Genomic DNA, 105,976 nt, shown 5'->3' on the forward strand with positions numbered 1-105,976 from the left:
CACTCGGTCTGAAATTCTAATCATGGACTCTGTTCCCTTGGATGTCTTCAGGAACAAGTAGTTATGAAATGGTTCCAGGAATAATATTGGTTTGGAGCCTCCTAGCATCATTAGCACATTGTAATAGCACATTTTGTGCAAACTACCTTTTCACTTTTGGATCTGGTATGGTAGGATGTTAATTAGGTACTCATGGGGCAGGCAGATTATGTAATCTGGGTCATTTGGATGCTTGCAGCAGGATGACAAGGCGACAGAGCATGGTCTCTGAGTTACTTCTTCCTTATCTCCCAAAGTTTTTTTCGTGTCTTCCTTTCATCCAGAGGGACCAGGAGAAGTATAAAAGAGGTTATGGAAAGGAAAGCACTGGGGACCACTGTCTGACTTGGTATTTCAATGCCTGCTTTGAGCTTTGCATGACCATCTATGTACCCTTTTTCCTCAAAGCAAGAAGCAGCAGCATCCATGAATACCACTATGTGGGTTTACCCTGAGCAGAGGGCAGGAGCTTGCATGTTACACTCTGCCTCTTACGTACTCTCCCTGTTTCTTTCTCCTTCCACAGCCCCACTGCCAAAACTGTGTTTAAGCATTTCAATAAAAACACTACATTATTATGTAAACAAACCACCACTCTAGCTTTTGAAGAATGCTGTCTATCAATTTCATGAAGTCCTTGGGTAAATTCAAGAATCAAAGGGTTCAGCTTCACTTTGCAATGACTAAGCTGTTTCTCTGGAGGCAGCTCCCATCCTTCATGATGCCCTAACCATTCTTTTTTTTTTTTTTTTTTCCTAAGATAGAGTCTCATTCTGTCACCCAGGCTGGAGTGAAGTGGGGTGATCTCGGCTCACTGCAACCTCTGCCTCCCAGGTTCAAGCAATTCTCCTGCCTCAGCCTCCCTAGTAGCTGGTATTACAGATGTGCACCACCATGCCCGGCTAATTTTTGTATTTTTAGTAGAGATGGGGTTTCGCCATGTTGGCCAGGCTAGTCTTGAACTCTTGGCCTCATGTGATCTACCCACCTCCCAAAGTGCTGGGATTACAGGCATGAGCCACGTGCCCAGCCAACCTGACCATTCTTCACTCTCTCATTGGGCTGTAATTGGGTAGATCTTCTGGATGCCTCTTTACTTCCTCTTTTACCTCGAGGCTGGAAACTGGTCCATGGTCCAGTAGACTGGGGCCTAATAGTACCTGAGGTTTCTACTTTTGTCTGTAGGACCTGGAATACCCCGTTGCCCCTTGGGTCATATTTCTGCAAAGGCTCTTTGTCTTTTCCAAAATTAACTGTGTATTCTGCCTCCACTGTACTTCGAGGGGTGAGACCAAATCCAGTAAGTTTTCTAATATTTATTTTCATACCTGGTAGGATAAAATGCCTTCTAAAAGACAAAAAGATTAAGGTGAGACTGGCTCATCCATTAGTAGTCTACAGTTTCAGACAGTACCATGTTTATATGGCAATATAAAATTATTTGGTGCTCTTTCTGAGTTATTGAGTGAATATAAATGGAAGGAAAATCAGCTGGAGGAGTGGGAGAAAGAGAGGGAGAGCAGAGCCGGGCACAGTGGCTCACACCTATAATCCCAGCACTTTGAGAGGCCGAGGCCAGAGGATTGCTTGAGGCTAGGAGTTTGAGATCAGCCTGAGCAACACAGTGAGACTCCATCCCTACAGAAAATTTTAAAAATTAGCTGGGCATGGGGGCACACACTTGTAGTCCCAGCTACTCAAGAGGCTGAGTGGGAGGATGGCTTGAGCCCAGGAGGTCAGTGCTATAGTGAGCCATGATCACACCACTGCACTCTGGCCTGGGCAATGGAGTAAGACCCTGTCTCTAAAATAATTTAATTAAACTAGAAAGAAAAAGAGAGAGAGAACAATCCTTTAATAGGACTTATGAGAAGTAGTTCACTATAGAGTTATATCTTTGTTACCCAGACCAAAAATATGGGCAATGACATCTTGGGAGGTTTTAGAATACGCATATTTATATAAAAATAATGGCTCCTCAAGGGTCATTATGAATTGCTGAAAAATAAAATATTCATCGTTGTAAAACTGAAATTAACCTACATAAAGTTTTCCTGGAGGCTACATCTATAGAACACATTTTTGTTGAGGAGAGGTCTGCCTGGGAGTTGGTACACTCTAATATTCACCATAAATAATTAAAAATTCAGCATCTGCAGAACAGTGCCTCCTCTCAGAGCAAAGTCAGCCAAATCTCTCAGAATCGCAGAAGCAGAACCAACTTACATTTCATGACTCCTGAGGATCAGCACAGAGAGAAGGGCCAGGGAGATGCAGCAGGCAGAGAAGGGGAGGGAGAGCTCAAAACACAGCACAGGACTGTTTCTGGGTTCTCAATATCAGCCTTTCTGGCCTGAAAGTGGTGTGATTTCAGGGTCATGGCCACCATGTCTGGCTTGGTGCTGGAAATTATACACATTTATGTACATATTTTATAATAAGACCAAACTTCAAAAGTCCCTAGAAGGAGTGCCATATGAAGAAGGCTTTTTCAGGGGAAGAGGAGAAAAAAGTTGTGAATATCAAGGCATCAGAGGTGCAAAGAAGTTGCTACTAAGAGGTGGAAAGAATCCCAACAGAAAAGGATGCAGGCCTGACATGTCAGTGACCCACTGCTTTGCACAAGTGCTGGAGGAGGAAGGGGCCACACTGCCTGGACTCCCACCAGATGCCCCATCAGTTTCCTCCTCGGTTACCCCCAGATTCCCTTCTGCTTTCAGGATCAGAGGAACCCCAAAGCTCCCCCAATCTTTTTCATTAGTCCTATCCAAGTGGTATGGATGAGGGAAATGGGCAAGGAACCAGCAGCATCTGCTGCAGGGTGTGTGTGTGTGTGTGTGTGTGTGTGTGTGTGTGTGTGTGTGTGTATGCGCGCACATGCACATGTGTGAGAACATGTGTGTGAAATATCTCTGTAGTCTCTTCTGGAAGCTGAAATCAAAGGAGACTGGAGCATGCTCTCATCCTGCCATACTAACATAGTCTTTCTGCTATTAATTTAATAAATAGATATTAAATCAAAGGATTATGAAAATGAGTAAAATGAATAAAGTGTTCTCCCAGTGGGTTTCAGACTCTTTCTCTCTGCCTTACCTGTGCATTACCACTGAGTAAGTAAGAATAACCTTTGGCCCTAGGTCCAACGCTTGAGCAAATGTGTGAAGTAAGTGAAGCATGGTTTGGTATTTTTCTAGCAGCCGTCCACCCAAAGCATCCTGGCATCGAGATGCCCATTCTCCCTCCAACTCTGCAGTGGGGGTTGCACTAGGAGGAAGTGTTATGTCACGAGAGCATCAACATCCAAACAATCCAAATTCAAATCCCAGTCCCTGGTATGACCATTTCAGAAACCTGATAGTATCTTCTGGGCATAGTAGCTCACACGTGTAATCTCAGCACTTTGGGAGGTGAAGGTGAGAGGATTGCTTGGGCCCGGGAGACTAGCCTGAGCAACAAAGTGAGACTCCCATTTTTACAGAAAAAATAAAATTAGCTGGGCATGGTGGCATGTGCCTGTGGCGCCAGTTACACAGGAAGCTGAGGTGGATTGCTTGATTCCAGGAGGTCGAGGCTGCAGTGAGCTGTATTCATGCCACTGCACTTCAGCCTGGGCAACAGAGTGAGATTCTGTCACAAAAGAACAAACAAACAAACAAACAAAAACGCAGTATCTACTAGAGCTGACCCAACAATTTCACATACACATCTAATACACATCTAATGAGTGTATTAGAAACAAGTGCTTATGTCTGCCAAGACACAAGTACACAAGTGTTCATAGCATATTTATTCATATTTCCAAACTGAAAACGATTTAAATACCTACCAATGATAGAATGTAAATATATTGTTTCACCATTCATACTATGGAATACTACACAGCAATGAAAAGGAATGAATTATTGCTATACACAACAGATGTAATATTGAGTGAAAGTAGTCAGATACAAAGGAGCATATACTATTAATACATGATTCCACCTATACAAAGTTTTAAAACAGGCCAAAATAATCTATGGTGGTAGACCTCAGAGGAGTGGTTATCTCTGGAGGGAGTGTTGACTGAAGGCACAAGGGAGCTTTCTGGAGTGCTGGGAATGTTCTGGATCAGGGTGTTGACTACATGGGTATATACATGGGAAAAACTCTAATGATCTATATACTTCAGGTGTGTGCACTTCATCACTTGACTCTATGTTAACGCATTCAATTTTTGAAAAAAAAAATTATCTTAAAATTAATTTTAAGAAGTGAACCAAAAACAAATCTCAGCCTGCTTCTTTCCACCAAACGTTTTGATCATAAACAAAATACTTCAAGTTTTTAATTTTAACCTCATATCCTTCACTTGTAAAGATGGTGTTAAGAGGCCTGAGCAGTCAGTTTCATAACATTTTTTTTTTTTAAATCCAATGTGCAGCATCTGTGAAAGTGCTTTGGAGACTTTAAATTGTTCTACGAACTGAGTGTGAGTTTCGGGAAAGGACATAAAAAAGACCTGCAGGCACCCTTCGTTCTAGATCCTTTCCAAGTGATATGTGGCAAACTACAGATTTGTCAAGAGATTTGGGTCTTATCAATTCGTCAGAACCAAAGCATACTTATCCTACTTCTCAATTTTAGTTGCTTGACTTTTCTCCAATTATAAGAAGTGAGACTGTTCATCTGACCATCCCACTATATATAAACTCCACACTTTTAGAGGAACATCTCCTGTTTTGTCACACTTGAATGGTTGTGGCTCTACCTGTTGCCTTCCCTTGAGAAATGTGAATTTTTACTAATATATATCTGCATGCAAGTCGTATGGAGTTATCTTACCCATAATTTGGTAGATTTAAAAAAATGATTTCTATCCTCTCTTAGGATGAAAGTTTGGTTTCTGATTTCTTGATTATGTTCAAGTGCACCAGGAATCTGACCTAAGAAACCAGGTACTAAATGTATTCTAGGACCTAACTACCCGAGAAAAACTACTTGTTGACATAGTGCTCTTTATTAGGAAAACACTTAAATTCACAAGAGATAAATATTTATCCTGTTGGCCACAAACCCATGGAATTCTGTAAAAGTCCATTTGCAGGTCAGCAGTTTCCAGAGTGGTGTCAGTTTCATTGCCTGTCATTTCATTGCATTGCTCTCTTGCCCTCCATTTCTGGAGCAGGAGTCCAACCTACACCTCTCTCAGCTTTACTCCCTGACTGGCTGGTGAACTCTCCTAGAGTAGGTAGAGCACCATTAATGTTGTGATTGATCATGTAGTTTCTTATGACCAAAGAAATATGTATTTACTATCGTGCTTGACACCTAATCAGCATTCACATATGCAAACAAAATGACTTTGTGAATATTAAGAGAAAATCTACATTCAATACCTCTACTCCTGGGTGGTTTTGATCTACATGGCATTTATTTGTCAGTTTGCTTTTCAATTCCATCCCCTGCTCTTTTCTGTATCACTGAGGGGACTGGCTTTTGCCAACTGTATTCCCCGGGCTTCCCTGTCAATTGTTCCCAGGTAGGTTCAGCCACTAAAAGGCACTAGCACTAAAAAGAAGAAGCCAACGTATTTCTGCCCTTTTCTCTTATTGGGAGGAAGGGGATGCATCTCTAGCCGTGGCTGCTTCTCTTCTGTACTTCCGGCTCCCGTCATACAGCCCCTCCTTCCCATGGCCCCAAATCCCACCTACCTAGCTGGCAGAGGTTCCTACTAAGTGGCTAATGTTTCTGGGCTCCAGGGAGGCACATCGTTTCTTTATCCTTCCATCCCTAGGGGCATAGCAGCTGCCTGCAGTTGCTAATCTTTGCGTTTTCTCCTTTCTTCTTTTCTTCACTTTTTCAACGTTTCTGTGTATTGTTTCCTGTATCAAATTCCCTCTGTTGGTTTCATTTTCCCAGCTGGACTCTGATGGAAAATCTATTTCAGGAGCCGTGTACAAAACCATGATTTATTCTAAGCCCTAGTTCCTAGAGGAGGTATGTTTGTTTTCCTCCTTAATTATTTGAGACTATTTCTGAAAGATACTCTTTCCTATGTCTTATTTTCCTGGTATTTTGTACTATTTGAGGTAAGATTATATTCAGAACACTAACAGCAATCAAAAAGCTAAGTCTAGGCCAGGCACAGTGGCTCACAACTGTAATCACAACACAATGGGAAGTGAGGCAGGAGGATCACTTAATCCATGTTAAAAAAAAAAAAGAAAAAAAAACAAAGACTGCCCAATATTGGAAAGACGCCAACTGTTCCTAAATTGATCTATCCTGTCAAAATCCTAACAGTTTTTTTTTTTTTTCATGAAAATACACAGTTGATCACAAGATTCATATGGAAACGCAAAGGGCCAAAAACGGCCCCTACCATCCTAAGGAAAAACAAGGTGGAAAGACCTTTTCCATGAGACATCAGGACACAGTGTCTCACACTTGTAATTCCAGCACTTTAGGAGGCCGAGGCAGGCTGATTGTTTGAGCACAGGAATTCAAGACCAGCCTGGGCAATATGATGAAACCTTGTCTTTGCAAAAAATAGAAAAAATTAGCCAGGCACAGTGACAGATGCAGGTAGTTCCAGCTACTCTGGAAGCTGAGGTGAGAGGATCACTTGAGCCTGGGAGGCAGAGGTTGCAGTGAACTGAGATTGGGCCACCACACTGCAGCCTGGGTGACAGAGTGAGATCCTATCTCCAAAAAAAAAAAAAAAAAAAAAAAAAAAGACTTATTTAAAATTAAGAAGATACGATGATAGAGAAAGTGTGGTGCTGCTTCAAGGAACAAATAGTTCAGTGATACGGAATGGACCAATGTTCTGGAAGAGTCTGGCAACATACCTATGGACTGTAGATTTTTTTTTCTAAGTGACATTGCAGAGCAGATGGGAAAGGATGGTCACTTCAATAAAAATTTCCAGGACAACTGGGTGATAATATGCTAAAAAATGTGGCTGGGGACAGTTGTTCATGCCTATAATCCTAGCACTTTAGGAGGCCAAGGCAAGAGGATCACTTGAAGTCAGGAGTTTAAGACCAGCCTGGGCAACCCATCTCTACAAAAAAATAGAAATTGGCAAAGTGTGGTGGCAAACACTTGTAATCCTCCTCAGGAGGTTGAGGTGGAAGGATTGCTTGAGGCCAGAAGTTGGAGGCTGCTGTGAGCCATGATCATGCCACTTTACTCCAGCCTGGTGACAGATCAAGACCTTGTCTCAAAAACAAAAACAAAAACAAACAAACAAAAAGACTATACCCCTATCTCATGCCATGTTTATTCTAAGGCCTAGTCCCTAAGAAAAAATTTGGTTTTCCTCCTTCATCCTGTTTTTGAGAGAATTCTTTAAAAATGCTTCTCCTTGGCTGGGCGCAGTGGCTCACGCCTGTAATCCCAGTACTTTGGGAGGCTGAGGCAGGTGGATCACGAGGTCAGGAGATCGAGACAATCCTGGCTAACATGTTGAAAACCCATCTCTACTAAACATAGAAAAATTAGCCAGGCGCGGTGGTGGGCGCCTGTAGTCCCAGCTACTCGGGAGGCTGAAGCAGAAGAATGGCATGAACCTGGGAGGCGGCGCTTGCAGTAAGCCAAGATCACACCACTGCACTCCAGCCTGGGTGACAGAGTGAGACTCCCCGTCTCAAAAAAAAAAAGCTTCTCCTTATGGCTGTTTTTTCCTCTTGTACATAGAGATCTAAATGTGAAAGGCAAAAATCATAAAAAGTTTGTACAATGATGAAAAATTTAAAAAGAAAGCTAAGTCTGAATGTGGGAACTGGCTGTAGGCCAGGGTTGCCTTTTTTTTTCTTCATTCCAATTGACAATAATGAAGAGATCTTTCTTACGTCAGGACTTGATGAGTAATGAACTCAGACCAAGCCTCCAGCCTGAGAAGCCACAAAATGACGTTAACATTGTTTAACTCCATGCTTTTCAAGGGAGCAAGAAGAGAAGGAAATCACTGGAAAATCGAGATGCAGATGCTCCTGGAAGGTGGTAACTGTAGAGAATTGTTGGCCATCAGTGCATCTTAAAGAGTATTAGAACCCTTATATAATTTCAACTCTAGAGGAAAAATTGCTGCAGATCTGCAGCCAAGGAACGGCCCTCACTCAACAGCTTATTTTTCTGTACCTACTGGTCTACAGAGGTTTTAAATGGACTCTTTTGTGCCCCAAATATTGTTTTTTCAATTTTAAAAGTATTTCAGATTTCAGAAAAATGCAAAAAAGTACAAAAATTCCCATATACCTTTCTCCTCAATTCCCTGAATGCTAACATTTTGCCATACTTACCTTAGCATTCTCTTTTTCTCTATCTTTATATTTTTTTCTAAAAATGTGAAAGGAAGTTGTACATACGATACCATTTTACCTCTAGATACTTCAAGGTGTGTTTCCTAAAAACAGGGATATTTTCTTATTTTCTTACATAATCACAGTACAATTTTCTTTCTCTCTCTATTTCTTTTTCTTTTTTTTTTTTTGTATTTTTGGTAGAGATGTGGTTTCACCACGTTTCCCAGGCTGGTCTTGAACTCCTGAGCTCAGGTGATCCACCCGCCTTGGTCTCCCAAAGTGTTGGGATTACAGGCGTGAGCTTCCACACCTGGCCCACAGTACAATTTTCAAAATCAGGAAATTAACATTAATACAATACAATACAATACAACACAACACAATACCATACAGTAACCTATAGATCTTATTCGACATTTATCCATTGTTCCACTAATATCCTTTTTAAGACTATTCTTTTAATTATTCTGTGGCTGTGATCTTGGTGAAACACTTTCCAGCTTTTTCAGGAAGATGTAGCCATTCACCCAGCACATACAAAAAGAATTTGAACCTCATTAATTTTCAAGAAAACTAAACTGATACCTCGCTTGAGCTGTGCATGCAGACATCTTCATTCCCTGAATGAAGAGAGCCCAGTGAAGTCTCACTCCGTTCCACAAAGCCTGTGTTATTCCTCTTCTGCGCAGGTCACCCGCCTGCTGCTTCTTCCCGATTGCTCATGAGGCTGAGGGAACCCACATCAAAAATATTCTGGAAGATGCTTTCACCTTTTTCTCACACATAATAACAAAAATACTTTACTGTCTCAATTTGAAAGCAAGAGAGGATGCACATAGGGTTTGTAGTATTGGCTATTTCTTACCAGCAGGTTATTACAAGACCCACCCATGAGACTAAGGCTGTGTTGTAAAGGAGTGATTAAAGACCAAAGGGTAACAACCTGCATAAATACTCATTAGAAAAGGAGCTGTTTAAATACATTCTATTGTATCCATTCAATGTAATACATCATTCAAAAGAAGATGCAACTGTATATGTTCCAAAATAAGTCAAACCTAAATTATAGAGAGTAGTAAAGTTGTGTTGACGGAAAGAGGAATTGAGGAACCTGAGAACTGGAAATAAAGAGGGAAGGGAGACTTGTATAGTAAATCCTTTTGTACCATCCGATTTTTTTTAACCGTGTATACGTTATGTATTCAGAGAGGGAGGAGGAAGAAAGAGAGTCATGAATAGGAGATAGAATCATGGATAGGTAAATAGATATAAAGACAAAAAGAAAAGTTTGAGGGAACAGCAGGTCCCATATTCTCCGGCTGCACTTTTAACTTTTAAAACTATCACTGTCTTTTCCATTTTCCCTGACCAACCGTTTAGTTCTCTCTCGTTAGCAGGAGTCTTTTCGTCAGCTAGGTCGAGGAGACACAAACAGACTTCGTCATGAACACATCTCAGCACAACCACACACATGCATACAGTCTCAAACACACGGTTTTAGATTTGAAGGTGTGTGGAGGAAGATGGGGAGTAGGCTGAGGCAATCTAAGCGGGACCTCCCGCCTCCCCCACCGTCTCAGACCTGCACTGCTCCCCTCGCCCCTCCATTCTTTGGCTCGCCTTTCCCCCCACCCCCGCTCCAGACCCTGCCCACCAGGCGACTGGACTGGCGTAAATTTCCGCCCATTTGCGTCGCCGCCTGGGGGTGCTGCTTCGTGACGTCAGGGCTGAGCTAGGGGGCGCCCGCTCCTGGCTGCCCGCCCCTCCCGGCCCTGCGGCCCCCGCCTGCCCTTTAAAAGAGCGGGGCCTGCGCCAGCCGCGCCACACCGCGGGGACCAGGAGGCACGCTAGTTTCCCGGGGCTGCTCCATCGCGCCTTCCTCCTGCGCCTCGCTTCTCCGGTCCAGCCGCCATCTTCCTCTCCGCACAGGGGCCGGCGAGCGGGGCCATGCAGCCAGCGCTGCTTCTCAGCCTCCTGGGAGCCGTGGGGCTGGCGGGTGAGTGGGCGCGGCGGGCCGGTCAGCACCGCGGACAGCGCCAGCCTCGCTCTTCCCCGCCGCTCCCGCAGCCAGGCTGGCGGATCCCGGGAGAGAGGGGGGGTTGAGGGGAAGGTTTATCTCTTGCTTCGTTTCTTCTCCTCCCTGGGTGTTTTCCTTCAACTCCTCCCACCCGTTTGACTTGGAAAAAGCTAGAGGGCTTCTTAGCCCAACCAAGGGAGCCTCGTTCTTTTTATATCTCAGTTTTCCTCTAGATAGGAAGGAAGAAAACGTGCCATACCTCCAAGGAAACCCCACATTTTGTATTCGCTTCTAAGATGTCACACTCTCTCTGCCCGTCTAGAGAGACCCTGTTGTCTGATTCTGTATCTGTTTGGCTTTTTAAAGCCAGGCGACTACGGAGAGGCCGGAATACATGTATGATGTTATTTAGTGCCTGCATAATTTCCCTTATTATTGTTATTGTCATGTAAGTATGATGAGATAAAAGTGAGTCCCATATGTATGTAAGAAATATCCCTTTTCTTAACATGTCCATATATAATGTGTGTGTGTATGTGTGCTCATGTATGTACAAGTTTAATATGTTTCTCTATTTTGTATTTCCATCTCTAGGGACAGGTAATTTCTAATTTCACACTCAAAGGAATTATTTTTTTTAACCTGTGAAAGCCTCAGCATTCCTGAGAACATGTGCCCTTAATTTTTTAGTTATGAATGGAAACCGCAGTATTTTGACTTCTGTACTCCAGGAAAATTATTAGAGTACAAAATAACCACAAAAGTACCTTTGGAGTAGTAAAAAAAACAAAATGTCTTTGTCAATTTAGGAGGATAGAATTTTAAGTTGTAGATACTTGACTGTTTCCCTTTTTGTATGGAAGATTGTAGGATTAATCTTTCAAACTACCCTGAATCTCAAACAAATGATCTCTGAAAATCTGAAGTGTGTGTGTGTGCGTGTATGTGTGTTGAAGTAGAGTCACCTATGGGTATTGAGATATTGAGACTATTGAGAAGTAAGTATACTAGCACCAAATTAGACTACAGGTTTTCTTCAGGTGTTTTAATGATTTAGAAAATTGTTCATATCTGAGGTTGAGACTCCTACCTAGAATTGAGATATTGCCATCCATGAATATGAAGCTTTTATTGGCAGCAATTACTAGATCCAAAAGGCAGAGACAAAATGAAAGCCAGTCGTAATTATATACATTCAGAATTTGCTAAAATTCTTGTCATTCTTACAAATTGTCAATAAATGTTCTCAATTTCATTAAAGAAAATCAAATGAATATTTAGAATTATTTCTGGTCAAAATACTTTTAGAAGAGAATTGCTTTGCTTGGGAGGCTGTAGACCACAAAAACAGTGACATTTGTGGGAATGATTTAACTATTGTGGTACAATACTTACAGATCTCTTATGTAACAGAATATTTTAAATAAAAGTTTATATTTTAATAGCAGCTAAAATGAAGACATAATCTTTTTAAAAATTGAGCTATAATTTGTATATCATATAATCCACCCTTTTAAAGTATATAATTCAGTGGTTTTTGGTATATTTGCAGATTGTGCAACTATTACCACTATCAAATTTCAGAACATTTTTATCACCCCAGAAAGATACCACAAACCCATTGGCAAGTACCTCTCCATTCCCACCTCCCCGCAGCCTCTGGCAATGAGACATGTTAGCCTTCAAGTAGAGCTGGTTATTTGCAAAATTACAGTCCTGGGGGAAGCCTCAAGAAACCATCTAGCTCATTCACTTATCCTTAAGAACTTCTGAAAGGAGATGCACAACCTCCTATGGAAGCTATTGTGCACTCTAAAAATTAATATAAGGGAAGTAGTAAAATGATATCCATATTATTCTAGGTAAAATGCTTTCCTTATCTTTTTAATTTAATTTTATTTTTATTATTATTATTATTATTTTTAGACAGAGTCTTGTTCTGTTGGCCAGGCTAGAGTGCGATGGTGCCATCTCAGCTCACTGCAACCTCCATCTCCCAGGCTCAAGCAGTTCTCCTGCCTCAGCCTCCTGAGTAGCTGGGATTACAGGTGTGTGTCACCACACCCAGCTTTTTGTATATGCAGTAGAGATGGGGTTTCACCATGTTGGCCAGGCTGGTCTCGAACTCCTGACCTCAGGTAATCCGCCCGCCTCGGATTCCCAAAGTGTTGGGATTACAGGCACAAGCCACTGCACCTGGCCGGGAAAATGATTTCTAAATTCAGAAGAGCATGTTGAACTTATTTTACAGCTGTATTTTCAATCTGGTATCAAACTGTAATAGTCTTAGATATTAATACATCAGAAGTTACTCTCAGATTTACCACATTATTTGATAATTTTTGTGCCATTTGATTGCTTTACTTTTAACACGAGCATTAGGTTTTCTTTTTTTTTTCTTATATCGCTACAGACAGAGAGCATTAGGTTTTCTGTTGTGCCACCTGAATCTTACTACATACAAAAGTAAGCTGAACTACTTTAAGGATAACAACACGCCTTTGGCTATTACCTTGTTGTCACAAATCTTACTGGAAAAATACAGAAGCACCTAGATATCTCACCAAGATGTATAATGTATGTTCCAAAGCAGACCCTAGTTTTTTTTTTTCCATCAAAAAGGATCTGAAGAGCCTCAGTCAGAGAAACAACGGTTTCATAAATACAAACCTAAGCTACAAGTTGTCTAGAGTAATAAAAGAAAAATCTTTCTCTGCCCCCAAATCTGGTAACTATTAATACTTTGGCAATACCAGTAGTTAATAAAAACATCTATTTTACATTTGTAAAAAAAAAAAAAAAAAAAAAAAAAAGGAAAGTATTAGCAAGAAATTGCATTATCAAGAAGGCTTAGTAAAGCAGGATTTTTTAAAAGTCATCTGATTTATTAGGGGAGTTATTCTCTCATAGTCATTTATTTCCAGAGGAAATTACAGATTTCCGGTGGAAAGAGAAAGTGCTGAAGTGGGTGTGTTCTCAAATAGCCATTTGGAGGATGAAAGAACAGTTGAGTACATTGGACCTTGGGTACCAAAAGTGGGTCAACTGGATCTTGCCTGATAAGCATTTCAGGAAAAACTTGGGGTCTTCTTAGCTCGTTAGCTACTTCTCAAATATTTTTTAATGATTCTAATGGACTGCATAACTTTGGGCTTCCTGAAACAATTGAAGTGATCCCAGATCATCCTTTGAAAAGAGAAATTTAGTAAAGTAAATAAATAGGTGTTTTATTTCCAGGTTGAGCCCCATGATATGTAATTGATAGGGGGTGGGGAATGTTTAAAGAGGCTTTCCTTGCATTCTGCAAGGAAAGGTCAGGTTGCTGCATTTGAATAGCTTTCATGTCTGATGTCTGAGAACTTGCCCCAGCAAGCTCTACTCTCTTCTCAGGGACTTAAAATAATTTTCTTCACTGAGCTTCTCCTGCTTAGTTGCCTGCTACAGGTCATGCCAGGAGAACTATGGAGATGGACTTACATGTAAATGCTTTGGGCTGTTCTAATAGAAAGGGCTTAGAACAAAGTCAAAGTGAAAAAATAATCAAAGCAGCTTAGAGAGAGAAAAAAATGGCACTGAAAAATTAAAATTACCTGAAGCATTTTCTAAGAAGACAAAGCAACTTCAAACACTGTTGTAAGATAGGCAGAATCCCATGACATTTTATTGAAGTAAATTAAAATTTTTCTTTTAAAATATTCTTATAAACCAATGGTTAAACACCAATTTGCATATAATATTATGGACTTGATGCTAAACTAGGAGGGTTAGATATCTGCCGTGTTCTTTACATGGTTGCAAACAGTGTGGAGGAAGAGAAACACAATGTTGATATGGATGCACAAACGAGCTTGTTCAGGCAAAGGCCTTGCAGGTAAAAAATGAGGTAATTAATTATGGAAGACACCCATAACCATGTTTTTGTCAAGGAAGTTTTGGGAGGATATATTTTTGGAAACAGAGATAGGGAGAGAGAGCCACAGATCTTTACCCATTTGGAGTAGGCAGAGAAGATCGAGGAGGGCATTCTTGTTTTATTAGACTTAGTTTGGTTTAAACTTTTTTTTTTCTTTTTGAAACGGAGTCTCGCCCTGTCACCCAGGCTGGAGTGCAGTGGCACGATCTTGGGTCACTGCAACCTCCGCCTCCTGGGTTCATGCAATTCTCCTGCCTTAGCCTCCCGAGTAGCTGGGACTACGGGCGCCTGCCACCATGCCTGGCTAATTTTTTGTATTTTTAGTAGAGACAGGGTTTCACCATGTTAGCCAGGATGGTCTCGATCTCCTGACCTCGTGATCCACCGGCCTTGGCCTCCCAAAGTGCTGGGATTACAGGCGTGAGCCACCGCACCTGGCCCTAGCTTAAACTTTTAATTGAAGTAAAATATATAGAAAATTGAACAGATCATGAGTATACAGCTTAATAAGCACACCTGTGTAACCAGCGTTGAGATTTAAAAAAGGGACATTTCTGGTACCCCAGAAGACCCCTCCTTGTCTGTGGTCTAGATTTGATTTATACCGGATCTAAAATAACATTTGTTTCCAAATATATTTAAGACATTGCCAGGGGAAAAGCAACAACTAATGTGGGGTGATTTTGTGGGTTTGGGGTCACACAGCTTCCAAAACCCAACTCAAGTCATTTTCCATTCTTTTTCTCCTTGAAAGCTGTCAATTCCATGCCAGTGGATAACAGGAACCACAATGAAGAAATGGTAAGTTGCAATGTCAATCTTAGAATCTAGACTTGTATCTAGACTCTAGATTCTCCCAGTCCCTATTACACCAAACCAAACACACGCATGACATAATCTTACAAAGCCAGGTTTTCATCGCTGACAGAATGTGGGCAAGGGATGCCCCTCCTGCACTGAGCTCCTATCTCCTGTCAGGATGGTTTAGCGCCCCTGAGGATAGCTGTGCCATTGTTTCAGAAATGGATGCTTATTTCCCGTCTCCAGATAATCCCTAATCAGTGCCTTCTTGCATTGTTCTGTGTAGAGGTTTGGAAGATTTCACTCTGTTCCTGTAAATCTGTATCTCTGCCCTAAGAATACTGCATCAGCGCAGGTCACGTAGTCAAGCCTTCCTTGACAGCAGCTCTGGGTTGAGTAGTCTGTCATCCAGTGACACCAGCTTCTCCAACCTGCTTTCTCGTTTTCCCCCAGGTGACTCGCTGCATCATTGAGGTCCTCTCAAATGCCTTGTCGAAGTCCAGCGCTCCACCCATCACCCCTGAGTGCCGCCAAGTCCTGAAGAAGAGTAAGTGTCCCGCACTGCAGACAGATCTTTGTTGCTGCAGTGCTCCTTGTTCCTACTCCCTCCACATCACCTTCCTCTTTATCTACAAATGGCCTGGGGGCATAATGCACTAGGAAGAGTGTTGATTGACTGGGCCAGTATCTGGGAGACAGAAGATATGACTCCTAGTTCCTGCTTTACCACTTCGCAGCTGTGTGACTATGGGAAAGACGCTTTGTCTCTCTAGGTGTATTTCCTCAAAGTAAAATGAAGGAGTTGAACTCAATGATAGTCTTTCAGATGTCTATCCATTCTTAAATTCCTTAGTTCCATAGTTTGGATTTTTAGAACAGGACTTCATTTGTGTGCAGGGAGTGTGGGAAATGCTGGTTTGTGATTAGATGAGGAGGGGGTTTCTGGAAGTGTTGGAAGATGATAGAAGGAGATTTAAAAATCATTCTTCTCTTTGCCTTTTACTCTTCTGACACTGAGAAGCACAAGCTGAGAAGCAGGAATCTTAGAAAGTTGACTTAAAACTTCTGGCCTATTTACACAACAAATTAGCTAAGATATTTTAATGCACAGCTTACCAGAATAGAAGGTACCACCAAATGGTACCAGAAGTTCCAGGCCTGAGAACTGGAAGGGTTTCAGGTAGAGGCAGTGCATTCCAGTGAGGCAGACTAATGGCTTTCTGAGTCCAGCCTGTGAAGTGTTCTCAATATGAAACCATTTCTGCTGAAAATAAAATTTGAACAGTGATATAAGCAGTACCCATTGGAAATTGACATTATGAGGACAATTTTACAAGACTGTGCAGTCTCTATTATGCATGAAGCCAAACTGATTCAAACAAATCCGGAAAACACTGCCCTCTTCAACACTGTCCTCTGCTTTTAAACTTTAAGTCAGGCTGTAAACAGTAGATTTTATCTTATTTTTTCACCTTTAAAAATCTTTCAGGTGGGCGCAGTGGCTCACGCCTGTAACCCCAGCACTTTGGGAGGCTGAGGCAGGTGGATCACCTGAGGTCAGGAGTTTGAGACCAGCCTGGCCAACATAGTGAAACCCCGTCTCTACTAAAAATGCAAATAAATAAGCAAATAAATATATAATTAAATAAATAAACCAGGTATGGTGGCAGGTGCCTGTAATCCCACTACTCGGGAGGCCGAGACAGGAGAATCGCTTGAACCCGGGAGGCAGAGATTGCAGTGAGCCAAGATTGCGCCATTGAACTCCAGCCCGGGCAACAAGAGTAAGGCTCGGTCTAAAAAGAAAAAAAAAAAAAAAAAGTCTCTCATTGCCACCAGCCTGGCCAACATGGTGAAACCCCATCTCTACTAAAAATACAACAACTAGCCATGTGTGGTGGCGGGCATCTGTAATCCCAGCTACTCAGGAGGCTGAGGAAGGAGAATCGCTAGAACCTGGGAAGCAGAGGTTGCAGTGAACTGAGATCATAGCATTGCACTCCAACCTGGGTGCAGCCTGGGTGGCAGAGTGAGATTCCATCAGAAATAAACAAACATAAAACAAAAACGAAAAAAACCACCTTTCATTGCCAGACAAGACTCTCTTGCTATAGCTACACATGAACCCTCATGCATGAAATGGTGAAAAAGCAAATAGCGATTGGCCAGAAGAGTAACCTGAGGCCGGGCGCAGTGGCTCACACCTATAATCCCAGCACTTTGGGAGGCTGTGGCAGGCAAATCACGAGGTCAGGAGATCGAGACCATCCTGGCTAACGCGGTGAAACCCTGTCTCTACTAAAAATACAAAAAATTAGCCGGGTGTGGTGACATGCGCCTGTAGTCCCAGCTACTCAGGAGGCTGAGGCAGGAGAATCGCTTGAACCTGGGAGGTGGAGGTTGCAGTGAGACGAGATCACCCCACTGCACTCCAGCCTGGGTGACAGAGAGAGATTCTGTCTAAAAAAAAGAGGAAGAAGAGTAACCTGAATTAACTCAATCTGCCTTTGGAGGCTTCAGGGTAACAATGGTAGCTATGGGGGCCTGAGCCTTTAGGGACCCCAGAAACAGTGGATGGAAGCTTTCCTAGCTTTCCTACCACTTCCATCCCACATACCTCTTTCTGAGTTTCTTTCCAACTTCTTTTTTCCAGAAGTTACAGGAAGTGAGTAAGAGCAGAGTGGGTCACTAGGCAGAGAGTAAAGGCCCCTCCTTTTGGCAAACCCATCTTGGTATCTCCCTTTCCCTTACTTTGTTTACTAGACCAATGCAAAAGTGAGGGATCTGTCCTATCAGGTCACCAAAGAACCACAATTGCTTAGGAAAAGTTGCCTATGCCTGCCTGCCAAGATCTTAGCCCTTAGATTATGGCATAGTAACTCTAGCCTCTGCTCCAGCCCTGATTATGCCCTGAGGTCTTTTGATGTCTGTTGAGAGAAACGTAGGGAAACTGGGAAAAATCAAATGACCCATGTATCTAAGGATCCTGGAGATGTTATACCCAGAGAGTGACAGAATGCTGAGATGGGGAAGGTTTAAGAGCTCCTCTGTGGTTGACCCTTAAACACCAGCCAGGGCTAGACGGACAAATCACACAAAGGAGTAAGGCAGGACAGGAAGTGACGCACAGACTGGAGGGCACCTGCCTTTTCTGAGGGGGAGCAGATAATTCTCAGCTCTAATCCCATTATGGAGAAATACAGACTGTGTAGTCAGATCTTGGGATTTTTCAAAAGAAGTTAAAATTTTGATTTTTAAAAGACATCTCCTGGTATTTTTGTATCGCCTCTGAATTCAAATGTACTAAAACTGCTGTCTAGGTCAAACAGAATTCACCTCTGAGGCACCAGTTTGCAACTTTTATCCTATTCTAGTTTTCTCTCTCTTGTTGGTGTGTCCTAAACTGATCAGAAGACTGGAGGAGCTTTTGCCCGACTGGTTAGGTGAATGCCTTTATACAGCCTCTGTTCCACCCCACGCCCATCTCCACTCCCACTCCTACTTGCAGGTCTCTGAGTCAGCATATACTCACTAAGCAAATGAGTATTTGGGGAGTAGGACAGAATCATTGTTTTATGGATTTAAGAGACCTCAGGGAACACATAGTCTAATTTCTTAACAGGTACAAGAATCTCTTTGACTAGGGTTGATCTGGTCATCCTTACAGTATGACAGATGCATTTCCCTGTTCTTGTTTGAAAGTAAGTATGAGCTTCACACCTTGATTTTACAGATTGACAGTGAGTGTGTGCTGCTAATCACAGCCCTCTTCCAGGCTCACCTGCGGGGACTTAAAGCTAAATTTAGTAGGAAGAGCTAAGCCTCAGGCACAGGCTGCTCAGGCAGTACATATTTAATTGGGAAAAAATAAAAATACTTCTGTTCCTGACACTTAAGACTCAGAAACCAGTAGGTAGTAGGAAAGGGGACACAGTGACTCTGCCCCTGGAGGCTGAGATCTTGTCTGATCAGCTCTATTTCAACCGACGCTCAGAATGACATCAGTATCTGTCCGTCTTAGTCAGCTCGGGCTGCTATATCAAATACCATAGATTGGATGGCTTAAACAACCAACATTTATTTTTCACAGTTATAGTGATTTGAAGTTCAAGGTCAGAGTGTCTGATGAGGGCCCACTTCCTGGCTTATAGACGGCTGCCTTCTGTCACTGTATCCTCATCTGGTAGAGACAGAAATCATCTCTTTCTCATATCTCCTTTCTTAGGGCACTAATCCCATTGTAAGGGCTGTACCCTGATGACCTAATTACCTGTCAGAGGCCCCACCTCCACATGCTGTCACATTGAGGATGAGGGCTTCAACATTTTGGAATCACACAAACATTTAGTCAATAGCACTGCCCAGAACCACATGCTTCCCTGTGCCCATCTGGCTAGCCATGCCCCAATGCCATACACACCACCACTGGCTTTTAAGAGGCAAAGAGACTGGTGACAGATGGGCCTTCCCTCAGATGTCTGGAAAAGGCCAGGGACATTTTCATTGCCTCATAAACATGAGAATATTATTATCGTACCAGACTGGGCTTTAAACAGAGCGGTACGGAGAGTCCACTATTTCTTGGACATTTTTACAAAACAAATAATTTTTTTCCACTTTGCAAATATCATTTCAAAATGACTTATCAGTGCGACCCAATAGAAATATAATGTGAGCCACAAATATAATTTCAAATTTTATAGTAGCCACATTTAAAAAGTAAAAAGAGACAGGTGGAATTAATTTCAATAATATATTTTATTTTTATCCAATTTTTTTCTGATATATAATTTTATATATCTGATCTATTTGAAATATATATTATCCAATACATCCAAAATATTATTTCAACATATAATGATATAAAAATTGTTGAGATTATTTCACATTATTCTTTATTCTCAGAAGTCTGATGTGTATCTTACATATATAGCATGTCTCAGCTCAAACCAGCCACATTTGAAGTGCTCAACAGCACTTGGGCATACAGTGCCTGCAGTGTAGACCCAAAGCTGTCAGTGGCCTTGGCTTCAGGCATTTTATCTGAACTCTGTGACATAGGTTGAAATCCAAGCCCTCCCAGCTAACAACTGAGACAGTGCTAACTGCCTATCTCCTTTCCTGGGGTGTCCTTGAGTTAAGGAGGGTTTAGTAAAGGAGCTATTGATATTTGGAAAAGGTGGACAAGAACAGCATTCAATTAAAATATCAGTTATACCACGTACTCTGACTCAGGAAACACAAAGATAACTCATTGTGCTGAAGTTTATTCCCAACATCTGAGAGCATGTTGGGTACATGGAACCTGAGTGAAAAAAGAAATGGCCCTTTCCACTGATGTGTAGTTTTCTCAGGCAAGAAATGTACACCCTTATCACCAGCTACTAAGTTATAGATCACATACTGCTAGGTTGAGTCTACAGTTGATTGGATAATAAAAGTCTGATATAAACTAATCATTTCAAATGTTTAAATCCTCCTTTGAATCTTGATATTTCTTATTTTGGCTAGTTAGCTATCTAGCTGGATAATTGTTAGAGCTATTCACATACTGCCAACTTTTTAACTCCTATGTGAAGAAAATATGGAAAGAATGGTCTTGGATTATACCATGCTGAGTCTCAATGTCTGCAAAAAGAAGAGGTTGGACTGGATTAGATGAATTCTAAGATGTTTTCTGCTTCTAAATTCTAATATTTCATAAATCCATATCTGGATTTCAGTTTGATCATTGGCAGTACCAATGAGAGAAGCTGGCTAGGTATTATGAAGACATAAAAATATAGACAGTTTATTACTAAATTTAAGCACAGTCAAGGAGCTTTCATAGCCTTTACTTTCAAAAGGAATCTGAGTAGATTCTTCATTAATTTAAATAATTATCCAAGCAATTTTCAGTGTCATCAGGATTTGTTGTGATTACTGAGGCTGGTGCTTGTCGAACCACAAGCAATTCTGAAGTTATACCTACTCTTCATTTTCATTATAGGTAGAAAAGACGTCAAAGACAAAGAGACAACTGAAAATGAAAACACAAAGTTTGAAGTAAGATTGTTAAGAGACCCAGATGATGCCTCGGAAGCCCACGGGTCCTCCAGCAGGGAGGAGGCAGGAGCCCCAGAGGAGGAGGACACCCAAGGCCCAACAAAGGCAGACACAGAGGAGTGGGCAGAGGGAGGCGGGCACAGCCGAGAGCGAGCAGATGAGCCCCAGCGGAGCCTCTATCCCTCCAACAGCCAAGTCTCCGAAGAAGTAAAGACACGCCATTCTGAGAAGAGTGAGAGAGAGGATAAGGAGGAGGAGGGAGAGAACTATCAAAAAGGGGAGCAAGGGGAAGATGGCAGTGAAGAGAAACACCTTGAAGAGCCAGGAGAGACACAAAACGCTTTCCTCAATGAAAGAAACCAGGCTTCAGCTATAAAAAAAGTGGAGTTAGTGGCCAGATCTGAAACACATGCTGCCGGGCACGCTGAGGAGAAGACGCATAGCCGGGAGAAGAGTAGCCAGGAGAGTGGAGAGGAGGCAAGGAGCCAGGAGAAACACCCCCAGGAGTCTAAAGGCCAACCCGGAAGTCAGGAAGAATCTGAGGAAGGTGAGGAAGATGCCACCTCTGAGGTGGACAAACGACGCACGAGGCCCAGACACCACCACGGGAGGACCAGGCCTGACAGGTCCTCTCAAGGAGGGAGTCTTCCCTCTGAGGAAAACGGACACTCCCTGGAGGAATCTGAGGAGTCAAACGTCGGCATGGCCAGTTTAGGGGAAAAGAGGGACCACCATTCAACCCACTACAGGGCTTCAGAGGAAGAACCCGAATATGGAGAAGAAATAAAGAGTTATCCAGGCATCCAGGCCCCCGAGGACCTGGAGGGGGAGCGCTATAGGGGCAGAGGAAGTGAGGAATACAGGGCTCCAAGACCTCAGAGTGAGGAGAGTTGGGATGAGGAGGACAAGAGAAACTACCCCAGCTTAGAGCTTGATAAGATGGCACATGGATATGGTGAAGAAAGTGAGGAAGAGAGGGGCCATGAGCGGGGAAAGGGACGCCATCACAGAGGCAGGGGAGGGGAGCCACGTGCCTATTTCATGTCTGACGCCAGAGAAGAGAAAAGGTTCTTGGGTGAAGGACACCACCGTGTCCAAGAAAGCCAGATGGACAAGGCAAGGAGGCGTCCACAAGGTGCGTGGAAAGAGCTGGACAGAAATTACCTCAACTATGGTGAGGAAAGAGCCCAAGGGAAGTGGCAGCAGCAGGGAGACCTGCAGGACACTAAAGAAAACAGGGAGGAAGCGAGGTTTCAAGATAAACAATATGGCTCCCATCACACAGCTGAAAAGAGGAAGAGATTAGGGGAACTGTTTAACCCATACTACGACCCTCTCCAGTGGAAGAGCAGCCATTTTGAAAGAAGAGACAACATGGATGACAATTTTCTCGAGGGTGAAGAGGAAAATGAGCTGACCTTGAATGAGAAGAATTTCTTCCCAGAATACAACTATGACTGGTGGGAGAAAAAGCCCTTCTCGGAGGATGTGAACTGGGGGTATGAGAAGAGAAACCTCGCCAGGGTCCCCAAGCTGGACCTGAAAAGGCAGTATGACAGGGTGGCCCAACTGGACCAGCTCCTTCACTACAGGAAGAAGTCAGCCGAGTTTCCAGACTTTTATGATTCTGAGGAGCCGATAAGCACCCGCCAGGAGACAGAAAATGAAAAGGACAGGGCTGACCAGACAGTCCTGACAGAGGACGAGGTACAGTGTGGGGCTTCTGTTTAAAATTACTTACTTTGGTCAATGTTAGCACATTATGTTCAAGACTATCCGATATTAACGGGGAGAAATTGGTGGGAATTAATCACTATGAAAATGGTGACCTAGTAACAGAGTGGAGGCCACCTTGGGGGGTCGGTTTCCACCTACCTTTAGCCATCGTCCACATCTTTGCCCACCTCACTCGGTCGCATTGCTTCTCAACCTTGTCCGCACACTGGGGTCACCTGGAGAGCATGAAAAATTACTGTTAGAGATTCTGTCTACTTAGTGCCTGGAGTGCTGCCTGATCATTAGAATATTTTAAAGCTTCCAGATGATTGCAGTGTTCAGCCAAGGTTGACAACTACTGTTCTGGTATCTTTCCCTTGGTCATCTGTCTGTTCATCACTCTCTCCCTGAGGTAGGGAGAATAGGTGATAGAGAAGTTTACTTGCTTTAGTTTGCTATCTTTATTATTTCATGCCCTACTGCCATCAGAAATTTATATCTGGGAGAGGTAACACTGTTGGAGCTGTACCTACCCAAACAATGTTTTTTTCCTAATATTGATTATGTAGGTTGTCCTTCTCAAAGTTGAATGTACATCGGGATCATGAGGGATTCCTAGCCCCCAGAGTTTCTCATTTAGTAGGTCGCAGGTGAGACCCCAAACTCTGCATTTCTGACAAGTTCCTGGCTGATGCCACCGGTCAGGGGACCACACTTTGAGAGTTACTGATGTAGGTTGACTAATGTAGCTTCCAACATGCCTAAAATTCCCCTTTCCATTCGTACTCCATCCAACTATAGCAAAATAAATTGGTTCGGGACCTCATGCCTCCACTTTTCTGTATTTTCCAGAAAAAAGAACTTGAAAACTTGGCTGCAATGGATTTGGAACTACAGAAGATAGCTGAGAAATTCAGCCAAAGGGGCTGACTGTCATTGGAGCAGAGGGCACTGTTAAGAAGCAGCCCTCACATGATCTGTTTTTCACCACTTCACTGAGAAGACACCATTTATCTATCCAAGGACAGAAAGTAGAACTTACTATTCGTTAAATGTTTGACACAATTGGAAATGTCTTTAATTTTTGCCAGAATGCTATTGAAAATGTGAATTGCATGACTTGTAGCATATTCTTTTCCGCAAAATAGACATATTAACATGCTTGTGACAATGACTGTGCTACTGTCTTTGGAAAAATGTTTGTCTCAGTTGCAAATAATAAAAGATTCACCTGAGACCAAAAGCTTCATTGTTCTCAGCTTCTTTTGGGCAAAGAGGGAGGAGTGTGACTTTTCAAATCTATTCTTTGAAGTAAATTGCAGAAGATGGCTCTAGGATTTGTTGGGTTTTGGATGCATAATAGGATAAAAAAGCAAACCTTTTGAAGTAATGTGCAGGATATAAAGAGAAATAGATTAGAAAAAGATATCTACTCCCCTATGCTGAGAGAGATTACAGGGGCTTGAAGAACCTCTTTCAAAAACAATCATATGATATTACTTAAAAAATTCCTTTATGTAAAGAGCTCTAGAAGTAGCCAGCCGAAGTTCATTTTTCAGGGCTTAGAAGAAAGCTTGGATGAGGGGAAGAATTCCAGGGTGGAAGTGAAAACATCTGGCCTGTCCAGACAGATCTCTGGCCCCTCAGGTCTTGTCGGATTTCTACTCCTTAAGAAGATAGAGGCGGCTGGGCACGGTGGCTCACACCTGTAATCCCAGCACTTTGGGAGGCTGAGGCAGGCAGATCACGAGGTCAGGAGTTTGAGACCAGCCTGGCTAACATGGTGAAACTCCGTCTCTAATAAAGATACAAAAAAAAAAAAAAAAAAAAAAGCCGGGCATGATGGCGGTCCCAGCTACTTGGGTTGCAGTGAGCCGAGATCAGACATTGCACTCCAGCCTGGGTGACAGGGTGAGACTCTCTCTCAGAAAATAGAGGGTAGGCATGGTGGTTCACACTTACAATCCCCGTACTTTGGGAGGCCAAGGAGGGTGGTTTTCTTGAGCTCAGGAGTTCGAGACCAGCCTGGGCAACATGGCAAAACCGTATCTCTACAAAAAATTTAAAAATTAGCCAGGCATGGTATTGTGTGCCTATAGTCCCTCCCTACTCAGGAGGCCGAGGAGGGAGGATCACTTGAGCCCTGGAAGTTGAGGCTGCAGTGAGCCGAGATCGTGCCACTGCACTCCAGCCTAGGCGACAGAGTAAGGTCCTGTCTCAAAAAAAAAAAAAAAAGAGAAAAAAGAAAAAAAAAGAAAGATAGAGCTCTTACTCTGCTGACTGTTACTAAGTAGCTCTGACTTTGGGCAAGTTACTTTTCCTCTCTGAACCTCAAGATCATCAATAAAATAAGATATTTGTCTCATTGAGTTGCTACAAGGATGACAGAGTTGATGCAAAACAGAGCAGTGCCTGGTATATATCAGTGGCACAGGAAATGTTTGCTGCTGCTGTAAATCATTCCTGCAGCTTGTTACGACAAGACAGTTGGACAATTCCCCTTCTTCCTTTTTTTACCCGTCATTTAATTCCTCACCCTTGGTGGCTTCTTCTTGGTTGATTTCTACTGTTTTGACAGTTTGGTAGAGTTACTCTCTGTAAGGTGGTGCAGAGGAGAGTAAGACCTCCTCTTTACCCTCTGAAGGTTGGATAATTAAGTCTATGAAAGAAACTGACAGTAGGCAGATGAACAGGAGAAAAAAACATTTTAATTACATGCATAGGCCCAGAAGTCCCACAAAATATAACACTCAGAAGGGCCAGATGATTGAAGTTTTTATAGCATCCTGAGCTACAGAAGAGAATAGGGGGCTTGTGGCTCCTGGGGGACACAGTTATGGGAAGGTAGCAGGAGGAACTGTATGATAAATAAAGGTTGTGTTGTTATGCAGATAAAATCTCTTAGATAATCAAAGTGATCCAGCAGCTTTTTTTTTTTTTAGATCTTAATGAAATTTTATTCTGAAAATATGACAAAAGTCTAAGGCATTTCAAACATTTAAATACATGTAGGACCAAAGTAAATGTGACACAGTATAAAGGAATCCATAAATACAGAGAACTATGCTATATTTCTCTAGAGGCAAATAGCCAACTCCTCTAACACAATTCAACCTTTATCATTAGAAACGGAATTGTGCAATTATTAACAAAAATATGATAATGTTACATGTAGTTCTTCATGTCTTTAGTATGAAATACAAAAGTTGAAAATACTGTGCCAATTTCATATAATCTTTTTTTAAAAAAAGTCATGTTTACATCTACCTAGATAAAACCAAATGAAAATATTTTCTTTTGAAAGTTTCATACTTTTTGAGAGTTCTATCTAGCCCTGGCTGAAGTTACTGATGATCAACTTTCTTACTTTAAAATAATAAGAGACAAAAGAAAAATCAACAAAGCTGTGCTGGGATGGAATTTTGGAAGAGCTTTCTAATGGTGCCACATTTGGTAAATGTAAATATTTGTGGAAAAATTTTAAAACATGATGCCAATGAGAACCTGACACTTCTCTGTGGTAGTGGTCTGGGAGTGGAGAGACGGAATAGAAGGTGCACTTTTGGGTAAGGTCAGCTCACAATTCCCTATGACTGTATATAACAGAGCAGAGACTCAACAGCAACACAGAGTAGGTTAAAGTGCACCCTACACAGAGAGAAGATGGCCAGAAAGGAGGCATGTGTGCCCAGGCTGGCAATCTCTGCACTGCGAAAGCTTCAGCTGTTAGCCCTGGGCTTTATGCTTCTGTTTGCTGGTGAGCTCAGGCACAATACCTATACATTCAGCGTCTGCCACCCCAACAGGAACAGTTAGCAGCTTAATGGTGGCATGGAAATGGAAGGCATTTGCATACAATCAATCAAATGAAACTCCGTGGCTTCATTCCAAGCCTAGGGGATGCCCAGCGGCTTTTGCAAAGCTGATGTGAGCATACAGAAGAACAGTGATGCCCTTGTGCCCCATTTCCAGAGCGATCCAGAGCATGGTGCTTCCATCGTTGTCCTCCAGGTGGACATTGCAGCCCAGCTGGGCCAGCAGCAGCGTGATGATCTCCATGTGCCCATGCCTGCTGGCACAATGAGGGCCATGGAGCCCTTGTCTTCCTGGAGGTTGACCTCAGCCCCACTGGCCAGCAGACCCTACACCATGCCGATCTGCCCAGTAACTGACTGCCAGCATGAAGGCCATCTGCCCCAGCTGACTGGCTTTGGGGCTCACATCCTTTCAGCCAGAGTTCTTCCCCAACCTGCATGTCCTCTGCTTCCACAGCCGCGAGGGCCGCCAGCATGATGAAGGTATAGTCCCTTGTTCTGGTGATCCACGTTACACATGCGGGTGTCCAACAGCAGCTTCACAATCTCAAAATTGGAGTGGGACACGCTGTAATAGAGGACTGTGTTGCCGTTTCCATCTGCCAAGTTGATGACCTAGTAGAGGACATCCAGGGAGGTAGCCTCAAAAGCAGCTCTGTAGTCTCCCAGAGTGGCTGCAATGGCTGACTTCTGACGGGACACGCAGAACCACTTGTGCTGGAGGGTGTTCAGACAGAACCTCATATCTTTGCTGGTCAAAGCTCTGGGATCATTTATATTATTTTTCAGTAAGTTGCAAGCAGACAACATCTTTTCACTTAATGTATGCCTCTCTCTGATTTTCACCTTCTCAGGTTCGCGTTCTTGAAACTGCATTTCATCTTCCACCCTGGCAGACTTGAAACCTTCAATGTTAATGGCATGGTGCCCTTTGGCCATTCCCCAAGTGTCTTCAACCTCCTCTTCTTCAAGAGGATATTACTCAGTGACATCACACTCATCATCTGACTCAGAGGAATAGCTTTCATCTGTGCTGACATCATCGCTTGAAGTTGTTGCATACCCTCCATTAATGCCAACAAACTGAAGATTCTTTTTCATGCCGTTTGAATCTTTGTTACCGTCTTCCTTCTTCATGATGGGCTTTCGTGTACTTTCATTGTTTGTGCGTACAGAGGCCAGCGGCCATCTGGTCGTCTGTCAGGTTCACTAGAGACCGTGTGCTTTCCTGAGCGGGGAAGGCGCCCTGGCTGCTGATTAGCTTTCCTTCTGAGATCCTCACCTCTGAGCAGCCTTCTTCCTGATGCAGACACTTTACTAATGTAGATTTCCTTTCTAGATGTAAATTTCCGTGTAAAAAAGGACAGCTTTTTAGAGCCATTCCTGTGTCTGCAGTTTCTCTGAATAACCAGCTCAAAATATGCCAAAGAGATATATTTTTGGGTGACACATTGTGGTCTCCTCCAGTCATATTTTGGGATGGTGTGTACTGAGCCCCAGCCATGGCAAAAATAAGACTTAAAATCACATAAGACTTTTATCCGTCAAGGAAGGCCTGGTTCTCCTCCTCTTGGCTAAGTGAAGAACTGCCTGTGCTACTTAACCAGATTCTTTTTAGATGAATCCTCTGTGACATACTTTTCCAGGAGCATTGCTGCTTCGTCATATGGGGAGCCCATCAGTGCTATAAATCTGATGGCAAATTTTCCTAAACCTGGGCACACAGGTTTCTCTCTGCCTGCAGTTTTTTGTTTTTGTTTTTGTTTCTGGCCCTTGGATCGTGACTGCCTGTTTGCAAAGGACAATGATTTGGGTGGGTGATGGGGGTGCGAGGAGGGGAAGGCTGCTGGAGAAGGTAGCTTTTATAGCAGACAAGGGAGGTCGGTAAATACCTATCGTACTAGTTTTCTGGGGCTGCCATAACAAATCACCACAAACCGGATGGCCTAATACAACAGAAATTTATTCTCTTACAATTCTGGAGGCCAGAAGTCCAAAATCAAGGTGTTAGCAAGGCCGTGCTCCCTTCAAAGCCTGTAAAGGAGGATCATTCCTTGCTTCTTCCTGGTTTCTTGCCTCATCCTTGCTTCTTCCTTCCTTGCTTCTTCCAGGCCTTCCTTGGCTGGTAGCAGCAGATCTCCCACTGCCACCTCCGTCTGCACTTGGGTGCTCTCTCCCTGTGAGTCTGTCTCTTAACCTGGTGTTCTTTACCAGGACACCAGTCATACCGAAATAAGGACCCATCCTACTCCAGTATGACCTCGTCTTAACTAATTACATCTGCAACCACCCTGTTTTCCAATCAGGTCACATTTACATGTATTAGGGGTTGAGACTTCAACATATTTTTTTCTGGGGACACAATTCAACTCACAATAAAGCAGGCCAGCACCCACTCCCCTCAGGTGGACAGACCCTGAGGCACATATTCTGCACTGCCTCCCAGACTTCCTCCGTGGATCATGCCCAGGTGCCACAGCAGTGACCTGCGTGATAATGCAGCCTTTATTGGCTGCCTTTACCTTTTCCACTGCCCACTGGTGACCCTACTGGTGTTTCCTGGGATCACCTCTCACATATACTGCTTCTCAAATACTCGTCTCAGGGTTTGCTTCTGGGGGAGCATGATCTAAGAAACCATCCAAAGTCAAGGTTTATAGTATGACAAATAATATACCTGCAGTTGCAACCCCTTGTCTTAATATATCCTGATACAAGATACTGGGAAATGCTCAACATGTACTCACAGGCACAGAGTACAATGTCTCTGCCTTTTTTCCTATTGCAGCCCAGCAGAAAACAAAATACTTTCCTAAAGAGAGATTGGGGGGCCCAAGGTGAAAAATGATTTACTCACTCGAGGAGAGAAAACAAAACCCAGCAATGCACCAAATGCCAGCCTGGCAAATCATACACACACACACACACACACACACACACACACACACACACACAGGGCACTGCTCACGAGGAAAGCTGCTGGAAGTTGGAGTGCAATGCAGTATGGCACCCCCCAGCTTCCCCCTGGCATCCGCCTTGTTGAGGCATTGCACATTAGAACATCTTTTCATTTTAGTTTGCAAACACCCCAGGGAAGGGAAACATGAAGGTGTAGATGATCTATTAAGGATGAAGGAAACATCCAAGAGAATCCCACCCAATATGTGCTGCTCAGATGGTGCAATTAGGATCTCTGGGGGTGCCACCATTTCTTCAGGAAGAAGTCAAGAACTATATAGGCCACTGCTTTTCCCACTTTTAATCAAAATAATTTATGTTCATTGTAAAAACATTAAGTAGTCCTGAAAGACTTATAGTGAGGATTATGGGTTGAATTTTGTCCCCAAAATGAAGAAGTCTTAACTGCTGGCACCCACGAATCTGACCTTATTTGGAAACAGGGTCTCCGCAGTTAACATGGGGTCATTAGACTGGGCCCGTTTATAGTATCATTGGTGTCCTTACAAGAAGATGGAAATTCAGAGACAAAAACACACACAGAGGAGAATACCATGTGGAGAGAGAGGCAAAGATTGGAGCTATGCCTCTTCAAGCCAAGAAATGCCTGGATTATCAGACACTGGAAGGGTCAAGGAAGGATTCTGCCCTAGAACTGTCAGAGGGAACACTGCCTCTGCCAACAACTCGATTTCAGACTTCTGGCCTCCATATATGCAATAGAATACTTTTCTGTTGTTTTAAGCCACTCAGCTTGTGGTGCATTGTTATGGCAGCCCTAAGTATCTAATACAATGAGAAACAATGGCCTCAGTGCCCCATCCTCCAAATCCTTGTGCAGATGCAGCCACCTGTAATTTAAATTTTAGATTTCTTTTCTTATTTGAATTATTAATTGTCATGATTTCTAATATCATGACAAGTTTATCGAGAAGGAGTTATAATGCAGAGACGGGACAGGAGGAGAGAAAGGGTTCTATTATTACATAATGAAAATACATACCATGCCACTGTAAAACATAGTATAATCAGGAGGCCGGTTGGGTGGCTCACCACTGTAATCCCAGCAATTTGGGAGGCTGAGGCGCGCAGATCACCTGAGGTCAGGAGTTGGAGACCAGCCTGGTCAACATGGTGAAACCCTGTCTCTACTAAAAATACAAAAAAATAGCCAGCATGGTGGCAGTTGCCTGGAATCTCAGCTACTCGGGAGACTGAGGCAGGAGAATCACTTGAACCCAGGAGGTGGAGGTTGCAGTGAGCCAAGATCACGCCACTGCACTCCAGCCTGGGCAGCAAGAGTGAAACTCCATCTCAAACACACAAACAAACAAATACATAATATAATCAGGAGATTTCAGGTGCTGAAATAATTAATTAATTGCAGTAATTACAATTCTGCAGTGCAGGATCCTGACACTCACATACATGACAGGCCTCAGTGAGAAAGTATCTGTTGATGCAAGACCTAAAGAAAGGATGTGAGCCATGTGGACACCTGGGGGAAGGACATTTCAGGCAGAGGGAATAGTAGGTGCAAAGGCCCTGGTTTGGGAATGTGTTTGGCGTGTTTGAAGAAGAACAAGAGGCCAGAGTAGGAGACTGTTGTAGGAGGTGAGCTTAGAGAGGCAGCAGGGGCCAAGTCACACAAGGCTCTCTGTAGGTCCTGGTAAGGACTTTTGCTTTTGCAATTGGAGAGTTCTCAATGGATGACTGATAGGATTTGCTTTATGTTTATAATAACACTGGCTTCTGGGTTGAGAGATGGCTGTAGGGGAAGTGAAGGCAGAAACACAAAACCAATAAGGAGGGCACTGTAATGACCCTAGTGGGTCATTGTGATGGCAGGGTCCAAGATGGTGGCACTGGGAATGGGGAGAAGTGGTAGAATTCTAGATCTGTTCTGGAAACAGAGCTGACAGGTAGGGCTACTGGTTTTGGTGTGGCATGAGGGAACAAGAGGAGAATACCAAAGCTTTAGGCCTGAGCACCTGGGAAAACAGATGGGGAGACTGCAGGAGGGACTAGTTTGGGAGGAGAGAGATGGGGAGCTCAGATATGAACTTGTTAAGTTTGAGACGTGAATAGATACCCAGCAGAGGTGTTGAGCTGGGTATATGAGCCAGTGCTGGAGGAAAAGGCCTGAGTTGAAGATTGCACGTGGGAGTCATCATCCTAGAGATGGTATTTAAAGACTTAAAACTGGGTGAGATCACCTAGAGTTATATAAATGAGTCAAAGATGGCCTCTGTGTATTGGCTCATAGATTGTTTATTATTTCTTCATTGTAGGCTAACGCTGATTACTGCAAAAGCCAAACTCAAATTTTTACACATCCAATTATTTAAAACAAATTTTAAGCCAATTTTTAGCCATTCAGGGCCTTCCTGCTACCTACGCAGTGAAACTATACCCAGCATCTGTTGGCCATTGATAACATAGAGGCTTGTGGTTATAAGACCTCAAGTGTGGTGGCTCACACCTGTAATCCCAGCACTTTGGGAGGCTGAGGCAGGCAGATCGCTGGAGCTCAGGAGTTTGAGACCAGCCTGGGCAACATAACGAAACCCCGTCTCTACTAAAAATACAAAAATTAGCTATGTGTGGTGGCATGCGCCTGTAATCCCAGCTACATGGGAGACTGAGGTGGGAGGATCCCTTGAGCCTGGGAGGTGGAGGCTGCAGTGAGCTGAGATCCTGCCACTGATCTCCAGCCTGGGTGACAGAGTGAGACCTTGTCTCAGAAGAATAAAGCCAAATACAAAAACACAAACCTCAAGCTGTCCGACTCAGAGACTCCCCGCTGTTGCTGCTGTGCAACATCACCTAGACACAAAAGCCTTGTTTCTGAACCTCCCCTCCCTCGGGGGTATCCTTGCCTTTCCTCCTCTCCTTCTGAGTAGCAATACGTGTAGTGTGGTCTTTGGACAGACTCTTGCTGTAAGGGACATCCCTCTACCCCTATGCAAAACTGTCAGAGTGTCACCATCACCCAATAAAATATGTGTGTGCTACTGCCATCTCATGGTCACTCTTTGATTAGTCCCCAAATCCCTTGAACACCCTAGGGAGTGAGCGTAGACAAGAAAAGGAAGAAGTGCAAGTGCTGAGTCCTGAGGCATGCCAACGTTTAGACGTTTCAGAGATGAGGAGGAACCAGTAAGAGAGATATAGAAGGAAAGTCCAGAGAGGTAGGAGGGAAACCAGGAGAAAGTGGTATTCTAGAAGCCAAGTGAGGAAAAGCCTGGCAAGGACAGGGATGGACAGTGTCAGACACTGCTGATGGGTTCAGCGGACGGAGAAGGAGCTCTGGATGTCACACTACTGTCCATCATTGCTTGCTGCTCACACCAAATCTGCTTCCCACTGTGGCTGCTCCAAAGTGCTGCTCTCCTGTTTCCACCTGTGCCACAATCCGTCTCATCACGCCACTGAAATCAGTGATCAGCAAAGTTTTTCACAAAGGACCAGAGAGCGTATATTTTAGGCTTTGAGACCATATGGGCTCTATCACAATTATTCAACTTTGCCACAGTATGAAAGCAGCCATCAACAATATATAAACAAATTAAGAGTGGTTGCGTTCCAATAAAATTTCAGTTTGAATTTCATGTAATTTTCCCAAGTCACAAATTTATTTTATTTTTTTACTTTTCTGCTTCAACCACTTAAAAATGTAAAAATCTTTTGTTACAGGCTATACAAAAAAATTTGTAGTGGGCCAGATTTGCTGCGTCCTGATTTAAATTAATCATATTCTCTCTTATTTTTATCTCCTTTCTTGAATCTGTCACCATATGACTTTTATTTATTTATTTATGAATGACAGAGTCTCACTCTAATGCCCAGGCTGGAATGCAGTGGCGTGATCTCGGCTCACTGCAACCTCCACCTCCTAGGTTCAAGCTATTCTCCTGCCTCAGCCTCCCAAGTAGCTGGGATTACAGGTGCCCGCCACCAGGCCTGGCTAATTTTTGTATTTTTATTAGAGATGGGGTTTCACCATGTTGGCCAGGCTGGTCTCAAACTCCTGACCTCAAGTGATCCACCCCCCTTGGCCTCCCAAAGGGCTGGGAATACAGGCGTGAGCCACCAAGTCTGGTTTATATAATTTAATTATTTAATTTAATCTAATTTATAGCCCCTATTTTGTGTCACTCACAGGTGACAGGAAAGAACTAAAGAGGTCACTTTACCCACTTGAGCATTTGATTGAGGAAAAGTATTCCCAAAAGGCAAAAGAACGCCTGCTGTCATTTCCTCTGGATTAATTTCTCCACTTTTTGAAGTTTGTTGGCTTAGAATTATAACACTATGTAGACCAAACATTCAACAGATTGACCTACCTCTCTTTCAAAACAAAGTATCCATAGCACCTTGTTACCCGTCAAAGCAAAAATGAAATATCGAAATCTTTCCAGTCTTGTTTTAATGACATCTCAGCTAAAAGTAAAAACAAAAAACAAAAAACCCAGGTTATTTATTTATTTATTTTTTGAGACAGAGTCTCGCTCTGTCACCCAGGCTGGAGCGCAGTGGCCGGATCTCAGCTCACTGCAAGCTCTGCCTCCCGGGTTCACGCCATTCTCCTGCCTCAGCCTCCTGAGTAGCTGGGACTTCAGGTGCCCGCCACCTCACCCGGCTAGGTTTTTGTATTTTTTAGTAGAGATGGGGTTTCACCGTGTTAGCCAGGATGGTCTCGATCTCCTGACCTCGTGATCCACCCGTCTCGGCCTCCCAAAGTGCTGGGATTACAGGCATGAGCCACCGCGCCCGGCCAAAAAACCCAGGTTATTAATAGACCTGTAAAAAGGCCTCCCAAGATTGGCGCCAAGATGGCGATGGAGATGAGGCTTCCGGTGGCTTGCAAGCCTCTTAGCGAGAGACTGGGACAAGACACTAAGAAACATCTAGTGGTGCCAGGGGACACAATCACTATGGACACGGGATTCATGCAGGGCCATGGAATGCATATGGAAGAAGAGAAGCTCATTGTATCTGTTGCCGGCTCTGTGGCGATAAGTTGATCTGTGTGAAAGCTTTGAAACCCAGATACATTGGTGAAGCAGGAGACATTGTAGTGGGAAGAATCACAGAGGTTCAACAGAAGAGGTGGAAGGTGGAGACCAACTCCGGGCTGGATTCGGTCCTGCTGTTCTCGCCCATGAACCTTCCTGGAGGAGAGCTGAAGAGAAGATCTACAGAAGATGAGCTTGCAATGACAGGTTTCTTACAGGAAGGGGACCTTATCGGTGCTGAGGTCCAGGCAGTGTTCTCTGACGGAGCTGTCTCTCTGCACACGAGGAGCCTGAAATATGGAAAACTAGGTCAGGGGGTTTTGGTCCAGGTGTCCCCCTCCCTGGTGAAACGGCAGAAGATCCACTTTCATGATTTGCCATGTGGTGCCTCAGTGATTCTTGGTAACAACGGCTTCATCTAGATTTACCCAACACCTGAGCACAAAGAAGAGGAAGCAGGGGGCTTCACTGCAAACCTGGAGCCTGTCTCTCTTGCTGATGGAGAGGTGATATCCTGGCTTCGGAACTGCATCATCTCGCTGGTAACTCAGAGGACGATGCTGTATGATACCAGCATCCTGTACTGCTATGAAGCATCCCTTCCACGTCAGATCAAAGACATCTTAAAGCCAGAAATAATGGAGGAGATTGTGATGGAAACACGTCAGAGGCTTTTAGAACAGGAGGGAGAAGGAGGTACTCCAGAAGGACAGGACTGTGGACCTTGCAGGAGTGAAGACTGTGATGTGTGGTCCCCATATGTGGCTCAGTGAAGACTCGAGAGATCATCACTTTGTCTGCATTGACAGACCTGTGACTGCCTCCAGCCCACAGGCCTGCTTTCTCCTGTCCTAACACCAAGCCTGGATGGCAGATGAACAGCGCTCCCTTGGGCTGTCGGCTGAGTCTCAGCATCAGGGAATAGTTTCAGGTCTTTCAAAGTGCACAGTGTTCCAGTCGAATGGACTCCCATCCTGGAATAATACGGAGAATCCTTTGTCTTCTACTCACTGTCATTCACAAGGCACAGTGCCCCATGAAATTGCGCCAATAGAAAACATGGCATCCCTGACCCCCAAATGGTCTATTTTGGCCTCCATTCCTATATCCTTTAAATGACTGAGAGTGCAGCTGGTAAAGTTGGAAGAATAAAGTTAACCAAGCAGGCCAGGCACAGTGGCTCACACCTGTAATCCCAGCACTTTGGGAGGCCAAAGCAGGCGGATCATGAGGTCAGGAGATCGAGATCATCCTGGCTAACACGGTGAAACCCCGTCTCTACTAAAAAATACAAAAAACTAGCCAGGCGAGGTGGCTGGTGCCTGTAGTCCCAGCTACTCGGGAGGCTGAGGCAGGAGGATGGCCTAAACCCGGGAGGCGGAGCTTGCAGTGAGCTGAGATCCGGCCACTGCACTCCAGCCTGGGTGACAGAGTGAGACTCCGTCTCAAAAAAAAAAAAAAAAAAAAAAAAAAAAAAAAAAACCCAAAAAATTAGCCAGGTGTGGTGTGCACCTATGGTCCCAGCTGCTCGGGAGGCTGAGGCAGGAGAGTAGCTTGAACCTGGGAGGCGGAGGTTGCAGTGAGCTGAAATCGCGTACCGCACTCCAGCCTTGGTGACAGAGTGAGACTCTGTTTGAAAAAAAACAAAAACAAAAAAACCTGAGCAGCCTTTTGCTTGGTTGGAATCTGATTTTCTGTTGTGTATTCCTTATAGCCATAGAGGCGATTATGTCCACACCAGTCTGCCTTAATCTGTCCTGCTTGGAGGGTGACTTGTAAGATGCTGAACTATTCATAATAGAGTGAATGTTCTGGGTCCATGTACTCTGATAAACATGAAGAAAATAAACTAAGAAAAATGGTGGGGGGGGGGAACAGGCCTCCCAAAAGGAGTGGGTAGAGTATGATGTTCATTTCCGATGCTTCAAAGATTTTGCCCTTCCTCATAAAAACTCAAATAGCTGTGGGTGCCTAGTAAATGTTAATAAGGTAGTTAAAAGGTTCCTAGTTGCTTTTTAAGTATCTGTTCAGGGACTTACCTCTCTCGCCATCTGACCTGTGCGACATAGCTAAGTTCAAAGAAAATCTATAATCCTTTTTACAAAAATTAATACTAGCCTAGAGGCAACGTTATATTTCAAGTAAAGTTATTAGATATACTCTGTTCCTTTCCAGCACTGCATCTAAATGCATTACAAAACCCAGATAAAGCGAATCTTGATCATGGATTTTTAGGACATGCGTTTTAGTATTTAGTATAGTTCTTCCAATATTTACAATCAACACTTTAAAACAACATGCAAGCACTCCATTACTTTTTCGAAGCTTCACTATGTATTGAGAAAAGCCTGTAGTTTGGGCTTTTTTTTTTTTTTTTTTTTTTTTTTTTGAGACGGAGTCTTGCTCTGTCACCCAGGCTGGAGTGCAGTGGCCGGATCTCAGCTCACTGCAAGCTCCGCCTCCCGGGTTTACGCCATTCTCCTGCCTCAGCCTCCCGAGTAGCTGGGACTACAGGCGCCCGCCACCTCGCCCGGCTAGTTTTTTTTGTATTTTTTAGTAGAGACGGGGTTTCACCGTGTTAGCCGGGATGGTCTCTCGATCTCCTGACCTCGTGATCCGCCCGTCTTGGCCTCCCAAAGTGCTGGGATTACAGGCTTGAGCCACCGCGCCCGGCCTGGGCTTTTCAATATACAACCAGTGCATGAATGATTGCTCGGTATTTGCTTCATACAATTTTAGTGTACCTTTAAGCTAAACACAGCCCTGTGATGGGTGCCATGCTATATTGCCAAGTACCCTAGTCCAATGGAGGAACAGGATGGATGTTACAAAATGACTTTTGTCTTTGGCTTTTTGATTGCCATTCAAGGGCTATTCTACATAACGCTGCTGGTGGCTGGATGTCCAAAAATCATAAAATGATCCATTCATCTGCTCCAAAGGTGAATGTCCATTTTAAACACAAGAAAAAAACATCCTGTATTTAGCTGTACCCATGATGTGCGTGCACACAGTAGTGGTTCCCAATGGGCCGTTCCTGGACCGACAGCACCAACATCACCTGGAAACTACTTGAAATGCAAATACTCTGCCCACTCCACAAGTACTGAAATCTTATTCTGTGGGCTGGAGGGTTCAATGGTCTCTGCTTAACAAAGCCCTCCAGGGGATTCTAAGTTTTCCAATGCTAAGTTTGCAAACCACAGAATTAAATCATCTGTACTCAGATGAAGTAAACTATAAGAATGAAAAAAAATATATATAGATTAACTTATGCTGTTGGCATTGGTAAAATCAGTTCACAAGGTAACATGAGAATGCAGGGCCTTGGTAGCTCAGACCCCAGACCCCTTACTCAGGGAACTCAGAGAAAAGATTTAGGGAGTGGAATGCAACTTGCAAACCAGTAACCAGGTGACTGGCCACTACTGATTCTAATCTATGCACACGGTTTTCTGTTCTCCTTGTCCAAACTTGACTATATGTGTGTGACAACAGCTTGCAACATGTTCTGTGAGGTGCCAATCCAGGCATGTCCTCCACAATAGACAGACCATATGTCACAATCAGCCGAAAGCCAACATGGCATCACTGACTGCATCACTGTTAGTCAGACAAATCACAGTAGGAAACATTTTTATTTATTTTTTGAGACAGAGTTTTGCTCTTGTTGCCCAGGCTGGAGTGCAATGGCGTGATCTCGGCTCACTGCAACCTCCGTCTCCTGGGTTCAAGCGGTTCTCCTGCCTCAGCCTCCCGAGTAGCTGGGATGACAGGCATTAGCCACCATGCATGGCTAATTTTTGAATTTTTAGTAGAGATGGGGTTTCAACATGTTTGTCTGGCTGGTCTTGAACTCCTGACCTTGGGTGATCCGCCTGCCTGGACCTCCCAAAGTGTTAGGATTACAGGTATTAGCTACTGTGCCCGGCCAACATTTTTATTTACTAGCAATTAGGATAAAGGACTCAAAATTGTACTTGGTAATCACATTGGCCATTATCAAAATAGCACATGCTATTTGGAATAAAAATTCTTTTTTTCTGAGATGTTGCTTGCTGTATGATATACACCTATTCTATGATGACAGGAGCAACACAAACGATGACCATGTTCCAGTGAGCAAGACTCAATTTCTCAAATGAACAAGAGCCTTGGCTGATTCTAAACACTTTCTTTCCTACAGCATATGATCAAATGATTCGAGTTTTTCACAGCATAGAAAGGGTAACCATCTAATCATGCCAGAGTTCTTCAGCATTAATAATCATCAAGAAAGGCACTTTAGGGACATTTGACAAGGAATGACACTAATACGATGAGAACTGGTCTACGTTCTGCACATAACTCTGATATAGTTCAAATAGATTGCATGCTCTGTCTCCACGTGTACATATACATTCATACAGGTGGTACAATCTATGTCTCCACATGTATGTGTATGTATATATCTATGTATATACAAATATATGTGGGTATATATACCAACATCTATATACATATATGTGTGTGTGTGCAAATGTGTATCCATAAAACCACAGAGGGGGAAAAGACATTTGTTTCCTTTAATTGAATAGTACACAAAAATTCTAGTCACTTTATTTAGAACAAAGAATAAGAGTATTGGCAAACTAATGCAAAAAAGTACCCTACTAAACCTTTCTATGCACAAAAAAGAGCAGTAAAATAAATACTCAGAACTTTCCCAGGTTGTCAACTATTAAAATAAAACCTTAGCATTTCAAAAAAGCTTATTCCACTGCAGGAAAGAGGGTGGACATTTTTGGTACCATAATAAATCACACACTCACACATCCATATTGCTTAGGTTGAAGAGAACGGAATGAACAGAGGAAATTTCTTCCATGAATTACCCTCCTTTCGGTACCCGCCATGTTTTAGTTATGTTGTATTATTCCACTTAGCTTAAAATATAAAGTCTTGTAGAAACACATTTTTAGGATGTTGAAGTTCTCAAGATATTTGCACAGAATATTTAGAAGTACTTAGAGGAGTTTTGTTAAATGCAGTTGGTCATACTACATACACCACAGTCGCAGTTTCAACAGACCAAGAGCATCTGTGTCAGAAACAGACAAAAGGCTTACTCCTCCTTCCCAGAAACGGGTATATAGACATGTTCTTATTCTTGGGATATGAAAAAACAAGTAGTAATGGCATTTAAAGTTTAATTACTAACTGTATAATGCCTGAGAACAAAATTCAGAGCAATTCTCAAAGGGTTAAGAGTCAGACTCCGGGCATTTCCGTTTTTTAGCTGCAGGCTCCTCAGTCTCCTGTGATTCTAAAGTGCTTGCATTAGATTTGGGTCTGGTGTCTGCTTTAAGGTTGTCCATGGCAACGGTGAAGCCGGAGAGAAGGTAACCCCCACCTCCACTCATCAGCAGTTTAGGATGACTTCGATCTGGCAAAACCTAATCAAGACAGAAAAGACATCCAAGCTTTCCCAAGACAATAAAGTTCATCTGAACAACACAATATACCAAAAACCAGAATTTAAACAACACAGGTTCTCTTGATAATTTAAATGGACCAGTTACTTTCTTTTTTTTTTTCTTTTTTTTTTTTAAGAGGCAGGGTCTCACTCTGTTCCTCAGGCTGGAGTGCAGTAGTGAGATTTTGGCTCACTGTAACCTCAAACTCCTGGCCTCAAGTGAACCTCCCTCCTTGGCTTTCCAAAGTGCTGGGATTACAGACATGAGCCACGGCACCAGGTTTTAAATGGACCAACTTCTAAGGAACTCATTTCTTCACATTACAATGCAGAGAAAAGTGCAGAAATTGGTTTAATGGATTTGCTTTTGAAAAATAAAACTGGCCAGGCATGGTGGCTCACGCCTGTAATCCCAGCACTTTGGGAGGCCGAGGCAGGCGGATCACAAGGTCAGGAGTTTGAGATCAGCCTGGTCAACATGATGAAACCCTGTCTCTTCTAAAAATACAAAAATTAGCCAGGCGTGGTGGCACACGCCTGTAATGCCAGCTACTCAGGAGGCTGAGGCAGGAGAATCGCTTGAACCCGGAAGGCAGAGGTTGCAGTGAGCCAAGATAGTGCCACTGTACTCCAGCCTGGGCAACACAGTGAGACTCTGTTTCAAAAAAAAAAAAAAAAAAACAAAACTGAAGCAGTTTTCAGTTCAGCCCAGGTTTCTCTAGAAACTGAAGCATGTTTCTGGTGGAGAATGGGTAATGGTCTGGGCAGTACTCTAGAACTGTGCAGAGAGCTTTCTTTCTCTTGGCTTCAGGAAGCTTCATGGCCAATAATGGAGCCTGGGTCTATGGAGACGTTGCTACTGAATGTACTACACTCCAAACCTCCCTCCCCCGCTACCCTGTTAACTTTGCCAAGGCAACTTCTCTCCTCTTTCTCCTGTAACCTTAGCTAAGTAAGACAACCTCTACAAAGGGTAGGGTTACCTAAGGCTCAATAGCATCCCCACTACATTAGGATAAGACACCAAGCAATGAGACGGGGCCTATGGCAGCATGGAGGTGCTCCCCTCAGATCTCCCTTCATGAGGGAACTGGCTGCGAGGCATTCAGGCAGTAGAACACCTCCAGCTGCCGCTCCTTTGGGATCCACTACAGCATTCATGCTGAGGGAGGCCATGGGTTGCTCCCAGTCAGTAACTGAGCATGAGTACCAGGGCTGGAGCCTTTCTGCTTAACACAGGGCTCCTTGAATGGTGACCTTTGCACCTGAGCTCGCCATCAGCCTCATGGAAACTTTCTCAGAGCAGCACTGCAGGCTCTTCCTCCCATCCTCCTTTCTCTACCAGCTCCTTGCCCAGGCATCAACCTGCACCACCGATCTTGCTCCCTCTCCCCTTATGTCTCTAAGGCATTTCCCTCAATACATCTCTTACACTTCGACTTCCATCTTAGCATATGTCTTCCAGAAGACCTGAACTGACACCGAGGCCATCAGTAAATCCTGAAAACTTGCCACAAAAACATCCTGGCAGAGAGGAAAGGGACAGTTTCTCATCCACCTGGGAATTTTGCTATTGTCAATTACATCATCCACAGTGATATCGAGGCCTTGGGGAAATAAGAACCATAGCGGTTTGCATTTTAAATGCCTTCAGGGCAGAGTTATAGAGTAATATATTCTGACATAACAAGAGAAAAAAAGGGTCAGAAAAAGTAAGGGGCACATTCTCTGAGTAACAGCCACGAGACATCTTCATCTCTGTAGATAGAAGCAGAAATATCTCTATTTTCATTTTGTTTTTGAGACAGGGTCTTACTCTGTCACCCAGGCTGGAGTGCAGTGGTGGGATCTCGGCTCACTGCAGCCTCGACCTCCCCGGTTCACGCAATCTTTCCACCTCAGCTCCTGAGCAGCTGGGACTACAGGCACCTGCCACCATGCTCGACTAATTTTTGTATTTTTTGTAGATACAGGGTCATGCCCAGACAATTTATATATATTTTTCATAGAGATAGGGTTTCACCATGTTGCCCAGGCTGGTATTGAACTCCTGGACTCAAGCAATCTGTCTGCCTTGGCCTCCCAAAGTGCTGGGATTACAGGCATCAGCCACTGTGCCTGGCTGAGGTAACTCTATTTAATGACTTCTAGTACTACTGCAAGGACAGTCAAGTCTTGGGAGGGCAGCTCTTGACTGGCTGTAAGAACACGTACCTGGTAATTTCTGAGCCAGGTCTCAGACAGCCTGAGGTTGATGACCCCTCCCCTCTCCCGCAGCTTTGTGTAGCATTCCAACAGAGGCTGCAGGCAAAAACAGAATTCCGTTAAGAGCTACTTCCTGGGATGCAGTTTAGGAATCAACATTCAGACGTAAGAATTCCTGCCCATTCCATTCCAGTATTACCTCTTTGTACTGACAGTAGACCACGAATGGCCTTGAAGGGGCCACAAAGTCCAGCAAAGACAGCAGCAGGGGAGTGGGGTGGAAACGACTAGCTACAATTAAACTGTAAGGAAAATGTCAGACAAATTATTTCTCTCCCAAAGTGGAGCATGGGTTTTAAAATGCATTTAAAATGATCATGTATTTAATTTGCATGACTCACACAAAGAAGAGATTTAAATATAACATTCTAAAAATCTAAAACAGAATACAATCATGAGCTATTTCTTTCTAGGAAACACAAACTGGGTTAGAAGCTCTTGCGGTGCTTGGCAACTCTAAGTGGCATTTAATGACATTCTTGATTTTTTAAAAAAAAATCACCTGGAAACAAATCCAACACTGCATATGCTGCTTTGTGGACATTTGTTATAGCCTGTGTTGCAGCATTTGAGTGCCCCATCCCCTGCGCCCAGTAGGACCACAAAGCCTGTTTTGATGCGCTGTGATGGAGAAGGTTCAATTTCTTCTGAAATTCTGAAACTAGCATCATCAATTCCCCACCCCTGCCAGCCTCAGCCTCCTTTCTTTAAAAAACCCCCAAGACAAAATCCTCATCTCGGGTCCCACTAGAATCAAAGCAGACAAGAAGGGAATGCCAATCTGTCTGAAGCAGAGCCCACGCGCGCGGAGGAGTCTCCTGCTGCTTCCATCAACGCACCCATCCGCGTTTCTTTCACTCAGCAGAGCGGCAGCCTCTAAATGTCTTTTCCTCTGCTCTTCTTGTCTCCTCTGTTTTTCCTGAATCTTCAAAAAGAAAAAGAAGAAACCAATGTACTGGGGTCAGTCAAATTTATGGAAATGCTCTGGTCTGTCAAAACATTTCAACAATATTTATCAACCTGGACTAAACCCATAGAAGGAGATTGTTTATAAGGAAGCTGAAAAAACACAAGAAAGCCTATATACTATAAAAACCATTATTAAGCTATCTATGCAATGCTTCTGTAACCTAAAGCTGCACCCCAAAGACTGAAATCACACGCTTGTGTACATGTACACACATTCATTCTGTTTTGATAGTTATCATCTTGGGAGCTAATACACTAAAGCCAAACCAAATCTCATGATTTAAGTGAAGTTAACTGAGGGCCTGAGATTACAGGGGTGGTGGGGACTCTTGGCATCCTTACATAATCTTTTTTGCTTCCTCTCTCTTTAGACCCCTTATGTTCTGGATCTTGAGAAATGGTTTCCATTGTTTCCTGGTCTTCTGGGTGGTTGCTCTCTGGGGCCTCTGCCATGCTGTCTTCATTCTCTTGTTCAGAAGCCTGTTTTTCCTCCAGTGTGCCATTACTTCCTTCAACCAAAGCACTGTCTTTTGGCTCTGAAGATAACATCTCGGCAGAAAATGTTCCATGTAGAAGACTGTCCACTTTGTTGAGGGGGAATTCATAAAGACCATTGAGAAAAGATTTGGGAAATCCAAAACATGCTGTTGCTGCCCGAACAGGTCCACCTCCAGGGTATAGCTGAATAATGGAGCCAAAACCTGAACAGATAAAAGAAACAAATATCTGCCCGTGGAGTGACGCTAGACTATGCAAACCCTCAGTGAGTCCTCCACAGTAATGAGACTGAAGGTCTTTCTATTAATACTTTATTCACAGGCTGAAGAACGGTGCAGCTCCTCAGGGAGTCTGTTTGGAGTCTATGAGTATTACCAGTGGAGGTAATATAATTCTAAAGCAGATAGCAGGAAGTCTCAAAGAAGCTTATCCCCCACTTGATACTACTGTAAAACCCTGTGTCTGCAAATTTGGTTGTTACATGATTGGTGATTGACTCTGCTTCCCCTCACTCCAATCCTCATATGGAGCAGTTACAGGTTCTTATCTTCTATGTGGTCAGAAAAGAAACAGACAAATCAGACTATGCTGTATTCTTCCAGAGAGAATACATGCTTAGTAATCTTCCTACTCACTCCCTTCAATTTAGGCCCAATGAAATGAGCACCATCTACCCAGTTTACTAAAATCACTGTCCTGAAAGCCCTAGCAAGCCACAGGCTCCAGCATCACGCCCACTGACAGTGAAGCTAGAAAGGACAATCGCCATGGGTCAGGGGTACCCATGGGTGGGGTGCTGGGTGATGGAGACTGCGTAAGAAGGTCCCCAGGCTAGGAGCTGTGCAGGTTCACCCAAGTCACTTCGTTAACCCTGAAGTAATTCAATCTGGCTTTCCATGAGTTTACATTTTTGGACCGCCTTTACTCACATCAGGGTGGAGTTTTGTTGAAAATGGAAATATTAAGTCTCACCTCCCATTCGTTCCATCATTGCACCCAGCACCAAGCCTGCACACGTTTCCATCACAATCATTTTGTTGCCAGCACGGATATTTCCCAACGTCAACATCTGGGCTAGTGTATCGTATCTCATGTGGCTAAAGTAAAAACAATAATTCATTCATTTTTAGCTAAAGTGAAGCCTACTATTTGAATCATCATTTTTCAAGTTTTTTTTGCTTTATGAAAATTATGTTGATAAGATTATTGATTGCTTTGGAGGCGACAGTAAAAGGACTTACAATTTAGGAGGTAGGAGGATACTTTATGCAGGTGAGCAAGTTTTTTCATTTTACTTAAAATCATGACTTTCTTAAAGACATAGTTCCCCCACTTATACTTTTGAAAGGAAACAAAGCGTACTTAATTTTTCCAGGTTCTCTTGCATAATACATAATTGAAAGAATACGGGTGGATGGCTTCACAACAGTAATGATGGCTTCATATCTGGGGGAAGAAAAAACAGAACACTGACTTGAAAAAATGACTTAAAATATTTTATTTGTAATAAGATATATGTTTTATAAACATATAAAAAAGTTTAATATTATCAGCCTTTAAAAATAAAAACCACTTACTTTTTTTTCTTCTTTTTAATATATTTATCTTGAGCAAATTCTGTCTTGTCTCGGAACGTTGTACTATTTTCAATTAACTGCTGAACTATTTCCTATAAGAAAAGGAGCAAGTAGATTTTCTGAAACTTTACTTTCACAAAACAAGTAACTTCCAAAGGCTTCTTACCCAAGAATGGATCCAATGGTCTGATTCTCCAATCCCTTTTCCACAGAAGTCCAAATAGATGAACTTTGTATTTCTATACTCTATTTGGAATTTATAATAAAATACAAGTACTTTGTAACTCCATTTAAACCAACGTAAAAGAACAGAGATATCCAATAAAGGGAGAAGAGAGGTAAAGGAAACTAATTTCTGAAGACACTGGCTGAAAACATTACCGAAAATGAACAAAGTTAAATCCTGATATGCACTGTTATTACATTCTCTACCACTAATATTAGTAATGTCATTCACTTATATTCCTGTATGTAAGACATAAAATCTTTGAAATGTTCAGTTACATGTACATTTCAACCTATTTCTATCAAAGCTATAACTTTTTTTTTTTTAACTTAGGTACAGTCTGCTTTAAAAACCAGTTTCCTAAATGCCAAACAGACAAAAACAAAACTAAAAATCCTTTGAATATTACCTCTCCTTTAATGCCCTTGTCCTTCAAAGCTTTTATGTCATCTTGAGTAAGTTTCTGAGATTTCCCATCATCAACTATATTTCGATTATCAGTGCCCGCTTCTTTAGTCTCTAAGGAAAGAAATTGCTCTATTGACATTTATGGTCTGAAATTATTTGACACTTTCTTTTTTGAGTTCATATCCACATCCAGTCCATCAGCCACTGAAGTCTGGCCTCCCGGCTGCACTGCTCCCATCACACCATCCTTTCCTGCCAAAACTACTCCAAGCCTCTAAGTCATCTTCCCACTCCCAGCCTTGCCCCACTACTATCCACCTGGATGCCAGAGTGCTCTCTGTTTAAATGCAATTTGACTTATCTATCCCATGTTTAAAACCATACAGTGGCTTCCCATAGCAATGGAATACATTCCAAAGATGACCTACAAGGCCATCACTGATCTGGCCCCTGCCTATTGTTTCTGGCCTGATCTCTTGACACCTTAGCTTCAGTCACAATGGCCTTCTTTCTGTTCCTTGAACACACCCAGCAAGGTCCCACAGCAGGCTTTTGGCACCTGCTGCTTCCTCTGCCTGGAAGGTTCTATGACAGATGTCTGAGTGGCTGGATCCTTTCTATCACTTGAAGCTGAGCTCATTCTCTTGCTTTACCAAATTAGCACACGCCCCTGCTTTATTATCTTCATAGCACGTGTCACTTCACCATAAGAAATCATGCTGTTTGCTTGTCTACTTGATTATTTTTGGTGTTCCAACTGGTAAGTACATTTTATACGACAGTCTATCTTATGAACTGCCATAACTGCAGTGCCAAATTATACCTGGCATATATTTGGTGCTTAGTAAAAATATGGATATTAATTTAAATGTATCTACATAACTGGTTTGACTCAAAAAACTTTAATAGTATTTATTTAACTTCAAATAATTACTTGTGTTTTAATTAATAAGATATTCTCAATGTTCATTTTAATAAATATTTAGTTTTAATTAATAACAGCTTTTGGACAAGAGGTTAAGAAATAATAATAGTAATAGCTAAAATTATAGGCTCTTACTAAAAGCAAGACACTATGGAGAACTTCCTATGAGCCATATCATTGAGCACTCAATACAACCTAGGCATTAAATATGTTTATGACCCAATTTTACACATATAAGGATGTAAGACTCACAGAAGTAAGTTGGACTCAAGTAAGTTGCCCAATGGTACAAGGCGAGTGATGAAGGTAGAAATTGAACTTAGTTGGATCCAAAACCAGACCTCTTAACCTCTACACCACACACTAACCACCTTACAGCTGTTACATAACTTCTGGGCACTGAAAGAACTTTACATATGTTCTTGCAATGACACAGAAACGACTCATAGGATTAAATGCCTGGTCCAAGGTCAGAGAACTCCACATATGTTCTTGCAATGATGCAGCAACGACTCATAGGATTAAATGCCTGGCCCAAGAGCAGAGAACCATTTAATGGTGGCCTGGAGACAGAATCCAGGTTATCTCAGGGCCAAAGGTAGTACTTGCTTCACTCCACTAAGCTGCAGTTCTTAGATTATGAGTTAAGATTTCTTTTGGGGTAGCATTGTCTAGCACTTGGGAATTAGGTGGAGGTTGAGATGTTTCTGACTAGTCAGTTGGACAGCATCTATTTCACGCATCCAAAATGTGCACCTGCAGTAGGCTCTTCCCTCTTCTTCTTGGGCTGTAGACTTCCTCCACTGGTCACTTCAAATGTGGTTCCATAACTATGGCCAATGACGTTATCCAAGTAGAACCACTGTTTTTCGAAAGTTACTTTTCTAGGGAAAAAAAGCAATCAATTAACTGAGTATCTTTTGTATTCAGTACAGAAAAGACGTGTTCACTACAGTTTATTTCAAAAGTGGTCTCCACAATGGAGGCTCAGCAGCATTATCTCTGAACATAAAGCAACAAAGGAACTAGGGAGAACCTGGTTGGGATAGAGACATACAATTAATGAATAAGCCACAAGAACACTGAATTTTGGAAAGGGGAAGCAAAGACAGAAGACATTCCTCTTCTGGTACACTGGGCTGACCCCAGTTTGCATGTCTACCAGAATGTCCAAACTCGCTGGCTCTGCAGATAGCCTGAATGGTAGACAGGATCCCCAAAATTGCCAGGCCTGGACATACACTGTGACAACTCTCGCAACTTACCCCAGAAAATCTCAAAACTGAACAATCATTGAAGTAACAAGGATTTAACAAATTTCCTGGGCTTGGTCTGATTGGCCATTTTATTTGAAAATTATCTAATAAAAGCAAATTATACTTGCAAATTAACACTGACAATCTACACACTTGGAAATGGAGCCTAACACAGACAATGCTCTACTGAGGACCAGGCAACTTGAGGTTTTCCTATGACACAGATTTTTTATCTTATTGCAATTTAAAAGGGAAATCCCACAGGAACACAAACTTTTTTTCTCAAAAGAAGAAAACTAACATCTGCTGAGTGTCAATCGGGGGCTAGGCAGTGTGTGCTAGGTGTGATTCACACTTTTTGATTTAATTCTCATGGTAATTCTGGGACATAGCTCTTTCCAGAAGAGCAATCCGAGGCCCAGGGAGAAGTATCTTGTCCAAGATTCACAGTTGCAAGGTGTTGTTGGAGCTGGGATTCAAATCCAAATCTGTGTCTAAACCCAAGCCTCACTCTTTCCACTATACCACACAGTCTACTCCAGCAAAGACCTAAGGACCTTAGAAAGCCCACCTAGCTTCAGGACATGGCCCATGTGCACAGAACACTGAATTCTGGGAATCATGTAGTGGTTAATTCTGTTTGTGCCCCATCCCACTCCTTCTCTTCCTCTCTCTGTGCCACCAGGAAGCTATGACAGAATATACTGCCACATCACCCACACTTCCGTGTCAGAGGCTTACCACCATTGCTGGTCTCTGGGTGTATCACCTTTATTGGTTCCCTAAATCCTGCCACACTTTTGCGTCACATCTTCATTAAAGCTTACTCAAACCATCTGAGGGAAATCCTGTAAGATCATAAGTGATTCAGATATGGCCAATTCTTGTTATTTGCTGGGTCCCTAGATACTTACATACGACAGAATGTAACAGACACTCAAAATATTTGCTAACGTAAATCTCCTCAGATGTTGCAATTCAGCTCAGCCCAGATGTGCACCCCCACCCTCATCCTTCAGTCACCCAGGTGCTACTGAAACACTGGATCTGGCCAGGAGTGGTGGGTCACACTTGTAATCCCAGAACTGTGGGAGGCCGAGGCGGGTGGGTCACTGGAGTCCAGGAGTTTGAGACCAGCCTGGCTGACAGTAAAAACTCCGTCTCTACAAAAAATGCAAAAATCAGCTGGGTGTAGTGGCATACACTTGTAATCCCAGCTACTTAGGAGGCTGAGGCAGGAGTGTCACTTGGGTTCAGGAGTTTCTCTACAAAAAGTACACAAATTAGTTACTGAGGAGGCTGAGGTGGAAGGATTACTTGAGGTGGAAGGATTGCTTGAGCCCAAGAGGCAGCGGTTGCAGTGAGCCAAGATCACACCACTACACTCTAGCCTGGGTGAACGAGTGAGATCCCGTCTCAAAAAAGAAACAAACAAACAAACCAAACAAAAATACTGGATCTGAGATAGGTGGGTTTACCTCTCTGCAAGCCTATGTGATATACAGAGGGGATGATGAGTGTCACTTAAAACTGGCTGGTTTGACAGGTCAGGTCACTGCCCCTGGTCAGTAATGTGCGGCCCAGTAAGAGGGATGAGGAGGCCACGTCTTCACTGGGAAGGAGTAGGATTTGCAGAGTCTACTTTTCTGAGAGCCTGGACTGTTTTTTGCCCAACCAGATGAGTGTAGCCCCAAGGGTGATGAGGGAGTCTGACCTGGGATGCAGTTGAGCTTAGAGAGTCATTTTCTAAATAAAATGGAAACTGCCACTATGACTTCTGTGAAGAAGAGGGCCTGATGAAAAGTATTTCCAAATAAATGTTTAGGGCAGTGGTCCCCAACCCTTTTGGCACCACAAAAGGGGAAGGTCAGACGCACTGGTTCATGCCTGTAATCCCAGCACTCTGGGAAGCCGAGGTGGCCGGAATTACTTGAGCCCAGGAACTGGAGACTAGCCTAGATAACATAGTGAAACTCTGTCTCTACAAACAAAATTAATTAATTAGTTTAAAAAAGAAAAAAAAGAAGAAGAATTTAAAAATAGTTAAAGGTTGGTGCAGGAATTACATTTCTGGATTTAAAAAAAAAAAAACACACCCCTCATAAAAGAAACTTTTTTTCTTTACTAAATTAGTGCCTGTGCAAAAAGCTTGGTTATCACCAGCTTAGTGCTCTGGAGACTTGTTTCTTCACTATTTTATAATGCCTGTTTCACCTTAAATACCAATTAACGGTTTGCTTAAACCAGGAGTAAATGAGTTCATCTGAAGTAAGTACTTATCAGAAATTCCAAATCTCATACTTCTTAGTCTGCAGAAAGCTGTTCTCCTGACATTGCATTCAACTTATCTCTGTCAAAAGTAATCCAATAACCTAGCTCAAAAGAAACTGTGGCCGGGCGTTGTGGCTCACATCTGTAATCCCAGGACTTTGGGAGGCCGAGGCAGGTGGATCACCTGAGGTCAGGAGTTCGAGATCAGCCTGGCCAACATGGTGAAACTCCATCTCTACTAAAAATACAAAAAAAAAAAAAAAAAAATTAGCTGGGCATGGTGGTGGGAGCCTGTAATCCCAGCTACCTGGGAGGCTGAAGCAGGAGAATCGCTTGAACCCAGGAGGCAGAGGTTGCAGTGAACCGAGATCACACCATTGCACTCCAGCCTGGGTGACAACAGCGAAATTCCTTCTCCAAAAAAAAAAAAAGAAAAGAAAAAAGAAGAAGAAACTGTGGTTAGCCAGGTGCTGTGGCTCCTGCCTATAATCCCAGCACTTTGGGAGGGTGAGCGGATCACTTCAGGTCAGAAGTTCGAGACCAGCATGGCTAACATGGTGAAACTCTGTCTCTACTAAAAATACAAAAATTAGCCGGGCGTGATGGTGCCCGAGTCCCAGCCACTAGGGAGGCTGAGGCAGGAGAATCGCTTGAACCCAAGAGGCAGAGGCTGCAATGAGCTGAGACTGCACTACTGCACTCCAGCCTGGGTGACAGAGAGAGACTCCATCTCAAAAACAAAAAAAAAACTGTGGTTATATTTCTCAGATAAATTAATCCAAATATCCCAATAAATTTTCACCATTAATAAGCTCTTAGGACTTAGCAACCTCACCAGCCCTTTCAGAAAGTTTTCAAAATCCCACTTCTCTACTATTATAAAACAGTGATACTAGTCAGCGGGTACACAAACCAAACCTAATTTCGAGTTCTGAGGCCTTGAGCAAATTGCTTTTTAGCAATTTTCCCAGCTTTGAATCCTTTGGTGAGTAAAACGAGGGAAACTCAAAGCAATTCCACACTCTATGGTGAATTGTCTCTTTCATCTATTCTGTGTATCCTGTTTGGGTAGAGAAGAGGATGGAAAGCCAGACTAGGTAGGAGAGGTTTCATTTTTTTGTGGGATAGACCCTGACTGAAGGATTAAGGAGGAAGGAGGATCTATGGTGGGAAAAAAGGCGGAACCTGAAGGAGACTCTGGGAGACAAGGATGAGATCCCAGAGTGAAGAAAGGAGGGAGTGTCTGTGGAAAGACAGTGAAGATCCCAAGGTCTTAGGGAAAGAACTTCAGGACAGGTGATTAGGGGTGTGGAGAGGGAGGCCTTGGCACCCTAGGGCCAAGAATGGAATTCTGGGGAAGGAACCCTGTGGAAAGACTGAAAAGGATGCTGAAGGTGGACAGCCAGATATGAAACCAGGGAGGGGGCTCTGGGAAAACAGGAAGGTTAGGGGAGATTATGAGGTTCGAGGACGGGATCCTGGTGGAAAAGCCTTCTGTGACAGAAAGATCCGAGGAGACGAGGGCGGGGAATGGGGACCGAGAGAGCCAAGAACTGCACCCTGGCGGGAGAGGTCTGTGGAGAGACCTGGAGGGAGGGGGTATCTACAAGGTGGGGGCGGGAGACCCCTAAAGTCGGCGATCTGACTTACTTTCTCCGCTGGACTTGTACTGCTTTAAACACATCTTCACGTTTCAGCACCACGAAGTCGCCGTCGCGGATGCGGTGGTCTCCGGGATGCTGTGGCTGTGGGCTCGGCTGCTCTCCTGAGCCCTCCATGACGCTCAGCCGGTCGCCGTGCTCCACGGCGTCTCGCCCCTCCTCCTCGGTTGTAGCCACCGCCAGCCTCACTTCCCACAGCCTGGCGCACTAGGAGCCCGCCGACCGGCACCGCCCCCACGTGTTACACGCCGCTTCCGCTTTCCGGTCCAGACCTCAAGACCTCTTCCGGGAGCCTCTCGGCTTCCGTCGGGCCAAACTCCTTGATTGGCTGCACTCCGCCCCTCCCCTCCCGTCTTGCCGCTTCTTTGAGCGGAAGTTGGATCATTGAAGCGCCAAAAAAGAATTTAGGGGAACACCTGATTTTCGCTTGAGGCACGATTGCGGCGCTGTACGCTACAGATACTTTCTGGAAGCTGCGGTGGGGAAACTGAGTTTCCCGAGCCGTTGAGAAAGATGGGATTCAGCACCGCGCGGGGACCACAGGAAAGCTGAGGCTCAAGAGAACCGCGGACTTGGCAGGAGCCGCCTGAGGAGCTTAGATCTCGGAGACTCTTAGTCCCGTTGTGCTTCTCTACGGGACTAGGGGAGGGAGAATCCGGCCGCACAGATCTGCGCGTATCCTGGAGCCGGCCCAGTTGTGAACTAGGAGAAGTTTGGGACCTCTGTCCCAAGCAAGTAAGAACTTAGCCTTAGGAGACGTAAATAAAGTAGTAAAGAAGCACAACTACCCAACTGTTATTTTTTACTCGTTCTCCGGTCCTACCTCTTACGTCTTTTGAATTTGTTACAATTCTCAGCGTATTGTCTCGTTTGAGAAGGGTATGGCACACAGCGTTGTTGAAGGAGCGCCTCAGCTTGGGAGCCTGAAAGAGTTTTATCTCTGTACTGTCAACAGACAACTTTGATCTTGATCGGTTTGCTTAATTTCTTTGAGCATCAGTTTTATAATGCGTAATGCCTAGTTAATTATCGGAGCTCTGTCATGCCGTTAAATCGTGAACTTCGTCGTTACTAACTTGTTTTATTAACTAAACCCCTTTTAAGTAAGGATTTGGATAGGTTATTTTATAATGAATTGCAGTGCAGTGTACAGGTATATCTTTATTGTATAGTTAGGGTATGAATCATTTTTAAGTAGATTTGTATTTTAAAAGAACGATTTTGGATTTACAGAAAAATTGCACAAAAAGTGAATGTGACACTGCAGGATTGACTGTAAGAAGCTATGATGATGTATCCCTAGTGTCTCACAGGCCAGAATTATGTTCATCCTGTCCTGCCCTATAATAATAAGTGTCAAATACTGCGAATAAGTTTTCGTAGAGTTAATTACCTGTCCTATTTTCATTTCTGTGATGGGTACTTCTTGTAAACAGGTACAGTACCTGTCCTTATTTTTAACCTATGAGCGTCTAGTATACTTAAACCATATTTAATAGTTATTAAACTATTATGGCATACCTTAAAAAGCGATAGAGATTAGAAACTTAACTTGGGTCTTGTATCACAGGTGCACAACTTTGCAAGCCTGTTTGCTAGTCTTGAACCTAGAATACATTAATTTTTCCTTTTTTATTACATTAATACATTTTTAGGAGCACTTTTCCTTATAGTTTTGATGAAGACCTTTTTAATATCTGTCTTTTAGGAGAGATGAATAGAGAGTATAGAGGCAGAGGATTTGGACGAGGAAGATTTCAAAGCTGGAAAAGAGGAAAAGGTGGCGGGAACTTCTCAGGAAAATGGAGAGAAAGAGGACACAGACCTGATCTGAGTAAAACCACAGGAAAACATACTTCTGGTAGGTGAGGTCAATGATTGATGAATTTTTTTCACTTAATGAAGGAAGCAATTCGTGTCTATCATACAAGGCGGTTTATCTCATGCTTCGGTTTGTCTTTTATTTCATGCTACTCCTTAGTAAGTATTTGAACATCGACGTCCCAGATTCTTACTCGAACCTCTAATTTGGATATTCTATTAATGAGAGACTCATTTGGAAAGAGAAGCACATTGGAAAAATGTTGACTCTGTTTCTACCAACCTAGTATTTTATTTTTTTCAGAACAAACCCCACAGTCTTTGCTTTCAACAAAGACCCCACAGTCAATGCAGTCAACATTGGATCAGCTCATACCATATAAAGGCTGGAAGCTTTATTTCTCTGAAGGTAGGGTTAAAAAAGTGCTAAAAAGCACCATAAATCATATTTTCTTAACTTGTCTTTGGATGCTATATCTTGTATTACTATAATTCACTTACTAACATATACCTGCTTTAATCTTAGTTCACCCAAACAATTAAATGATGTTTATGTTTCAAAAGCATTTTAGACTTTGTATCAGTCAGGAAAGCAGAAACCATACGGATATTTCAAAAAGGGGACTTAATACAAGAAATTGGATACAAAAATGGAAGACTGAAAGAGTAGAAAGGAAATACTGAGGTAACCCCCCAGAAAGTAGTAACTTGAGGAAGCAGCAACCATCCTTATAGCTAAGAGAATAAAAGAAGTTCTGAGGTTACCAGAATGTGGGAATTCAAAGGTTGGAGAGGTCACAGCATAGCTGTTATTTTGACTTTTGAGGGGCACCCTACAAACCTATGCTTAGACTTCTGAAGGCTACCTTACAGAGCTGTACTCAGACCACAAGGCAAATGAAGCTGCTTGCCACTGGTAACTGAGGGGGCGTGACTCAGTGGTGCTTGGAACTGGAGGCTAACACTATCGTTATGCAGCTGCAGAGATGCTGAAAAAAATTGCAAACAATAAATTCCTTTCTCTCTTCCTGCCACCTTCTACACTCTAAAGTGCCTTCAACTGGCAGAATTAAAAGAGAATCTGAGACATGTAGGGTACAGATCTGAATTATAGCATCACAGAGCAGAAAGAACTGGGCTTGAAATCAAGGAACAATAACAAATAGAGCTTTGTGTAGAAACACAGGTAAGGAATCTCCCTTTGATAATTAAGAATACCAGTTAACCTACATCAGTCTGTATAGGTGCAGGGAACTGTCTTTTCTGTGCTCTTACAATACCCATTTGTTTCTTAGGTCTCATCAGGGGTGTGTGTGTGTATACTTTTTTTTTAATCACTATATTGTTGAGGTCCAGAACCCTCCCGTACCAGGCACTCAGTAGCCATTTTGTGAATGAATAGAATACTTTACAAGTGTTTTCTTTATTGGAAACCTGTTCGTTTTTTTCCTTCAGTAGAATCTGTTTCATGAATGATCTTTTGTTCCTTAGGATGTATTAGTCACCAGCACTCATATTGTTCCCCTGGCAGGTAGCTCAGAACACTATAAGTGATTTTTGGACAGTCCTAAAGATGGAGTTCAAGCGGTGCCTTAGCCTTCACCATCTGTTCTTCCAAACTACTTTATTGTACTGTTCTTCTGTGAGAGACATATTTGAAAATGTAGAACTTTAGAGTGTAAAAAAAAAAAATGCTTTTCAGTTTGGCCACCACGGTCAAGCGTTGTTGGTCTGTCTCCTGATCTCAGGAAAGACTGTGATTGTCTTCAGTTCTGTTTCAGAATAAGAGCTTAGTTTATGTGTCTGGTTTTGACTTTATTGTAATTTTTGGTTTAAGCTTATTGTCTAAATTATTTGAACTAACATGTCCTGTTAGGTGTCAAAGATGCAAAACGAAGTTTCCCAGATAGTGGGGCTTTTAGAGAGAGAAGAGTTTCTGTCTGCATTTCACATTATGCAAACCTAAATTTGTTTTAGAATCTTAAGTTTACATTCTATACCAGTTTTTATATGAATGCAATCAAAATACAAAGCAATTAGAAAAAAATCATCTGCCATGTATATAGTGCTGCTTTTGTCTCATGAAAAATACGCATGTACATGTGTGATTATAGTGCTAATGCCATATTTGTTGGATTAGTTTACAGTGATAGCTCTCCTTTGATTGAGAAGATTCAAGCATTTGAAAAATTTTTCACAAGGCATATTTATTTGTATGACAAGGTAAGATTCCTCTACAGCAAAGCTGCCAGTCGTATGCCATCTTATCAATGTATTTGAGGTACTTGTGATTATGGTCACAGGCACTGGAGTCAGACTGCGTTGGTTCAGACCTCAGTTCTGCCACTTACCGGCAGTATGGACTTTGATTAAATCAATTACTTCTCTGTGCCTCGGTTTTCTTTCATTTGGAGATAGAGGTATAGATACCTACCTTAAAGGATTGTTGAGAGGCATCAATACATTAATATATTTGAAATATCAGAACCATGCTTGGCACAAAGCTTATACTTATGGGGTACTTACCATTATCACATATAAACATTGTATGCTTTCTCAAAGTGTATAACAGAATGCTCAGTTAATGGTAATTGACTACAGAAAAGCAATTATTGTTTTCATACTTTCTATTTTATAGGATGAAATAGAAAGAAAGGGAAGTATTTTGGTGGATTTTAAAGAACTGATAAAAGACGATGAAGTAACTAACTTGATACCAGATACAGCAAATGAACTAAGAGATGCACCTGAGAAAACTTTGGCTTGCATGGGTTTGGCAATACATCAGGTAACTATATGTCTTATGCATACTTTTGTCTAAACTTTTTTAACGTTTGCACACACATGCACACCTTGTCTAAGTTTAAAGGAAGATTTTACAGTGACTGTACCTTCTATAAGAGATACTTAGCTTTTACGAAAAGATGTTGGCTAGAATTGAGAGGTTGCAATACCATTCTGAAAGATACCATTCATTCTATATACAACAGCTTATGTAATGAAATATTTACTTCTAACTCATTTGGATTTGCTTAATCTTGCTAAAGATTGTGCAGAAATTAAACCTTCCTTTCAAGAAGTTATACAGTCTCATAGGGAAGACAAGGAATCATGGTGTTATCAGTTATGATCTTAGAGCAAAAAAGAGCAACCTTAGATTTAGGTTCTGTGGCATGAGGCAAACCACTGAGTGTCCCTGTATGTCAAATGTGAATAACAATTTGTACTGTGCCTGCCTGAGTTTTTTTCAGGGTCAGGTAATACAACATATATGAAAACATTTTAAATTTTTTAAATTTTTAAAATTTATTTTTTATTTATTTTTTTGAGGTGGAGTCTCGCTCTGTTGCCAGGCTGGAGTGCAGTGGCACGATCTCGGCTCACTGCAACCTCTGCCTCCCGGGTTCAAGTGATTCTCTTGCCTCAGCCTCCCAAGTAGCTGGGACTACAGGTGTACACCACCATGCCCAGCTAAGTTTTGGATTTTTAGTAGAGATGGGGTTTAACCATGTTGACCAGGGATGGTCTCGATCTCTTGACCTTGTGACCCACCCGCCTCGGCCTCCCAGAGTGTTAGGATTACAGGCATGAGCCACCGTGCCCGGCCAAAAACATTTTTGAGGCTAGCAAGCAGATAAATGCTTCAAGGTAATGTGTAGTAAATCTCAGGACAGGCATACACAAAGTGCTGGGGCATTCAGAGGGGCATTCTCCTACCTCTTACATGTGCTATTCATTCAGCGTAGAATCCCCTTCCCCTCACATAGATTATTTGGGCCTAGCTCAGTTGTCTCTCTGTAAAACCTTTCTCGTGACAACTTTTCAAAACTTGCATGGTATTTTGTCTGTACATCTTTATGGTCCTTATAACAATTAACAGCTATATATATGCATCTTATTTTGCCTCTTAGGTTGTCAGCAAACTGCGGTACACAAGTGGTATTAAATGTTTGTTTATTTGTTTATTTATTTGGAAATGGAGTTTTGTTCTTGTTGCCCAGGCTGGAGTGCAATGGTGTCATCTTGGCTCACTGCAACCTCTGCCTCCTGGGTTTAAGCGATTCTCCTGCCTCAACCTCCCAAGTAGCTGGGATTATAGGCATGCACCACCACGCTCAGTTGATTTTTGTATTTTTAGTAGAGATGGGGTTTCACCATGTTGGTCGGGCTGGTCTCAAACTCCTGACCTCAGGTGATCCACCCACTTTGGCCTCCCAAAGTGCTGGGATAACAGGTGTGAGCCACCGTGCCCAGCCTGTTTGTATTATTTAATGTTAAATGCCAAGGGAGTGAGTATTAGGTATTTTAAAGGTCATTTTTATTTTCTCTGTCTTGACTGATCAGTGAATAAAGAGAAACAGGAATGCTTTCTTTTTTTTTTAATTAGAATCAAGAGGTGATGGTTTTTAGGACTGCTATAAGGGCTTTTAATGTTAGGTTTAGTTGGGACAGAAAGTAGCAGACTGGGATGCTGGAGTTTTTCAGTCCAGGGACAGCAAAATCCAAAGTAAAAGATCCACTATAAAGTAAGTAGTCATAATTAAATATTAGATTTTTAAAGGACTGTTAAAGTTTTCTGTTTTTATTCTGTTTCTGTCCATAAACTTTATATTCTCTATAAAAATAGAGTTCTGTATAAAGAGGATATTTTGTTTTCCAACTTCAGAGTAAACATCTGTCCTGTTTAGGTATTAACTAAGGACCTTGAAAGGCATGCAGCTGAGTTACAAGCCCAGGAAGGATTGTCTAGTGATGGAGAAACAATGGTAAATGTGCCACATATTCATGCAAGGTGAGGAATTTGACATATTAAATTACTATTACTTAGAATGGGACCTTGAAGGCCGTTTAAGAATGAGAACCCTCATTTTATAAGAACAAGGAAATCGGTAAAAAGGACATGAGTTCCTTGCCATCTCACTGATCATCACGCTGAAGTAAACTCATTGAAAATTATTCAAAGACATCATGACAGATACTTCCTAAATAAGGAAGAAAATGTTGATTTTCTAACCTGCAAATTTTTGTAAACATTGATTTTGGATGTGAACTTATCAAGACCCTGCTGTGTAAGTTTAATAATCCATGTATGGGTTGAGTATCCCTAATCTGAAAATCTGAAATCTGAAATGCTCCAAAATTCAAAACTTTGAGCCCTGACATGACACTGAAAGGAAATGTTCATTGGAGCATTTCCGATTTTTGAATTAGGGATACTCAACTAGTAATATTGCCAATATTTGAAAGTCCAAAAAATCCAAAATACTTCTGGTCCCACACATTTTGGATAAGGGATATACTCAGTCTGTAATATACAAAGTGGTGTGTATTTTGTTCAATTATTAGGTTTCTATTAGATACAAGAGAATAAATGAAATTATTTTGTTTTTCTTGAATTCATCCTTAAGATTTTAAATTCATTAGAAGAATTCATTATAAGTTAATCATCGGAGTTTTGTATTTCTTTTCCAGAATTTATAGAAGGCAATTTCCTAGCAGTTCTTTAAAAAGAACTTAGAAACCCAAAGGTTTTTAAATCTAGATTTTCCTTTTGGCATTATTTTTTTCCTTAAATTTTTTTTTTCTTTTTTCCTTGAGAACAGCCTGTGAGATAAGAAGAAAAAGGAAGATTTAGTGTTGTGTCTTTCTAAGAATGGTTTGGCTGGGCACGGTGGCTCACGCCTGTAATCCCAGCACTGGGAGTCTGAGGCAGGCGGATCACTAGGTCAAGAGATCGAGACCATCCTGGCCAACATAGTGAAACCCCATCTCTACTAAAAATACAAAAATTAGCTGGGTGTGGTGGCACGCACCTGTAATCACAGCTACTCGGGAGACTGAGGCAGGAGAATCGCTTGAACCCGGGAGGCAGAGGTTGCAGTGAGCCGAGGTCGCACCACTGCACTCCACCCTAGTGACAGAGTGAGACTCTGTCTCGAGAAAACAAAACAAAACAAGAATGGTTTAATTCTTGTGAGATTTCTGATATATCAAAAGGATGATTTGGTTTGAGAATTCCATAGTTACTCCTAAAAGAAACTTGTGAAAATATAAAAAACATCAAGTTTCTGTTTTGTCTTTAGGGTGTACAACTATGAGCCTTTGACACAGCTCAAGAATGTCCGAGCAAATTACTACGGAAAATACATTGCTCTAAGAGGGACAGTGGTTCGTGTCAGTAATATAAAGCCTCTTTGCACCAAGATGGCTTTTCTTTGTGCTGCATGTGGAGAAGTTCAGAGTTTTCCTCTTCCAGATGGAAAATACAGTCTTCCCACAAAGGTAATATGTTCTTGAACTGCTTCTTTATTTATCTTGGTAAAGAAGGCAAGTCAGAATACAGAAAACATTTCCCAATGTTCCTAAACACAGAGCTTATTTTTATTTTTTATTTTTTATTTTCTGCTTTTATATTATGAAATACTTCAGGGTAAGAAAAATATAGAAATAAATAAAACATTCCACTACTCGTAACCCCGAATTTACGTTTTTGAGCTCCAAATACATTTTTTAATGATATAAAGCATTACTGGCACAATTAGTGTCTGTGTTTTACCCTTTACCTGTACCATTCCCAGGGATGATCATTATCCTGAAGTTATTATAATATGCGTCTCTTCCATTCATATTTCTGTTGACTTCTAGGTATACACACCAAGTTTTTTTTTTTTTCGCTTTATTTCTTCTACTATTTAGAAGTGATGGGTTTTTTAAAATCTTTATTAGCCTTTATTAAACTGGATTTTAAAACTATGGAAAAGTGCAGAGAATAGTGTAATTAACATTTATCTACTCTATGATTTGGCAAATATTAATGTTTTGTTGTTTTAGTTTAATTTGTAACAAAAATATGGTTACATAGTTAAAGTTGAAGTCTCTCTGTTCTCAGTTTTATTCCCTTTATTTGCTCCCCAGATGCAACCACTATTCTGAAATTGGCGTGTGTTCTTCAAGTTTACATTTTTATTCTTGACTATGTATGTAGAGTTAGTTTTTTGTATTGCGTTTACGTAAATGGTATACTGAATGTAACATGCAGCTGTTTTTTTACTTGGTTATTTTGAAGTTCTACCTATTTTAATACATATCGAATTCTTTCATTTTTACTGTTGTGGAGTGTTGCTTTAAATAAATAGCCACTATTCATCCATTTTCCTGGAGGTAGACAATTGTGCTCTTTCCAGTTTTTTATAATTACAAATGATACTACAGAGAACATTCTTGTACATGTTTCCTTAGCAGAGGAACACTAAGTTGTAGGCTGCACTTTTTTTTTTTTTTTGAGACGGAGTCTTGCTCTGTTGCCCAGGCTGGAGTGCAGTGATGAGATCTCGGCTCACCGCAACCTCCGCCTCCCGGGTTCAAGCAATTCTTCTGCCTCAGCCTCCTGAGTAGCTGGGACTACAGGCACGCGCCACCATGCCTGGCTAATTTTTCTATTTTTAGTAGAGACAGGGTTTTACTATGTTGGCCAGGCTGGTCTCAAACTCCTGACCTCGTGATCCGCCTGCCTCAGCCTCCCAAAGTGCTGGGATTGGCCGGCTGTACTTATTTTTAACTGCATTAGGTGTTACCAAATTACTTTCCAGGGTATTGTTCCCAACTTAAATCCCTGCTGGTAGTGTTAAGCAGTTACCATTTCTCCATACTTTCAGTAACACTTGGTATTGTTAGACTTGTACATTTTTGACAGTTTGGTAGGTGTAAATAATATTGCATTTATAATGTGAATTTTTCTGATTTCTGTTGTGGTTGAGCATCTTTTCATATCTTTACTGGCCATTCAGTTTCTTTCTTTATTGAGTTTTCTATTTATATCTAATGTTCATTTTCCTGTTTATTGGTTTATTCTTTAATTTTGTGTTTTAGAGATGGTGTCTCATTCTGTTGCCCAGGCTGGAGTGTAGTGACATGATCATAGCTCATTGCAACCTTGAACTCCTGGGCTCAACTGATCCTCCCATCTCAGCTTCCCAAGTAGTTGGGACTACAGGTGCCAGCCACTGTGCCCGGTTCTATTAGTTTATTGATAGGAGTTCTTTATACATTCTAGATACTAATTATTGTTGATTATGTACATTAGATATTTTCTGCCTGTCTTTGGTTTGTCTTTTAACTTTGTGGGTTTTTTTGTTGTACAGTTTTACATTTTGACATCAAATTGTTATCTTTTCTTCCATAACTTGTACATTTTATGCCCTGCTTAAGAAGCCGTTCTTCGGCTGGGCGTGGTGGCTCATGCCTGTAATCTCAGCACTTTGGGAGGCCGGGGCGGGCGGATCACCTGAGGTTGGGAGTTCGAGACCAGCCTGACCAACATGGAAAAACCCCATCTCTACTAAAAATACAAAATTAGCCAGGCGTGGTGGCGCATGCCTGTAATCCCAGCTACTCGGGAGGCTGAGGCAGGAGAATCGCTTGAACCCGGGAGGTGGAGGTTGCAGTGAGCCGAGATCACGCCATTGCACTCCAGCCTGGGCAACAAGAGCGAAACTCTGCCTCAATAAATAAATAAATAAATAAATAAATAAGAAGCCCTTTTCACTCAAGCATTATAAACATATTTCCTGCATTTGCTTCTAATAATCCTAAGTTTTGTTTTTTATCTTTAGATCTTTTGTCCATCTGGAATTTAAGGCATTGGTGAATGGCATAAAACTAGGAATTTAAGCTGGGCATGGTGGCATGCACCTGTAGTCCCAACTACTCAGTAGTCTGAGGCAGGAGAATCGCTTGAGCCCTGGAGTTTGAGACTAGCCTGTGCAGCATAGTGAGACCCCCATCTCTTAAAAAAACAAGCTAGTGATCTAATTTTTAGGTGAAAAGCTATTTGTCCTGACACCATTTATTAATTAAGCCCTCATTACCATGGATGTATAATGTTTCCTCGGTGGTACCCAGAGTCATCTTTATCACCATTGGGCTTTAATAAATTTAACATTTGCTAAATTTTTGCTCATGTAAAGGTTTGAATCCTTAGTGAGGTAAATAATCCCTTGAAGAATTAAAAAGGGAAATGTAAGATGTTTGAAATTCCTAAGGCTTCTTGCTCTTACTGGAAGAAGAGGGTATATGAGATTCAGCTATTGGTTCTGAATAATCAGTGGTGTTGACAGATGGGTTTCATGTGGTGTTTGTCTTGGCTTAAGGTTCAAGGTACAGCCTTGAGCTCAGAGGCCAGAATTCAAATCCTGATTTAAACCAGGTATTTTCTTCCTTTTATTTTGAAGACGGGCTCTCACTCTGTCACCCAAGCTGGAGTACAGTGACATGAATACAGCCCACTGCAGCCTCGACCTCCTTAAATCAAATTTTCTAGACGGTATTTGTACAGGGTATTTTCATGCTCTCTAATAAAGTAGGTGGTAGCATTGACTCATGAGTGATGTCGTGATGAGGTCCTTCATTTGTCTGAACTGTAGGGATTTGAAGTGACAGAAAGATGGCTGTTTCAGTTGATCTCTTTTCCAGCCACTATTGCTGCATAACACATCACCCCAAAACTCAATGGCTGAAAATAAAGCCGATCATTTTATTCTTATGATTCCTGTGGGTCAGGAGTTTGGAAGAACTACTCAACTGGCTAGTTCTAGCTCCAGGCCTCTCATGGAGTTGTAGTCAGATTGTGGCTGGAGTACAGCAAGGTGGCTGGGGACTGGCCAGGCATCCTCTTCTCCATGTGGCTGTGTGGGCTAGTTTGGGCTTCTTACACACAGTATAGCAGCTCAGGGCGCTCAGTCTGCTTATATGGCTGCTGACAGCTTCAAGGCAAGAAGTCCAGTTGGTAGGCAGAAATGGCCTTGCCTTTTGTGAGCTAATCTCAGAAGTTGTGCAACATCACTCTGTCACATTCTGTTGGTTACAGAGTGAGTCACAAGCCTTCTCAAATTCCAGGAGAAGGAATAGCCTCCGTTTCTTAATGGAGGAGTAGCAAGGTTCTAAAAAGGTCGAAGAGAAATATTGTTGCAATCATATTTGGCAAGTACAGTCTGCCACAGTCTGAATTTATAAATGTGTCTTGAGATCCAAACACCAAACAAGTGCCTGTGTGGTGTAATAAATATTACACTATACAGAAAGTGCAAAAGGAGCCTAGATGAGAAAGCTGGGGATTAAAGAAAACTCTGGAAAGCCTTTTGAAAAGGAGAGGATTGGCACTGGGCATGTGGGACAGAATGAGAGGGGGCGTTCAAGGAGCGAGAGGTGGCACGAGCACAGAGGAGCAGTAAGTGCTTCCTGTGGGAGGCAAGGAAAGCACCTTGCATACCCATAGCAGGATAAGAACAGTAAGCGAGAAGGATCAGTTGGAAAGTGCCTCAAAAGCTCTTGATATTAAATTGTTGCAGGAGAAAATAGTCCTTGGATTTTGCTTTACTAGCATCGTGAGACCAACTTTTAAAACAATGTTAAATGAAATGTTTTAACTGAATTTTCCTGAGGTGTGATTATAGTTTATCAAAATCTGAATGTGAATTACTTTTGTTTCATTCAGTGTCCTGTGCCTGCATGTCGAGGCAGGTCATTTACTGCTCTCCGCAGCTCTCCTCTCACAGTTACAATGGACTGGCAGTCAATCAAGTAAGCAATCTGTTATATAAAAGGCAGGCTTTAGATGTCACACTGTTGAGTAAATCCTTAATTTTGCTGTATTATATTGTACGTTTTATCTAAACAATGACAAAGTGTATAATAGTGTATAGTAGACGGTTTATTTGATGAAGAGTTTGTATGTTAAAATAATTGTCTTTTTTTTTTTTTTTTTTTTTTTTTTTTGAGACGGAGTCTCGCTCTGCCGCCCAGGCTGCAGTGCAGTGGCACGATCTTGGCTCACTGCAAGCTCCACCTCCTGGGTTCACACCGTTCTCCTGCCTCAGCCTCCCAAGTAGCTGGGACTACAGGCGCCCGCCACCACACCTGGCTAAGTTTTTTGTATTTTTAGTAGAGATTTAGTTTAGAGGTTTCACCGTGTTAGCCAGGATGGTCTTGATCTCCTGACCTTGTGATCCGTCCGCCTTAGCCTCCCAAAGTGCTGGGATTACAGGCATGAGCCACCACTCCTGGCTGAAATAATTGTCTTTATTTGAAATTTATTGTCTGTCAGATTCCGGAAAGGATTAATTATGCAAATATTATGTCCTACTGAGAAATAGTTTATTTTATATCTCAATTATGTGATTAATTGAACTGGATATAGGCCATAAGCAAAGTTGTATGATTCATTCCATAATAAGCTGTGATAGAAATAATATTGTTTTGAAGTTTTCAGATAAAGACTTCCTTTGAAATGGCATGTTTCATTTTATGTTCTCAATGTTGCAATGGGGCATTTTACTATAGGTTTTTTTTAATAGCTTTTTTTATTTTTGCAAGTCAGAGTTTTCTTTGTGTATGTATTTTTCATCCCGTAATTGATTCCGTTTTTTCTAGCTGTAGACCTATAGCTCATCCCTAAATATAAAATAACGAATGGTTTTGAAGTCAGTGCTCTCTAGGAAACCTGGCTGAAATGAGATGGTCCTAAAAACTAAGAACCTAGGGAAAAGATAAGATGGTCTGCTACTAACTGCTTCACCCCCTTCTTCCCTGAAAAATTAAGACCAACATGTGTAATAATTGTACTATAGTGAGATCTTTACAAACACCCCGTTTTATAAGAGGAAATGTTTAAGACTCTTGAGTATGATCGTGTAGCCTATGAGTATAGTAAAGCCTGATTTCCAACCCAGTGTGTGGGACTTTTACCACTTAAGAGGGACAAAGGGTTAGTCTGGAGGTAGTGAGTTATTTCCGTTGATTATTCAGAGTCACTTACAGATCAAACTCCTTGTTCTACTCTTTCCTTCCTTCTCACTACTGCACGTGACTTATCTTTAAAAAGTGGGTCTTGGGGGGGTGAATTGATGGTGAAGTGGTGAGTGAACTTGGAGCAGGGTTTGAAGTCGTGCAGGTTAGGTGGATGCCAGCACCTGGCCCATGACCTGGAAAACATTGAGAGGTAATCTAGATGTATGATGAATGTATTCCAAAGTTGTTATTTTAATGTTCAATGATTGTACTTACATTAATTATTAAGTAAAAAATGCTTTAATGTAATAACATGTACATGTTTTTAAAAATTCAATCAGTGTGGAAAGGCACAGTCCCCACAACTTGCTATTACATTATACATAACTTTAGATACCATTCTTGCATGTCTTTCATCCTTCACTTTACTGCATTCATTCTATGTGAGCTGAGGACTTTAGAAACATACTTGTTCTTTTATCTTCCACTTCTAGACTTTCTCAGTTTCGACATTACTTTAAATTGTCAAGGTTTACCTTTTGTCTTCTAATTGTCTTCCAGACTTTATTTATAGGTCATGTCTAACAACAACAATAAACAGGCATTTGCATTTTTATGTTAATAAAAATGCCCGATATGGCATTCCCACAGATAAATAATATGAGCTTCTGACTTCTCCCACTATCTTTTCTACTCCTACTTGCGTCCTCAGTAGTTGAAGCCGGTGCTGAATCTGGCTGTACAGTTAACCCTTTAGCAGGAAACCTAGCACATGCAGAAGCGTCTGTGGATCTGACCATCTTCACGCTCCACTTGGCAGGTGTCTCTTCCATTTTAGGGGCCAATAACTTTATTACCACAAAACGTAAAACCTCCAGCTTTGTCCCAGTATTGAACACCCCTTTTCGTCTGATGAGTCCTCATTACGGCAGTCCTTCTACTCCTTTCCCTTGCCATTTTATTAACATAAAAATGTAAATATAGCTCAACAAAGAACCAAGTGAAGTGATCAAATGCCAAGCAAAGGAGATGTAATTTATGTCACTGGGTTTTGTAGTTTTGTTTTGTTGGTTTTTACCCCTTAAATGAAAATAACCCAAGCATCAAATTATCTTTTCTTATACTCTGCTAGTTATTTGGAATTATCCCACATTTTAGTGTGCATCATATTTGGACTGTAACTTTGCTGTTTAGTACTTTATTTTTCCTAAAGTTTCTGAGTGCTGGTTTTACTTCTTAGAGTATGCCTGTGCCATTTCACCATAATTTTCCATTCTCTCTTAAATATACTATGGAATACATGGAATCCACCTTTTATTCTTAAAAAACAAAAACAAAAAACACACCTTCCTTCTGCTTGAGTCTGGATCAGTAGTTCTCCAGACCTGCATTCCTGCTTCATCCTGGGATGTTGCTTCATTGCACATTTTGTTTTTCTAAGGAGTATTCTCAAGTAAATTTTCAGAAAGTATACATGACAGGTAAAAAGTTCTAAGCCCTTGCATGTCTGAAAATGTCTTTATTTGGATCTTAGTCTGGCTAAGAGTTTGCCAGCTATCGAAGTCTATTTGGTTTTAATTTTCTCTGCTGTTTATGAGAAGTCTGGTGCTGGTCTGATTCTCATTCCTTTGAAGACTGGACTTTTCCTCCTCTTTGTAACCATTTTATCTGTCATGCTCTGAAACAGTGAAAGTGTATCTAGTTGTCTCTATGCTGCTTGACTGGCAAGGTCTTTTGTCTTCAACTCTAGAATATCTGACTGTTTTCTCAGCTTCCTATCAGAGGCAGTCCTTGGATTATTCATCTGTTTTAAATTGTTCCTCATTCTTTCATTTTCTTTGTGCTGTTTTCTAGATTTCTTTGGCTTTTTCTTATATCTTCTCTACAAATGTTTGATTTTTATATACATACTTTAAATTTTCTTGATTTCGTACTTGTATTCCCATAGTTCCCTTTTTATAGCGGCTTATTCCTGTTTTATGATGGCAATATTTTCTCAAAACTCTTAGGCAGTTTTTTGTTTTTAATGCTCCTGAATTATTGCCATTTAGTTTTCAAATATCTGATGAGGAATGAGAAAGTATTTGAAGTAGGTAGGATAGGTTTCCTTTGCAATTTTTGAGGTAGTAGTTTTTTCTCACAAGACTTCACCTCTGAATACAAAGATAGGGGTGTGGGCTGTCAGATTTTGCTTTATGAATGTGTTTTTGAATTGGAATTGGGGTTTCTCAAATGGTAGAATGAAGAGTCTTTGTTCTGAAGCTCTGATATTCTCACTGCACACTTTAGCTCCCTTCACAGAGGAGATGGGTTTGTTTCCTTAGAACAGTGCTCTGGTTTTTGCCAGATGATAAAGTACTCATTCTTCCCCTACCCACTGTCCACTCACCTTCTCCAAAATTCTCAACAACTATTGTCTTTCAATTGATAACCCTGTTTTCTTCCAGCCATCCACTCCTGCTCTCCATTCCTGCCACATCCAACTTGGAAGCTCCTCTGGGGCTCTGCTAAGAACATTGGGTCCCACTTTTCTTGTACACTTGTAGCTTTTGCCTATATGTATTCCGGACTTCATTTTGTTTTATCCGTCAATACTTTACCATTTGCTGTTTTCAAAAATTTCATTAATATCTCATTTTCTGATGATACCTCTACATACCCCCAAATTTTTAGTGACTCATTTTGATGGACATTTTAGAGGGAGGCTAGGCAAATACATACACTCATTCTGCTATCTTGAATTGGAAACTGCTGAAGTAATTTTAGATACACCATTAAACTGTTAATAAACAAATCTGCCTTTATCTTGCTCAGCATCATGTGAACTCTGAATAGTTAATGTCTTGCAGAAACCATCCAAAGTAAGTATTCTAACTGAAAACTATTTAAACTTTTTAGAATTCAGGAGTTGATGTCTGATGATCAGAGAGAAGCAGGTCGGATTCCACGAACAATAGAATGTGAGCTTGTTCACGATCTTGTGGATAGCTGTGTCCCGGGAGACACAGTGACTGTTACTGGAATTGTCAAAGTCTCAAATGCAGAAGAAGGTATGGTACAACTCTTTTCATTATTTGTCTCTCAATAATGATTTGTCAACATTCGTCTTTTCTAAGATGCTCCTGAATCTCAAATAATTTGAGGAATTTCTTTTGCTTACATAAGATGAAACATTCCCTTTAAAAAAAAACATTTATTTGTAGCTCACTATGACTTTGTTTTATATTCTAGTTGAGTCATTGTAGGGAAAATGAAAATACCAACTATTGTATTTAAAACTTTTAATTTACAGGTTCTCGAAATAAGAATGACAAGTGTATGTTCCTTTTGTACATTGAAGCAAATTCTATTAGTAACAGCAAAGGACAGAAAACAAAGAGTTCTGAGGATGGGTGTAAGCATGGAATGTTGATGGAGTTCTCACTTAAAGACCTTTATGCCATCCAAGAGATTCAAGCTGAAGAAAACCTGTTTAAACTCATTGTCAAGTATGTACGCTGTCATTTGAAATTTTACTACATACATGCATGTTGGGGGTTCTCTTGGCTACAGGTAACAAAAAACTAGTCAAAATGGTTGGCAAACTAAAGTCTGTGTACCAAATCCAGTGCACCATCCACTTGAGTGTGGCCTATGAACTAAGAATGGTTTTTATATTTTTTAATGGTTGAAAAAATTTAAAAGAATATTTCACAACACATGAACTTATATGAAATTCAGATTTCATCCGAATGTGGTGGCTCATGCCTGTAATCCCAGCACTTTGGGAGGCCGAGGTGGGTGGATCACTTGAGGCCCGGAGTTTGAGACCAGCCTGGCCAACATGGTGAAACCCTGTCTTTACTAAAAATACAAAAATTGGCCGGACGTGGTGGCAGGCAGGCGCCTGTAATCCCAGCTACTTGAGAGGCTGAAGCAGGAGAATCACTTAAACCTGGGAGATGGAGATTGCAGTGAGCCAAGATCGCACCATTGCACTTCAGCCTGGGCAACAAGAGTGAAACTCTGTCTTTAAAAAAAAGGAAAATCAGATTTCAGTGTCCATAAATAAAGTTTTATTGGAACACAGCCACACTCATTGATTTACATAGTGTGCTGCTTTTGTGCGGCAGTGGCAGAGTTGAATAGTTGTGACAGAGAACATATACATGGCTCACGTATTTTTGCATTGTCCTTTTATAGAAAAAATTTGCTGATCTCTAGTTTAAACAATACGGAGTGTTTACTATCTTACACAAGAAGTTTGTTGCTCAACAGAAGAGTGAGGTGACAGTGAATTCCAAAGCCACTTCAATTAGTTCTGTGTAGGGTGTTGTTCATAGAGATTCAAATAGAAGTAATATATATTCAATAAATATTTGATAATTTTATTTCCATGCTATTGCCATGCCGTGGAGAAGAAGCAAAGTATAGGCATTTTTTGCTTTAGTGGTTAAGAGCTTTTCTTTGGAGACAAACCTAAGTTAGACTCCTGCTTTGGGCATTTACTTCCAGTGTGATCTGGGACACATTACTTAATTTCCCCTTTATTTGTATCACCTTAAAATGGAAATAGTAAGACTTACCTCAGAAGGTTGTTCTAAAGATTAAGTGGGATTTTATAATGTATTTAATTACTGCAACATACTGTTACTTTTGATAATTTTTTGACAATTGTGGGGTAATTTTGAAGAAATCGGAGAAAATGAGAGAGACAGAATAATAGATATATCTAAGAGAGGTGAAGAACTGAGAATGTTTTGAAATACATTGTATTATAAAAAGTGATCTTAGCCAGGCACGGTGGCTCACGCCTGTATTCCCAGCACTTTGGTAGGCTGAGGCGGGTGAATCACCTGAGGTCAGGAGTTTGAGACCAACCGGACCAATATGGTGAAACCCTGTCTCTACTGAAAATGGAAAAATTAGCTGGGCATGATGGCGGGCACCTGTAATCCTAGCTTTTTGGGAGGCCGAGACAGGAGAATCTCTTGAACCTGAGAGGTGGAGGTTGCAGTGATCTGAGATTGTGCCACTGCACTCCAGCCTAGTGACAGAGCAAGACTCTGTCTCATAAAACAAAATAAAATTAAAAAATAGTGATTTTGTCATGCTTTGCTGTTCAGTAGGCTCAGGTCTGTAAGAGGAGTTGATGCTTTTTCTTTCTGGCTTTAATATGTTAATTAGCCGACTGAGTAAAGAATAGTGCTCCACAGGGGCTTTTTGTCCCTAAATCCTACTTCCCTCTGAATAAATAGCCATCCAGACCCACCCTGGAAGAGAGGCTGCTCTAATCTAGGGTTGCTGGGGTAGTCTGGGAGTGAGTCCTTTGAGCAGGTGGCCAAGGAAGCAACCTGGTTGAAAATCCAAATATCTTTGGTTCCTCTTAATGGTTATGAATTAAATTAAAACTGAACGTTTTTAGTGGTCCCTCTTCTCCCATATTTATAGAAAAGTATGGAAAACTTTAGTTTTCTTCCCACAGTTTGCTCCCCCCCCCCCCATGTTTGTGATTTCAGCATCAAAACTAGAATTTTTCATGGTCCTCCATTATCAGTCTAGTAGAGATTGGCAAACTAGGCAGGCTGCCTGTTTTTGTAAGTCAAGTTTTATTAAAATACAGCCCCACCCTGCTTACTTACCTTACTGTTCATAGTTGCTTGCAGGTTTACAAGTTGAGTAGTTGTGACTGAGACAGTATAGCCTGCGAAGCTGAAAATACTTACTTCCTGGCCCTTTAAGAAAAAGTTTGTCAACCCAGCCTAGGTGACAGTGGAAGTTTATGTTTTAGTTTAGATTCCTTCAAAAGCAATGATTTGGGTCAACATAGTTTACTTGGGAGGTGATTCTGGAGTTACTGGTAGGGAAATGGGGAAGTGATTGCAGCTAGTGTAGGTGCCTTAACGAACAGGTGACCCACTAGCATCTGGGACATAATCCTCCTGGGCCAGTGGAACACTCCACTGTGGAAAGCCAGCCTCAATATTTTTCCATTGAAGGGCCTACATTTGGGACTGCCCCCAGGAGTATTAAACACCTCAGCACTTCTGGCCTGTCCATCCTGCCTGCTGATGATGCTTGTGTGGCCATAGAAAGGTCTTTGGCAGACAGGTGCATGTGCCAGTAGGAAGTCGGAACATACTGAACAGTGAGTGCCAAGGGGATATGAGCACACTACCACTTCCTTCTGTGTTTACATATATTAAAAGGGAATAAAGACTCACATTTTACTCCTGGTTTTCTCTCCCACCCTATTTTTGTTTGTTCCTTGTTTATAAATTGACAAATATAAATGTACTGCTTTATACTCTTTTTCTTTTTTAAATTTTTTTTTTAGAGACAGGGTCTTGCTGTGTTGCCTAGGCTGGATTGCAGTGGCACAATCATAGCTCACTGTAGCTTCAAACTCCTGGCCTCAAGTTATTCTCTCACCTCAGCCTCACAAGTAGCTGGGACTAAAGGTGTGTGCCACCACGCCTGGCTAATTTTTAATTTTTTTTTTTTAGATATTGGGGTCTCACTTTGTTGCACAGGCTAGTTTTGCACTTTTGGGCTGAAGCAGTCCTCCCACCTTGGCCTCCCAGAGTGCATGCTGGGATTACAGGCATGAACCTGTAAACCAAAAATAAAATTCTAAGGCCCCCCCACCCATTTCAACAGACTTCCTCCTCAGCCAGGGCTTTCAAGATATAACCTGAAAGACTGATTCCGACCACGAAGGGAAGTAGGGGTCAGACATGCCTTATACCTCTCTGGCATTAACATCAACACAGATTTTAAGTCTGATAAGAAACATTTTACAGCCTGTTCTCTCTCAAACCTGCTAGCTAAAAGCTTCATCTGCATGATAAAACTTTGGTCTCTACAACCTCTTGCAACCCAAACATTCCTTTCTGTTGATCCCAGGTCTTTAGACAAACTCAACCAATTGTCAACCAGAAAATGTTTAGATTTACCTGTAGCCTGGAGGCCCATGCTTTGAGTTATCCCACCTTTCTGAACTTTCTGGTTCTACAAATCACTGCACCCCGCCTCATTTTCTTATTTAATTTGACCTTTTGACTTGAACTGAAAAAAAGGAAATTTTACTGCATCTTACACTATTATATACTGAGTTCACTTCCTAGTCTCCTGTCAGTGTCTTGGCTTCACAGTCTCAAGATGTCTATTCACATAAAATACAATATAATCCTGTATCCTAAAATGGAAGACCATGATTGTGATGCATTTTAAGGCCAGTTGTACAAGAAGAGCAACATTGTATTTGGTTACTTTAAGATGCTTTGCAAGTATCCTCTTTTCCTTATCCAGGCAGAGTTTTTTTTAAAACATTCTAACCTTTATAGATTAACCAAGAATTTTGAGAAATTTACTGTAAGAATAAAATTTGAGTTGAGGGGATGTAAATTTTTTACATTTGTCTTTGTTGATATTAAGCAAGTTAAACAAATTGTAAAGGAGATCTAATGGATCAATGAAGTATAAATTAGAATTTATAAGTTGTGTTCTGTTTTTCAGCTCGCTTTGCCCTGTCATTTTTGGTCATGAAGTAAGTATTTTACTTCGTCTTTACTCAAAAAGTATACAAAGTTAGCAAAAATAATATATAAAGACTTTCCAGAAAGTAGCAAATTTCAATTGGCCAGTTATTTATATTTTAACATGAATCTTTATTTGTAAACTAATAATATGGGATAGCTCCTTTATTTTTATTTTTTTATTTTTTGAGACAGGGTTTCGCTTTGTGACCCAGACTAGAGTGTGATGGCGCAGTCGTAGCTCACTGCAGCCTTGAGCTTTGGGGCTCAGGTCATCCTCCTGACCTCAGCCTCCTTAGTAGCTGGGACTACAGGCGTCCTCCACCATGTGCAGCTACTTTTTTTGTATTTTTTGTAGAGATGGGATTTTGCCATGTTGCCCAGGCTGGTCTCTTAAGTCCTGGCCTCAAGTGATCCACCCAATTTAGCCTCCAAAGTACTGGGATTATAGGTGTCAGCCGTATAGCTCCTTTTAAGAAAAAACTTTTACCAACTAGAGTAAATATAAATGGACTTTTATTTTATTTATTTATTTATTTTGAGACGGAGTCTTGCTCTGTCGCCCAGGCTGGAGTGCAGTGGTGCGATCTCGGCTCACTGCAACCTCCATCTCCCAAGTTCAAACAGTTCTCCCACCTCAGCTTGCCAAGTAGCTGGGACTACAGGCACGTGCCACCACACCCAGCTACTTTTGGTAAGAAATGGGCTTTTAAAGTGACTAGACACTGCCAGTATTAAAGCAGAAAAAAAAATATTTCTCATTTTTGTGGAATGGATTTATGCCTTGCAAGGTAGGGCTTAGTAATTTCTAAGATACCTCTCTGATTTTGTATGCTTTCAAGTTTTTACTTTTTAATCATTTACATGATAGAAGTTTGTTTTTAGACTTCCTTTTCTTAGAAAAAAATTAACATTGAATCAGGCAATTAAAGCAATCCCCAAACAAATCAATGTTATAGAAGTAGGGGAGTACCTTCTTTACTAGTCATCTTTATGTTTTCCTTACTTTTGTTTTTTGTTCTTTTTTTCGCACTTGAGCTTGTTAAAGCAGGTTTGGCATTAGCACTCTTTGGAGGAAGCCAGAAATTTGCAGATGACAAAAACAGAATTCCAATTCGAGGAGACCCACACATCCTTGTTGTTGGAGATCCAGGCCTAGGAAAAAGTCAGATGCTACAGGTAGAAAATCAGTCATTTAGTGTTTGTTCTTTTGCTTGTAAAATGCATTAATAATTCACAAGTGAATTTTCTCAAAGCGTGTACTGTGTGTGTTCCAGAGGACATGGTTAGGTGGCATAAGTGAATTGGAGTTTGTGTAATATGTAACTTATATCTGACCATATTTTTGAATTGAGCCAGTCTCCTGTTACATAGGCTGTACAAACATCCTGGTCTGTTGAGACATCAACTATTAGGAAATATTAACCATTTCTCTAACCATTGTTTTGCTAGTCTTTGTCGTTGTTATGTGACCTCACCTATGAACAGAATAGTTCAAGGGAGTTAAAACAGGGTCACCTATTCTCCCTCTTACAAGCACATAAACACTGTATTGGGCTTTAAGAACAGTCTGCTAAGCAACTTTTTTTTTTTTTTTTTTTTTTTTTTTTTTTTTTTGGAGACAGAGTCATACTCTGTTGCCCAGGCTGGAGTGCAGTGGTGTGATCTGGGCTCACTGCAACCTCCGCCTCCCACTTTCAAGCAATCCCTGTGCCACAGCCTCCTGAGTAGCTGGGATTATAGGTGTGCACCACCACGCCCAGCTAATTTTTGTATTTTCAGAAGAGACGGAGTTTTGCTCTGTTGGCCAGGCTGGTCTTGAACTCCCAGCCTCAAGTGATCCACCCACCTCAACCTCCCAAAGTGCTGGGATTATAGGTATGAGCCACCACGCCCAGCCCAAAGCAAGGCAAATGACTGTGACCAGTCATTTGTAGATCCCCAAGAAGATTCTGCCTCTGCCAGTCAGAGCCTAGTGGTTTTCCTTTCTTGGGTTTTATGATGGCTCTAGAAGGTGCTGCTTATTGGTATGCTTGTAGTTTCCTTAAAGTGATGCCCAGTAAGCCAGCTGTAATGTGCTTTCTACTTTTATTTTTTTGAGACAAGGGCTCCCTCTTTTGCCCAGACTGAAGTGCAGTGGTGTAGTTTTGCTTACTGCAGCCTCCACCTTGGGCTTAGGCAATCCTTCCAACTCAGACTCTCAAGTAGCTGGGACTACAAGCATGCACCACCATGCCTGGCTAATGCTTTTTTTGTAGAGATGGGGTTTTGCCATGTTGCCCAGGCTGGTCTCAAACTCCTGGGCTCAAGCAGATCCGCCTGCCTCAGCCTTCCAAAGTGCTGGGATTACAGGTGTGAGCCACTGCGCTCAGCCAGTGTACTTTCTAAAAATGCCTGGGACCCCTTTCTTCACTCGATGTGGAAAATTGACCAGGGCTTCTCTGGCCCTTTTGTAAGTTGTAGTAGTGTGGCTCCTAAATCTTTGTCCAAGGATTGGGACCTGGCTGTATATCTTAATTACCTTTGGAGCTCTTTGAAAATACCATAGCCCACTGCAAGCCAATTGAGTTCAGAATTTCCATGTTAGAGTCCTAGTGTCTATATGTGTACAACAGTCCACAGATGATTCTAATATGCAGCCAGGCTTGCGAACTGCTTTGATCTTGTCATTACACTATAAACCCACTGTCCTTCATATCTGAGTTATCCTTTATTGCTTGTGGTTGAGTGTTAAACCAGTCATTTTAATTCCTACTATGACATTTCATCTATGTTTGGTTCCTTTTGGCCAGCTGGGGCTACTTTTTAAAAAATAAATTCTGCTCTGAGACCTCGCTACAATGTAGCCTGACAACAGAGGCTCAGGGTACCCCTTATAGGTGAAACAAAGCTCATAATGAACAAGAATCTGGGTGCAGTGGCTTACGCCTGTAATCCTAACACTTTGGGAGGCCGAGTCGGAAGGATTACTTGAGGCCTGGAGTTCAAGACCAGCCTGGGCAACAAAGTGAGACCCTATCTCTACAAAAAATAAAATAATTAGCTGGGCATGGTAGCGCACACCTGTAGTTCCTGCTACTCCGGAGGCTGCAGCAGGAGGATTGCTTGAGCCTAGGAGTTGGAGAATGCCGGGAGCCATGGTTGTGCAACTGCACCCCAGCCTGGGCAATAGAGCAAGACCTTGTCTTAAAAAAAAAAGGGGGTGGGTGGATCACAAGGTCAGGAGTTCGAGACCAGCCTGACCAACATGGTGAAATCCGGTCTCTACTAAAAACACAAAAACTAGCTGGGCGTGGTGGCGGGCGCCTGTAATCCCAGCTCCTCAGGAGGCTGAGGCAGGAGAATCACTTGAACCCGAGAGGTGGAGGTTGCAGTGAGCCCAGACTGTGCCACTATACTCCAGCCTGGGAAACAGAGCAAGACTCCGTCTCAAAAAAAAAAAAAGAAAAGAAAAGAAAACAGTATATTTAGAATATGTTGGAAAAGATGCATGTGGGGATCTGAATTGTTACAACTTTTTTTTCTGTCTTTTGTGGTGGTGTACACGTGTGTGTGTGTAACTTTGGAATTAGTGAATTATAGGTGGGAGCCTGCTCTAACCCCTGGAGTGTCTTATCTGTACACATCTCATAATTTATACATATTGTTTGCAGTATATAAAACTTCCTTTTTTTGCTCTTTTTTTTTTTTTCCCCAATGTTTCTTGGCAGATAGTTGTTCTAAAATATATGTAGTGGTATTGAAAGTGTTAATACCAAGAAGTTACACTGGCAGTTTTTCTTGTTTTTCAGATCTGGAATAATGCTTTTGGCTCAATTTAAAAATAGAATCTGTAATATTAGTGGAAATTAAACATTCTGAATAGCATAGAGTATGACATCTAAGCCACACTAAGCCAGGGTTTTTAAAAACGAGACTAACAGGCTGGGTGCAGTGGCTCATGCCTGTAATCTCAACACTTTGGGAGGCTGAGGCAGGAGGACCAAGCTGGACAATATAGTGAGATCCCGTCTTTAAAAACAATTTAAAAAAAATTAGGTGTGATGGCATGTGCCTATAGTCCCAGCTACTCAGGAGGCTGAAGTGGGAGAATCACTTGAGCCTAGAAGTTTTAGACCAGCCTGGGCAACATAGTGAGACCTTGTTTCTACAAAAAATTAATTAGTTAGTCACGGTGGCATGCTCCTGTAGTCCCAGCTACTAGGGAAGTTGAGGCAGGACGATCACTTGAGCCCCGGAGTTCAAGGTTGCTGTGAGCTAGGATTGTGCCACTGCACTCCAGCCTGGACAACAGAGTAAGACCCTGTCTTAAAAATAATAAATAAATAAATAAATATAACAAAACAAAATAAAAATTAGGCTAACACCAACCATTGTGAACCATTTACTTTGTATTTTTAATTGTGTTTTCTTCTGACTACCTAGTAAATCATGATATTCTGTGTGTTATAAGGTTTCTCAGAAAGACTATGTAAGTAACAAAAATAATGGTAATTACTATTTATTGAGCCAGCAGCATAAGATAACAGTGGGTGTTTGAGATGTGAATACTATCTCAGCTTTCTGCAACCTCTGCCTTCCAGGTTCAAGCCGTTCAAGCCTTATGTGCCAGGTACCAAATCAAGTGCCTTGCATACATGATTTCATTTATTGTTCAGGGCAACGCTGTGATAAAACATAAGGAAGCTGAGGCTCAGAGAGGTCTGAGAGCCACACAGCTGGTGCATGGTGGAGCCACGATTTAAACACATCTGCCTGACTGCAGAGAGCTATGCTTTTAACTCTTGTGCTGTTTACTTTTCTGGCCTGTTATAGCATGTTTGCTCAGAAGGTGAGCATGTATTAGGCCATTTTATTACCTGATGTTTAAAGAAGCATTGGAACCTTCAAAATTAAAATTGGTACTCATGTTTTTGCTTTTCGAACTAGAAAATGAAGGATAAATTAGAATTGTGTTGAGTATTTATATGACCACAGACTTCAGAATCTGACTGCCTGGGTTTGATTGAATCCTGACTTTCCACTTTCATAGCTGTGTAGTTCCTCATTCACTCTTTGTTGGCCTTGGTTTTGACATCAGTAAATCAGGATATAATAATACCTTCCTCTGATGGTGATGGTGCACCTTGTACAGTAAAGCTCTTAAAAGAATACCTAGCATGTACCTAACGTCTGTGAGCAACTGCTGTTAGCTATTACTTCCCTTTTACTTTGGATGATTCCCTTAAACTTTTTGTTTCCTTAGGCAGCATGCAATGTTGCTCCACGTGGCGTGTATGTTTGTGGTAACACCACGACCACCTCTGGTCTGACGGTAACTCTTTCAAAAGATAGTTCCTCTGGAGATTTTGCTTTGGAAGCTGGTGCCCTGGTACTTGGTGATCAAGGTGAGAAACCAAAGGGAATAACTAGTGATTCTGGTACTTCTTAAAAAGCCTTTTCCTTTTCAGTTAATTTCTTTACATTCTGTTTAAGAGACATATAGATAGCACAGTCCTAACCAGTAAGTTGACACTGTCAGAAATAATCATTGGAAATGCAGTATCATCATTTTTATACTACAGAATTGAAACTGTACTTAATGTCATTCATTTTCAGAATCTTATAGCAGATACAAGTATATGTAAAAATCAGATAAATATGTATAGTTCCCTACCCATCCCATTTCATACCACTTGTCACGTTTGTGATCTTTTTTTCTAAAGCCTGTTTTGAAGCTTTATAGTAAGCTCCCTGTAGGATGGGATTTGGATGTCTTGTTGACTGCCATGTTCCCATTGCCTAGTACATAGGGGCATAGTAAATACTTGTTGAATGCATTACTATTATTTAGCTCTAAATAGTTTAAAAATCTTGGCGCTGACAAAAAGGTGGATGTCATCCCTGGCTCACAGAGGACTTGCAATAAGAGATTAGAGCTGTTAGCCGGCCAGGCGCGGTGGCTCACGCCTGTAATCCCAGCACTTTGGGAGGCCGAGGCGCGCGGATCACGAGGTCAGGAGATCGAGACCATCCTGGCTAACACGGTGAAACCCCGTCTCTACTAAAAATACAAAAAAATTAGCCGGGCGTGGTGGCGGGCCCCTGTAGTCCCAGCTACTCGGGAGGTTGAGGCAGGATAATGGCATGAACCCAGGAGGCGAAGCTTGCAATGAGCCGAGATCGGGCCGCTGCACTCCAGCCTGGGAGACAGAGCGAGACTCGTCTCAAAAAAAAAAAAGATTAGAGCTGTTACTTTAGATGTTTTGTTCTTTTTATGAGACAGTCTCGCTCTGTCACCCAGGCTGGAGTGCAGTGGTGCAATCTCAGCTTTCTGCAACCTCTGCCTTCCAGGTTCAAGCCATTCTGGTGCCTCAGCCTCCTGAGTAGCTGGGATTACAGGTGTGCATGACCACATCCAGCTAATTTTTGTATTTTTAGTAGAGACGGGGTTTCACCATGTTGGCCAGGCTGGTCTTGAACTCCTGGCCTCAAGTGATCCGCCCACCTCACCACCCAAAGTGCTGAGATTACAGGCTACAGGCATGAGCCACCGCACCTGGCCTACTTTAGAATGAATAGTTTTGCCGTATTGTAAACCAACTCATTGTTTTTTTTGAGGATTTGAGTGATAGGTAATAAGAAATCCAGGCATAGGGCCCAGCAAGAAGAAACCTCTACACTGGGCTTTGCCACGTAGGTTTCTCTTTGTGATGCCTTCACCTTACTGGAAAAACATGTTCCTGTCAGGCAGTGCCCAGATTCCAGTCAAGTTAAGGTTGTTCACTCCTGGTTTTCCAGTGACTTCCACTTTTCTGAACCCAGGACCTAGTAGCCACATTTGACACAGTTAATCACTCCCTCCTACTTGAGACCCTTTAACTCTCGTTGGTTTCCAGGCCACTTCATTCTTTACTTCTTTCGCAGTCTTTACTGGTTCTTCATCTCCACACCCTCTTACTTGTTGTTAATTTAGGTGTAGTTCTTGGACCTTTTGTCTTCTAGATCTGTATTTACCTTCTTGGTGATCTTGTATTGTTTCATTGGCTTTACCTACCTATCTGTGAAAAATTCTAAATTTATAATCTCTTTTCCCTTAAATATCAGGCACATACTTCTTATTGTCTACACAGTATCTCCACAGATTTCTCAAACTTAACATGTCTAAAATTAAAATCCTGATTTCGCCTTTCAAATCTATTTTCACAGTCTTCCTCATCTCAGTAAATGACAACTCTCTCATTCTAATTGCTCAAATCAGAGAACATGGGGCCATCCTTGACTTTTTCTCATACCCCATATTAATCTGTCAGCAAATCTTGTTGACTCTACTGTCAAAATATATCCGCTATCTAACCACTTCTTCATTACCCTGGTCCATGGCACCATCATGTCTTACGTGGATTATTACTGTAATCTCCTAATTGGCATACCTGCAAACACCCTTACCCCTTCCTGTTATTTTTAATACAGTAATCTCATTAAAAATTAGATTATGTTACTCTTTTGCTCACAACCCTCCAGTAACTGCCCATCTTGCTCAGAGTGAAAGCCAAAGTCTTGAGAGTGGTCCAGGGCCATTCATGTTCTGGCGTTTCACCTCTTTTGCCTCCTTATCTGCTGCTTCCCATGTTTCGTCTTCTCTAGCTCCACTGGCGGCTCTACCTTGGACACCACCAGCACACCAGGCAGGTCACATTTCCTCATAAGGGCCTTTGTACTTGCTGTTCCGTTTGCCTGGAATGTTCTTACCCCAGATAGAGCTGCAAAGGCTTGTTTTCTTTCCCCCTTCATGTTTTGCTCAACTGTCCTGATCCCAGTGAGGCCTTCCCTAAATACTGTATTTTAACTTATAACCTCTCCTGCCCTGCTGCCACCTTAGCAGACCTTATTTTCCTTACCCTAATCTACTTTTTCCTTCCATAGCACTTTTTACCTTCTATATTATTTACTTTTTTATTGCCTACCCCCCGTATTGGCTGAGTAGAACGTAAGCTTCACAGGAGCAGGGAATTTTGTCTTTTCACTGCCATACCCGGCATGCCTAGAACATAGTACTTTTATATAGAAGGCATTCAGTTTATTGAATTTATACGTTTATTGCATTTATATCCAGTAAATATTTGCTGAATAAATAAATACCAAAAACATGTATCTGGTTATCATATAGCTCATCAGAAGTGAGAATATCTTTGCTAAGTACCAGGTAAAATATAGTAATAAAAAGATGATACTCATGAAACCATGCAACTTTTCATTAACTAGAAGTAGAAGGTGATTTGGAGGTTTTTTAAAAAAAATTTAATGCCAGTACTTTGGGAGGCCAAGGCGGGCGGAGCACTTGAGACCATGAGTTTCAGACCAGCCTGGCCAACATGGCAAAATCCCATCTCTACTAAAAATACAAAAATTAGCTGGGTGAAGTGGCACATGCCTATAATCCCTGCTGCTCAGGTGGCTGAGGCACAAGAATCGCTTGAACCAAGGACATGGAGGTTGCAGTGAGACATGATGGTGCCACTGTACTCCAGCCTTGGTAACAGAACGAAACTCTGTCTCTCAAAAGAAAAAAAAAGTTCAAAGTTTATGTTTTATGCTTTAAAACAAGGGGTCAGTAAACTTTGGTCTATAGGTCAAACCAGCCAGCAGCCTGTTTTAGTACAGTCCACAAGCTAAAACTGGCTTTTATATTTTTAAAAGATTGTAAAGTACAAACAAACAAACAGAAAAGCCCAAGAATATGTAAGATTGTGCATGGCCTGTGAAACTTAAAATATGTACTTCTGCATCTTTGCAGAAAAGGCTTGCCAGCTCCTGCTTTCCACTTTGAACAGTGACAGCCAGAGTAGGGAGTAGCTTGACTTTGTTCCTACCCCATCCCCATCTCTGAGGAACTGTATTAGCAATCTTGATAATTTCCAGTAATACCGTGAATCCAGAGAGATATAGGCAGACAGAGCAATAGACAGCCCAGGGAAAGGTGGAGATAAAGCCTATGAGTATGTTGGAACCAAACTGTCGATTCCTTCCTGGGCAGGGGTCGCCGCGAAGGATCACCGACACGAGATTCACAGCAGAGAGTTATTTATTACTAGCGCGCTAGGGTCCCAAGCTCTAAGTTGGCCCTGGGACCCCGAGTGCTTGTTACAGGTTGTTTATATAGGCAAACACAAGTTCAAACACAGCTTAAGGCGCGAAATTCAAACAAAGCTTTAGGCGCGTGGTAATTGGGTCTAGCTATGGCCTGAGCAAGGTGTCTTGTTCTAATTGGTTAGAGCAGGACCTTATGAGGTTTTTTTTCTTAGAGTTGCTGATTCCGGGAACTTCGAGGCAGGGTGGGACCCCCGGAATTGGCAGGGTGGGACCCCATGAAGTTGTTTCCCGGAATTGGCAGGGTGGGACCCTATCAGGGTGGGACCCTATCCAGAGCCACCTGGTGTTAATTTTTTTTATATGAGGCCTAGTTTCTAAGTTTTATGAGGCCTAGTTTCAAGTATACCACTGCTAGGATCTTAGCACAGGCAGGGAAGGCTCACTATGTCCCAGAGCTCCACATTGAACAGCAGGAACAGGCTAATGCACTGGGATCCCCTGCCATGAATATGGGACACATTCCCAACAGAGGGGGGTAAACCCTCAGAAGAGAGATCAGCAAGAAAAGTGGCACAAAGTTCAACAAAGCCCCCCCTTGCTTCCCCCTCCTAAATCATTTAGGTTACCGAAAAGTGCAAACTGTAGCTGGAAAGGAAAAAATGGGACGAAATTACATTGGGAAAAGAGTATTGACAAGAATTCATGTATACTGTGTTGGAAAAAATAGGTTTGGACAGAGCAGCCATTGTTATACATGAGCAAGATAAAGAGACAGCATAGCAGCTATGAAGAAATAACGTAGGAAGAAAGAAAGACATTTAATATGCCCAATAAAAGACCTCACTCTAGACAAAATTATAATCTAAGGAACAAATGAAAATTTCCCGTGTTTCATGTTTGATAAGAACATAAATTTAATGAAATAGCTCAAAACAAAAAGATAAGGATGTGAGAGACAAATTGATGACTAACAATGTTATTAAACTAATATGTAAAATTGACACTGCTGAATGAGAAATTATAAAGAGGAGAGGCTTGAGATAATCACAGTGAATGCAAAAGAACAAAGCTTAATGCAATTAGAGGGGAAGTAACAGAGAGAACAAAGGAAATTCAACATAATTGGTTCTGTGAAGTAGAAAACCCAAACATGAAACCAGAAATGGATTCAATGATAGAATAAAATCTGTTGAAATAAACTAAAGGCACTGAATGTACCAAGAATGTCATGTCTATTGCACAAGTTATTGGGGACTCTCTAACATCATCTTGTATTATTTGTCTTCCCTGCTTCCCATACCAGTTAGGTTAGCAGCTGGGGGTCAAAAAGACTAATCAGCAGTTATTTTCCATATACTCCTCTGTGCTAGCAAGGCTTACTTGGGTGTAGAGTAGATACGGAGGGGTTTAACCACAGCAAAGCCCTTCAGATGTGACCCCCAGATACTAACCTAACTGGTATGGGGAGAAAGGAAGACAAATATTACAAGGTAATGTTAGAGAATCTCCAATAACTTAATGCAATAGACATGACATTCCTGGTACATACAGTGCCTTTAGTTAGTGGTGGTGCATTGTATTATGTTTAAAGAGGTTAAGTGATTTCCCTATAAGTGCATAGAAGTGTATAGACAATACCTGGTATAGGTTTTGAAATATACTTATTAAACATAATAAACTTATTGTATGTGTTTTGAAGTATACTTAATAAAGTGTGTGTGTGTGTGTGTGTGTGTGTGTGTAAAATCTCACCCGTTTGAATTTAAGTACTTAAACGTTTTGAGGGTTACTCTTACCTCCTCTTCATTTTTGTAATCCTCACAACACAGTGCCTTGCGTATGAAAAATGCTAAAGGAATAACTATTATAGAAAACTTAGTTAAATAAGACAAATGTGTTACTTGTGGTGAAACAAACAGTAATTCTCCATTGTATGACATTTTATAATTTTAACTGCTGAAACAAATGGCAATAATTATTGTCAAACAATTTCTATCCCATAAAATTTGGAACTCGACCAAAGAAAAAATGTTTTTGTCTGCATTATTCTACTTTGATTGTAGGTATTTGTGGAATCGATGAATTTGATAAGATGGGGAATCAACATCAAGCCTTGTTGGAAGCCATGGAGCAGCAAAGTATTAGTCTGGCTAAGGCTGGTGTGGTTTGTAGCCTTCCTGCAAGAACTTCCATTATTGCTGCTGCAAATCCAGTTGGAGGACATTACAATAAAGCCAAAACAGTTTCTGAGAACTTAAAGTAAGTCTCTTCAAATATTTAGACCTTTAATATATTGAATCACTCTAATTCAATAAGAAAAAGAAATAGTTCACAGAACTATATGGGAAATACATGGATATTCACAGTAGTTACAGATGTCCAATAAATGCACAAAAATGTGCTTAAACACTGCAAAGTAAAACAATGAAGTACCAGTGAGATCCACCAGATTGGCAAACATTTTAAATATTAATCATTATTGGCAAAGTAGTGTGGAAATGGTTTCTCTATGGCTGGGCGAGTGGCTCACGCCTGTAATCCTAGCACTTTGGGAGGCTGGAAAACAATGAAGTACCAGTGAGATCCACCAGATTGGCAAACATTTTAAATATTAATCATTATTGGCAAAGTAGTGTGGAAATGGTTTCTCACTGGCTGGGCGGGTGACTCACGCCTGTAATTCCAGCACTTTGGGAGGCTGAGGCAGTTGGATCACCTGAAGTCAGGAGTTTGAGACCAGCCTGGCCAACATGGCAAAAACCCGTCTCTAGTAAAAATACAAAAATTAGCCAGTCGTGATGGCAGCCGCCTGTAATCTCAGCTACTTGGGGGGCTGAGGCAGAATTGCTTGAACCCAGGAGGTGGAGGTTGCAGTGAGCTGAGATTGTGCTACCACACTCCAGCCTGGGTGACAAGAGTGAGACTCCATGTCAAAGAAAAAAAAAGAAATTGTTTCTCACATACACAATTTATTATTTTGAAGGACCCCTTGGTATGTTAATCACAATTCTAAATGCACATTCTGTTTGTTATAGCCACTCTACTTTTAGGACTACTGTTCACAGAAATAGTCATACAAGTGCACAATGATAGGTTTGTAGCATGGTATTGCAGCATTATTGCTGCCAAAAATTGGAAACACCTTAAAACTATAGTAAGACTGTAGTGATTATGAGAACAAAAATGGCTTTGTATGTACTAATGGGGGAACATGTCTGTGCTGTACTATTAAGTGAGAAGAGCACATTAACATACTTAAATATGTTGTGTGATCCCGCTTTTTTCAAAAACAATGTTTATATCTGTGTTTTCTCTTCTAATTCATTCTGTACCTCTTGGACAAAATGTGTGGAAAAGGAAAAATAAGTGATACAAAAGTGAGAAAAAGACAAAAGAGTGCCTCCTAAAAAATTAGAGCCTTAAGCCTAGTGGGAGTGGAGTTAATTTCCTGTTGTTTAATAATGTATCAATATAGAAACAGTCTTTGATACATAGTGAAATACACAATTGGTACTTGGAGATTTAGGGTATTTACCACCACCACCAAAAAAGTCGACCTACTAGTAGTTTTTCTTTAGTAAAATGACAAAGTGCTATATTAGAAAAATCAGAAAGATCTATTGAACAAAAATCCAGGGGACTTAGATTTTGTTTTTTAATGGTATCATGAACAAAATACTGAACTAGCTAACCTCTGATATGTCATGTAGCAGTATTGCTAATTAGTGATAATAGGACATAAAGAAGAATTCAGTGGGTTTGGTGGTGTGAGAAAGGGCCATGTCCTCAATCTACCCAGGGTAGATACATGTAATTCTTGTGCCCATGTTGCAGTGGGTGGATACATCAAATCCAGGAAGCTATTTGCTTATTTCTTTAACCTAAATCTTGGTTTTTCAAGTTCTGCATGGAACTTGAGTAGTAAACAAGTGAGTAAACAATTTTCTTGTTTTTCCTTTTGATTCCAATCATTGTTTCTTCTTTCTTTCATGCTTCGTAGAATGGGGAGTGCACTACTATCCAGATTTGATTTGGTCTTTATCCTGTTAGATACTCCAAATGAGCATCATGATCACTTACTCTCTGAACATGTGATTGCAATAAGAGCTGGAAAGCAGAGAACCATTAGCAGTGTCACAGTAGCTCGTACGAATAGTCAAGATTCAAATACTTTGGTACTTGAAGTAGTTTCTGAGAAACCATTATCAGAAAGACTAAAGGTATAAATGTTTCTTCTCCTTATTCAGTTTGGTTCTGTTTGAAAGTCAAAGTTCAGTGTGTGGCTTATTGTAGAGCAGGATATAAACTTTTTAAATCAGAACTTTTTAATATTTCAATACTAGAGTTTATGTAAACTTCATTTGAAATAATCTAAGTCAGCCTGGCGCAGTGGCTCATACCTGTAATCCCAGCACTGTGGGAGGCCGATGCAGGCAGATCACGAGGTCAAGAGATCAAGACCATCCTGGCCAAAATGATGAAACCCTGTCTCTACTAAAAATACAAAAATCAGCTGGGTGTAGTGGCGTGTGCCTGTAATCCCAGCTACTCAGGAGGCTGAGGCAGGAGAATTGCTTGAACCTAGTAGGCAGAGGTTGCAGTGAGCTGAGATCACACCACTGTACTCCAGCCTCAGTGACAGAGAGAGACTCCGTCTCAAAAAAAAAAAAAAAAAAAAAAAAGGAATCTAAGTCAGATAAAGTGTTTGGTTGATTTGGAGAGTCTTTTAGAATTGTGTATTTGTCTAAACAAGTTACTTATGTATTTTGAGACATAGTCTCACTCTGTCGCCCAGGCTGGAGTGCAGTGGTGTGATCTTGGCTCACTGCAACATCCATCTCCCGGGTTCAAGGGATTCTCCTGCCTCAGTCTCCCAAGTAGCTGGGACTGCAGGCGCGTGCCACTACACCCGGCTAATTTTTGTATTTTTAGTAGAGATGGGGTTTTGCTGTGTTGGCCAGGCTGGTCTTGAACTCCTGACCTCAGGTGATGTGTCTTCCTTGGCTTCCCAAAGTGCAGGGACTACAGGCGTGAGCCACTGCACCTGGCCTAAACAAGTTATTTTAGCAGAAAGATTTTATTTGCCACTTATCTTTGTTATCTTGGGCCTTTTAATCATGCTTCAGGTGGTTCCTGGAGAAACAATAGATCCCATTCCCCACCAGCTATTGAGAAAGTACATTGGCTATGCTCGACAGTATGTGTACCCAAGGCTATCCAAAGAAGCTGCTCAAGTTCTTCAAGATTTTTACCTTGAGCTCCGGAAACAGAGCCAGAGGTTAAATAGCTCACCAATCACTACCAGGCAGCTGGAATCTTTGATTCGTCTGACAGAGGTTTGTTTCTTTTTATGGTCTTGCTTTTTTGGCTTAAAGGGGAAGGGTGTGCCTTGACTTCTCTTTTGAAGTATTGTCTGCATAACTGACTCCGTTTTTCTTTCTATTGAGAGACGTTAGAAATGGATGGATGAAAGTTTTTAAAAAGATTTTGTCATGTCTGTAACATATCAAAGTATAGCTACTTCTTTCTAGTCATACAATCGATTACTTAGCATGCAACTTTTGTTTTTCTTTGACTGACTCTTAGGAGACTCCTGGAATGTCTGAAAAGTGGTTAGGTTAACTAGGATTCTGAGATCCCAAGTTGAGTATATGGGAACACGGAATGTGTCAGGTATCTTGAGTATTTTATTTTATTACATGACAGGTTCACAAGGATAGTGCCTGTGTTTTTAACAGTAGTAATATCTATTCACAGTTGTGAAATACTAAAAGAACTCCAGCAGTTAAGATTAGCTAGCTTAGAGTTTGGACTTCTAGCTCCTAAAATCTGATTAACTCCTCTTCGTTGTTTTACCATATTGGTTAGGCATGATTTCCTAAAAGCAAAAGGCAAGGGAAAACCAAGTGTATTTTATCATCCAATCTCCTGAAATGAATACTGAGAAAGATACATTAATAAGTAAAAACGAGTTTTATCCTTATTTTAAGTGAGTTGTAATTTCATAGTCAAGGTTTCAGATTTTATTTTATTTTTTTTGCCCTGAGTCAGGGTCTCCCTCTGTCACCTAGGCTGGAGTGCAGTGGCATGATCAAGGCTTATTGCAGCCTCTCCTCCCAGACTCAAGCGATCCTCCCACCTCAGCCTCCCAAGTAGCTGGGACTACAGGCATACACCACCGCACCCAGCTAATTTAAAAATTTTTTTGTAGAGACAGGTCCTCACTTTGTTGCCCGGGCTGGTCTCGAGCTCCTGGGCTCAAGTGATCTTTCCACCTTGGCCTCCCAAAGTGCTGGGATTATAGGCGTGAGCCACCACCGCCAGCCCAGAGAATTATTTTCATATTTTGACTTCTGATGTTATGACCTTCCTCACCTAAAGGTCAGTTTTTGTGTAAAATTAGTAAATGAAGTAAAGCTTAGACATACTGTGGTAAATATATTAATCTTTTGTCATCTGAAAATGGTGTTTTCTTTTAAAGGCACGAGCAAGGTTGGAATTGAGAGAGGAAGCAACCAAAGAAGATGCTGAGGATATAGTGGAAATTATGAAATATAGGTAAGATAAAAATTTCAAATAGTTTTAAATGAAATACCAGTTATCTTCCCATCTCAAATTAGGCAATAGGCCAAGGCTGCTTTTATTTAGCCCATTGGGTCACTTATTTTCCTCCTGAACAGAGTATCGTTTCTTAGTTTAAAATATTTCTCACTGTGTAAATAATCTTAAAAATTTTTTTGAATGAGTAATACATTTACATAGTGCTATAATCAGTTCCAAAACCTATTGGAGAAGAGCTAGCTCCTGTGCTATTTACCACCTACTCGCCCTTCACCCAGAAACCCATTGCTTTTCCATAAATAGTCTACTGATTACACTCTTCTGTATCAGTTTTGAATTTTAACAATATATTCAGAGATCTTTTCTTACTAGAGATTCTTTTTTTATAGCTACAGAGTATTCTATAGTGTAGATATACTATATAGTATATTTGATCAGTTCCCTTTTGACACATAGATATTTTCCATTCTTGTGCTTTTAAATAATGCTACAGTGAGTAATGTTCTATGTAAGATACTATATACGTGGGTAAGTTGTACACCTACATGATAAATTCTCAGAAGTGATATTTCTGGGTTCAACAGTAAATACTATAGGTTTTTGATAAATATTGGTAAATTGTATCCTTTGCATTTTACATCATTTAGTAGATAATGATTCCTAGAAGGTAGAAAAGAAAAATTAATTGAGCATATATGTTTACCTTAGACATAGACTTTTAAAAATCAGAAATATTATTTTAGGTAGGTTTTTTATTCCAGCTAAAAAATTTTTTAATAGGTCCATACTTTCATAAGCTTCAAAATTCCAAAGTTCAAAAAGTATAGGTCGGACACAGTGCCTCACACCTGTAATCCCAGCACTTTGGGAGGCTGAGGCAGGTGGATCACCTGAGGTCAGGAGTTCGAGAACAGCCTGGGCGACATGGTGAAACCCCGTCTCTACTAAAAATACAAAAAATTAGCCAGGCATGGTGGTGAGCGCCTGTAATCCCAATTACTTGGGAGGCTGAGGCAGGAGAATTGCTTGAACCTGGGAGGCGGAGGTTGCAGTGAGCTGAGATTGTGCCACTGTACTCGAGCCTGGGTGACTGAGCAAAAAAAAAAAAAAGTATATAGTGGAAAAAGTTTCCTCCTACTCTGCTTATTTAATAGCTACCCCGTTCTTCCTGCTAGCCAGTGGCAATTATTAGCAGTTTTTTGTGTGACTATGTATCTATATATTCTTTTTTCCTCTTTGTAGACAAATGGTAACTATAACAACATACCATATACCTACTATACCTTGTTTTTTTCATTTAAAATCCATTTTTAATATCCTCTCATAGCAATGAAAATACATATCTGTTAGGAATCTACTTTTCCAAGACCAAAAAATATATTGAAGATGAAATTATTTATCTTACTTTGTTAAGTAATTTCTGATTCTTCTAAGGTAGATGAATTCTTTTGTCCTAGTAGCTGCTGATTCTGGGGCTTGCGTCGTGTCAGAACCAGGTGGTTTTGCCCAGCTATTCCCCTTTGGCTGTGAACAAAAGTGCAGCATAGCTGGAAGAGCAAGGGCTCTGGAGTCCAACCTGGAGCTGCCATGGCAGGTTACACACTGCTTCTCAGTTTCCTCTGCCGTAAAACACACCACAAAGGATTGTGCTCTGAGGTGTCATGCAGTGATGCTCTATAAAGTGATAAATAGGGTTCTAATACATTAGAGGACACTCAATAAACACTGTTTACTATCAATAGCGCAAGTCTTTTTTTTTTTTTTTTGAGACAGAGTCTGGCTCTGTGGCCCAGGCTGGAGTGCGTGTTGGCTCACTGCAACCTGCGCCTCCTGGGTTCAAGTGATTCTCCTACCTGAGCCTCCCAAGTATCTGGGACTACAGGTGCATGCCACCACACCTGGCGGATTTTTGTATTTTTAGTAGAGACGGGGTTACACCATGTTGACCAGGATGGTCTCCATCTCCTGGCCTTAAGTGATCTGCCTGCCTCGTCCTCCCAAAGTGCTGGGATTATAGGTGTGAGCCACCATGCCTGGCCTGATAGTGCAAGTTTTATTGATATTCAGATGAGGCTGAGCAGATCCCCTTTTCTCTGAGTTATACCATAAACTGAAGGCCTCAAAAACTGGCAGATCTCATCCTAGATAAGAAGTTTCTAAAATTACCCTTTTCAAAGAATTTTTATGTTCTAGTCCTCAATGCCCTCCATCTAAATTGTGCAGTATGTCTTAGCTGCAGATCCTTTTCTCTTGTCTTTTCCTCATAGGGAGACACTTTACCTAGTTGTCTCTTTGACCCCAGCCTGGTACTGGCCCATCCCTGGAGGCTGCTGTCTTTTCTCTGCTGCCTCTGGAAGTATGCATATGGGTAGAAGGGCACCCATGTCACCTCCTGAAGGTGCAATCATCTGCAGCTTGTTTCCTGCCCTTACAGGAAGTCCATGGAAGAAGAGGAACCTTTCTCCTTAATTCAGTCTCAGTTTGTAAGCAGCAGTGAGGTTCTACTGGCTGTCTTTGAAAGCTTTAAAGATTCTAGAATTGACAGCTCTTAATTTTTTATTGGTGGCACCAAAGTAACTGCCTCATAATAAGAAAAATTAATAATTATTGACTCCCGACCCCTTTCAGCTAATTTCTAACAACTCACCTTCTGTGTCTAAGTATCCTGTTGGTATGGCATCACACAGTGCTTTTTTTTTTTTTTGTTTAAATTTAAGACAGAGTCTCGCTCTGTCATCCAGGCTAGAGAGTACAGTGGCGTGATCTCAGCTTACTGCAACCTCTGCCTCCGGGTTCAATCGATTCTTCTGCCTCAGCCTCCTGAGTAACGGGGATTATAGGCATCTGCCACCATGCCCAGCTAATTTTTTTGTATTTTTAGTAGAGATGGGGTTTTGCCAAGTTGGCCAGGCTAGTCTTGAACTCCTGACCTCAGGTGATCTGCCCACCTTGGCCTCCCAAAATGCTGGGATTACAGGTGGGAGCCACTGCGCCTGGCATCACACAGTGTTTGATCCATCAATTTTCTCTTTATGTGATTCAGTACTAGGGTTTGAGGGATCTTGTAGCTGGAAATTTTGCCAACCTGGCTTTAGTCCCTCTCCAGTTGATCTCAATATATGTTGGAGACCCTCCAGTTGCCATTTAATAAGCAACCAGATAGTCTAGAAATTTACTAGACTTTCTCATACAACTTGCTGCTAGGGGCATGGCATGCTAGCATATGAAGTAAAAAAATGGCCACAAAATCTAGTTGTCTGCCTGACTTCTTGTGGGTATGGCTTTCTGAGAGACCAGACTAGAGACTGACCTAGCAGAGATATTTTTTCCCATTAGGAAAGTAAGTCACAACCCAACCAAAATTTCAGAATTTTTTTATTTTAACTTTTTTTCCTATAACAAAAACAAAGACTAAAAATAGGTACTTCTTATTTAATGATGAGAAGGTGATTACAGTCTAGGATGTGTGCATCTTGCTTTCTCTGCTTCCTGCACTTGAACACTCCACCTTTGGGAGTGTGGCTGAGATTCCCACTCCTGATTTCCTTTTCCTTTTAATGACCTCTGGTGCCTGGCTCTCCTGAATATCATGTTTCTACTTTGTAGACTGTTCATCTGTTGAGCAAATTAAGGGGTACACTACCCTGCTCCTTTTCTCTCTTAACCAGAATTAACATTCTCCTTTTGAGGCTTTACCATTGCTCAGTTTCTGCAGGCCTTAGACCACAGACATCACCTCAACTGTCTAGTGTCTCTCCACAATAAATTCACTGATCTGTGGACACGGTAGATTAGTTCTCCTGAGCATCATGCTTAAGCAGAGTAAATTAGGCTATAATTACCTTTTCAATAAAAATGCTATGTTGCCCATTTGTGGTTGGCTTATACTTGGTATAAGATTTCTCTGCGTGTCTGAAAACTCATGTCGGACAGTGTTTGCATGTGCTTTCCTGTCCAAGAGGAATTCTTAAGTGTTGACTCATGGAACTCTGTATTCGTACTGCTTCCCAGAGTTGCTTTGGTAAATTTGAACAAGTTTCAGATCAGTTTACATCTGGGCCCCTGAAAAAAAGAGGTCTTATTATTAAGTGTAAACAGTACCCACATGACATTACCAGATTGTTTCCCTGAATTGTCTTAGTGTGTTTACTGGCATTCATAAAAATTTTCAGGAAAAAGAAAATAGTTTGATTGGAATTACCTGACACTACTTCCATGGTAGAGATCAAGATCCAGTGAAACACAATGAAATTAGATTATGAATTACCTGTTTGTTATGCTTAACATGCATTCTGTCCTTAGTTCATGAGAGCAGGGACCTTATCTGACTCATTTACCAGTATATTCCCAGGGCCCAGAATCGAGCCTGCCATAGAGTAGGCCCTCAGTAAATGTCCTGCATTGATGGTAAAATTGACCTTAGTAATCATTCATTCATTCATTCATTAAATCTTCCATTGCAGGGTTTTCATCTCTTCAGCTTTGTTCAATTTTTGCCCTTAATGTGGTTTTAAACCTTTTAAGATTACATTTTAACTGGGAAGCCGACAGTTGAATAAGAAAGTTCTTAAACTGTGACATAGCTTGTCTGAGTTACCAGAGCACTTAGCTTTATTTTAAAAACTAAATGCTTATATTTAGTAAACAGTTGACATAAGCTTTCTCCTAAAATTGAAAATACACGAGGTAGCAGAAGAGAGAACAGAGCCACCTTCAAAGGTGAGAGATCACTGTGAGTTTTTTTCTGTTTCAGGAAACTAGCTCAAATATTTTACATAGCTTTTTAAAATCTGAAGCAGTGTAGCAGATTCAAATCTGAGATATGCCACTTACTAATAAAGTGACTTCTGGCGAGTCACTTTAATCTTAGTGTAGATTGGTGCAAAAGTAGTTGCAGTTTTTGCCATAAGAAAAAAAAATTTCAAAAACCACTATTACTCTTGCGCCAACCTAATAAGAATGTTTTTTCATCCATAAAATGGGAATAAAAATAGTTCCTAAATCACAGGATTGCTGGGAGGATTAAGTGGGATAGCCTATGGTAAATAAATATAATTAAGATAAATGTTACTTATTATTATTAACCGAAACATTTTTAACAACTTTCTTATGAGAAACAAGCATATGGGAGGTTCATCATAAAAGAGATTATGCTGTATTTCAGAGGAAAACACCATCTTGCTGTTTTATCATTTTTAATAGTCTTATTTGAATGACTCATTCCTATGTAGGCTTTTATGTATAACGTAGGCTTTTAACTACTCAAAGAACAAAAGGAAGCTTTATTGTTTATAACCCATTAAAATCATTCCTGCATGCTCCTTAAGGGGAGGGATTATACCTGTTTTGTTCACCACTATAAGCCTATTGCCCAGCAGGTGACCAGTATGTATTTGACTAATTAATTAATTCCTGGTTAAATAACAGTTTTGCCAGTTATTCTGGCTGTGAAATACAGCTATCCCATTGTTCAAGCAGGGAATCAGCAATAGAGTTGGATTAAACAGGATGGTTAATTGTGTTTCTAACTGGTGTTTTCAGACTTCTAGCTAAAATTCACTATCAAGTACGTATTTCTTTCCTTGGTGATATTGGGAAAATAAGAGGAAGCAGAAGAAATCTGGCAGTAACAGGTGCATCCTTTAATATCTAACCATTATCACTGCAACTCACCATAACCTTTCTAGTTCATTCCTATAGTATTTTAAATACCTTTTATTTAAAATACTGGTGCCGCCAGATGCTGCTCCAGGAGATAGGATGCATTTTTATTCAGTAAAGTCTAAATTTATTATATTTAGAATTTCTTTTCTTCATGAATCAAAAAGAATGTCCCAGGTATTTATATTGTAGTTTATCAATTTTGTGTTTTTATGCATTTCTCTCTTCAAATTTAGAAGTTTCTTAAAAGCAGTAATTGTGTCCAAAATATTTTTATTCCTTATCAATCCTTATCATAGTGAATTTCAAAGTGGCCACTCAATAAACACATGTTGAAATGTTTACTAAGTGAGCCTAGTGGCTACTTCCAAATTATTCTTCTGTAACCTCAAAGCCCAGGACAACAATTTCTATGGCAGTGCCACATTGGGTAATTTTTTTCTTCCTTTCTTTTTAAGCATGCTAGGAACTTACTCTGATGAATTTGGGAACCTAGATTTTGAGCGATCCCAGCATGGTTCTGGAATGAGCAACAGGTCAACAGCAAAAAGATTTATTTCTGCTCTCAACAACATTGCTGAAAGAACTTATAATAATATATTTCAATTTCATCAACTTCGGCAGATTGCCAAAGAACTAAACATTCAGGTATGTTAAACTAGTTAATCTCTTTTGTAATAATTTCAGGAGGTCCTTATTAATATATAGTAGAACAGAAACAGTTTTTACTTATTTAAAATTCATACCTGCTTCTTCTCAAAGGCTTTTCAGCATCTTGATAGAGGGAAACATTGTAGTAAGACACAGTCTGTATGTTTTTTTGAAAGTTTCTTGTGGATAAGTCATTTTAGTATCTTTTAACCTCAGTTCCCTCATCTGTTAAATGGACATGATTATACCTGCTATTCCTACTTCAAAGTTCTTGTGAAAATCAACGTAATAGCACTTCAAACGTGCTATTACACATTATGGAAAATTAACTTCTTAATTTCAAAAGTTAGTTTGATTTTTGTTTTTCAGCTAACCTGAAACAAATGTAAAATATTCTCTGCCTATTGGAATTTTTATTTTTTATTCATCTAGGCTTTATAGAATCCAGAGCTCAAATATAGGCAGTTTGCTCTGTAAGAAGTAAACACAATTTTATTTGGCAACAAAACTTTACAGTTACATATTATTGTTTGAGAGATTTATTTTAAAAGTAATATTTTGACATGTTACTTAATGGGCTAAACCTTTTGATGTTTTCTTCCAGGTTGCTGATTTTGAAAACTTTATTGGATCACTAAATGACCAGGGTTACCTCTTGAAAAAAGGCCCAAAAGTTTACCAGCTTCAAACTATGTAAAAGGACTTCACCAAGTTAGGGCCTTCTGGGTTTATTAGCATATTAAAGCCATCTCAGTGAAAATATGTGTGCGCGCACAGACACACACACACACACACACACACACACACACACACACACTCAAATACTGTTCTCTGAAAAATGATGTCCCAAAAGTATTATAAGAAAAAAGCGTTAAATATAATAAACTAATTTAAGAAGTGATAAAGTCTCCAGATGCAGTAGCTCACACTGTAATCACGGCGATTCAGGAGGCTGAGGTGAGAGGATTGCTCGAGACCAGGGTTTGAGACCAACCTTGGGCAACATAGCAAGACCCCATTTCTTTAAAAAAAAAAAAAAAAATTAAACTTAGCTGGGTGTGGTGGCACATCCCTGTGGTCTCAGCTACTTGTGAGGCTGAGGCAGGAGGATTATTAGAGCCCAGGAGTTTGAGCTTACAGTGAGCCACGAACACACCATTCACTGTACTCCAGCCTGGGCAATAGAGTAACTCTTGACTCAAAAAAATAAAAAAAAATTGTAGTGGTAGCCATGTGTTAATTGTTAAATAAATTCTCCAAAAGGCTAAAATTACTTATAAATTTTTTATAGTTACATTTTTGACCTGCCTTTTATATGTGTATTTCATAGTTTTGCATATCAAATGTAGGCATTCAGACAAATATATAAACCAATGAACATTTACATATTCTGCGTTCCAATAAATATTTATGGACACTAAAATTTGAATTTCATAGTTTTCCCATGTCAAAATACAAAATCCCCAATTTTTGATTTTAGCCATTTAGTAATAGGCCTCATTTATTCTACAGGCTGTAGTTTATAATAGAGTCTTGCTTGCAAACAATAGAAACAGACTGATTAAGCAGGAGAAGTTTTTTGAAAGAATTTTGGTTAGCTCACGGAATTATTAGAAGGCAGGTGAACCAGGAGGGTAAGCTTACAGCAGCAATTTGTAAAACCATGCCTTAGAATTAGACCAAGGAAGAAGCTGCTGACACTGCTGCCACACAGGGCACTGGAAGAAAGTGCTACTGCCACCATGCCCTACCTTTGCCACTTCTGCAGCAAGAATAGGTAGAAGAATGCCCCCACCCACACCAGAACAGCAACAAAAGGATTCTCCATGAGGCGCCTCCCTAAATTGCTGAATTCAAAAAAGAAGTCTCATCCAAAGACATCTGATTGAAAAAGGTTATGTTATATGCCCCTTTCATAGCCTGCTAGGGAGTTTTCCTGGTTCTACTTTTGGGTGGTGGGATCAATAAGACCAGAATTTCTCATATGTTGTTAGAGGATTCAGATGTTACAGGGTTGCCAGCCAAACTATCAATCATGTATAAATCCAACCAACACTTTGTAACATACAAGAACTCAGGAAATAACCATTGTTGGAGAATCTACTGAAATACAGCTTCCAGCAAACCAGAAGATGAATGGAAAATGTAAATAAAAAGAACTGGCAGTATATATCGGATGTTTAACTGTAGGACCAAAACTAAGATGTGGAGACTATTGTTACAGACCACAATGTAAATTTTTTTTTTAAGTGAGGAAGAAGAAATCAGGAATAAAAAGAGGGGCTAGGTGCAGTGGCTCACATCTATAATCCCAGAGCTTTGGGAGGTTGAGGCAGGAGGATCACTTGAAGCCAGTTTTGAGAACAGCCTGTGCAACACATTGAGACCCTCTCTCTACAAAAAATAGCTGGGCATGGTGGTGCATGCCTATTATCCTAGCTACTGTGCAGGCTGAAGTAGGAGAATCACTTGAGCCCAAGAGTTTGAGGTTACAGTGAGCTATGATTATACCACTGTACTCCAGCCTGGGCAAGAGAGCAAGACCTTGTCTCTTACAGGGGAAAAAAAAAAAAAAAAAGGAGAAAGTAGATAGTAGCATAAATATAGTGAAGTCTTTAAAAGCTAGGGGTTAAAAGATATTTAAAGCAAATAACTCAGGCATGGTGGCACGCGCCTGTAGTCCCAGCTACTAGGGAGGCTGAGGCAGGAGAATCGCTTGAACCCGGGAGGCAGAGGTTGCAGTGAGCCAAGATCACATCACTGTACTCCAGCCTGGGCAACAGAGTAAGACTCTTTCTCCAAACTAAATAAGAGATATTTAAAGCTAAAAAAAATCTATTAATAGAATTTAAAACATTTCATGAAAGTCAACACATAAATAATATCAACCAAAATAAAGTGGTAGACAGAAGAGGAAATGTACTAATTTATTGTTCAAAGAGGAAAATAAGTCTCAAAGGTTAAGGATATTATATACATTTATTTTTTAAAAGACATAAACGTACATTTTCAGAAGAAATTGTTCCATGTTTCCTTAGATTCTGTATTTAGCATCCATTAATCACAGGGCCAAACTAACAAATGCTGTTTAGCTTTCCCTTACCATCCAGCTTTTGTGGGTATGCAAACATCACATTACAGTCCCTCCAACCACAAACCCCAATATATAGTATTTCACTTCCTGCCCGATAGGGGGTGTCCACACCTTTCAACCACTGTAGCAACAAAGCTCTGGCCTAGGCTTTTCACTTGCTTCTGTACTGCCTGACTGACTGTGGTGTTTCCTAATGTGGCCTGGCCTGGTGTGGTGTGGCATGCCCTCTTGGGAGACGAAAGTAATTTTTTTTTTTTTTTTTTTTTTTTGAGACGGAGTATCGCTCTGTCGCCCAGGCTGGAGTGCAGTGGCCGGATCTCAGCTCACTGCAAGCTCCGCCTCCCGGGTTCACGCCATTCTCCGGCCTCAGCCTCCCGGGGAGACAAAAGTAATTTTCTATAGGCAGTTGTTTCTGTGTCACCATTGCTGATTAAAACAAATCCTAAGTACAAATGTCAGAACAGAAACATGCAAAGCAAGAAAACATGACATCATGAAAGTTTCTTTTTCTTGTGTTTTTTTTTTTTTTTGAGACAGAGTTTCACTCTTTTTGCTCGGGCTGGAGTACAGTGGCGCAATCTCGGCTCACCGCAACCTCCGCCTCCTGGGTTCAAGTGTTTCTCCTGCCTCCGCCTCCCAAGTAGCTGGGATTACAGGCATGTGCTACCATGCCCGGCTAATTTTGTATTTTTAGTAGAGATGGGGTTTCTTCATGTTGGTCAGGCTGGTCTTGAACTCCTGACCTCAGGTGATCTGCCTGCCTCGGCCTCCCAAAGTGCTGGGATTACAGGCATGAGCCATCGTGCCGGGCCGAAAGTTTCTTTTTTAAGAGACGGTGGTCTTGCCATGTTGTCCAGGATGTACTTGAACTCCTCAACCCAAGCAGCCCTCCCACCTCAGCCTCTTGAATAGCTGAGACTACAGGCATGCACCACTACGCCTAGCTGCGAGATGAAATTTTAAGAGATGGGGGTCTTGTTCTGTCGCCCAGGCTGGAGTGCAGTGACATGATGAAGCCTTGATCTCCTGGGCTCAAGCAATCCTCCCACCTCAGCCTCCTGAGTAGCTAGAACTACAGGAATGCAACACCATACCCAGCTAATTTTGATTTTTAGGAGAGATGAGGTCTTCCTTTGTTGCCCAAGCTGATCTCAAACTCCAGGGCTTCCGGAGTAGCTGAGACTACAGGTATGAGCCACCACGCCCAGCCTGCTCTCTTTTCCAATATTGTGTTAAGTAAATTGTACTGGTGGTAATCAACTTGATCATTTCATTTTTAGGATAAGAGGATATCAAGGTGAGAGTATAACTGAACCAGGAGAGGAATAAACACCACCCTGTGACTGATGGATCTTTATAGCTCCCCTTTGATAAAGAAGGGAAATATTGTACTTCCATTAACATGTTATAGTTGCTGTTGTTATACAGAAGAATATTAAATAATATTCGTATATTGTTTATGAATGCATTGAATTCATAAACAATTGTATGGATACTGACTAGCTAAAGAGGTAGATAAATGTAGATACAATGATACAGTGATTTGGTATTCAGGGTTCATTCTGCTCTCCAGTGTGCCTTCCTATAATGCAGGGGCTGGAAGGTGAGAAAATAACCACATTTCCCAGACTCCCTTTGCAGATAGATTTCCAGATGTGAATTGGGTTCCACTGATATATATAGTGTATATATAACTTTATAGTTATACAGATATATATACACAGATATAGTGTATATATATATATACTTTATAGTATGTATACTCTATATAGAGTATAACTATATACACTCTATATATACTCTATGTAGTATAGAGAGTATATATACTATACAGTATACTCTCTATAGTATACTATATATACTATGTATATAGTATATACACTATATATATATACTATATATAGTATATAGTAATCAGCTTCCTCAGGTTGAAACATCTAGATATATTGAAAACACTGGATAGTCTGCAAACTCCTCTTCCTTAGAGAATGTGTATTATCTTTAGTATTAAAATGACTCTTCTAAGTCCTGAGAAGCACCTCAGAACACTGCATTCATGCATTCACATGTTTGCTAGGCAGAATAGTACCCATCCTGCAAGACATCACATCCTAATGCCCAGAACTTGTGAATGTCTTAGGTTACATAGCAAAGGGAAATTAAGATTGCTAATCAGATGACCTTAAAACAGGGAGATTATCTTGTATTATCTGCATGGGTCTAATATAATTAGAAAGAACCTTTAAAGTGGAAGAGGGAGGCTAAAGAGAGCCAGAGGAAGATGTGACTACAGAAGAAGGCACAGATGCAGCATTACTGGCTTTGCAGATGACGGAAGGAGGCCTTCAGCCAAGGACTGTGGGTGGCTCTAGAATCTTTTTTTACATCTCAGTATGTACACCACAGTTAAGGTTTTTGTTTTTGTTTTTTTATTTTTGAGATGGAGTTGCGCTCTGTCATCCAGGCTGGAGTGCAATGGTGAGATCTCGACTCACTGCAACTTCTGCCACCTGGGTTCAAGCAATTCTCCCGTCTCAGCCTGAGTAGCTGAGACGACAGGTGTGCGCCACCACCCCCGGCTAATTTTTGTATCTTTAGTAGAGACGAGGTTTCACCATATTGATCAGGCTGGTCTCGAACTGCTGACCTCAGGTGATCTGCCCACCTCGGCCTCCCAAAGTGCTAGGATTACAGATGTGAGCCACTTTGCCCGGCCTCACAGTTAAGGTTATTAAACAATCTGATTTAACTGAATACAAAATGCTGGGTTGTGTGGTGACATGGTTTGTAAAAATGTAAACAGGGCTGGGCATGGTGGCTCACATCTGTAATCTCAGCACTTTGGGAAGCCGAGGCAAGAGAACTGTTTAAGGTCGGGAATTGGAGACCAACCAGCCCAGGGAATATACAGGGAGACCCTATCTCTGAAAAAAAAATACCTGGGCATGGTGTCATGTGCCTGTAGTTCCAGCTACTCAGGAGGCTGAGGCAGTAGAATTACTTGAGTCCAGGAGTTTGAGGCTGCACTGAGCTATGATCACACCACTGCATTCCAGACTGGGTAACAGCGAGTCTATCTGGAGTGCAGTGTCTCTAAAACAAAACAAAAAACCCAAAATATAAACAGTAAGGACTAGGAGGTATGTATAGGAAATTAATAGCTGAAGAATATTTTACCATGTTCAAAAACAAAATTCTTCATGTGGCTGAGAGAAGAAAAAAATGGTATGTTTGCATTCCATTTGCAGGTATTACATAAACCCATTTTAAATGAACTAAAATGCCTAGGATTTGGAGGGAAAAATTATCTCGTGCTCACATTTGAAGGTTCCTCTCAGAAATAAACCATTTAAAGAGACCACAGTACTGGTTTAATTTTTTTCTGGTAGGGACAGAGGGAAACAGGTGGTCTACCACCTTTCAAAATTCAGTCACATGTTCTGAATAGAAAGGACAGTTGCATGTGACATTAAAACAAGGCTTTCTGAAGCAGTAATTCCCAGCCTTTTTGGCATCAGAGACTGGTTTCAAGGGAGACAATTTTCCACGGATTGGGTGGGGGGATGTTTCGGGATGAAACTTCCACCTCAAGTCATCATTAGTTAAGATTCTCATAAGGAATGCACATCCTCGCGTGTGCAGTTCACAATAGGGTTCACACTCCTATGATAATCTAATGCGCTGCTGACCTGGCAGGAGGCAGAGCTCAGGTGGTGATGCTCACTTGCCTGCCGCTCGCCTCCTGCTGTGTGGCCTGGTTCCTAACAGGCCATGGATTGGTACTGGTCCACAGCCCAGGGTTTGGGGACCACTGTAACAAAAGGAAAACAAGATTCTTAAATCTTTACAGGAAGGAGGAATGGAATGGAAAATAAAGTAAGTTGTATACTAAATGATGTTAAAAATCCCTTTGTCAGCTTTAAAATATTGCAAGCAGAGAGGAAAAAAATATTAAAACCAACCATTTTACTTTCTTATTTGTAGATAATGCCTGCCTTATGAGAATGTTGTTTCTTTTAAAGATTCCAAAAGAACCATATAAAAACTTAGTAATGACTTAATTGTTCACATATTCTAGTGACATCAGTACTTTTTCAGGAAGTAATGTGGAAAGGTTGGCACTAGAAGTTGACATAAGAATTAGTTTAGCCAGGTGCAGTGGCACATGCCTGTAGTCCCAGCTCACAGGAGGCTGAGGCAGGAGGATTGCTTGAAGCCAGGAATTCTGGGCTATTATAGTGTGCTCTGCTGATTGGGTGTCCACACTAAGTTCGGTATCAACATGTTGATCTCCTGGGAGTGGTGGACCTGCTCAGGCCAGAAATGGAGCAGGTCAAAATTCCCGTCCTGGTCAGTAGTGTTATCGCCCCTGTGAAGAGCCACAGCACTCTAGCCTGGGCAACATAGTAAGACCCTGTCTCACATAAAAAATAAAATAATAAAAATGAAAAAGAGAATTAGTTTAGATCTCTTGATAATTTAAACAGTAATCTAAATTATAGGGTTTAGGTGGAGTTAATCTCTGCAAGTCCTGAGGCGCTATACCCAAGGTGCTTGGCCCTACCAGGAATGCACTCTTGCTTACATGTGTTTCAAATCTAAATCTCATCATTTAGTTTTTTCCTATTTAGGCTGTGGGACGGTGTGTTTATTACAATGATTGAAACCTGTGCCTTATTTGAATTACTAGTTATTCAAAACACACTTTTGGGTTTAGTGCCCGGTAATTACAGCGTACTCCTGTAAGACTTAACTCTCATTGATTCCTAGAGAATTGTTTTTGATACGGTCTCGGTCTGTCACCCAGGCTGGATGGAGTGCAAAGGCACAATCTCGGCTCACTGCAACTTCTGCCCCGCTGGGCTCAAGCAATCCTCCCACCTCAGCCTCCTGAGTAGCTGGTACCACAGGCACCCACCATCATGCCCAGCTATTTTTTTTGTATTTTTGGTAGAGATGGCGGGGTGCTTGGGGGGGGACGGGGGGAGCAGGTGGGGTATGGGGGTCAGCGGGGGGAGTGTCCTCACAGTGCCCAGGCTGGTCTTGAACTCCTGAGCTCAAGCAGTCCACCCACCTCGGCCTCCCAAAGTGCTGGAATTACAGAGATGAGCCACCATATCCAGCTGTTTTAACTTGATTTAACTTCCAATCATTAATATTTACATAAGACCCATTTCCAAAACTACCTTCTTTACATTATCTTCTTTTGGTTTTAGGAAACAAAAAGTAGCTCAAGTTTATTGTGTCCTAGACTAAATAACACAAGTAGCTAACACTACATTACACTGCATATCTGATATAAAAACACAGTACACATATTTCTAGACTTTGTTCATTTATCCCTAGGCAGAAAATATTCATAATAGATTTGGAATAAAATTTCCTTCTCAAAAAGCTTAAACTTCAAATAGAAGTGATAAATGAGAAAGAATGATTGGGTTGCAGAATTTTCAAAAGCCTAAAAAGAGCCCGGGCATGGTGGCTCATACCTGTAATCCCAGCACTTTGGGGGGCCGAGGTGGACAGATCACTTGAGGTTGGGAGTTTGAGACCAGCCTGACCAACATGGTGAAACCCTGTCTCTACTAAAAACACAATAACTAGCCGGGCGTGGTGGCATCTGCCTGTAATCCCAGCTACTTGGGAGACTAAGGCAGGAGAATCGCTTGAACCTGGGAGGCGGAAGTTGCAATAAGCCGAGATAGCACCACTGCACTCCAGCCTGGGCGAGAACAGGGCAAGACTTCATCTCAAACAAAACAAAACAAAACAAAAAAAACCAGAAAGCCTAAAAACAGATTCCAAGAAGTTGTAGCAAAGAGGTAGTTTGTTCCAATATACAGCACAGTCATACACAGCACTTTGCAACTTACCAAGGAAAACGTTAAACGTGGCAAGACAATACTACCCTCTGGGGCAGAATTTTTATTTTCACAACTTCTCAGCAAAGGATGAATGAAAGGATGAACTAAACAGTTAATAGCAGGCTAATTATTCAAGATTGAACACTCCTTTCTCTTTTCACATTCTCTTGGTGTAAGCACTTACATGATTGACTACAGAAGTTGGGATAAGACACCTGACCAGTACATTTTGGTTACTTATGAAAATAATCCTGAGGCCGGGCGCGGTGGCTCAAGCCTGTAATCCCAGCACTTTGGGAGGCCGAGACGGGCGGATCACGAGGTCAGGAGATCGAGACCATCCTGGCTAACACCGTGAAACCCCGTCTCTACTAAAAATACAAAAAACTAGCCGGGCGAGGTGGCGGGCGCCTGTAGTCCCAGCTACTCCGGAGGCTGAGGCAGGAGAATGGCCTAAACCCGGGAGGCGGAGCTTGCAGTGAGCTGAGATCCGGCCACTGCACTCCAGCCCGGATTACAGAGCAAGACTCCGTCTCAAAAAAAAAAAAAAAAAAAAAAAAAAGAAAATAATTCTGATACAAGAGTGGAGAGAGAAAAATTTGAAATGAACTTCATAAAACTTAGAATTTATATATGGATTTTTATTTCTTTTTTTTTTTTTTTTTTTTTTTTTTTTGAGACGGAGTCTCGCTCTGCCGCCCAGGCTGGAGTGCAGTGGCCGGATCTCAGCTCACTGCAAGCTCCGCCTCCCGGGTTCACGCCATTCTCCTGCCTCAGCCTCCCGAGTAGTTGGGACTACAGGCGCCCGCCACCGCGCCCGGCTAGTTTTTTGTATTTTTTTAGTAGAGACGGGGTTTCACCGTGTTAGCCAGGATGGTCTCGATCTCCTGACCTCGTGATCCGCCCGTCTCGGCCTCCCAAAGTGCTGGGATTACAGGCTTGAGCCACCGCGCCCGGCCTATTTTTATTACAGACTTACTATTCTAATTTTTTCCCCATTTTGGGAAAAAAGTTCAATGACAGATATTCCCAGTCCCTTCACACATATGAGGTGCCTGTGTGTTTAGTTTATCTGCTTGGATAGAAATCATTACAGAATTCATAAAACAGGAAATGAGCATTATAAATCAGTTACTAACTGTAGAATATTTTGGTTTCCTCTGCCCCCCGCCCTGGTCTAAACCCTACTTCACTGGGTTTCTGCATTTTCTCCATCCTTTTTCCCAGATTAACCTGTTCATTTATTGACTTCTGTCAAGTTCTAGAAAATGAGATCAAAGACTGATAGCTGGATGTTCTCCCATCTTAAAATGTTAGGGAAACAGTTTGTTAAAAGCATGTTACTCTTTAGTCCTAAGTATTGAGCAGTCATTGTCCTTCAGGCCAAAATGCCAGCCACTTTATTTCCCTACTTTTTAAAGACTTAATTAGCCATCAGCAGTTTGTAGTAGAGCTGGCTTTCTTAATACAAAACAGTTTATTATATTTTAATTGGCAGGCTCTATTGTATCTTGGAGTGTTTTTCTCTAATTTTATATTGAAGTGAAAAATAGGAAGAACATAAAATTGCTACATAGATAATTTTGGAGATGTTCTATTTTAAACATTGATAACAGTATAATTTAATTCCATATTTTGAAATATACAAAAATATATACAACTAAAATGGTATCTAAAACAGAAACCTATGAGTGCTCGCTCCAAACAGTAAGGCAAATAAGTGAAGAGCTCAGGTAATGGTGTTATTCTTGAGGACACAAAGCCTGGATAAAACTAGATTACCATAAATAGTATAGAAGTTGAAGAAATCAACACAGTAGGACTAGAATT

General features: G+C 41.4%; 3 protein-coding genes and 2 pseudogenes across 7 annotated transcripts; 3 read left to right on the top strand and 2 right to left on the bottom strand.

Moving 5' to 3' along the window:
* The first annotated feature begins 10,134 nt into the window (after positions 1-10,134).
* Positions 10,135-24,062, top strand: LOC105481550 (chromogranin B). Its single transcript, XM_011741203.2, has 5 exons — positions 10,135-10,323; positions 15,012-15,058; positions 15,512-15,605; positions 21,048-22,810; positions 23,672-24,062. Exons 1-5 carry the CDS (start codon positions 10,275-10,277, stop codon positions 23,747-23,749), a joined length of 2,031 nt encoding a protein of 676 aa, XP_011739505.2. The 5' UTR covers positions 10,135-10,274; the 3' UTR covers positions 23,750-24,062.
* A 2,609-nt stretch (positions 24,063-26,671) lies between these two features.
* LOC105481646 (KN motif and ankyrin repeat domain-containing protein 1 pseudogene) lies at positions 26,672-28,015 on the bottom strand (annotated as a pseudogene).
* Positions 28,016-34,350: 6,335 nt separating this feature from the next.
* Positions 34,351-35,383, top strand: LOC105481549 (exosome complex component RRP4 pseudogene; annotated as a pseudogene).
* A 3,773-nt stretch (positions 35,384-39,156) lies between these two features.
* Positions 39,157-52,369, bottom strand: LOC105481548 (tRNA methyltransferase 6 non-catalytic subunit). Of its 2 annotated transcripts, XM_011741201.3 has the most exons (11): positions 52,111-52,369; positions 47,690-47,817; positions 46,010-46,119; positions 45,375-45,466; positions 45,160-45,243; positions 44,770-44,894; positions 43,642-44,000; positions 43,170-43,255; positions 42,470-42,572; positions 42,280-42,366; positions 39,157-40,045 (listed from the first exon to the last, which is right to left on the bottom strand). In XM_011741201.3, the coding sequence occupies exons 1-11, from the start codon at positions 52,236-52,238 to the stop codon at positions 39,854-39,856; spliced, it is 1,494 nt and encodes a 497-aa protein (XP_011739503.2). In that variant the 5' UTR covers positions 52,239-52,369; the 3' UTR covers positions 39,157-39,853. The 2 variants fall into 2 exon arrangements, with proteins under 2 accessions (XP_011739503.2, XP_011739504.2); XM_011741202.3 differs by lacking the exon at positions 46,010-46,119 and having other exon boundaries at positions 52,111-52,367.
* A 97-nt stretch (positions 52,370-52,466) lies between these two features.
* Positions 52,467-97,773, top strand: LOC105481546 (minichromosome maintenance 8 homologous recombination repair factor). 4 transcript variants are annotated; one of them, XM_071079645.1, is made up of 19 exons: positions 52,468-52,856; positions 53,830-53,982; positions 54,247-54,351; positions 56,083-56,165; positions 56,581-56,730; positions 58,631-58,734; positions 60,026-60,224; positions 64,435-64,520; positions 68,625-68,776; positions 69,019-69,214; positions 73,224-73,254; positions 74,282-74,422; positions 78,489-78,630; positions 84,379-84,574; positions 86,316-86,535; positions 87,442-87,651; positions 88,797-88,873; positions 94,996-95,185; positions 95,793-97,773. In XM_071079645.1, the coding sequence occupies exons 2-19, from the start codon at positions 53,835-53,837 to the stop codon at positions 95,883-95,885; spliced, it is 2,523 nt and encodes an 840-aa protein (XP_070935746.1). In that variant the 5' UTR covers positions 52,468-52,856; positions 53,830-53,834; the 3' UTR covers positions 95,886-97,773. The 4 variants fall into 4 exon arrangements, with proteins under 4 accessions (XP_070935747.1, XP_070935746.1, XP_070935748.1 ...); XM_071079646.1 differs by lacking the exon at positions 74,282-74,422 and having other exon boundaries at positions 52,467-52,856; XM_071079647.1 differs by lacking the exon at positions 52,468-52,856 and having other exon boundaries at positions 53,897-53,986.
* Positions 97,774-105,976: the final 8,203 nt, after the last annotated feature.

The sequence above is a fragment of the Macaca nemestrina genome, chromosome 15 (genome assembly GCF_043159975.1).
Source record: "Macaca nemestrina isolate mMacNem1 chromosome 15, mMacNem.hap1, whole genome shotgun sequence".
Classification (NCBI taxonomy): Eukaryota; Metazoa; Chordata; class Mammalia; order Primates; family Cercopithecidae; genus Macaca; species Macaca nemestrina.

Excerpts from the sequence above, each read along its gene's own strand:
- LOC105481550 (XM_011741203.2), top strand. The coding sequence starts at position 10,275 with ATGCAGCCAGCGCTGCTTCTCAGCCTCCTGGGAGCCGTGGGGCTGGCG. Across the intron at positions 15,059-15,511 it reads GGAACCACAATGAAGAAATG|GTGACTCGCTGCATCATTGA; the intron begins GTAAGTTGCAAT and ends GTTTTCCCCCAG. Across the intron at positions 15,606-21,047 it reads CCGCCAAGTCCTGAAGAAGA|GTAGAAAAGACGTCAAAGAC; the intron begins GTAAGTGTCCCG and ends TTTTCATTATAG.
- LOC105481548 (XM_011741201.3), bottom strand. The coding sequence starts at position 52,238 with ATGGAGGGCTCAGGAGAGCAGCCGAGCCCACAGCCACAGCATCCCGGA. Across the intron at positions 43,256-43,641 it reads GAGGAAGCAAAAAAGATTAT|ATTCAGGAAAAACAGAGGAG; the intron begins GTAAGGATGCCA and ends TTCTTTTTGAAG. Across the intron at positions 42,367-42,469 it reads TCTACTGTCAGTACAAAGAG|CCTCTGTTGGAATGCTACAC; the intron begins GTAATACTGGAA and ends TTTTGCCTGCAG.
- LOC105481546 (XM_071079645.1), top strand. The coding sequence starts at position 53,835 with ATGAATAGAGAGTATAGAGGCAGAGGATTTGGACGAGGAAGATTTCAA. Across the intron at positions 73,255-74,281 it reads CTGTCATTTTTGGTCATGAA|CTTGTTAAAGCAGGTTTGGC; the intron begins GTAAGTATTTTA and ends TTCGCACTTGAG. Across the intron at positions 86,536-87,441 it reads CATTATCAGAAAGACTAAAG|GTGGTTCCTGGAGAAACAAT; the intron begins GTATAAATGTTT and ends ATCATGCTTCAG.